Below are 109,055 nucleotides of genomic sequence, written 5' to 3' on the forward strand. Positions count from 1 at the left end.
CTGTGACCACCCTACAAGCAATAGTAACATCTCCCTGCTCCGTCTTCTCACAGTCGTCCATTTCACTTGCTTATTTTTCGTCCCCGTTAAAATGCGAACTCCTGGGGGACAGGGACTTTGCTTTGCCCTTTGTTGTTCCCTCAGCACCTAGAAGTTCACTAATATCTGTTCAATAAGTGAAATAATTTAAAAAGTGGAAGTTATAAACATCTATATTAACCATTTCTGAAAGGTTTAAAAATTAAAACTTAAGTTCTCTGATCACATCCAAGTTAGATTTTTCTTTATGTTGAATAATAATTACTTCGTCGGTTATTCTGATCAGTGTGCCTAACACAGGTAAGTGCTATGTAAGTGTTAACCACTCCTACATAATGCCCATCATGAATAAAGATTTTGGCAATCCACATTTAAAAAAACACCAGTAGACAAGTGTTGGGACCTGACAGATATTTTGCAGCTCGCACCTGAAAATGGACCTTCAAATAATACAACTGCAGGTATTTAATTCCTACAGAAAAACATTACCTTTGCCCATTTAAAAGTCATATATATTTCCATTCACTCCCACAGAAGACTTCTTCAGATTCCAGTGACTGTATTTTGAATGGTCAGATCCCAGCACAATACCTATCAAAACTCAGGTCGAGACAACAGTTCAGAGTGATACATCTGCTTTGTAAAGATATGGAAAATGAGATTCCAGACTGGAGGTCCTCGGCGCAATGCAGGCATGAGATGGCAGTGGCCTGAATCAGGGAATTAGCAGGACTCTGGAGGGAAGCAGACAAATTTAATAGAAGTTTAGGAATTGTACAAACAGAATTTAGTGACTAATGAGCTACATAGAGTGAGATGGGGGGAGAGTCAAGGATGAGGGCTTCTAGAGGGTTTGGGCTTAAGTGGATGCTGTGGAAACAGGAGGAGGAGAGAATATGGCAAAGTAGACACGATAATGAGTACCATTTCGTTATTTTGTTGTTATTGTTTTGGAGACGGAGTCTCACTCTGTCGCCCAGGCTGGAGTGCAGTGGCGTGATCTCAGCTCACTGCAACCTCCGCCTCCCGGGTTCAAGCAATTCTCCTGCCTCAGCCTCCCGAGTAGCTGGGACTATAGGCACACACCACCATGCCTGGGTTATTTTTGTATTTTAGTGGAGACAGTGTTTCACAATGTTGGCCAGGCCAGTCTCGAACTCCTGGCCTCAAGTGACTTGCCCACCTCGGCCTCCCAAAGTGCTGGGATTACAGGCGTAAGCCACTGTGCCCAGCCTTCATTTTGGATGCCTTGAGATTGAGATACTTGTAGCACTCCAGATGGAGGTGTTCAGTAGGCAACTACATATACAGTATCAGGAGAGAAATGGACTGAACATCAGAGCTGAGACCAGAATACCTGAAGCCGTGAGAGTACATAGAATCACCTAGATAGCTAGTAAAGCCAGAACAAGGCCTATGCCAGAACACCAACATTAAAGGTATGAGGAGAAGAGGAACCTCATAGGAAACTGAAAAGGAGTGGCCAAGAGGGTAATAAGAAAACTGGGGGAATGTGGTGCTGTGGAAGCCAAGGGGAAAACATTTCAGAAAGAAGGGCTGTCGAGAGGTTAAACAAGTGGCCATGCACAGTGGCTCACGCCTGTAATCCCAGCACTTTGGGAGGCCGAGGCGGGTGGTTCACTTGAGGTCAGGAGTTTGAGACCAGCCTGGCCAACATGGTGAAACCCTGCCTCTACTAAAAATACAAAAATTAGCTGGGCGTGGTGGCAGGCATCTGTAATCCCAGCTACTCAGGAGGCTGAGACAGAAGAATCACTTGAACCTGGGAGGCGGAGGTTGCAGTGAGCCAAGACTGTGCCACTGCACTCCAGCCTGGGCCACAGAGTGAGACTCCTCCATCTCAAAACAAACAAAAAACGAAACAACAACAACAAAAAAACAAGCTACCAGAGAATTATGTCCACTGGATTTAGCCTTACAGAGGTCATCAGTGACCCAGACATAGGGGTAAAAGGCAGTCTGTAAAATCTTCTTACATGAATGTGTGGTAAGAAAAAAAGGAAAGAGGAGAAAATGGAGAAATTTAGCTTTAGAGGAGAGGAGACAGGACACCAGCTGAAGGAAGACAGGAAATGGAGGGATCCTCAGAGTATTCCACCCAGTTTTCTTGGTAACAAGTGATGCAATTTTGATCCTGCTGTGATGCTGAAGGTCAGAGTGAAGTTACCAGCCCTATAAGAGTCAACCCTAGGACCCAGCTTTCAAGCAGCATTGGTTTTGTTGATGGTACAAGATGAGAGTCTTAACTACATTCTCTTAGAGTTTTTTCAACTTCAGCTTGCAAACAATATTCACAAGTAAATTTTTTTAAAGACAATGCAAGAGGAAGTGGCTGGGCACAGTGGCTCACGCCTGTAATCCTAGCACTTTGGGAGGCTGAGGCAGGTGGATCACTTGAGGTCAGGAGTCTGAGACCAGTCTAGCCAATATGGTGAAACCCCGTCTCTACTAAAAATACAAAAATTAACTGGGCGTGGTGGCATACACTTGTAGTCCCAGCTACTCAGGAGGTGAAGGCACTAGAATTGCTTGAGCCCAGGAGGCAGAGGTTGCAGTGAGCCAAGATCATGCCACTGCACTCCAGCCTGGGTGACAGAGCGAGACTCCAAATCAAAAGTAAATAAGTAAATAAATAAATAAGGGCAATGCAAGAGGAAGAAATCTTAAGAAACAAAAACAAGGAGGGCAAATATTGGTCATAAGAAATCAGATAAAGAATTACTACCTAGTTTATACTAAGTGTCCATGTTTATAATGCCAAGTTGATTTAATTTATATTCCAAATTTATAAACCATAAAACTAAATACCTTCATTGAGATATCAGAGAGAAAATTGCAATGATGGTAGAGTATCAAATGATCTGTATTAGAGAAATTACCAGTGTTTTCTTAGAATTTTAGAGCTAGGAAAGGACATAGAGATTATCCAATATAATTTTTTTTAAAAAGCAAACAGGATACAACAAGCCTAGAAAACAACTCCATTACTGAGCAGCAGAACCCGTTTGGAACTTGGAAGTCTTGATTTCTAGTTCAGGCCTCTTTTTGCTAGATCCAGCTGCCTCAATTGAAGCCTGAGACATTTTGATAATTTATTGACTAATGTGACTACCTATTTGAAATATTTCCCTAAAATTTCATTGCAATATTTACTCATAAGGAACAAAAACTCATTTCATGTATTTAGCAGTTGCTATTCTTAACCACAGCAATTTCTGTTTTTCTTTCATGTCATCACCCAACTACTTTCACCTTAGGCAAATGTATATTTATTTATTTTAGTTTATTATTGATTTATTTTATTTGCTATGGTGCATTCACATATATCCCTGGAACTAATATCGGAACACCAATCTTGAGGGTTGGAATCATGAAGTGGGAGAGAAGGTTTACTGAATTTATCAATACCTAAACAACATTCTGGGTGATCTTATTAAAAGCAAATCCTTCTATACTTAATAAAGATTAATATAGTGTAAGACACAACACAGATTAAGATAGTATAAGGCAGTAGTCCCCAACCTTTTTGGTAGCAGGGACTGGTTTCGTGGAAGACAACTTTTCCATGGACTGTGGGTTGGGGTGATGGGGATGGTTTCAGGATGAAACTATTCCACCTCAGATCATCAGGCATTAGATTCTCATAAGGAGCACAAAACCTAGATCCCTCACATGCACAATTCACAATAGGGTTCACACTCCTGTGAGAATCTAATGCTGCCATTGATCTGGCAGGGGGCAGAGTTCAGGCAGTAATGCTTACTGGCCTGCCGCTCACCTCCTGCTGTGTGGCCCAGTTCCTAAAAACCAGAGATCAGTACCTATCCATGTCCCTGGAACTGGGGACCCCTGTAAGGTATTTAACAAAGATTAAAAGATAAGAACCAGAATAAAGGTCATATAAGGCCAAGGTGGGAGGATTGCTTGAGCCCAGGACTTCAAGACCAGCCTAGGCAACATGGTGAAACCCCATTTCTACAAAAAATACAAAAATCAGGCCAGGCGCAGTGACTCATACCTGTAATCCCAGCACTTTGGGAGGCTAAGGCAGGCAGATCACCTGAGGTCAGAAGTTTGAGACCAGCCTGGCCAACATGGGGAAAACCCATCTACTAAAAATACAAAAATTGGCTGGATGCAGTGGTTCACGCCTGTAATCCCAGCACCTGGGGAGGCTGAGGTGAGCGGACTGCCTGAGCTCAGGAGTTCGCAACCGGCCTGCGCAACATGGTGAAACCGCGTCTCTACTAAAATACAAAAAATTAGCTGGGCGTGGTGGCAGGCACCTGTAGTCCCAGCTACTCCAGAGGCTGAGGAGGAGAATCGCTTGAACCGAGGAGCTGGAGGTGGCAGTGAGCTGAGATCACGCCACTGCACTCCGGCCTGGGCAACAGAGCGAGACTCCGTCTCAAAAACAAAACCAAGAAACAAAAAAAATTAGCCGGCCCTGGTGGCGCACGCTTGTAATCCCAGCTACTCAGGAGGCTGAGGCAGGAGAACTGCTTGAACCCGGGAGGCGGAGGTTGCAGTGAGCCAAGATCGTGCCACTGCACTCCAGCCTGGGTGACAAAGAAAACTCTGTCTCAAAAAAAACAAACAAAAAAAAATTAGCCAGGCGTGATGGCCCACGCCTATAGTCCCAGCTACTCAGGAGGCTGCGGTGGGAGGATTGCTTGAGCCCAGGAGGTCGAGGCTGCAGTGAGCTAAGATTGCACCACTGCACTTCAGCCTGGATGACAGAGTGAAACTGTCTGAAAGTAAATGGAGAACAAAACTTCTAAATTACACTTAGCTCCCAAATTACACTTCACTTACTTCATGGGCATGTTAATTTTGATGACTGAAGTACTGATTCTTTCATTTATGTATTATTATTTTGACACAGAATCTCACTTCTGTCGCCCAGGCTGGAGTGCAGTGGCACTATCACAGCTCACTGCAGCCTAACCTCCTGGGCACAAGCGATCCTCCCACTTCAACCTCCTGAGTAGCTGGGACTATGGGTGCGTGCCACGACGCCTGGATAATTTTTGTATTTTTTTGTAGAGAGAGGGTTTCTCCATGTTGCCCAGGCTGGTCTCCAACTCCTGAGCTCAAGTGATCCACCTGCCTCAGCCTCCTGGAGTTTTGGGATTACAGGCGTGAGCCACTGTGCCAGGTGATTCTTTCTTTTATTAAACACCTACCATGTGCCAAGCCCCTTACTGGGTATGGTAGATACAAAAACTAAAGACACAACTCCCACCCTTCAGGAGCCTAAAGTCTATCTAGTAGAGAAGGAAAGTAAATAGTCAACTCAAATCCATGTGGTGAGTGACACTCTGGGCATACACAGAGGCTTCTAAGCAGGGGTGGGTTGTAGCTAAAATCTTGCCAGAGAAACCCTCAGTGACTTTTTTTTTTTTTTTTTTTTGTGACAGAGTGTTGCTCTGTTGCCCAGGCTGGAGTGCAGTGCTGTGATCTTGGCTCACTGCAAACTCCATCTCCCGGGTTCAAGTGATTCTCCTGCCTCAGCCTCTTCAGTAGCTAGGATTACAGGCGCCCACCACCATGCCAGGCTATTTTTGTATTTTTAGTAGAGACGGGGTTTCACCATGTTGGTCAGGCTGGTCTCGAACTCCTGACCTCAAGTGATCTGCCCACCTCGGCCTCCCAAAGTGCTGGGATTACAGGTATGAGCCACCATGCCCTGCCCTGAGCAGTGAGTCTTGAAAGTAAGCGGAGGCCAGCCAAGTAAAGAAGCAGGAAGTCTGCAGAAGGAGCAATGTAAGCAAAGGAATAAAATGATATGATGTGCTGGGGAACTGCAATTACTCATGAGGTTCAAAGGAAGAGTATGAGTTAAGGCGTGACAAGATTTAAGGCTGGGGAGAAAGATGTGGGGATGGCAGAGGACTTTGTTTGCCATGCAAAGGAGTTTTTATCCCAAGGTTAGGCAGTACCACTAAAGCATTATATGTGGCAGGGACAGGATAAGATGCCACCTGTAAAACTCAGCACTGTGAAAACTGGATTGGAGGAAAATAAAATTAAGAGGTGGGGAGACTGATTTGGAGAGATTACAGTGATCTAGGCGGAAGCTGAGGGGGCCGCAACAAAGACAGTGGCAGTAATAATGGACAAGTAGATAGGGGTAGGACCCATAAAATCTGGAGGTTGACTAAGGATCAACACAGATGATGGTGCTACTTATTATGATGGAAAAAGGACAGGCTGCTCCCCCACTTCGGAAGTGGGGTTTGCTTGGGGAGAGGGAAAAGACAGAGTCGAGTCTGACATGGTGTGTGATGTCCCTGTAGTAGATCCAAGGTGGATGTCCGGTAGGCAGGTAACTTTGAGGTCTGGCCCTCTGGAAAGTGGTTATGGCTGGAGATACACGTTTGAAAACTGTTTTAGCTTTCTATTGCTGCTGTGCTAAATTACCACAAACTCAGTGACATAAAGCAGCACAAATTTAGTCTTACAGTTCTGGAGGTCTTAAGTACAAAATGGGTCTGACCTGGGGCTAAAATCAAGGTGTCAGAGCAGGCTGGTTCCTTCTGGAGGCTGTAGGGGAGAATCCTTGTCCAGATCCTGGAGGCTGCCCACATTCCTTGGCTCACGGCTGTGCACAGCATCACAGCACCTTTTCTCCCTCTGTGTCCATCATCACGTGGCTTTCTTCTAATTGTGACTCTTCCTGTCCTCTCATGAGAAGGACCCCTAGGATTACACTGGGTCCACTTGGATCAAGATAATCTCCCATCTCATGATCCTTAACTCGATCCCCTCTGCAAAGTCCTTTTTGCCATATAAAGTAACATTCAGAGGTTCCAGGGATGAAGACATGACCATCCTTGAGGGGGTAAGGGAAGGGGGGAGGGGCATTATTCAGCCTTACCACATAAGTCATGAGCATTTAAAGAGCCACGAAAAAGGGTGAAATTATTGTGCACAAGTCGGAATCATGAGAATACTGTCACAGAAGCCAAGGAAGGAACATTTCTCAGGTGGGGGAGAAATATACCGGTGAAATGCTGCCAAGAAGTTAGCTAGGAACAGAACTGAAAAACTGTCTACTACTTTAACAGCTAGGCTATCGTAAGCACAATGTCAGCGAAGTGGTGGTGGTTGCGGGGAGGTAGAAGACAAACCACAGTAGGTTAAGGAATAAATGGAAAATGAAAAAGTGAGGATAGTAACTATAGGTACCTCTTTGAAAACAGATGCCTTTAGCATAACAGAAAGACGAGGAAAAAGAACAGCTGAGAGAGGGCCACAAGTCACAGGGTAGGAGGGTTGAGGATGCTCAGAGGCTGAAGGAAAGGGCTAAGAAAGGATAAGGGTTTGAAGGTACAAGAGAAAGAGCTGTGAGTTCCCTGAAAAGCAGGATAGCAGTGGGAGGATGAATTCAGATAAGGGGCAGAGAGAAGAGCCTGGGTTAAGAATGCCTCTGAGACCAAGAGGAAGGAGGTGAGGATGAAGGTGGCCTATAGGTTAGGGAGGGAGAGGAGGCTAATGTGGTTTGTGACTGATGCTTTTCTCTGGAAGGAGGGAGGTGAAAGATCAGTCCATGAAGAGGGACAGGGAAGAGGTAGGAAGCTTGAGAAGAATAGTGAAGGTTTGAAATGGCTGTGGGATGAATGGGAAAGGCTGAGACTGGGAATATGTGCAAAGGAGGAGAGTATCGACAGTGCTGGTGCCATCAAATTGGTTCTTTCCGTCTGGGCGCGGTGGCTCATGCCTGTAATCCCAGTACTTTGGGAGGCCGAAGTGAGAGGATCACTTGAGCCCAGGAGTTGGAGATCAGCCTGGGCAACATAGTGAAACCCTGTCTCTACCAAAAAAAAAAAAAAAAAAAATTGGCTGGGTTGGGTAGTGCCTGTAGTCCTACCTACTCAGGAGGCTGAGGTGGGAGGATCGCTTGAACCCGGAAAGTAGAGGCCACAGTGAGCCATGATCACACCACTGCACTCCAGCCTGGGTGACAGAGTAGACCTTGTCTCAGAAAACACCACAAGGCCGGGCATGGTGGCTCACACCTGTAATCCCAGCACTTTGGGAGGCCGAGGTGGGCAGATCACCTGAGGCCAGGAGTTCAAGACCAGCCTAGCCAACATGGCAAAACCCCGTCTCTACTAAAAATACAAAATTAGCCAGGCATGGTGGTGTGTGCCTGTAATCCCAGCTACTTGGGAGGCTGAGGCAAGAGAATCGCTTGAACCTAGGAGGCAGAGGTTGCAGTGAGTTGAGATCACGCCACAACACTGCAGCCTGGGCAACAGAATGGGGCTCCGTCTAAAAAAAAAAAAAAAAAAAAAAATCCACAAAAGAAATTATTTTCAAGTGAAAACAAAACAACAGAAACTAAACTTGCAAGAACTAAGAAAGGAAGGGTGATCAATATAAAGCTACAGGTTCTACAACAGAATAACCTCAATGTATGCTGAGCTAAGTATGATGAACAGGGGAGCTGGCTATTTTTCTAGATCTTTGAACAACTCTGGGTCAGCTATAAAGTTTGCTAAAATATCTTAAGTCTGCCATGGTTTGAATCATATACCTATCAAATTTGCAGAAACATTTTTAATTTATTTTATTTATTTATTTTTGTGAAACAGGGTCTCCCTCCATTGTGCAGGCTGGAGTGCAGTGGCCCGATCCCAGCTCACGGCAACCTCCACCTCCCAAGTCCAAGCGATTCTCCCACCTCAGCCTCCTGAGCAGCCGGGACCACAGGCATGCCCTGCCATGCTGGGCTAATTTTTGTATTTTGTAATTTTGTAGTAGAGATGGGTGTCTCACCATGCTGGCCGGGCTGGTTTTGAATTCCCGACCTCAAGTGATCCACCCACCCCAGCCTCCCAAAGTGCTGGGACCACAGGCGTGAGCCACTGCGTCTGGCCCAAATTTGCAGAAACATTTTTAAAATATGCAGTCCATTTCAGAGAGCCATTAGCATTTTCATTTTCATTGTGTAGTTTTTATTTTAGACGAACATTATTATAAAAAAAAAGTTCACCTGGAATAAAATCCATTTAAAAAAAACATAGCATCAGTATCAGTACACAGTTAACGAATTGGCTTAAACAAGATTAACCACATGACAGGTCCACTTATCTGCAGGAGCTTTTCACATTAAGCCATTGGAGCAAAAATAAAATATGTTTAAACATGTACAGTAGGATAATTATATGGAAAAACTAGAGAGTTTCCATTGGGGCATGATTTTCATCAAACAGTTTATGGTATTTTGCATGAAAGGAACTGCGGTGTCAGCTGCAAACAAAATAAAACCCATCTGTAAGGCCATAACATTGAACTATAATAACTAAATTCACATTTTAAAAAAAGGTAAGAAAGGGAAATAAGTTCTATTAGTTTCTTGGCACAAGAAATGCAATTGCATATGGCACACGCATTTCAAGAAATGAAATAAAATCTGAAAATATCCCTAGAATAATTGTCTGCTAATTTTTATTTCTGTACATTTCAGTCATTTAGATTTTTTTCAGAGTGAACATGACAGCCATTAATCTTATTAGTCTAAAAAATGACTTATTCTACTCTAAAATTGTGCTAGAATTTGAAATTCTTTTAGCATATCCTGTCCGTCTAGGTCCCTCTATATCAAGGGATTTCATTTTTAGACATTCCTTTCCACCTACCCCTGTGCCCCCCTCTTGGATGTAACAAGGAAAAAGGAATGTCTCTTCTGTTTAAAAAAAAAAAAAAATTCTAAGAAACCTGATTGCAGAAATGAGTGATTAAAATTTACAATAAGTAAACCAACATAATGAAATGTGGTTTTTAAATTTTAAGCTTAGAAGCTCATCTTTAAAGATTGAGAACTAAATTTGTAAAGGAATCTAAGTCATGAACTTGAAAAGAATGTCTGCTTAAATGTATCACTTACTGATCACAGGAAAAACTTTATAAGCCTTAATATAGACTCTGAGCATTCAGAACCTGTAAAATGGAGTTACAATCTCTTACTTAGAAACTTCTGCAAAAACGCACCTATATTGCACAGCTAAATTTATTAATGGAGACAGGGAGATAATACCTTTTTTATGCTACTGGATATGACATGTATGCTCTATTCTAAACTAATATTTCCTACCTTTCCCAGTGATGTCTTCAGTTCAAAACAAAACAAAGCGTCTAAATTTTGTTAGATGCTTAAAGGCTGGCTCACTGTTTTTCTACCAGGTATTAGAATACTAAGTTAGCTAAATGAGGTATAATTAAAAAATAGACCTTCAAAGTAAAGAGTATAGTCTTCTGAAAATTAGTATAACAAAGACTGCACAAAATGTTTCTGTAAATAGTAAGAAACCCTGCAGCACCTACTAACTGATGCACAGGTAGATTATTGTATCATAATCTGTCTGAAGTAAAATATAGCTAAAATAAGTTCCCAGCGAAACGTTTTACAATCAACTGATTTACATGCTACTTAGTTACAGCACATTTTCACTGTCTGATACCCTCAGACTCTATTTGAAAAGGTCTAGTCCAATCATTGTCAAAAATTAACACACTGATAATAAAGTGCAGCCACTGAACAACTAATACTGCTGCAAAAATCTTCATGTACCTTATCCATAAGACCACAAAAATGTTCACAAAAAAACTAGATTTCTTCAGTTTCAGCAGGGAACAGACAATTATCTGTCATTAAATTCATCTACAAATAGAAAAAATAATGCACTGTATGTACATTATTAAGCAAAGTGGAACATTTATTGGGTCATTTTATCATGCAGAAAGTGAATTTCCTAAGGTCTTAGCTCAATGTATATACAATCTAGCAAAGCTAAATGTAAGAAAATAGCAAGGACAATTTATTTCTGTATAACAGAGCATATACTCCCAATTTGCTGCTACTTCAAAGAGCACTTTTGGACTCATCTAACTTTCACAGGCTCTTTCAGGTGAAGTTCACGGAGACTAGTTATTAATCCATATAAGACAAAAAAAGAAAGAAGAAATATAACCAGAGCAAAGCATTCTGTTAAAAAAAAAAGTAATAAAAGCTAACCACAGAATATGTCAGTTTTGGTTTACAGACAACCCCTGAGATTATATAAACCAAAGCGTTAAGACACCAAATAGTCAGAGGTAAATTACTAAGAGAATTACATTCATACATGGTGTCATAGCACTTATCTTTTAGAAGGTACTTTGTTACCATCCAGAAAGCTTAACTGCTTGGATTTTTTTCAGGAAATAGTGAATATAAGATGTTTCTAAAAAATCATCTTTTCCTTTTGAAAATGTATCTAATTTGAAGATAGTAGAATTACAATAAACTTTCAATCATGGAACTACTAATTATACTAGAACAGCAATGAATGACTTTTAAGCCTATAGGTAATCACCAAAAAAAAAAATTAAGGAGGCTGAAATTTGTCAACAATAAGTTTAGTATATCTATTAAAAATAGCTTGGGCATATTTGCAGCTGCTAAATTGTTCCTATATTTTCAAATAAGTACAAAAGATTGACTGGTCCAAGCATTCTAATGACATATCTTAATTTGAAGAGAATTCTCTGTGGTAACAAGCAATCCCTTTCCACTGCCATCTCCTGTTCTTAACTATCCAGCATGATAGTAGCCTTTGTGAAGTAAAACAGGCATACCAGGGAGAATAACTATTAACAGAATTCATTTCCCTCATTCCCCCTCTGTGTTATGACACTGAAGGCTAGAGCAACAGCAATGACATAGTGATCTGAATTTGGCACATAAGTTAACACTAAATACCTTGTGATGGTTTCATCTACAAAAGTATACCAGTACCAGTGTTTGTTGAGAAAGGCAACTAAGCTTTTGGTTGGCTTTAGCCCAAATGACTGGACTAAGTTCTGTAACAATGAACCAAAACAGACGGAACTGGGTTCCACACATTCAACAACAGCTGTTTGAAAACTGAAACCTTGGTCCTGTTTTCTCTAATGAAAAGGCAAGACTTGTCCTAGAGGCTGCACTAGGTCTAAGTACTTTTATTTCTAAAAATATCTCCCAAATAAAACCAACCAAAAATCATTATTTTCACCATTACCAAGAACTAGCTCTTTTAAATTTATATCAACAAGTTAATCTGTCTCTATATAGGGAAGGTTTCCACAAACTAAAATCTAAACCTAACTTTTGTAGACAGGGATTATGGTAGGAATTTGGTATCACAACTAAACCAGCCAGCTAAGGAGTGAACCTAAGAAAAAATGTATTACATATCCTTATTGACAGAATCACAGTTAGATGCTGCACTAAAACCCTAAATGGTATATCTCTCAGCCCACGTAAAATTTCAGCTCAAGAAGTTCACAAATAGAAACAGATAATAATGTTCAAATATGTTATTAGTTTTAGGTAACTGAGTGATTACAGTTAAGTCAAACATGGGAAAGAATAGCAAATACAAACCCCAGGGAAAAATGAGATTATGGTGATTTCCAAAAGCAGTTTCTATAGATTAGGCAGAGGTAATCATTTTAAAAAGTGATTCATTCAGCTACCCAAACTCTGGCAAACAGGTCAGGGATGAGGCAAAGCTCTTAATCTGAAGAAATAAAGAAATTGTGGCCTTTGATGACAAGATGGGCATTTCAGTAAATTTTTAAATGACTTTAATGATTCTTAATTAAGAAAAAGCCCTTAAATAAATGCCACCAAGGCAGTAATATTTGACCATATGAACCAGACCAAATACCCTTTAATTTTAGTATATTAACCTCTGCTGTAAATGCTCTTTTAACATTGCCACATGTACAAATTTGTCTAGAACTTCATGACACAAAAGTGTGCAAATATGAGTCTAAGATTGTGCTGAAATAGGGAAAGGCTAACACTGATGTGCAAAGTAAAAAAGAAAGATAACAGCTTCTGCAACAGGTAATAAAACAAGGAAAAAACAAGTTAGGTCCTGCATGTGTCTCCACTTCATTGCTTCCATGTTTGAAAAAAGGAGCCTGTTCTTTTGCTAGGCCATGAGGCTGGAATCCACTTGGCATTCTGTGTTGAGAGGTCTAAGTTCAGTGGTGCTCTCAGCAGCAGCCGGGAGGTGTGATTCTGAGGCTGGGTGACCTGTGCTTTCAGAGAAGCAGGAAAGGGCCCTCTAGGTGTGCTGCAGTCTCTCAGAAAGAGTTCATCAAAGTAGCGAGCAACGAAAGAAACTGGTCTTCTTTGATCGGTTTTCTGTTATTTTCACTGGTCCACCTGCTCCTGCTGAATTGCTGTCATTCTAAAAAATAGAAGATGAAGTTACCAAGGAAATAAAAGTTTCATAGTTTGACCTCAGTCACCTAAAAAATAAAAATAACTAACCACACCATGTGAAATGTGTATTCTAGTGAAATGTGTATTCACTAGAGTATTTTATTAGAACGGGAACTAGTTAAGCACCAATGTTGTCTTTTTCTTTGGAAATGGTAAATTGAAAAGAGGAAAATGCCCTTACGATAGCAGCTTTTATATCAATAATGTATTCGATAAGAAGCTTCTATTTCTAGTTCCAATGGAGTGTAAAGTTTCAAAGGTAATGATGGAAACAATGTTAAGATACTGGCATAGACAATTCTGTTAGAGGTAAGAAGAGTTAGTAGTATAAGGTATGCAACTATACCCAGGACTCAGGATAAAACAAACTTTCAAGGTTGTCTTAATGATTTCAAATTTAAGCAAACTTTAGCAACTTCAAAATCATAGTTATGTAGATATAAATACCTGTCACATGAAAACTGGATAATTTTATGGCAAAAATCTAATTTGTGCCATTATTATTTTCATTATTCTGATCAAAATTCAATTAAAGATCACTTAAAGAGCCAGATGAAAGAACTGAAACAGCGGCAGTTCAGAAATAAGAATCCTAAACAAACAGAACTAAGAATCAGAGTTGAACCAAATGAGTATCTGAGTCAGGAAAAAAATGAGTTTAATTTGAGTATCTTATAATTAGACCTATCCTTTTCATCAAATGGCAAACAGACAGCATAATGGAAATAAAAATTATAAGTGATACAAACCATTTTTCTGTTGAGTTTTGTCATTATATCTCGTGCAAGTGTAAAAAATGCCTATAGGTAAAACAAAACATTTTCATTATTATATATTCACTATATATATATATATATACACACACACACACACACACACACACATATATATATTCCCCCCGCCTCAGAGATGGGGTCTTGCTATGTTGCCCTGGCTGAATTGGAACTCCTGGGCTCAGGCAATCCTCCCACCTGTCTCCTGAGTAGCTGGGACTACAGGTGTAAGCCACCATGCCTGACTTATTTTAAAATAGAAATATAGAATTTTTCATTATTTCAATATAAATATACCACTTTAAAGTTTCACATTAAGAAAGTAATAACTGTAATCATAGTATGCATGTGAGTGTTTACTCTTTTGAGATTGTATCATAAACATTTTCCAATGTTATCAAACTATCATTCATTCATCAAATATTTTCTTCATGTGATATAATATCACAATAACACCCTTGTTGAGTCACGAGTGACTTCTTCAGTACACCAAGAACAGGACAGAAGCTCTGTCTAAGCTACCGCACTTCCCTAGAGCAGGGCACAGTGCTGATCTAGGAAATGCTGAATATCTGGTTTAGTGAGTGAATAAATAATTATGTATTACCCTATAGCTCTAAAATCTGTCTTCACAAAAATCTCTACTTTTTATTTCTGACCTTTTCTTTCAAATTGCTCTCACTCTTATAGCTGAATATGCATAATCTTCCGTGTCTTACTCCAAAATCCCACCAGTTCCTGGAGCTCTTGGCTAAATTCCCCACCGTGGAAGTCAGTTCAAATAGAAGCAGGGCAAATCTGATTAATCTTCGTGATAATTTATCCATAATGTCTCTTGATACAAACCAAATATTTTTTAAACCCATCATCACTTTTTCTATGAAGCCAAGAACTGTTAAAGATTCTTCATTTGTCACCATGCTAAACCTATTGTTAAATCAGCCTCTTTGTTCCCAATACTCCTGATTCCCAAAAACTGTTCAGAAAAGGATTATTTCCAATCCAATCAAATAAAAACAATATGACTACTATTATTACTCATTGTCAGTGTCTCACTGTCAAACTCGTCACCTATGAGCTTAACCACACTGATTTAAAGCTCTGGCAAAGTTGTTACCATCTGTATGCCTGGCTAGAATAAGCAGCTCAGGCAACTCCCAGTTCAGGGAGTTATATCCATACTGTTGCAAATTATGGGATTTCATTCTTTTTATAGCTGAATAGTATTCCATTGTGTATACATACCACATTTTCTTTATCCATTCATCCACTGATGGACACTGAGGTGGATATACTGATTTCCCTTTCTTTTGGGTAAATACCCAGTAGTGAGACTGCTGGATCATATGGTAGTTCTATTTTTAGTTTTTTTATTGTTCTCCATAGTGGCTGTACTAATTTACATTCCTACCCACAGTATATGAGGGTTCCCCTTTCTCTACATCCTTTCCAGCATTTGTTATTGCCTATCTCTTTGATAAAAGCCATTTTAATTGGGGTGAGATGACAGCTCACTGTACTTTTGATATGCATTGCCCTGATCACTACTGATGTCGGGAATTTTTTCATATACGTGTTGGCCATTTATTTGTCTTCTTTTGAGAAATGTCTATTCAGATCTTTTGTCCATTTTTAACTTGGATTATTTCTGATGGCGGGAAATCCTTTTGTATCAAGCAGAGGGAAGCATTTTTCTGCTTATCTAAGCTTGTGTAAATAAATCAGTAGAGGCTTCCTGTTTCCTAACACCCATCAGCCAACCTAAACAAATAACTGTTACGTTATTTAAAACAAAGAAAAAGTTCTGATCAGTGTCCACTGGCTAATAAAGTCATGTAGGTCTCGACTTTTAACCATCATGTTATGACGAACAATGAATAACCTAGGAAATTAAATGTTTATGAAACTATCAGTATTATTAAAAGAATTACATGTATTAACACATATCACATGTAAATTACATGTATTATTTTTATGATCAGTTGAAAAAATGTTTTTTAAAAAAGAAAATATCAACAGTTCTCTTGGTGAAGAAAACCTATTTTTTTTTTTTTTTTTTACACTTTAAGTTCTGGGATACATGTATAGAACGTGCAGGTTTGTTACATAGGTATACACATGCCATGGTGGTTTTCTGCAACCATCAACTGGTCATCTACGTTAGGTATTGAAGAAAACCTATTCTCATAAGACTTTAGATGGTTTGGTTTTCCTTAACAGCTAACTTAATGAAAATTTATTAAAGCAACTCCCTGATAAACACACTTTCTTATTTCCATTAAATGCCACTGCTACAATTTATTGTGCTTAATCTACCTCAAATGTGTACACTAAAGGAATGTGTCCAATAAACTAACAGCTTAATTCTCCCTTGAGAGAGTACAGCCTTGAAAGTTATTTAACTCTTCTGCTGCAGGCATACAGGGTGACATGAATGAGCACAGGACACTGGTTGGTCTTCTAGTCCAGGATTTCCAGCTACCCAAAAAAAGGGCAAAACTGAACTTCCATATTCTATTCTGTGAATCTTAACTGAGCAATCTAATATAACCCAGGTGGAGGCTAGATGCTAGAAATTCAACAACCAGCGTCTACATAAAAATCAGAAACAGCTGGGTGCGGTGGCTCAGGCCTGTAATCCCAGCACTTTGGGAGGCCAATCGAGTGGATCACGAGGTCAAGAGATCCAGACCATCCTGGCCAACATGGTGAAACCCCGTTTCTACTAAAAATACAAAAATTAGCTGGGCGTGGTGATGCACACCTGTAGTACCAGCTACTCGGGAGGCTGAGGCAGGAGAATCGCTTGAACCTGGGAGGCAGAGGTTGCAGTGAGCCGAGATCATGCCACTGCATTCCAGCCTGGCGACAGAGTGAGACTCCATCTCAAAAAAAAAAAAAAAAAATCAGAAGCACAAAAGTGTACAAAGTGGAGTTGGGTCAACAAAAGGCATTCATTATGTCAGAAAATACCAAAGCTTTGAGAGCTGTTTGAACACAGGCCCCTAAGCACTGGTGCTGCTCCGTAACAAGTCACCAAACGTTTCCTTCTTACCTCTTCTACATTTGCACTGGATTTTGCACTTGTTTCCAAGAATTTAATCCCATAGTCAATTGCTAGCTGAAAAGTAAACAGAAATATTTAAATTTAGCAAAAGATACTTGAACATATAATGCATTTATATTTCTTAGGTTTTTCAAAGTCTCAAAGGTAGGGTATCTATTTCAGAACTCCTCTCAAATTTCTTTGTTTTCTTCTACTGTCTTCGGAATTTAATAATTTAACTTAATCATCGTAAGAAGGATGGCACAACTTCCATTTAAAACATAATTTAAGGCCAGGCATGGTGGCTTACGCACTTTGGGAGGCCAAGGCAGATGGATCACGAGGTCGGGAGATCGAGAGCCTCCTCGCTAACACAATGAAACCCCGTCTCTACTAAACATACAAAAAATTAGCTGGGCGTGGTGGCACCCGCCTGTAGTCTCAGCTACCCGGGAGGCTGAGGCACGAGAATTACTTGAACTCAGGAGGCGGAGGTTGGAGTAAGCCAAGATCGCACCACTGTACTCCAGCCCAGGTGACAGAGCGAGACTCTGTCTCAAAATAAATAAATAAATAAAATAATAATAATAATTTAAGTACTTCTCTTTTTTTCTGTTTTTGTACTTTTAGTTCTCTAAGATGGGATAAATACCCACTCTCCTGAGGTAGAAGAATAGGGTCTGGAGGCAGGGAACCTAAGGCCAATTCACACTGACTTCCTAGAACTAAATCAAAAGAAAAACCCCAGCCTTCCACACCCAAGTAACAAAAGTACAGGGGTTACTCCCTTTGCAACCTCCTCCCCTTTTCTGACTCACAGATTAAAAATGGCAAGTACCTCCGATTGGTCCCCTCCCACAACCAATCAGATGTCTGTGCAGGGTATAACTTTGTAACTTCATTTCATCCTCTGATTGGTCACCTTCTGCAACCAATCAGACTGGTCATGGGCCACTACTTCATTTACAGAGTGTAAACCAAGTAACCCATGGGAAATTTCTAGAGGGTATTTAAACCCCAGAAAATTCTGTAACCAGTGCTCGAGCTGCTTGCTCGAGCCCACTCCCACTCTGTGGAGTGTACTTTCATTTCAATAAATTTGTGCTTTTTTTGGCTTCACCCTTTCATTGTTTTGTGTGTGTGTGTGCATTTTGTCCAATTCTTTGCTCAAAATGCCAAGAATCTGGCTGACTTGTAGTCAAGACCCTCCACTGGTAAAACTACCATTATCTTAGGATTCATTCACTCCTTTTATCTGCTCCCAAAGTATAATTCTCCAAGTTACTGTACTGACTTTTAGGCCGGGTGTGGTGGCTCACGCCTGTAATCCCAGCACTTTGGGAGGTCGAGGCAGGCGGATCACCTGAGGTCAGGAGTTAAGAGACCAGCTTGGCCAACATGGCGAAACCCCGTCTCTACTAAAAATACAAAAATTAGCCTGGTGTGGTGGCGGATGTCTATAATCCCAGCTACTTGGGAGGCTGAGACAGGAGAATCGCTTGAACCAGGGAGCCAGAGGTTGTAGTGAGCTGAAATCGCGCAATTGCACTCCAGCCTGGGTGACGAGTGAAACTCCGTCTCAAATTAAAAAAAACAAACTATACTGACTTTTCATTACTTTTTTTTTTTTTTTGAGACAGAGTCTCGCTCTGTTGCCCAGGCTGGAGGAGTGCAGTGGCATTATCTCAGCTCACTGCAACCTCTGCCTCCTGGGTTCAAGTGATTCTCCTGCCTCAGCCTCCTGAGTAGCTGGGACTACAGACACACGCACGCCACCATGCCCGGCTAATTTTTGTATTTTGAGTAGAGACAGCGTTTCACCATGTTGGTCAGGCTGGTCTCAAACTCCTGACCTCGTGATCCGCCCACCTCGGCCTCCCAAAGTGCTGGGATGACAGGTATGAGCCACCGCGCCAGGCCTTAATTAATTTTAATAAATGAGTCCAGAATTGAACAAAAACTTAAATACTAAAGTATTCATGCTTTGATTTCTATTGATTGAGACAAATTGTGAACTCTTATATATTCCTCAAAAAGTTCCTAGTTCATTTACAATGCTAAAATTAAGTAAATGTTTTTAGGGGAAAAAAGTTTGCAGCAAAAGTTCACAGTCAGATTGAAAAACAAAATGTGGCGGGGCATGGTGCCTCACACCTGTAATCCCAGCACTTTGGGAGGCCGAGGCAGGTGGATTGCTTGAGGCCGGGAGTTCAAGACCGGCCTGGCCAGCATGGCAAAACCCCATCTCTACTAAAAATACAAAAATTAGCTGGGTGTGGTGGCACATGCCTATAATCCCAGCTTCTGGGAGGCTGAGGCACGAGAATTGCTTGAACCCAGGAGGCAGAGGTTGCAGTAAACTGAAATTACGCCACTGCACTCCAGCCTGGGAGACAGAGCAAGACTCTGTCTCAAAAAAAAAAAAAAAAAAAAAAAAGAAAATGCATTTTGCATATATAAATTTTTTTAAAGGCTAAAGCAAAATTCCAAGACTTAAAAAGTGAAGCTTCTAAGTCAATTTAGAATCTGTCACAGAAGTAAATATGTGCACAAAATATTCCTTTGCTTTACAGGACACAAAAGAGAGAAATGCCCATAAACAACGTATAAATGACATCCATAGCTTGATCAGTTACAAGGAATTTATCCATAAAACCTAAAGCTAATGTGTAGTAAAATATTCTTAGGGAAAAAAATGAATTGGAAAATGATTCCTGTTGAAACTTCACCTATCCTATAACTTTTTTTTCAAAAAGAATGAATTACTTTAACTTCAAAACTGGGCATTTTCACACAGATCTGGAAGAAACAGTCTGAACTCTAAGCTGCAGGAATCTGAGAAAGGACCAATTTGTATCTCCCAGAAAACGTTAGCAAATTCTTTAGGAATGAGTCATGACCACACAGTATAGGGAGCTGGATCGCGAATACTAATTCACACCATTCAAGTATGGATTACATCTCTTTGTTGTTGATATCCAATTTAAAAGGATTAAAACACAGATTTAAAAAAAACTTAAATCAATAATTAAATAATATGAAGAAAAGAAATGCTTAATATGAGTAGATTCCAACCTTTATCCATTCCATTCACATTTACCTTCTCCCCTCTTTCTTTTGACACTTGTCTTTTGTCATTCATATCACATTTGTTACCCAGGATCATTCTTTCAACATCGGAAGAAGCATGCTGCAGGGAGAAAATAGCATGCTATAAAAACAGCCTGAGAAAAACCCATACTTAATAGACAAATCCAACCTGTCAGAAACACATGAATTTAGTAAGACAAGTAATCTTTTACTCACACAAGGCCTAATTCAGAGAAAAGTTTAAAGATGGGAAGAGGGGCAAAGCTACAGTACAAGAGCCCTCACAGGGCCTGTGCAAACCTTCTTCCCGAGGTTTGGAAAGAAGGTGGAACAAACAACAAATAAAGCTTACAGTGATCTAATGACAAAATTTCCAAAGATTTGGGTCAAAGAAGGACAAAAACTTGGTACTGAGTGAACCAGTGGAGAAGGCATTCTGGATTCTGTACTATTTAAAAAAGAAATTCATCTAAGTTAATAGAAACGTGTACAAAATTATTTCAGAGTCAGATTTCTTTCTTAAGTGACAAAGACATTAAAAAATCTTAATACCAATTATCCTGGAATTAAAACAATCTTCAAATATCTAAGATGGGGAAAATGTCAGAAGGGCAAAAAGTTGCCAGGGTAAAGAGATAATTGTTGCTAGCCAAACAGCATGGTGGGATAGAAGCTGGGAACCAGATGTTTTAATCCTGGCTCTTCTTTTTAAAGGCTGTATGAGCACAGGCAAATCACTTCTTTCTGTTCTCAGTTATTCATGTGTAAAATGTGATTTAGGATTAAATTATTTCCCATATCTGGCCCAAGCTTAAAATCTTGTGACGTTACTTCTCTGTCCCCCTAACCCCCAGTAGTCAGACTGGCAGCACCAGAGATTTATGGAGCTCTTCAGAGAGAGAGGGCCCAACCTGCCCATGCCCTGCTTCTAAGCAGCTCAGCTGCCTTGCAGAGACAGAGGAGCCTTTTACAAGCACCCAGCAGGACTCTTCTCCAATGTCACCATTCTCTTTCCACACATACCTCTTCAATGTTTCTGATCCAATTTTTAATATTGTCAAAGGATTTTTCATTTGTGATGTCATAGACCAGCATAATGCCCTATAAGGGGGAAAAATACCTTTATTTAGTACTTTATATATTTAAAGTTATAGTACATAATGTCAATGTACTCCTACCCTCCAGAAACCTTTTGTTTGTCCATTTTTTCCCTTTAAAAAAGGGTTCATAATAAATTTGAAAAGTACAGAGAAATAAAAATCAATAAATACTTATTCCACTGGTCTCACCATGTAAATAAAAACCCTTTTAACATTTTCACTGTTAACCTTTAATGAATTAGTGATTGTGGTAAAGGTGATACACTCTTTCTACCTGACCTCACATGATAACAATCAGCCCCAACTGGGGCTGAGTGTTAAGTCAAAACAGCGATAACATTGAGAGTAAGAGTTAATCACTTCCACTGTGCACTTGTTTATTCCAAGTAGAAACTATCTTGCTTTCTACTCTTCTACTAAGATTGAGACCACACTGCTTTAAAATTATTTTTTATATAGGTTGATCAAAAAATAGTTGTCACTATCTAAGTACATCACAGACACTTAAAATCCAATGCATTTGTTATACTGGTTTAATGAAAGCCATTCTCGCCATATTTTTAAAGACTCCATGTCTGGTATTTCTTTTTTTGAGACGGAGTCTCGCTCTGTCACCCAGGCTGGAGTGCAGTGGCACGATCTCCACTCACTGCAAGCTCCACTTCCCGGGTTCACGCCGTTCTCCTGCCTCAGCCTCCCGAGTAGCTGGGACTACAGGCGCCTGCCACCACACCCAGCTAATTTTTTGTATTTTTAGTACAGACAGGGTTTCACCATATTAGCCAGGATAGTTTCAATCTCCTGACCTCGTGATCCGCCCACCTTGGCCTCCTAAAGTGCTGGGATTACAGGCGTGAGCCACTGCGCCCAGCCCATGTCTGGTATTTCTAAAAGGTTTACCTTCCAAATGTTTAAACTAACACCTGTATGCTACTGCAAAATCTATATCCCCAGACCACACTTCTGTACTAAGTGCTAGAACTACTCACCTGTCCATCTACTATACAAATATTTAGTGAGCACCTACTGTGTGCCTGATACTATACTAGATCCTACTAGCAGTGAACAAGATAGAAAAGGTCTCTTCCTCTTGTAGATGGCTAACAAAGACAACAGACAATAAACCATTATCTATACAACTAATTGTAATTTTGACAATTGCTATGAAGATGCATGGGGAACTCATATGCTAGGGGTGTAACTGAATCTGATTGAGGGGCTGGAGTGGGCAGGGGAGGCTTCCCTGAGGAAATGACATTAAAGCCAAAGCCTGGGAACTTAGTAGACTTAAACTAGGCAAAGGGCTAGGAGCTGGGGTGAAGAGGGGAAGCCCAGGTACCTGGCAAATAGCAGAAACATTGTAAATCTCTTGCTGATGTTGAACCAGAGACCACTGGATTGAGTGAATGAAAGTCAGCTTGGCAAGGCTGCACAGATCTAATGGGCGGAGGGCACAAGATGAGGCCGAAGGGCTACGCTGGGGTACTCGGGAGACCACTGTCTGGACATTGGCCAATAGATATCCCCTGTGATCACGGCAAATTCAACAAAGTAAAACATGAAATTGTCTTGTCTCCTCTGAATCTTCTATTTGTCCTTGTATTACCATTTTGGTGAAAGTAATACAACCCAGTCAGCCAGCCCAAGCACACATGTGGGAGTTATCTTCTTCTCTATAGCCAATCAGTCACTAAGTCCTGGAGACTCAATGTCCTAAATATTCCAGAATCTTACCTACCACACACACGGCCTTATTGATTCTCACAAATTAGTCTTTACCTGGATTCCCATCATCTTTAATTGATCTCCCTGATTAATTTCATTCTTTTTTTTCTTTCTTTCTTTTTTTTAGAGACGAGGTCTCGCTATGTTGCCCAGACTGGCCTCAAACTCCTGAACTCAAGCAGTCCTCCCACCTCCACCTCCCAAGCTGCTGAGATTACGAGCATGAGCCACCACATCCAGCTTCCCTGCTTTCATTCTTAGCCTCCTCTAATCCACTTTCCATAAGGGCACTAGAGCTATCACTTCATTGATCAAAATCCTTTAGCACCTCTCCTTTATACTCAGAATTAAATTAAAGTTCCTTAGTATGGTAGGGGAAGTCCTTCCAGGTCTGGCTTCCAACTTTGTAAGTAAATATAAAATATAAATAAATATAAATCATATAAAACACACATATACACATAGACAAAGAATACATGAAACAAAACGTTAACAGAATATATCTCTCCGAGTAGTGGGATTTTAGATGATTTCTTGGGATTTTCAAAGTTTCCTATAGTATATGTATCCTTTGCAACCAGAAAAACATACATTATTGTTTAAATGACAAACAACTCCTCTATCCTCCCTTCTTCCAGCCTCAAATACAAATGCTTCACTTTGGCTACACGCTGTAAAGGCAATTTTACAATTGTCTCAATGTAAATAATTTTATTTTATAAAGGTCAGCCCGGGAATGGTGGCTCACGCCTGTAATCCCAGCACTTTGGGAGGCCGAGGCAGGTGGATCACCTGAGGTCAGGAGTTTGAGACCAGCCTGGCCAACATGGGGAAACCCCATCTCTATTAAAAATACAAAATTAGCTGAGCATAGTGATGCATGCCTGTAATCCCAGCTACTCGGGAGGCTGAGGCAGGAGAATCGCTTGAACCCAGGAGGTGGAGGTTGCAGTGAGCCGAGATTGTGCCATTGTACTCCAGCCTGGGAAACAAGAGTGAAACTCCATCTCAAAAGAAAAAAAAAAAAGTCAAAGTAAAGAACTATACATTTTAAAATGGTTAAAATGGTAAATGTTCTATTATATATATTTTAAAACACAATAAAAACAATTCAAAGTGGATTCTGCATAATTCCTGATGCAATGTGTTTGGCTGCCTACAATATTAAAATCACCCAAATAACTACCCTAGCTCTACCATCCTTTGGACTGTATGAACAACCCAGATCATTTACATGCCATGTCATCATGAAGTTTCATTTCACTGGTTAGCACAGAAAGTGTGAACATGGTGTGGTGTTAAGAACACAAGCTAGAGTCTGAGGCTTCTAACTTAAGGCTCCACCATATATTAACTGGGGGATCCTGGAGACATTGTTTTATTCCTCTCAGTCTCCATGTCCTCATTTACAGAATGAGGACAATACATCTTCCACGCTTGATCGTTTTGAGGATCTACTGAGATATCTGTAAACTACTTCACCTAGAGCCTGGGACATAGCTTGGACTCAATAAATGGCAGCTATTATTAATTTATATCTTCAGTTTCAATAGCAGAAATCATTCACCTACTTCTTATGTTTTTAAGCTAATCGATACTATGAATCGGTTAGAAATACAAATTCAAGTGTATCAGTTAAAACTTTATGTATCTAGTATATATCTACAAGAAGAATAGCTTCCTAAGAATTCAGAAGATGGTGTTGGTCTATGAGAAACATTAATAATGTAATGATATGGTCCTGTTTTTCCCCGAAGCCTAAATGTCCATCAGGATCACTGCTATGCCTATGAATGCTGCTGATGTGTTTGAAATGCCATGGTGACAGACTCCAGTGTAGTGCTTGTCAACATGCCACATACCTGAATCAACCAAACTAAACCTGCCATAACCACCACTTGCTGAAAATGGTGGGCCCGGCAACCCACTGGAATAGATGACTTGAGAGATCCAAGAGTCAGGCACAGCAGGATTTCCTGAAGATTTATCCAAGATGGTGTCTAGGTCTAAAATTTCCCCGATTCATCCCTTCAGCAAGCATTTTTTTTTTTTTTGAGACAGAGTCTCACTCTGTCGCCCAGGCTGGAGTGCAGTGGCGCGATCTCGGCTCACTGCAAGCTCCGCCTCCCGGGTTCACGCCATTCTCCTGCCTCACCTCTCCGAGTAGCTGGGACTACAGGCGCCCGCCACCACGCCCGGCTAATTTTTTGTATTTTTTTTTTTTAGTAGAGACGGCGTTTCACTGTGGTCTTGATCTCCTGACCTCGTGATCTGCCCGCCTCGGCCTCCCAAAGTGCTAGGATTACAAGCGTGAGCCACTGCGCCCCGCCAGCAAGCATTTATTGAGCCTCTACTATGTGTCAGACACTGGCATTGTATACAGCAGAACAAAGACAGAAATCTCTACCTTCAAAATGTGGAAGGTAATACTATTTAGAATAGCAACAATTTCTAATTATCTGAAGTAATATGAGGAAAGACTAGGCAGTAAATAAATTAAGACAATCCTCAAATCTAAATGTATTATTTAATACATTTCCATGCCCTCTTTCTTCATACAATGAACTAGAGCCAGACATCCAAGTGAAACATTTACTCTCATATTCTAAGTGCCCCTGCCCACCATCCAGTGAAAATGAGCATGCAAATGGTGTCAGCACATCATTCCTAGCATGCAAAAAACTGCTTAACAGAAAGGCATGTGTGTCTAAGATGCCTCTAATCAGAATTACCTGTAAACTATTCCAAATCATCCCTGTTATGATGTTCTTTTTATCCCTAAAATTCCTTCCTGGGGGAAACAAACAAACAACAAACAAATGTCTTCCTGGCACATATAATAAGCCCCTTCCCTTTGATTCCAGTCTAAGCAAAATAGAAAGTGGCTGGCAGCTATTTTTATTAAAATGATGACCCTTCACAATCTTAAAAGTATTACAGGGTGGAGTGTGGGGAACAAATACACATAAAATGGTTAGTGGTACACTTCAGCCTTAAAAAGGAATCCCTAATCTTTTTGTGGGGATGAGTTATGATGCTACTCTCCAACACTGGAGAGCAAGTGGTGGTGGAGGAGGAAGGGCAGCATGTCAGTGAGGGGATCTGTGGGTTCAGACCACATCTTCCTGGAGGTGTGGGGACAGCTATCACCCCTTCAGCTCTGTCATCCTAGCACCACTTCCAGGAATACAAGAATCTTTTAAGCAATGAGTTGGGAATGATGACAGCTGGTACCCTACAATCTACCAGGTTGGGGTTCATGACCTCAGTTGTTCAACCTTCAAAGACTCTCTGAGCATACTGGATTTCATCATAATTCAAGACTCCAACTTGTGCTTGGCTTAGGCCTAAACACCAGAGACAAAGCCGTGGTCTGGGCCTGGCATTCTAGGCATGGTTAAGCACAGCTCATGGAAGTAAGGCAGCTTCCAAGCTGCCTTACTCACCACTTACTCACCACTGTACTCCCAGCATCACACTGCCCAGAGCCAAAAAGCAATGAAAGTGTACTGAATAGATGAAGCATCTTAGGATAGAACGTAACAAATGATGAAGTTGTGACAGCAAGGAAAATGCCTGGATTCAGCAAAGAACTTGGTAGTCAAGATTCACCAGATTCTTTCCAGCCAGCTGGCAGAATGGTGGTCAGGGGGATGACAGGGAGATGAGCCACAGCAGTGGATGTTGTGGAGGTGGTGAGGTAAGAGATAATGGTGGCAGGGCTGAATGACAAGAGAGTATAAGAAAGGAATACTTAGTCACAGGACTTGTGGTTTGTTACGACTGCCAGAAGGTATTAATAAAAGGAAAAATAATGAAAATATACAATCACATCAGAATGTGTGGAGGAGTTCTAGAACATCTATAAGTTAATCACTTGATTATTACGATGAAGACCACTGGCAAAGTATACAGTTGCTAAACACAACCAAAAAACCTTTTAAATGTCTTGTTTCCCCATCAGAAAATTTATTTTTCTCCATACTAGACTCCAGCTTGAATCCTATAATCTTGGCAAACAAACATTCATGCTTTACTTCTACCTGAAGAGTTACAGAACCCTACAACACACTCACCATGGCTCCTCTGTAGTACGCTGTCGTGATTGTTCGGAATCTTTCCTGACCCGCTGTGTCCCTAAAATATGAAACAAAGGAGAGTGGTTTTTAAAGTCATCACCAGCATCACTGAGGAGAAACCCTGCTGTAGGAGATGTAATTCTAGTCTGCTCAGGGTGCAGTGGTCACAGGGGAAAGGAGAATGAGACACAAAGGGAGCCCTTTGCACATCTGCAAGCTGGAGGTGGTGGGGCCACAGGAGCCTGTCAAGAGCTCACAACGACCTGGGTGAAAAACTCAGACCTTGATAAAAGCAGCAACAGAAAAATACACAGAAAAATCCTGCTAGGAACTGGTGTGTTATATTAGTCAAACACACGTGGGAGGGAATAGAGAATAGTTCTAAATTCTTGGACTCCCCGAGATAGTTATAATCCTTTTTGTAAGTGCTTAATAATTAAAGCACTTTTGCTTTCTTGCCTGAATGTCTGATTTCTGTATAAAGCAAGCAATCGAGCTGGACTTATTACTGTGTGCATTCTGCTCAGCAGAGCACAATAAAATAGATCTCCTCAAGAACTTGTTCAGCTATGGAGCCCATGATTTCATGGGGACCTGGAGTTCAACACATAAATCTTGACAATGTTTTCAAAGACTTTTAAACATAAACAACATGTCAAAACTATACAAACTTTCATATATTTTTGCTTTTTAGCCGATGGCATACCATTAAAATGCATTCTGAAAAATACAAGAGTTTCTGATTTCATTTATAGAAGCAATCCTATAAAGGAAGTTAAATTTCCTTGATACTTGAGAAAATCAATATTCTCAAATTTTCCACTTCCAGCCAGAACTAATTCATTCCCTGTGCTACTAAGACAATTTAATTGCAGGAGAGAAAGAGGCATTTGTGGAAATATACTAGAAATCTAGTATATACCAAATCCTAATAAAAGATGAAGGCCCATGGGAATATCATAAGTTAAAAAGCAATAAGCACCTTAACATAGACATACACCTTACAAAATACTTTCACACTGCACTCACGTGAGGTCTACCACAGCCCATTAGGGTGGGCTACTGGCTGGGGGTGTTACCAGCATCCAAGTTCTGCATATGAGGAAACAGGCTCAGAGGAACTATGGCCCCAGCTCTGCCACTAAACAGCTCATATTCTTTATTTATTTATTTGTTTTTGAGATGGAGTCTCGCTCTGTCACCCAGGCTGGGGTGCAGCGGCACAATCTTGGCTCACTGCAACCTCTGCCTCCTGGGTTCAAGCGATTCTCCTGCCTCAGCCTCCCAAGTAGCTGGGACTACAGAAACCCGTCACCACGCCCGGCTAATTTTTGTGTTTTTAGTAGAGACGGGGTTTCACCATATTAACCAGGCTGGTCTCAAACTCCTGACCTTGTGATCTACCCGCCTCGGCCTCCCAACGTGCTGGGATTACAGGTGTGAGCCACTGCACCAGCCCAGCTCATACTCTTGAAGGAGACAAGCATCTCAGGTCTCAGCTGTTCAGCTCTGGGCCAGGCCTTACAAAAAAGCCATCTTATCCTGTCATTTTCTTTGATCAGCATTAGATGCATGGGGCACTTGCTTGATGCACAGCTAACAAATCATGGGGAAATGGAAGGCAAGCACTTTTTAGCAGACTAACCATATTTCTCTGAGAAACCCAAGGAGGGGATCATGAGAAAAGATGTAATTTTTTAAATCTGTAAAATATTTGGCATCTTGTTCAATACCAGTGGATGGAAAGGGCAGCCTATAGTAACCTTCATAACATTTGCCAGTGAAGTACACTGGAAACCACTAGGAAGCCAATCACTATGTTCCAGGGCAGTTGAGTAGTTGTCCCAGCTTCATCATACATGCCCTCAAGTGGACCTAACCACTCTCAGTCCCTGTTTCCTTCTCTATAAAAGAAGGGCTGCGGGATATTCTTCTTCTATCCCAGTTCTGAGATTCAAAAAAGAAATAGAGCCTAAGGCAAAAGCTAATATGTATAACTTTACTCTTTAGCCCTGCCTCGTTCTTAGTCAGTGCTGCTCTGAATTCTACGTTTTGTCTACTGCTGTCATCAATACACATTAGATCAGCAAACATCACCAACAACCTTTCAAAAGCTCCAAATCTATATGGCTCCATGCAAGGCACTGAACTGAAAGAAATTAAACCAGCTTCTAGGAGGTTAAAAAAAAATCTAAGAAGAACTTCTGAGTTCAAGTCAAAAATATTCACCCTAGCAATCTGGAGGAACCATATTTATTCACTGTAGTTGGACAGATTCTTCAGGAGTTTATGAACCAGAGTTGGGTAATCATAAGATCTTTGCCTTGCATATTGCAACATTAGAGTTGGGAAACATCCTAAGGACTAATAGTTTGTGTTCCTCCAACATTTATATGTTGAAGCCTAATCCTCAGTGTGATGGTATTTAGATAGGGGGATTTTGGGAGGTAATTAGGTCATGAGGGTGGAGCCGTTGTGAAAGGGATTAGTGCTCTTCTAAGAGACACCATAGAGATGATCTCTCTCTGGGCCATGTGAGGATACAAGTGAGATGGCTCTCTACAAACCAGGAAGCAAGCCTTCACTAGACACTGGATCTGATGGCACCCTGATCTTGGATTTCCCAGCCTCCAGAACTGTGAGAAATAAATGTTTATTGTTTAAGACACCCAGTCTATGGTATTTTTGTTATAGTAGCTGTGATAGTGTGATACACTAAGAAACACATATAATAAGAAACATATTTGGTCTCTGCTCCTGATTCTTGGCACACAGATACTAAAATTCTTGGAATCTCCAACAAAGTGTTTAAGTTCTTTTTGTGTGCTAATGAAATAACTGGTGGCTGGGGCTCCTGTCCAGCCCCAGGATAGGAGGCTGGTTGCCAGGAGAACCAACCAAGTGATAAGTGGGCTGGAACTTTCAGTCCTACCACTCAACCCTCTGGAGAAGGGAGAGGGGCTAAAGGTTGACTTAATCACCAATGGCCCACGATGTAATCAATCATAGCTATATAAGGAAGCTTCCATAAAAACTCAAAAGGACTGGGTTTGGAGAGCTTCAGGACAGTGGGACACGTGGAGGTGCTGGATGTGCTTGGAGAGTAGATGACCCCTCCCACAAGGAAGGAAGTGTGGAAGTTCCTCACTCCTTCCCACATGGCTTGCCCTGTGCATCTCTTCCATCTGGCTGTTCATCTGTATTCTTTGCAATATCCTTTATAATAAATGAGTAAACATAAATAAAGTGTTTCCCTGAGTTCTGTGAGCTGTCTAGTAAATTAAAGGAATAAGAGGAGGGGGGTCATCAGAACCCCAATTTATAGCCAGTTGGTCAGAAGTAGAGGTGACAACCTACTACAGTTGAGTATCCCTAATCTGAAAATCCAAAATATAAAAGGCTCCCAAATCCAAAACTTTTTGAGTGCCGACATGATGCCATAGTGGAATATTCTACACCTGAGCTCATGTGATGAGTCACAGTCAAAATGTAGACATACAACACAGTTTATTTAAAAAATTTTATTGGCCGGGCGCAGTGGCTCACGCCTGTAATCCCAGCACTTTGGGAGGCCGAGGCGGGCAGATTACCTGAGGTCAGGAGTCCAAGACCAGCTGGCTAACATGGAGAAACCTCGTTTCTACTAAAAATACAAAAAAATAGCAGGGTGTGGTGGCGCACGCCTGTAATCCCAGCGACTCAGGAAGCTGAGGCAGGAGAATCGCTTGAACCCAGGAGGTGGAGGGTGCAGTGAGCCGAGCTCACGCCATTGCACTCCAGCTTGGGCAACAAGAGCGAAACTCCATCTCAAAAAAAAAAAAATTATTAAAATATTGTATAAAGTTATATTTAGCTTCATGTGTACCAGCTGTATATGAAACATAAATGAATTTCGTGTTTAGACTTGGGTCCCATCCCCAAGATATCTCATTATGTATATGCACATATTCCAAAATCCAAGAAAATCCAAAATTGGAAACACTTCTGTTCCCAAGCATTTTGGATAAGGGATACTTAACCTGTACTTGTGACTGGCAGCTGAAGTGGGGACACTGCGGGACCCAGCCCTCAACCTGTGGGATCTGATGCTATCTCCAGGTAGACAGCATCAGAACTCACTTAAATTATAGGACACCCAGAAAGAAAAAGAAAATTAAAAAAAGAAGAAAAAAAAAGTATAGGACACCCAACTGGCATCTGCTGGAGAATTACCTGGTGGTGGTGGTGGGAACCCCCTGATAATCTGGTGTCAGAAGTACTGTGCTATGTATGAGAAAACAAGTGTGTTTAAAAATATCTTACAGAGCGGTCTGAACTATGACATGATTTTTTTTCTCAGTCTTCATTTTTCTATTTAATAAGAAATATGCAAATAAATCATAAAATATCATGGCTGGAGGGGAACTCCAATGTCATCAATCCAACCAATTTACAAGCGAGGAAAAGGTGAGACCCTGAGAAGGGAAATAACTGGCCCAAAGCCCTCAATTTGGAGGCATCGTGGCTAGAACCTAGATCTGTACTTCCTGCCAAGGGTTCCTGAGACGTGACTACTCTGTCTTATCAGATTTCAAAACTACAACAAACTGTGATGAAGAAGTAATTTGCGTTCCTTAGAATTTAGTTTCCTCCCCTCAAAAATTATAGTTTTGGAAAGATGAGCTATCGGATCTCTTCTGGCTTCAACAGTTAGTACCCTCTCTCACCTTCCCAACTCTTGGTGGAGATACCTTTGAAGGATTCCCAGTGCTTACTTATTTCCCCTTGGTTCCGATAAAGAAAAGATGTTTTAGCTATCACAAGATGCCTCTAACTTATTACAATTCACATTTAATTCCTACTTTCAATTCCCTATTAAAGCAGAAACTCTGTGTGTGTGTTTACTTACCATATCTGAAGCTTAATTTTCTTGCCATCTAGTTCTATCGTTCTGATTTTAAAATCAATTCCTGCCAGAAAAACAAAGAAAGATATGTTAAGTTTCTTCAGATATAATCCAAGTCTCATTAGGAGGACAAAGATTTCTATTGAAAAAAAGCTCTCCAACGCACTGGAAAATGTGAACACAGAGAGGGTGTGAATGGTATGTTTCCTCTGAATACAGGCTGGAGAAAGGAATGCTAATTACTCAGCAAAGAATTCCCACACGTGTTAAATGCAACGTATTATATGCCTCATTATTCTGACACAAATGGATCACATCCTGCAAAGTTACATAATTTAGATAGATTGAGAACATGCCATATTTCCTACTTCCTGAAGTACATATAAACAATGCTTCCTACCTACTCCTCAACCCCAATCCTTCCCTAAAGAAGACTACAGGACCTCTTTAAAGAATATTCCTCCATCTCCTTCCACATTTTTCTTCCGATTCTGCAATTGACTAAGGAAAAAAAAAATCTGCCTATTTGACAGTAAGGGAGGGAAAGCCTGCATATCTATTTTAAACAGTTAGCAAGTATTTTATACACATTTTAATAAATGTTCCCTACAGATTACTTGCTAGAGCTGAAACAGGAAGAATGGATTTCAGGCCTGACTGTACTCTAGAATTGCCTGGTACTATGATCTGAAAGTCCCCTCCAAAACTCACATTGAAATTAGATTGCCACTGTGGGACCTTAGAGATACTAAGTACTAAGAGGTGGGACCTTTCACTGCTGATTCATGTGGAGACTGTATGAATGGAATGTCATCACAGGAGTGAGTTAGTTATCTTGAGAGTGGGTTTTTATAAAAGTGAGTCCTGCTCCTCCTACATTCTCTTCTGCATGAGTGCACTTCCCCTTCCAGTCTTCCAGCATGAGATAATGAAGCATGAAGGTCCTCACCAGATGCTGATGCCATACCCTTGGAGTTCCCAGCCTCCAGAACCATGAGCTAAATAAATTTCTGTTCATTATAGACTACGCAGTTTCAGGTATTCTGTCATAGCAGCAGAAAGTGGACTAAGATGACTGAGAAATGTTAAAAAAAAATACTCATGATTAGGCCTGCCCCCTACCCCAAATTCTGAGATTGTGACTTAATTAGTCAAGGGTGGGACCTGGGCACTGGTAATTTTTAAAGTTTCCCAGATGATTCTAACCTGAAGCCAAAAGTTTTGGCTTTCGAAGGGCTATACCTTTTGAAGGGCTCTGGCACTTCAAAAGTTCAACCCTTCCCTCACATATTTCCCCCCACTATGGTAGCTCAAAACTTATTTATCAATTTCAATGACAAGGAACCACAAAGCCCTTGACAAATGTCAGCAAGCTCTATCATATATCAGCAATAAGCTTTCTGAGGAGACCAGTTAGCGAATACAACTTAGTTGCAATTTACTAAATCCTCATCATCTGGCTACTCAGCTTTGTTTAGATTTTTCTATTCTTTTGCATTCCGTCCAGCAGGGTTTCTCAACCCCTGGGCCACGGACCAGTACTGGGCTGCACAGCAGGAGGTAAGTGGCAGGCAAGTGAGAGAAGCTTCACCTATATTTACAGCTGCTCCCTATTACTTGCATTGCCGCCTAAGCTCAGCCTCCTGTCAGATCAGCAGTGGCATTAGATTCTCATAGGTGCACAAACCCCATTGTGAACTGCGCATAGGGGGATCTAGGTTGTGCACTCCTATGAGAATCTAATGCCTGATGATCTGTCACTGTCTTCTATCACCCCCAGATAGGACCACATTGTTGCAGGAAAACATGCTCACAGCTCCCACTGATTCTACATTGGTGAGTGTATAATAATTTCATTATATATTACAATGTAATAAAAATAGAATATAAGTGCATAATAAATGTAATGTGCTTGAATCATTCCTAAACCACCCCCATCCCTACACCACCACCACCTCCAGTCCCCGGAGGAAAAACTGTCTTCCATGAAACTGGTCCCTGGTGCCAAAAAGATTGGGGACTTCTGCTATACAGAACCCCTTAAAGTGGTTCCCAAGAAATTTCAGGAAAACATGTAAATTACATATCCTCTAAATTGACTTAAACATTAACTCCAGTTTTGTTTTGTTTTGTTTTTTTGAGACGGAGTCTCACTCTGTTGCCAGGCTGGAGTGCAGTGGGGCAATCTTGGCTCACTGGAACCTCCGCCTCCCAGCTTCAAGTGATTGTCCCGTCTATAGACTATTCAGAGTCTATAACCCTACAGCTCTTGTCACTTCATGCATGGATTATTTGTAATAGCTTTCCAGGATACTGTGCCAACATCTCTCCCTGGTCTAATTCTCCTACATGTCACTTCTAGAATAACTTGCAACAATCCCTGTGGTAATGTCACTGCACTATTTAAGAAGCCGTGGAGCCAACTTCTTCAGCCTGGTGATATAGCCTTTCCCACCAGATGCACCGCTCTCCTGACACTGCAAACCTCAAAGTTTCTCCAAATGAGGCCTTTTGCTTCTCTCAGTGGGCCCCATACCTCCTTTCCTCCACTCCTGCATGACCACCTCACTTTGCAGCCTTCTCTGAGGATGCAATTTCACCCATGTAGTTCTCTCTCTTCTCTCCTCAGCTCTGCCTCAAAGCCTGGTTTTTGCACAGTGATTTAATCCTGTGTTATTGGGTTTTATTAACATAGAGCCCTGCAATTGCTCTTAGATCATGCAAAGACTCGATCATCTGTTTGCCAGTTAAGTTGTGCACAGAAGCATGTGTAAAGTAACTAAATTAAAGGGTAGGTACTCTTACATATTTAAGTAAACATTATATACTACTAAGGGTGAAGATGGCTTTAAAAACTTTGGAAATTTGGCCAGGCGTGGTGGCTCATGTCTGCAATCCCAGCACTTTGGGAGGCCAAGGCGGGTGGATCACCTGAAGTCAGGAGTTGGCCAGTCTGGCCAACATGGCGAAACCCCTACTCTACTAAAAAGATTAGCTGGGCGTGGTGGTGGGTGCCTGTAATCCCAGCTAGCGGGGAGGCTGAGGCAGGAGAATGAATCACTTGAACCCAGGAGGCAGAGGTTGCAGTGAGCCGAGATTGCACCACTGCACTCCAGCCTGGGCAACAGAGTGAGACTCTGTCTCAAAAAAAAAAAAAAAAAAACTTTGGAAATTTCTTAATATATTATAGTTACAATAGTTAGGATGCTGAGAAATCTTATTCCAATAAGAAAATGAAGACACATTACAATTAGCTTGACAATAATATCAGTAGTGGATTAACATTCATGTTAAAATTTAAAGCAAAGATAATTTCCTGATGCTACTCCAGGGATTAAAAGAATAATTAGCTGTAAAATGATAATATAATTAGGATGCTTTCAGCTGCAAATAGCAGAAACCCCAAATCAAACTAGCTTAAGGTAATTTGTTGACTCATCTACAACAAGTCCAATGGTGAGATGGGGTTCAGAGATGGCTCAATCTAGGGCTCCAGCTCATTTCTCTGCACCTCCCTGGGCTCTGCCCTCCAGGGAGTATCAATTTCACACTCTTGACTGATAGCAGTTCCTGACTACAACAGCAATACCAGAAGAAAAGAGATTATTTTCCTCTTCCTCTCAAAAGTGAGAAAGCGTTTCCCCAAAGCCTCCAACGAGTTTTCCTTCACGTCTCATTTCTGGACTTATAACCATGGGAATGTCATGTTCTGGCAGGCTAAGGCTGAATTCCTGAACTAATCACTGCCACGGGGAATTGCCAAGATTGGATTAATCTAAATCCATTCTCTAAATTTAGATTAATCGAGGCCTATCCCTGGAGCTGGGTCACTCCTAGAATTCATAGGCTGCTAAAAATAGAATAGAAAGGCTATTGAGAAAAATCATACTATCCTCTATATTATATACATGTTATATATCCTCTATATAATACTCAAACCTATCTCATTAATAAAATTTTATATTCATAGCTATATGAAAGGACAAATTTTATATTCATATCTATATGAAAGAGCTGCACTACTACCTTGTCATGAATGTTACTACATTTAATGAGACACTATAGTACTTCTCTGAAGGCAATTTCATGTAGTGTTTGGCTACGCACTAGAAAATAAGAAAGACAAAGGGGACAATGAGCAGACCAAGTAGCTGCCACAACATCTTTGTGCTGAACTGTGACCACAGCTGCTAGGAGAGTCCTTGAGCCCACAACTCCAAAGACTTGGCTTATCCCCTAGCCCCAGATGATTGGAGACTAGAAAGAAGGAGGGGGCTATCACACCAACAGCAGCAAGAACCAGAGGTCATTCTGGCAGTAAGGGAGCAACTTTTTTTTTTTTTTAATTTAAAAGGACTATACAATCTCAAAAAACATAGTTTTTGAAGGGCATTATCCTTCAGGTCAAAAAGCCCTTTGTTTAAATTATACTACAGAGCTATAGTAACCAAAATGGCATGGTACTAGCATAAAAATAGACACATATACCAGTGGAACAGAACAGAGAACCCAGAGATAAATCTATACATCTACAGTGAACTCATTTTGACAAAGGTGCCGGCCGGGCGCGGTGGCTCACGCTTGTAATCCCAGCACTTTGAGAGGCCGAGGCGGGCGGATCACGAGGTCAGGAGATCGAGACCACGGTGAAACCCCGTCTCTACTAAAAAATACAAAAAATTAGCCAGGCGTGGTGGCGGGCGCCTGTAGTCCCAGCTACTTGGAGAGGCTGAGGCAGGAGAATGGTGTAAACCCGGGAGGTGGAGCTTGCAATGAGCCGAGATTGCGCCACTGCACTCCAGCCTGGGCGACAGAGAGAGACTCCGTCTCAAAAAAAAAAAAAAAAAAAGACAAAGGTGCCAAGTACATACAATGGGGGAAAGGACAGTCTCTTCAATAAATGGTGCTGGGAAAACTGGGTATCTGTATGCCGAAGAATGAAACTAGACCCCTATCTCTTGCCATATACAAAAATCAAATCAAAATGGATTAAAGACTTAAATCTAAGACTTCAAACTATGAAACTACTGAAAGAAAACATTGGGGAAACTCTCCAGGATATTGGAGTGGGCAAATGTTTCTAGAGTAATACCCTGCAAGCACAGTCAACCAATGCAAAAATGAACAAACAGGATCACATCAAGTTAAAAAGCTTCTGTACAGCAAAGGAAACAATGAGCAAAGTGAAGAGACAACCCACAGAATGGGAAAAAATATTTGCAAACTACCCATCTGACAAGCTATTAATAATCAGAATATATAAGGAGCTCAAACAGCTCTACAGGAAAAAATCTTATAATCTGATTTTTAAATGAGCAGAAGACCTAAGCAGACATTTTTCAAAAGAAGACATACAAATGGCAAACAGATACATGAAAAGGTGCTCAACATCAGTGATCATCAGAGAAATGCAAATAAAAACTACAATGAAATATCATCTCACCCCATTTAAAAGGGCTTTTATCCAAAAGATAGGCAATGACAAACACTGGCAGGGATGTGGAGAAAAGGGAACCCCTGTACACTGTGGGTGGGAATGCAAATTAGTACAGCCACTATAGAGAACAGTTTGAAGGTTCCTCACCAAATCAAATATAGAGCTATCATATGATCCAGCAATCCTGCTCCAAAAGGAAGGAAATGAGTACGTCAAAGAAATAACTGCACTCCCATGTTTATTGCAGCACTATTCACAACAGCCAAGATTTGGAAGCAATCTAAGCATCCATCAACAGATGAATGGACAAAGAAAATGTGGTACATATAAACAATGGAGTACTATTCAGCCATAAAAAGAATGAGATCCTGTCATTTGCATCAACATAGATGGAACTGGAGGTCATTATATTAAGTGAAATAAGCCAGGTACAGAAAGACAAACTTCTCATGTTCTAATTTATTTGTGGGAGCTAAAAATTAAAATGATTTAATTCATGGAGATAGAGAGTAGAAGAATGGTTAGGCTGGGAAGGGTAGTGGGGGGTAGGGGAAAGTGGTGATGGTTAATGGGTACAAACAATAGAATAAGACCTAGTATTTGCTAGGACAACAGGGTGACTATAATAAAAAATAATTTAATTATACATTTTAAAATAACTACAAGTATAATTGGACTGTTTGTAACACAAAGGATAAAAATGCTTGAGGTAATGGATACTCCATTTACCCTGATGTGATTATTATTACTCATTGCATGCCTGTATCAAAATATCTCATGTAACCCATAAATATACACATCTACTATGTACTCGCAATTTTTTCAAAAGCCTTTTTGTATTTCAAAAGTCTTTTTGAGAACATCATTTTTTGGCAGCACATAATCTAATAATTCATGTTCAAAATGATGACCCTGAGTCATCCTGACTCATGAGCAATCCATGCCCCACCAGGAGGCATGCAGCCCACCCAGCTGGAAACATAATCAAATATCTGAGTTTAGGAGGCAAGATTCCAAAGGTATTTCCATGTTGCTCAAATATACCTCAACATTCATTTTTTGATGGTTTTAAAATAGTCCCAGTTTCCTCATTAATATTTATCTAGTCAATACAATAGGAAATATAAATTGTAAGAAAACATTCCCAAGGGAATGACTCAAAGACATTTTCATTTTGAATTTAAAAACTCTCTCTCTCTAATAGATTTTGCTTTCCTGAATTGACTCTTATGCTAAATGGTTGCTTATAACATAAGGAGGCAGGGAAGTAAGTATGAAAGAGCATCACAGAATTATAGACTTGAGAAGTACCTTAGAGATCATTTAGTTCAGTCCTGTCTGTGTGGCTAAGAAAACTGAGGCGAAGAGAGACGCAGCAGTTTACTCAGATTCAGAAGATCAATAAAAAAAGGTTAGGTTAAAATCAAGTTTTGGCTTTTAAAGATCAGGCCTTGCCAAGGGGATACGTACAAGAACGTCCGCATCTTGGTGGGGAAACCTCCTCTTTTTAAGGGTCATAGTATAGAATACAGGCAACAAGTGAAATGTCCACCAACTGGAGAATGCCTTGGTATACAAGTAGAGAAGGAATACTTGAGCAGTGAACGAAAGCCATGCTTATCAACATAGATTAATCTAAAAAAGATGATGGTAAGTGAAAAGAACAAGTTGCAGAAATATACAGTCAAACCAATTTGTATATATCTGAAAAAATATTTAAAATGCCAAAACAACAGTATTATCATTCATATATAAAATATATATAGTATATTTATATATATATATATCTCCATGTATAATTACAGTATAAAAGATGGATAGGAATGATTATTAACAAATTAAGGATAATACTCAATGTTACCTCTAGAGAAAAATGGAAGAGGAGGGATTCATAGGGGACTTTGACTCTGTAATTTATTATTTCTAAAATTGAGTGGTGGGAGCCGGGCGCGGTGGCTCACGCTTGTAATCCCAGCACTTTGGGAGGCCGAGGCGGACGGATCACGAGGTCAGGAGATGGAGACCACGGTGAAACCCTGTCTCTAATAAAAAATACAAAAAATTAGCCGGGCGTGGTGGTGGGCGCCTGTAGTCCCAGCTACTCGGAGAGGCTGAGGCAGGAGAATGGCGTGAACCCGGGAGGCGGAGCTTGCAGTGAGCCGAGATTGCGCCACTGCACTCCAGCCTGGGCGACAGAGCAAGACTCCGTCTCAAAAAAAATAAATAAATAAATAAATTAATTAATTAAATTAAATAATATAAAATAAAATAGAGTGGTGGGTACATGGACATGAGAATGTTTTATATTAGCTATACTTTAATAGGTCTAAAAGTTTTTGAAATTCTTTTAAAAAGCAAATATTAGTAACCTGGAAAACATATACGGAGGTATGTTCATTAATGGCGGTAAAAAACCAAACCAAATTTTAGAGATGAGGGGTACCTTAGAAGATTTAGTCAGGGGAAAAACAGGCTCTATCGCTCTTATTCAAAAGAGTATAAAGAGGTCCTGTGAGCCCTTGGTAGCCCACCCCATCCATGCCTGGTCACCAATGGCTTACAGTCCTTCTTTATACCGAACAAGGATGGTATGGTAGTGCCTGCTTTTTCCCTGACTAAATCTTCTAGGGTACATTTTATCTCTGAAATTTTGGTTGATTTTTCTACTACCATTAATGAATGCATGCCTTCACATGTCAGATTTCCAGATAACTAATACTGGATCAAGTTCAGATTGGATCAAGTTCAGAAAGTGAGGGGCAGAGCAGGAAGTGGGGTGGCAAGGAATGCTAGCTACTCTGATTTCAAGCAGGGGGTTTGGGGACTTTTCTTCTCCACCTCGAGGAAAAGGAGTTTTGACTTGGATCAAGGACAAGTAAAGAATACACATTTGGGTCACTGTTGGGAGTGGCACTCTGGCAGGAAGAACAAAGGAGTTCTGATTTTCCATTCAATGGGAGAAGGCAGAGAGCCACTGCCCCACCCTTGGGGTGGAGGTTTGGGCCAGGAGGCTCTTTCCTGCACCTCTGAGGAGAAGGCAGTGTGGTATTTGAGGTTTCTGCATTGTCCAGGGCAACCCACAGGGCATCAGAGCTTGCAGATACCTCACCACGTGGCACCAGTGAGGGGTAAGGAGCAAGCACTTACCCAGAGTACTGCTTACCAGATATTTCTCAGCAACCAGTGATGTCGCTGGAGGCAGCTGAGGGGAAGGGCTTGGCCAGCAAAACAGAACGAAGGAAACTTTCAACCTGGCCCAAGTCCATAGTTAACAGATCTAACAGGGAAAAGGAACTTGGAACGAGCAGTACTGGGCCACTTTTCATTCCACAAATTAGATATAATTGAACATGGGAAAGGGACAGATTGACAAGACTCTTTTACACCAAAGTTAAATTAGTCAGTCAACAGATATTAATAACATAATCTTTTCTGTTTCAAGAGAATAGGGAGGTTGCCCCTGGGTTTGTGAATGGGTGAAAGAATACCATTGCTGGAGTGTGGGAAAGAGTAGTTTTCTTGGCCTTCGGAACTCTCTCTCTAGGGCCAGCTAGTTCTCCTGACTTTCAGCATAAGCTGTGACTTGATGCATTTTGGCTGGTGGGTGTTGCAGCTTAGAACACACACAGCTCTCCTGCTTTGAGTACTATCTTGGGTCCCCTGGGGAAGTCTGCTGCCTGGTCCAGAAAAATCAGGGGTAGAAAAACATCAAGGACCTTCAACTAAGGTTTTCTATACCTGGTTCCCACTGAATTTCTTTTAAAAGACTAATTTGGCTGAAGTCATGAGAACCTTAAAAAAAAATTCAGACTTCTGGGTCATTCAGCCTTTCAATGAATCATAACAATGCAAGATTTCAATGCTGGGTTTACTCACAGCACTGCACATTTTTCTACAAAGGTTATCTATCCCCTTTGACCCACTTTAAGAAGCAGAAGTTAAGTACTGTGCTTTTACAATTAAAAAGGAAAAAAAAAAAACAGGACTTTGTTTCAAAGGTACATTTGGAAACATGTGTGATCCCAGGCTATCTGAATATGGGTTATGTGGTTTGTCTATTTACATTTCAGAGATCTTCCAGAAATAGAAAAACAGTTTCCCAAATATTGAAGTCTACTTTAAAGAAATGCTACATTCACCTCCTTAAGATTTTGATTAACAATAAAGATACAGTTCTTGCCAGTTTTGAAACTTTCTTTGACAATCAAATTTTGCTTATGCTTTTTTTGGTGTGAATTTAGATTAATGAAATTTTACGGTAGCTGATTTTAGGATAATTAGTTGAAATCTCTAATTAGAAAAATGGACTACTGAAATAAAAAATGAGTCATAAACTGAAGCTTTAAAATTTTTTTTTTCTCAAAATAAAGGACTTGGAGAAAATGTAAAGGTAGAAATAAATTAAGAATGTTACTTAGATTGAGGCTGGGAACAGTGGCTAATGCCTGTAATCCCAGCATTTAGGGAGGCTGAGGTGGGAGGATCACTTGAGGCCAGGAGTTGGAGACCAGCCTGGGCAACATGGTGAGACCCCATCTCTAAAAAAAAAAAAAAAAAAAATTAAAAATTATCTGGATGTGGTGGCATGTGCCTGTGGTCCTAGCTACTTGGGAGGCTGAAGTGAGAGGATAGCTTGAGGTCAGGAGTTAAAGGCTGCAGTGAGCTATGATCATTGCGCCACCACTCCCCAGCCCTGGCATGCCATGAGACTGTTCTCAACAAAAAAGAAAAAAAAAAAAGAATGCTACTTAGATTGAAAAAAAAGAGGTCAAGGTATTGTTCTTTCATAAATATACGTCACATAAGTTATAAAGCTATTTTCACCAAGTATAAGTTATTTTGCTGGATATATTTAGAACTATTTAAATTTTTGTTTATTTGTATTAAAATTGTTTTCTTGTTTGAAAATTAGGAGGTCTAAAGTTTAGGAGGAAAAACACAATAAAAGTAAGTTTAGAAAACATTTAACAACAGCGTGAAATGATCACTGGCAGCCAAATATGTTTATTTTAGCTTTGTTCAACCCAACAGAGGAAAAGGGGGCATTTTTTTAAGGGGGACAAATGGTCAGCAAATATAACTTGCCCTTAAAAAAAAACCTGATAAACTAAGAAGATGGACTAGAATTTTCTGACATGTTTGGTTCTTCCATCCTATGAATAGGAAGTGGCAAATTAAATGGCAGTTATATATAAGTCAACAGTGACACACATTACCACTTCCTGCTAAAAAAGCTGAACGGCTTTACACTGTTTCAGAATTTTCTATTTGTTACTAAATTAAATTCAATTCTTGGCATTCTTCATATGACAGCTGTACCCATAAGATCTAATCATACCAACAAAATATAACAAACTGATAAACTAATTCCAGAAATTAGGAAGAATTTACTAATTTCTCTTTGAGCCATAAACATGCATTACCGATATACAAATAGTACAATTAAGAATAGTTTTGTTTTGTTTTTTTTTTTTTTTGAGATGGAGTCTCGCTCTGTCGCCCAGGCTGGAGTGCAGTGGCGCAATCTCGGCTCACTGCAAGCTCCGCCTCCCGGGTTCATGCCATTCTCCTGCCTCAGCCTCTCCGAGTAGCTGGGACTACAGGCGCCCGCCACCACGCCCAGCTAATTTTTTCGTATTTTTAGTAGACACGGGGTTTCACCTGGTCTCGATCTCCTGACCTCGTGATCCGCCCGCCTCGGCCTCCCAAAGTGCTGGGATTACAAGCGTGAACCACCGCGCCCAGCCAAGAATAGTTTTAAATAATGTCTCTATTTGAGTCTCGAAGGGCTTTAATTTGTAAGATTAAAATATAATGATCTAATTAACCCTTAATATATCTCTGGGAAATAAATGAGCAAAATAAATAATTATATATCAAGCGATAACTACTAAAATATAACTATGTGTTGAATCATAAATAAAAGGTTTCTAAATGCTAGAACTACCAAAAGTCAAGAAAGACAGAAATAGCAAATAAAGTATAATAACACAGCTACAACTCAGATAAAGTATGCAGAAACAATTAGGAAATATTGAGAATTTTAAATCTGATTAAGGAGCCAGCAGAGATTATCCAGCATTCAGCTCACCATTTGAGCCAGGCCAAAAGACTTCATGACAAGTCTCTTTTGCAAATCTTGCACTTTGAAAAGGAAATGTGTTTCAAGTGTTACTCAATCTAGAAGTAGCAATAAGCTCCAAGATGTCAAAATGTGGATTTCAGAGATTCTCAGTGAATAGATGTTTTACCTTCAATAAAGTCTCTTTTCATAAAGGGGCTAACTGGTGAGCTAATCTTTCTTAAAGAATAAAAGTTCAGAATGCCTCTGAGCTTCCATTTCTTTTCCCACTATTAATTCATCATTATCTCAAGAACCAAACTGCTCCAAAACAAAACCGGTTGCGTCTCTCTTGCTCCATCCATTGTTTCCAATAAAGTGTACCTTTGTAGCAGGAAAACCCCTCTAGTATGAATCTCTATTATTTCCTAAACCTAGAATTTCCTTGTTTGAATTCTGACAACTCAGTCAGGTCTGTTTCATTTAAGGGTGAGGTGAATACTCTGAAGACATTCAAAAACTGAAGTTAAAAAAAAAAAAAAGAAGAAGCAAATCCCTGATTTTAGGTACTAAGGCGCTATTGCTATGGGAAGACCATATTGCCAAATCACTGGAATTATCACTGGAAAAAATTACAACTACATTCCAATGATGCTGCACCAAAAATGCAGTGAAACTGATTATTTGGCACTTTCCAAGTATTGACCATGTATCATATTTTCCATTCATTTAGAGGTAAATGAAAACTAAAAAAATAAACTAATAGAACTAAGTAATAACACTACATAGTACAACTAACTAAAAACAAATGATATCTTTTCCCTTTTAGAATGAATTCTTAAAAAGAAAAAATTAAAAAGAATGTTATCCATGTAATATATCAGATAATAACCAGGGTTAAAACAAATTTTAGCTATATGTATATTTTTACTTTCCAGGAAAATTCCCAAGTCACTTTGTTCAGAAATATTTCAGCTTATATTGGTATGAACTGTAAAATTTGGTAATTTTCCCACCCAATTAATACAAATAAACATTTTAGCAGAGAGGGGAGGAGGAAGGGTCTTTACCAAATTACTAGAGGCAGTAGAGAAAAATCTAAAGTCATACTCGCCCAGCCTGGGCAACATAGTGAGAGCCCATCTCTACAAATTAAATTAAATTAAATTAAAAATTAGCTGGGCATGGTGGCACATGTTGTAGTCCTAGCTACTCGGGAGACAGAGGCAGGAGGATCATTTGAGCCTAGGAGTTCAAGGTTACAGTGAGCTTTGATTGTGCCACTGCACTCCCACCTGGGAAACAGAGCAAGGCCCTGTCTCTAAAATAATAATAATAATAAACAGTAAAATCATACTCTCTCCTGCAGGCCTGCCTCTTCCTTCTCTCATCCTCTTATCCCACTGACTTTTCTCTAAATAAAAAGTGATAAGAGGCCGGGCGTGATGGCTCACGCCTGTAATCCCAGCACTTTGGGAGGTCCGGGCTGGCAGATCACCTGAGGTCAGGAGTTCGAAACCAGCCTGGCCAACATGGCAAAACCCTGTCTCTACTAAAAATACAAAAATTAGCCAGGTGTGGTGGTGGGCGCCTGTAATCCCAGCTACTAGGGAGGCTGAGGCAGGAGAATTCCTTGAACCCAGGAGGCGGAGGTTGCAGTGAGCCGAGATCAAGCCATTGCACTCCAGCTTGGGCGACAAAAGCAAGACTCTGTCTCAGCAACAACAACAACAACAACAACAACAACAAAAGTGATAAGAGATTATAAAATAAACAAACTTAACTGCAAACTTCCAGTGTTCTGAATCTAGTTAACAAGAGCCTTTTCTTGATCAAAACCAACATCAATGCCACAAAAGTGTACGAAAATTAAGCAGCACTTACAGCTCACTGTAGCCGGTGTGATGGAAGGATAATTATAATAAGCTATTGCTGATGAGTAAAGTTACAACCAACAGAGTAATGCAGGTAAGAGGATGAGTAAAAAAATCAACATTTTGGCACAAATGGCATATGATACAAAAGTTTGAAGGTGACAACACTCTACAACCTTCATGGCCAATTACACTTATCTATATACGTAGCCATTCACCTTAAAATAAAGACACTCTTCTAACTTTATAGGGTGCCAAAGGATTCTGTCCTCTATTACTTCCTTGGTTTGGCTTCTTCTTTTTTTTTTTTTTTTTTTTTGAGACAGTCTTGCTCTGTCACCTAGGCTGGAGTGCCCTGGTGTGATCTCGGCTCACTGCAACCTCTGCCCCCAGGGTTCAAGAGATTCTTGTGCCTCAGCCTCCTGAGTAGCTGGAATTACAGGCACGTGCCACCACGCCCGGCTAATTTTTGGATTTTTAGTAAAGACATGGTTTCACCATGTTGGCCAGAATGGCTTGAAGTCCTGATCTCAGGCAATCTGCCCGCCTTGGTCTCCCAAAGTGCTGGGATTACAAGCGTGAGCCACCATGCCTTCTTTTCAAATACTGGAGAAATACATTAAGGATCACTGAATGTCTGTGAGCACCTATCTTCCTCAGGCATATTTTTCAAAGTTACAAAATGCTTTTTAAACAGGTCATTATCAGGCAGTCACCCCAAATGACTGACACGTAAGATACTGAAGACTCATTTGGAAATCTCTAGCCTAACCTTGAGCCCTGAAGGGCAGTGACCTTTATTTCGATAGCAGAATACCTGGGAGTGAGCAACCAAAAGATATGCCTTCTCTTAGGCATGCATAGAAATACTTCCTGGAAAATAGCTTTCCTCCTCTCCCCCACCCCTTATTTCCCAATGCTGGGGTAGCCACTGAAGGCTTTGTGTCTTATTTACCATGAAGGAATAGTTTGAAGCTATTAGAAGTGATCCTTGATTGTTACCAAGGTTATATAGAGATCTCAAAAATATTTATGTTATCATGTTATAAACATGGCAAAATATAAAATGCACTGTCTGCAACCATGTAGAAAATACATGTACATATGAAAAGCAACATGTAAAACAATTAGGTAGCTATGTTAGGCTAAGTATATTAATGTGAGATGATTTTCAAAATTACAAACTAAAGTTTTCACTTACTCATATTATTTTTGCATTAATAATTTTTGAAGAAAATATTATACATACAATAGTGAAAATAGTACTCACTGTAAGTATACTTCAAATTCTGAATTAAAGAAGCTTTTAGGGGCTGCCCTTGCAAAATCTTGGCATTTAATATAATGTTGTTTCTATGGGAAAAAAAACCACAGAAAAGGGCACCAAACAACTAATTCACACACTCCATCTGAAAGAGCTAGTGTGAAGTGGGAACTGCAATCATTATCCACCAAAGAGCCCAGACAAATTTGTTCCTCTTTCTCTAATACTGCAGTTCCGGTTTATTCCTTGTCACCTGCAAGACAGCATGTGGGAGACAAAGAAAGGGATCAAGATGTGAACTTGCTTTCACATGCTGTGTTTTATGACCATCTGCAGAAACAAATCCAGGAGGAAAGGCATCATTTGCAGGATTCATTTTTCCAGGCTATCCCTGTCCCTAATTAACACAGATAATTCTGAGTTTGCCATATCATAATTTATTAGCCATATTAAATTAATCTAATCAGCTGTAAAACAGGAGAGGGCAACAGTACAAGTTTTAATAAAGTGAGCTTACTGGGGCAGGGTTCGGTAGCTCACACCTATAATCCCAGCACTTTGGGAGACCAAGGCAGGAGGATCGCTTGAGCCCAGGAGTTTGAGACCAGCTTGGGCAACATAGGAGACCCCACCTCTACAAAAAAAAAAAAAACAATTAGCTGGGTGTGGTGGTGTGTGCCTGTAGTCCCAACTACTTAGGAGGCTAAGGTGGGAGAATCGCTTGAGCCTAGGAGGTCGAGGCTGCACTGAGCCATGTTTGTGTCTCCAGCCTGGGTGACTACACTCCAGCGTGGGTGACAAAGTGAGACCCTATGAAAGAGAAAGAAAAGGAAGAAAAGAAAAGAAAGGAAAGGAAAGGAAAGGCAAAGAGAAAAGAAAAAAGAAAAGAAAAGAAAGGAAAAGAAAAGAAAAGAAAAGAAAAGAAAAAAAAGAAAGGAAAAGAAAAGAGGGTGCTCACTGGATTTTAAAAGCTGCTCAGCTGAGGATCATGGTGAATTTCCACACAGACAAAGGGCAAAAGCAGCCTTGGTGAACAATTTGATTTGTTATATTTTTAACTCATCTTTCTGTTTATAAAGCCCCATAATACAATGAAGTTAAGAACAAAACAAACAGCAGGTATGTACAGATTATTTTAAAAACAAATCCAGGGGTTCAGAGGGTGAAGAATTCTGGGTTCCTGGGTGGACAGAGCCAGAATGTTTCCATACATAAACAGTTGAGGAAAACAACCAAAACTAAATAAAACAAAATTGAACGTCAAGTTGTAAATTTACCTCTGCAATTGAAAAGTTAGTATTTTACAATGTTAACTTCATTTACCCAGTTTCTGACTGATCCAAAAGTACTTTTGCAGCACCCTAACAGTAACCCTAAGTTACTAACGTGAAAAACAAAAACAGAACTATTCACTCACAGATAACTTTACAGACACAGTGTTATTTCAAAGATGTCCTCAGGCAAGCCTGGGGCAGGATTTCCGTATCTGGTGGTCACAGTTTTGGTGTTCTCAGTTTGGTCCTCATTGTCATTAGGTCAGGAAATACATACAACAGTGGATGCAAATATCAGAGGCGTGTGAACCAGAGCAACTCCATCTTAAACAGCAGCTGGGTAAAATGAGGCTGAAACCCACTGGGCTGCATTCCCAGATGGCTAAGGCATTCTAAGTCACAGGATGAGACAGGAGGTCAGCACAAAATAAAGGTCATAAAGACCTTGCTGATAAAACAGGTTGCCCTAAAGGAACCAGCCCAAAGCCACCAAAACCAAAATGGCCACAAGAGTGGCCTCTGGTCATCCTCGCTGCTACACTCCCACCAGCACCATGACAGTTTACAAATGTCATGGCAACGTCAAGAAGTTACCCTATACGGCCTAAAAAGGGGAGGCAAGAATAATTCACCCCTTGTTTAGCATATCATAAAAAAAAAACATAAAAATGGGCAACCAGCTGCCCTCGGGCTGCTCTGTCTATGGAGTAGCCATTCTTTTACTCATTTACTTTCTTAATAAACTTGCTTTCACTTTGCACTGCAGACTCGCCCTGAATTCTTTCTTGCATCAGATCCAAGAACCCTCTCTTGGGGTCTGGATCAGAACTCCTTTCCTGTAACACAAAGAAGTTAAGAAATGTGAAAACACAATGACTATGTATTTTTAACCTCAAATGGTCTAACAGCAGAATGAGAAGTGTGAAGGAAAATGTCACTGGCCATTTTAGGAACAGATCACAACCATAGACGGCAGATCTTGGCATGAATTTCTGAGGGTGAGAGAAGAAAGCAGAAAAAAGTGTGCCTTCTGAAAAAGTGACATTTAATCTATTTTGCATAGCTAATATACCTTTGCAGGACTCAAAGTTGAAGGCTGACGTCCATATTTGGAGATTATGATACTGAAGTCAGAAAAGTGGGAGATTTGGCCCCTTATCTGATTTACAACCAATTCCTTATCCTACGTGTGAGTATAATCCATTTATCGAATTGTAGAACAGAAAACTGACAGAGGCTGCTTCATTTTAGCTATGTAACAGATATGGCTAAAGAGTGCTCAACCACACATGATAGATACAATAAGGTTTATGGGGGACCTTAGTCAAATGAAGTCAAATTTAGCAAAAATCAAATTGACTAAGGAAAGGGCAAATTTCAAGATTTAATTTGACAAAGAATTAGTGGCTGGGCACAGTGGCTCACACCTGTAATCTCAGCACTTTGGGAGGTGTAGGCGAGAGGATCACTTGAGCCCAGGAGTTCAAGACCAGCCTGGGAACATGGCAAAATCCCGTCTCTACAAAAAATACAAAAATGAGCCAGGCATGGTGGCAAGCACCTGTAGTCGCAGCTACTGACGGGGCTGAGGTGGGATGATCGCTTGAGCCCAGGAGATCGAGGCTGCAGTGAGCTATGATCACGCCACTGCACTCCATCCTGGGTGACAGAGCAAGACCCTCTCTCAGAAAGAAAAAAATAAAACAGAGAAGGAAAAAAATATTGAATTATTCTTGCCAATGAGCTAAACAAGAAAAAAGAAAAAGAATTAGTGGGCACCTCCATGAGCCTGACACTACGCTAGGCACTGAGGAATACAACAATGAAAAGTTATGAGTCTCAAGGAGCTCCTAGGCTAATAGTCATTAAAATTTCATAATGTGAAAATCCTACTCCATACTGGTGTCTTTGCTAAAGACAATATTCTAAGGTTCGCTCTTCAGGAGCAGGAACTAACAACAGATGATGAACTAACAAAACCATGATTTCCTAAGATATGAAACTGCTTTAATTTTGTCATTTCCAGAAGCAAGTATATATTTATCACCCAAAAGGCTGAGGGTAAGCAAGCAGCATTTGTCTCTCACAAATGGCAAAAATGTTAATAGTAACTTTTCATGTTGTTCAGAAACAAATTCGGCTTAAAATACATGACAGCAATAAAAATTAAAAGTACTCAATATACCATCACTTTTGCATTCTCTCCTAGCACTCCAGTATATAAACTATAGTCCTGGTCAAGTGTGAAATTCTGACTTGTAAGAGCTTTGATGACTAGCTAAAAATAAAAATTGTCAAACATATTTATAAGGAATGGTAATACTAAAAACTCCATCACGGTTAAGTTACATTAACAAAGGCTAAGGGGGCTCAGCAAACTTCAGTAGTGCAGCTGCAGTCTTGAATCCTGACTCCAAAGTCCTTTGTCTGATAAGCATGATGATATTACGTTAAAGACGATATTATATTTATTGTGTACCTACTATGTGCCAGGTAGAACTATAGGAAATATCCATCCCTAACCCTCATTTCACTGATAAAGAACCTGCAGCTCTAAGAGGTTAAGTAACTTGTACAAAACAACAAGAAAGTGGCAGAGCTGGGGTTTCAACCCATGTCTGCCCATCTCTGATATGTGATCTCCCCTCGTTGGGCTAAGGATGAGAATTCTGTGTCTCAAGTGACACTAACAGGAGAATCACCCTTTAGAGTCCACCCTGGAGGAGGTACTAGCTCAGATTATGGAGGACTTGGGAGGAATCTGTTTCCAATACATCCCTTAAAGCTGAACCTAACTCCAGATTATGTCGCGATCACAAAAGGAAAATTGGTCCATTCTTGGTGGACCTGAATATTACGAATTAGTTCTTTGAGCCTCGAGTATGCTTAGCATAGCCATTTTATTATGAAATCCTTATTTCTAGATTAATCTGGAATAGATCTGATCATCCTGGCAAACTAGAGAAGACCCCATCTATGTAGGTCTGTTTTGAATCAGAATGAAGCTATCTCCCAAGGTGAGGTTCAAAATAAGAGATGTTAAGGAGATGGGACAATAGGTAATTTTCCACTCATATGATTGAAATCCATCCCATGTTAGCCTATGTGACAGGGACTGTGACACTCACGCTGCTCCAGGAAACATGATCTTGGTTCTACAGTAAGGCAAGGAAGAATTAAAAAAGTATGGATACCTGGGGTATTATCAGTGGTCAAATGTACTTGGCCATTTGAAGAATACCTTTTGAATATATATAAATATCTTCCAACATGGGATGAGTATTTTCTATAACTTTTCTCTATCTAATTATAGTTGCATCTTCCAATTCTGAGTTTATAATGAGAAAGAAACTATGTTGGAAACAACTACAAATGATAAAAATAAATAAAATAAAATATGGCCAGCTGGCAGACTGTTCTACAACATCATTGAGGCTCCCTGCATCACTTGAATAAAGCTTGATAGTTTTATAAGCATTTCCTTGTTTTGATCATCACAGACAACCCTGAAGATGTAGGTATAACGGGAATCATAAGTACCTCCACACGGACAGAATGAGTGACTTACCCAGCACCACAGTGCTATAAGTGACAGTGATTCCAAATCCAATACTCTGTCCACTACATCACACTGCTTCATTAGGAGACATTTTGTGGGATAATAAAACGGGTTGTTTTTATTCCTCTATGTGAGGCCGCACTATAGAAGAAAACAATATAAAGACAAAAGAAAAACTCCTTTTTTGGAACAGTGTATCAGTCAGGGTCTAGTCAGAAAAAAGAAATCAAATACAGTCGTGTGTCACTTAACAACCAAGTACAGTCACGTGTCACTTAACAACCAGTACAAGTACAGGCACGTGTCTTCACGTATGGTCATGTGTCACTTAACAACCAGACGTCTGGGAAATGCAGTGTTAGGTGGTTTCGTCTTTGTGCAAACATCATAGTGTGTACTACACACCTAGTCTACGTAGCATAGCCTGTTTATTGCTCCTAGGCTACAAACCTATATAGTATGCTACTGTACCAAATACTGTAGGCAACTGTAACACAATGGTAAGTATTTGTGTACTTAAACATATCTAAACATAGAAAAAGTACAGTAAAAACATGGTATAAAAGATAAAAAATGGTGGCTGGGCCCAGTGGCTCATGCCTGTAATCCCAGCACTTTGGGAAGCCAAGGCAAGTGGATCACCTGAGGTCAGGAGTTCGAGACCAGCCTGGCCAATATAGTGAAACCCCATCTCTACTAAAAATACAAAAATTAGCTGGGCATGGTGGCAGGCACCTGTAATACCAGCTACTTGGGAGGCTGAGGCAGGAGAATCGCTTGAACCCGGGAGGTGGAGGTTGCAGTGAGCCAAGATCACGCCACTGCATACCAGCCTGGGTGACAGAGCAAGACTCCGTCTCAAAAAAAAAAAAAGTAAAATAAAAACGGTATATCTATATAGGGTACTTACCATGAAAGGAGCTTACAGGACTGGAAGTTTCTCTGAAGGAATCAATGAGTGAGTGGTGAGTGAATGTGAAGGCCTAGGACATTACTGTACACTACTGTAGACTCTATAAACACTATGCACCTAAGATACACCAAAATTATATTTAAAAAATAAGGTAACTGTAGTACAACGTTACAATAGTTATGACGTCACTAGGCAACAGAAATGTTTTGGCTCCATTATAATCTTATGTGGGCCGGGCATGGTGGCTCACACGTGTAATCCCAGCACTTTGGGAGGCCAAGGCGGGAGGATCACTTGAGGTCAGGAGTTCGAGACCAGCCTGACCAACATGGTGAAACCCCATCTCTACTAAAAATACAAAAAAAATTAGTCGGCTGTCGTGGCATATGCCTGTAGTCCCAGTTACTCGGGAGGCTGAGGCAGGAGAACTGCTTGCGCCCAGAAAGCGGAGGTTGCAGTGAGCCAAGATTGTGCCACTGCACTCCAGCCTGGGCAACAGAGTGAGATTTCGTCTCAAATAATAATAAGAATCATCATCATCATCATCAACTTATGGGACAACCATCGTATACGTGATCCATCATTCACCAAAATGTTGTTATCTGGTGCCTGACTGTATTTACAACAGAAGGAATTTAATAGAGGGAACTGGCTATATAAGCCATTAAATTGCTGCAAACCATATTGGGGATGGTAAAAGGTTTAACAACAGCAGGAAGCCACTACCACCCCTTAGCCGGAGAGACAAAAGGAGGAGATGGTGTTATGGGAACTGAAGACATAGGGTCACTGGACAAGAACCATGGTGGTCCTGTCCAGTGAGAGCTAAAGCCAGAGAGTAACAGTCTCTGCTAGAGAAGCCACTCAAGGCAAGAAGGGGAAAAAGAGAAATATCTTGGTTTCTCCCTTTCTCCTCTTGCATTATTTCCTGCCAGTTTCTCTAATCGGCTGAGCCCAGTCTGAAGCTAGCTGACCTAGGAGCCTGGGTGGCGAAAGAGGGAAGAATGAATCTTAGAGAAAACTGACCAAGGGCTACAGTTAATCCTCAGCTGCAATAATCAAATATGTGACTGTTACAAGCAACTGAGATTTTGGGGTTGTATAAGTGCAAAAGCTGACTGATACATACCTCCACAAACATCAAGTAGGTAAATAAATAAGCAGACAGAAGTGAAATAAATGGAGAATCAAAAGTGAAATCATAGCAATAACTACTTTTAATAATTGCTTTGAAGACATTTCCACTATTTGTGAGCCCAGGGTAGAAGGCAAGCACATGTACAGACCCCCAACCATGCCCTGGTCCTGAAGGAGAAGTCCATTCAGGAACCTGTCTAGCAATGTGGTGGGATCCCCAGCTAGCGGTGGAGATGAGCCCTGGGCAGTACCGTCTTATAGCTTCACAATTAACTGGGCAGTTCGGGACAGGATGACCTGGCGAACTGGGAGTGTCATATGCTGGCAAGTGAGGAGTCAGGACTTCCAAAAAGGAAGTTTGTCACTGAGTCAGCGATGTTGCCAAGCCCTAAGCCAGAGCAGAACTTATATAGCTCAAAGGTAACCACTGACATGGCCATTCAAGCTTTTTGCTTATAATACTTCCAGCACAGTACTAGCTTCCATCATAATACATACAGTATAGCTTCATTAGTTATTTATAATCCCTCCCTTCTCCCAAAGTAGACTGTATGCACCACAGGATACTGGATACCTTTTTAGCTTATGTAACTCTACAATTACCCATCTTAAAATAAATGGCCCCAACCAACATATCCAACATTATTTTTCACAATTCCTCAGCATACAACCTCAGAAATGCCTCTTTCATGCTCTGTGGTATTCCCTGCCTCTAAGCATTTTTCAAGATCTCCCCATTGTCTGGAACATTCTCCATCCTTTCCATCTGAATCCTGAAAGTGCCTCAAGATTCAGAAACTCTACCTCCTCTGTCCTCCAGTTTTCCCAGCCAACTCTGCTCACTCTCTACCCTAAACTCCTACAGAATTTAGAATGCATATCATTATGCATGTGGCATTTAATCATTTTTGTTGTTTCATGTAAGTTTTACCTTCCTAATTATACTTGAACAGAGGATCTAGCACTGTATATGGCTGATTGAGTAAGTGCCTGATAAATGTTTAAAGGGATAAATGAAAGATAAACCCTTTTAAAAAAAAGCAGGAGCCTCATCTTTTACTTACAGCACTTCATTTGGAACCTCCCTCCTGTTTGCCAAGCAAGTAACAGGCACTCAATAAACACTTCTTGACACTGATCAATTACTTTGGAATACAATCAGGTTTACATATGTCTAGATTGATCCTACTGGAATGCATCTTAATGGCTGGCAAATTAAGTTACATATTTGGGTAACTTTAAGTGATAAAACAAAAAAGTGAAACACACAAAAAAATAAAATATGAAACCACTGAAAGTTTCAAAAAATAGCACTTGACTCTTACTCCTCCTTACTCTTATATGTGCAGTGGACACTGTACTCTCTCTTCTATTCTCATGTTCTTGTCCTACCGTCTTTCCTTCCATTAAAAAAAAAAGTTGGTCTGTACACAATAAATTGACTTCATGACCCAATAAAGGGTTGCAATCCATATTAAAAACGCTGGCCTAAAGAACATTCTAGAATAATTTTCTTAAATTATTAAGAAAAGTACAAATGACAAAACAGTACTAAGCATACATAAAGTAGATGTCTTCATTTTAGAATGAAGAAAAGGCAACAATGCAGTCTCTTCTAGAGAAATGAAATAGAATGAAAGGTTCTGCTACCATTGTCTCAATTCTAATCACATGTTAATTTAGACAGGTTTAGGGGTTCGGGTGATTTTTAAAAATTCAACACACTGAAATAAATACCAATTTTGTAATTATATTAAAAGGCTTGATATAAGGGCTACCACTGAAGTGGGGGGAAATAATTGGATATTTCATATTGGTTAGAAAGTCTTACTTTCTTCAGAAACCATAGTTTTCTTAACACTTGGACAACAATCACAAAACCAAATGTTGTGGATGTCTCTACGGTGTGTAGGAACTTCTCCCATTGTTCCAACAACTAGAATGGCTCCCAGAGTCCACATAGAAAGAGTAGAAAGCAGAAAACCAAAAAAGAAGAGAGACAATAGACTCATTACCCAAGTGACCCTCTCAAAAACACAGCCAGTTAAGCCAGCAGTGGAAGCCTTCCATCAATATAGGCTCAACAGTAAAAGACTCAGTTTTCTTTCATGGAAAGAAAGGGATCTGTCTGATCAAATACAGCCTCCATAGAATTGGTTTTTCTAAAAAATGAGAAAAGTCTTCAGTGGCAAACTGCCCCCAGCAGTGGCTTTCTGCCTTTTTTAACCCCCTGGTAAGAAATAATTTTTATATAACAACACATTCCACATATATACATACTTACATAACTGAAACAAAAGTTTTATGAAATAGCACTTGATCCTTACTCCCTGTTACTCTTACATGTGCAGTGGACTCTGTGTTCTCTTATCTATTTTCATGTTCTTGTCTGTTCTCTTTCCCTCCATTTAAAAAAAAAAAAAAAAAGTTGGTCTGGACACAGTAAATTGACTTCATGACCCAGTAATGGGTTGCAACCCATATTGAAAACACTGGCTTAAAGAACATTCTGGAAGTCAAGTAAAGGTCACATTCTCTCTCTCGATCTCTTTCTCTCTTTTTTTTTGGATGGAGTCTCACTCTTTCTCCAGGCTGGAGTGCAGTGGTGTGATCTCGGCTCACTACAATGTCTGCCTCCCAGGTTCAAGCGATTCCCCTGCCTCAGCCTCCTGAGTAACTGGGACTACAGGCACGTGCCACCACCCCTGGCTAAATTTTTGTATTTTAGTAGAGATGAGGTTTCACCGTGTTGCCCAGGATGGCCTCGATCTTCTGACCTCGTGATCTACCCACCTCAGCCTCCCCACACCCGGTGATCTCTTTCCTTCTAAAAAAAAAAAAAAAAAAAAAAAAAATCCACTGGTGGAAGAAAAGATCATTTTAGTTTCACTTTTTAGTGAGAGAGAGAAAAATGACAACTTCAGGGTCTTGTATGTAGTTGCCCCTAAAATATTTGTTAAACTTAAGAGGCTATTCTAAAGTGGTTTTTTTCTTCCTATTTTGTGAGTAAAGTAACATATTAAGGAGCAGGGAGGCTAAGATTTAAAGGAAAAAAGGAGAATTCCAATAATGGAAATACTGCCTGAGCAACATGCCCAATATTTTGAGTATGACATTGCCAGGAATTCCTCTATCACCTGAGATGCTTTGATTTATCAGCCTAAGGCCAAGAAACAAAAGAGAGAAAGGCCCATTTCAAAAGGCCAGAAGAGTTCAGCAGTTTGGCAACTGACCTCATTTCAAATGAATGAAGTGGGACTATGCCCTTTAAATGAGGAAATAATTGCCTGCAAAATCAATGACTCCAGCTTAAAACAATCCAGAATGTCTAAAGCACAAACTCTTAGAACAAAATGCAGCCAAACAAAATGAGCTTCAGATTAGATAATCCCATACAGTGGAGTCCAACGATATTCTTCAAGATAACTCTCCTGAGATCCCTGCTTAACAGATAATGATGCTGACAGCTATAATGGGATAGGCTATCATTAATAAAAATAGCTACCACTTCTTAAGGGCCCACTTAAGGCCAGGCACTGTGATAGGTACTGAATATTCCTTATCACTGTTCTCATAACAAGTCTGCAAAGGAGCTTTAATCCCCATTTAACATAAGAGGAAACAGAGATCCAGATAAGTAACTTGCTTAGACTTGTACAAAGTGATAAAACTGGGATAATGAACTCAACTGTTATATTTTAAACCTTCACCTCCCATTGGTACATTTCTTTTGCCAACATAAGGGTAGAAGCATAAAAAAAAAAGAACAGATAACCACATGTACAACATACATGGAGCAATAGGAAGGACGCGAGGAAGGGGAAAAGAGGCAAAAAGGAACTGGTCCTTTTAAATAAGAAAGACACATTATTTCAGAAAACGGCAGCTTCTCTTAGTTTGGAACCTAAGCTTTAGCTCTATAGTTCTAAGTGTCTGTTTTAACAGCAGTTATTACTATGTGGGCTCTGTACTCTCCATCTAGGGAAAAGAATCTTGCCACTAGAAGAGTAATTTTAAAGTGAGAGTCTGCTTTTGATACAAATATTTGATATAGATACTAAGTGGAATAAACATAGCAATCTACCCTTCTCTCTTCCGAAAAACTGTCTTTATCACATTTTACTTTAAATTGTTGAGATTTTCCTCAAATTAAAAAGACAAGCTAAAGTAAAGGTAATAAAATATTATTAAAGGCAATGCTTTAATTATACAGCAGGGAAACCACTCATTTGCACAATGAGCATTTTATAGCTGAATGAAACTCTTCTCAAGCTTGGGGAAAACACTCAGAGGTATTCAAAATAATCAGTCCTTTGATCCTTCATTTGGTTTCAAATGGCCAAAAGTGACTCTCCAAACTTGGTCAAGGATCTGGAGTTATTATATACAGTACCACCCAACAATCATCTTGGTTAAGGCTTTCTTACTGACCCAAAAACATGGCACATAGTGAAAAACATTTTCCTTAAATGTCTAAATTGCTGCTGGAATAAATACTGGAAAAGATTAGAAAGTTCCGATGGAAAAACCCCATATTCCATTCAGTATTTTTAAATGTAAAGGACGTTTATTTTTACATCTTTTACACAAAAAGAAAGTAATCATATAGAACAATCCTAACTCCATTATGCTTATTACTCAAACCATTAGGCCCCCATATGTACCATCTTTTCATTAGTCTCTTTGCAGTACATTTGAATTCCTTTTATCTGACTAATCATACATTAATCATATATGATTTATCTAATGAGATATGTGATTATTCTTTCAAAAGATGAAGGAAACTACCATGAGCTCAGAGGATATAAGGAAATGAAATGAAAGAAAATTAGATTCAGTGGAACTAAGAGAAACATAGATGTAATTAACCCATGTGCATCTAATCAGAGGCCAACTTCTCTCTGGCAAGTCCCCCAGTGTGTTAGCAACAGAGACTACTGCACTGATACCACTTTATGACTAAAAAAAGGAGGAATACTTTACAAGTCAAAACTTTTTTTTTTTTTTTTGAGACGGAATCTCACTCTGTCACCCAGGCTAGAGTGCAGTGGCATGATCTCAGCTCACTGCAACCTCTGCCTCCCAGGTTCAAGCGATTCTCCTGCCTCAGCCTCCCAAGTAGCTGGGACTGCAGGCGCACACCACCATGCCTGACTAATTTTTGTATTTTTAGTAGAGACGGGGTTTCATCATATTGGCCAGGCTGGTCTCGAACTCCTGCCTCGTGATCTGCCCGCCTCGGCCTCCCAAAGTGCTGGGATTACAGGCGTGAGCCACCGAGACCAGCCACAAGTCAGAACTTTTAAATCAGTGGTAGTGAACATTTAAAAGTTGGATTGAGGCCAGGCACGGTGGCTCATGCCTGTAATCCCAGCACTTTGGCAGGCCAAGACAGGTGGACTGCTCCAGCTCACGAGTTCAAGACCAGCCTGGGCAACACGGTGAAACCCCAGTTCTACTAAAATACAAAAAATTAGCCTGGTGTGGTGGTGTGCGCCTGTAGTCCCAGCTACTCAGGAGGCTGAGGCAGGAGAACTGCATGAAACCAGGAGGCGGAGGTTGCAGTGAGCTGTGATTGTGCCACTGCACTCCAGTGGGGGAGACAGAGCAAGACTCTGTCTCCAAAAAATAAATAAATTAATTAATTAACTGAAGTAAAAGTTGGATTGAAACATTTATATGGACGTTAAAAGAGAGGAGAAATCACAGTAGATAATATATATGAAAAATTATAGAGAATAAAAACACATCATATGGTGCTAAGATGCTAATTATGGACTCTTGAATAGGGTAATTTTCTTTAATTTTTCTTTTTTTTGAGACAGTCTCTTTCTGTTGCCCAGACTGGAGTGCAGTGACACAAACAAGGCTCACTGCAGCCTCAACCTCCTGGGTTCAAGTGATCCTCCCACCTCAGCCGCCAGAGTAGCTGGGACCACAGGTGCATGTCACCACACCTGGCTAATTTTTAAAATTTTTTACAGAGATGGGGTCTCACCATGTTGCCCAGGCTGGTCTCAAACACCTGGGCTCAAACAATCATCCTGCCTCAGCCTCTCAAAGTGCTGGAATTATAGGCATGAGCAGCTGTGCCTGGTCTATAGGGTAAAATTTTAAGGGCAAATGTGATATAGTTCCTCTTTCTTCTGAATCTTCTGCCAATTCCCACTTCAACTTTCAGTAAAAAGTAAAGGGTTGTGAAAATAAGACTGAGTTGACAATTCTAAAACTGACTAAAATAAAAATGAAAACTATGAGGACCTCAGGCATTTTTCAAAGTAAACTAGAAAGAACTTTCCTTTTGATAGTCCATTTACAAGTAGCGAAGTCTATCATACAGGGATTCTCAATTCCTTCGAAGACTACAAAGAAATACAGTATGACAAAGATACAGTGTTAATTGGTTAAATTTTTACAGAAGCATAAAAATTACTTCCTACTCTTTACAAACTTGTTATTGACCAGAGGGCAGTTTTTCATTTAATATCTTTGAAAAATCAGCAGTTAAGTAAAAAATACCAAGACAATTTTTGGAACACTTTAATCAGAAGTATAGAAGTATACAAATGAATTTTAAAATAAAATCAATGCATCAATGAATAAGATCTAATATGAAAGTACTCACATTTCACGATGAGACTATGATCAGATGCAGAAAGGCAAAAGTCTAAATCCCAGTAGAGAAGGGATGGGTATGAGGGAGAAAGGGCCCTTGGACTGAATTATCAAGAGTGATGTCTTCAGCTTCCAGATTCCCAGAGCCCCTGTTGGTAGTTATTGACAAATATGGTATTTGGTCACAAATAGCAACAGCAGGTATCTCTTGTGTCTGGAATGGGAAAGGAGCTCAGAATCCTATGGAGATTGCAAACTCCTGACTCCACAAGAATGAGGTGGAAGGTCTGAGGACAGAGAGCTCTAGATGCCCTATTCAATTTTAAAGACCTTAGTAAACAAGAAAAATAAAATTAAATACTCTGTGTGTATTCCATGGGAAATTATTTTTATTGTTTCTTTTGGTGGGGAGAACACCACTATATGCAGTTTTAGGAGGAAAAGATAAGAAACATGAATTCTCAGAAGCAGATTTTAACCCCCACAGCTCAAGGGTTACATTAAAAAAGAGAAATGAACTGCTGCTGAAATTAGAAGCAAGAGAACCCGCCCTGGTCACATCCACTGTCAGATGCAAAAGCTTTGTGAAGTGTTAGAAACTGGGCTGGGCGTGGTGGCTCACGCCTGTAATCCTAGCACTTTGAGAAGCCGTGGTGGATGGCTTCTCGGCCTTTTGGCTAAGATCAAGTGAGAAGCCGTGGTGGGTGGATCACCTGAGGTCAGGAGTTCAAGACCATCCTGGCCAACAAGGTGAAACCCCGTCTCTACTAAAAATACAAAAATTAGCCAGGCGTGGTGGTACCTGCCTGTAATCCCAGCTTCCCAGGAGGCTGAGGCAGGAGAATCGCTGCAACCCGGGAGGCAGAGGCTACAGTGAGCCAAGATCGTGGTCCTGCACTCCAGCCTGGGTGACAGAGTGAGACTCCGTCTCAAAAAAAAAAAAAAAGAAAGAAAGAAACTGAGCATACCCATCTCCAAGGAATTCAACACCATTGGTGAATTCTTTTTCAAACTGAAATTAAACTCTTAGATAACTGCATTAGATCCTTTACCTCCCACACTGTAATACCTTGAAAGGAATAGCCAATCAGAATTTTTAAACACTGGAAACGTCTACATTGTACACGTTGGTATAGAGAAGGAAACCACCTTTTTTTTTTTTTTTTCCTGAGACAGAGTCTCACTCTGTCACCCAGGCTGGAGTGCAGTGGCACAATCTTGCCTCACCGCAACCTCCACCTCCCAGGTTCAAGCAATTCTCCTGCCTCAGCCTCCCGAGTAGCTGGGATTACAGACACATGCCACGACGCGCAGCTAATTTTTGTATTTTTAGTAGAGTAGGAGTTTCACCGTGTTGTCCAGGCTGGTCTCGAACTCCTGACCTCGTGATCCGCCCACCTCGGCCTCCCAAAGTGCTGGGATTACAGTCATGAGCCACCGCGCCTGGCCTGGAAACCACTTTTGTTTTGTTCTTGAGAGCAGATATAAGCAATGGAAATAAATGGAAAATGTAGAAAATTATTTGGAAGACAGAATTTACTCATTTAAGTTTCAACACTCATATAAACAAAAGCAGTTGGAAAGAACTCACGTAGGAATTCCCCATAACCAGAAGGAAGATTGTTTTGTTTTGGGTGTTTTTTAAGTGTCCATATTACAACTTAAATTTACAACTTCAGCTTTTATCATTATTTTAAAAATGAAAGCGGTATCATCTATAGTCATAAATGCACAGCCTACTGAATTTAAAAGAGGCGCACATTCCAGTTTTAGGCATAAGTACAGTAGCTAAATAGACTTGAACAAGAAATTCTTTATCCAGTACAGATTTTCTGAGCAGTTGGCACTATACAGAAAACCATGATTTACTAAGCACCAAGCAACTGACCTAAGTTACATTATAATAGCACCCCTAGCCTATCCTCTGCTTTGCCCCACGTCCCCCTCCACACATATCCACCTGGTTTTGGTAGTGAAACAGTACCTAGAAGACACTTGTCCTCATCGGATTTCATTTGAAAGAAGAAGTCAGAAAGGAATTATCTAGTAATAACTTAGTTACAATTTCAGGTACCAGCAGAGAAGCCAAAAAATGAAAATTAATCCGTGTACAAGCTGAAATTGTCCCTAGTTCTGAAAAAAGAACAGTCAGAATCTAGAGAGTTCCTTTTTGACTCCAAAGAGGGAGGGAAGGGAGGAAAGAAGGGAGGAAGAGAGGGAGGGAGGGAGGACTTAGACAGCAAAACATGCTTTAGGCCTCTGCCAAAGTCTTATAAAAAACTAAGACAAACCTCATAGTTAAGTACTGACAGTGGCATGTGCTTTTAATTATATTCTGAAAATGTGCATGCAAGCAAGGCAAAATTATATCATGGTCCTCATTTACATTTATCATTGCCTCACTATGGGAATATATAATCACATACGGACATCTGTGGATGATTATATACAAAGATGGGCCTTTCAAGATCAGTTTAAGAGTTCTAGTGTCTTTCTATTCATACACCAATCATGAAGCAATTCACTAGAGCTGTTTTAGGGAATACGGAAATATGTGGGGAAGTCCAGAGGCTGTCTCTTCATCACATACAAAAATGTTGTAATAATTTCCTTCACCTCCCCCTCTTCCCACAGCAAAGCTCAGCAGTGACATTTCCTTTCCCCTGTATCTAGTTATGTGAATCACTTTTTACTTTACAACATTTTTAGGGATTCTGTGTTTTTACCTTGAATCAAAACTGATGCCAAATTATCACTAACACATCTTGACTCTTCTGATCCCCAATCAGAATTTCCCCTCCCCTAATTGAAAGTGACATTTTCTAGTACAAAAATTTTCACGCAAAATGAGGTTAGACTAGAATAAATATGAGTCAGATGAACATGAACTGAAACAGAAAAACGTGTTGGTGCAATCCCTCCCTTAACAACTTTATCTCACAACCCCAGATGTTTAAAAATGATAAACATGGCGACCTATCCAAGAACAACCTGGATATCAAGTTTTCGTTGTTTGTTTTTTGCTGCGAACTAGTTCAGCATGCTCTGCTTGTTATACACCAAGGATGCCTCTACATCAACTCAGAAGGAAAGACTACAATGCACTGTGTAGGAAGACGGGGCTTTTAGGCCAGGCACTGTGGCTCATGCCCGTAATCCCAGCACTTTGGGAGGACAGCTTGAGCCCAGGAGTTCAAGACCAGCCTGGGCAACATAGAGAGACTCTCTCTCTTAAAAAATAAAATAAAATGAGCTGGGCATGGTGGGACACACCTGTAGTCCCAGCTACTTGGGAAGCTGAGGTGGGAGAATCACCTGAGCCTGGGAAGTTGAGGCTGCAGTGAGCCGTGATTGCGCCACTGCACTCCAGCCTAAATGACAGAGTGAAATCCTGTCTCTAAAACAAAGAAAAAAATACAAGGCTCTTCATGATGTTCAGTGATCAACTAGGGGGAACTCCCCTTCAGCCATGACAGGTATGAGATGTCTATCAATGTCTATCATGACCAGTCACTAGTCGCAATTGACTAATGTCAGTCAATATGTGACAATACTAAGAAAAATGCGGTGCTTGGCAAAAAAATCCACCAAAACTATGACTGGATTTAACTGGAAGTTAATTTTGAACTCTACCGCACTATCTGTACTTTTAAGAAGATACATTTAAAGAAAGTAAATACTAAACACAGTGTCAGGAAGCTTTATAAAGGAAATACCAAACTATGGCTCTCTCTAAAGTCTTGCTTAAACATTCTTTCCTATTCTAATGGCCATCACAGTTAAGGATATAATAGGGTTAAACAAGAATCTCAATCAGAGAGATGGTGAACATATACAGCGTGGGGTAGAACACAGTTATAATATCCCAGTACGTGAGACAATAATCTCCCAACCTCCTGACACAGAAAGGGACAAGAGTTCACTCAATCTGGCTGTAGTTTCAGGAACATCTGTGAAGCATTTCCCAGTATTCTCAGTAATTTCTATACTTCCGATCTACAAAGGATATTCTACTATTTGTTCTCTTGTCAAAAAAGAAAAGTTAGGCCAAAAGAGATTTTAACACAAAACACTTAAGCTAATAAAAGCAGAGCTGGTCTTTCACTTTTATTTGGGTTTTTGCAGGTAAGACGCACATCTCAAACCAACCATAGAATCCTTCCCCAAACTCTTTCCCTGCTGTTTATCTTTTGATATTGCAAGAGCTCTGATGGGTCCCTTGTGTAGTGGTATCTTTTGGCAAAAGAGGTTTCCTCAGGTTGAGTTGAGCTCTGGCTCTTCAAAGCTAATTAGAACCACACCACACAGTATCTCGAGTATGCTGCTAGAAAATGCCTGTGGTGTGATGTTAAGGAGAGACAATTAAATTTCTCTTTGTTCTCTTCAGAAGACAATTACATTTCTCATCTTTTATTTGCATACCAGCCACTCAATAAACACCAGCCTACAGCCTAGTAAAAAAAAGGCCAAGAATGGGCCTTGCCCACAGCTGCAGCTACCACCCACTACTTGCCCACCCCTTTCTCAATAGAAAAGACAGGGGGAGGCCACGGCACACACTTCCTACTCCTTTCAGGGTCTTCCATGTCAGAAACCCTGCCACATTCCCCACATCCAAAATTATCTCAGTGCTTTGGTGGGAAAAAATTGAAAAATGATCCACAGAAGGTTGGGAAGCTGGAGGTAGAAGGTGCCTGGATAGCACCAAAGGTTCCCTTGTGCAGACAGCAGGAGGCCTAGCTGTGGCACTACCTATCTCTTACCCAGGTTTGCTTTCACACAAGTCAATCTCAGTAACAAAAGATTTTAGGGGAGACAGTAGAGGTAGACAAAGCAGGAAGAAAAAAGAAATTCATTAAGGAAACATTTTGTAATGAAGAATGAAAGTAACTGTGCGCAGCACAAAGATGGCTTTCTCAAAGACACAGAGAAAGCCTCATTGTCTAAATCAGGCCAGTGTTCGCAGGGCACTGACAGCTGTAGAGATGGCCAGAGGCAAAGAAACTGTAGCCTCTTACCTGGGGAAAAAGAAGATTTTTAGAGCCTCTTCTGTCAAAATAAAATAAAAATCAACTTTTCACAAGAGAAAGCCAATGAAACATGCCAACTTCTCCACTTCACCACCACAACCACAGTAGGCCTGAATCCTACTCTGAGATGTCTAGGGTTTCAGTCTAAGATTATTTTATCTTTAAAAGATAAATGGTCATTCTCAGCAAACTAACACAGGAACAGAAAACCAAACACTGCATGTTCTCTCTCATAAGTGGGAGTTCAACAATGAGAACACATGGACACAGGGAGGGGAACATCACACACCGGGGCCTGTTGGGGAGTGAGGGGCAAGGGGAGGGAGAGCATTAGGAGAAATACCTAATGTAGATGACGGGTTGATGGGTACAGCAAACCACCATGGCACATGTATACCTGTGTAACAAACCTGCACGTTCTGCACATGTATCCCAGAACTTAAAGTATAATTAAAAAAAAAAAAGATAAACGAGCAATCATTCCTAACATGTTTCAGTAAGCAACTATAACTCTAATTTCAGAATCATCAGAAAAAAAATTCTAAGCTGGTACCTTTAAAGGCTCCCTTCCCCAGAAAATGACGGTTTTATTCATCAAATTATTTCTTTTTTTTTTTTTTTTCGCTTTTTGTCTCCCAGGCTGGAGTGCAGCGGTGTGATCTCGGCTCACTGCAACCTCCGCCTCCCGGGTTCAAGCGATTCTCCTGCCTCAGCCTTCCGAGTAGCTGGGATTACAGGCGCCTGCCACTACGCTTGGCTAATTTTTGTATTTTTAGTAGAGATAGGGTTTCACCATGTTGGCCAGTCTGGCCTCAAACTCCTGACTTCAGGTGATCCACCTGCCTTGGCCTCCCAAAGTGCTGGGATTACAGGCGTGCGCCACTGCACCCAGCCTCATCAAATTATTTCATAATATCATCCTGAAATTTCAGTTCAATGGCAGTTTTTTCAAGCACCAAATAGGTACCAAGTACAGTATTCGGCAATGCAAAGAACACAAAGACAAAACATGTTTCTGTCCTAAAGAAATTTATCATGGGTCCCAGCACTTTGGGAGGCCGAGGCAGGTAGACTGCATGAGCTCAGGAGTTCAAAACCAGCCTGGACAACATGGCGAAACCCTGTCTCTACTAAAAATACAAAAAATTAGCCAGGTGTGGTGGCGGGCACCTATAATCCCAGCTACTCGGGAGGCTGAGGCAGAATCGCTTGAACCCAGGAGGCGGAGATTGCAGTGAGCTGAGATTCCATCACTGCAACCCAGCCTGGGCAACAGAGGGAGACTCCCCCTCAAAAAAAAAAATTATCATGGGAACGGAGGGTTGGGGAAGCAAAGGAAGACGGTTCTACTTATAGGAACATGGTAAGTGCCACATGAAAGATCAAAGTACTACAGAGTACAAAGTCCCACTGAGGAAAGAGAAAACATCTTGGTGGTTGGGTTGGGGGTGAAGGGAGACAATTTTGACATGACCTCATAAAGAAAGTGACATATGAGGAACATCAGGAAAGACAGATGTCAACAGGCTGAAATGAGGTGTGTTCTTGGAACCTGCCATTCTGGGCAGAGCAGTAGAGCAGTTAATCTCACACTTTTTAATTTTGTGAATAGTAAAATGTGCAGGGGAGAATAAAAGGTGGTGGTAGTGAGAATAAAAGAAGGTGAAAGCCAGGCACTGTGTATTCCATAAAGTTTGCTTAGGGAGAAAACTTACCTCCCTTAGAGAAACAAAATAGCAAGAATTCTATTACAATCGCTTTTTCTTTCACAAATGACAGTGAGATAATGACCATCTATTACTACCAGCATTTTATAAGTAAAGGAGTATTTTAATTCCAAAAATGTAAGAAGCACATCATCTCAGAGACTTAAAAATGGTATTTCTTCTCATGTAAGGGCCTCTAAAACCCTTACACTGGCCAGCTGAAAATGTGGCCACAGTCCACCCAGCACAGATGTTGAGGGTCCCTGGGTTACAGTTTAGGATCCTGTAAAAAACAGAGAGAGATATAGCTGAAGCCACACTGTAGGGAGTTTGGAATGATAGGCCAACGATGATGTATTCCAGTGGAATACCCTTTTAAGGGAGGGATAAGGGATTAATATGATAATCAGAGCTATGCTCTAAAACTAATTTGCTTGAAGTGTATAGAATGGAATTCGGGAAGGATGCTGCCCAAATGAGACTGGAAGTGCTCGGGTCACTTAGGAAGATACAGCAAAGTCCAGGAGAGAGGTATTGAGGGCCTAAATTAGGGTGGCAGAAGAAAGAATGGAAAGGACTTGGCAACAAATTGTACATAAGAATTGAGGAAAAGGGGCCAGGCACGGTGGCTCATGCCTGTAATCCCAGCACTTTGGAAGGCCAAGGTGGGCAGATCATGAAGTCAGGAGATCGAGACCATCCTGGCCAACGTGGTGAAACCCCGTCTCTACTAAAATACCAAAAAAGAAAATTAGCCGGGTGTGGTGGCATGTACCTATAGTCCCAGCTACTCAAGGGGCTGAGGCAAGGGAATCGCTTGAACCCGGGAGGCGGAGGTTGCAGTGAGCCGAGATCGCACCACTGCACTCCAGCCTGGTGACAGAGCAAGATTCCTTCTCCAAAAAAAAAAAAAAAACTGAGGAAAAGGAAAGAGTCAAAGATGACTTCCAGGTTTTGAGCCTAAATACCTGAAAAAAAAAAAATATGGAAGGGTTAAAAAATATATGACAATTCATGAAAGGGTACTAGATAAAAAGAGGAAATGAACCAACCGTGGGGTGAGATGCACACAGAGGAGTCCGAGAGAGGCTGGGAAGAGGAGGAGACAGAAAGTTGGGTAGTCACACATGGAAGGGGGCAAGCTTAGCTCCATCACCACGTGGGAGCTTTTGAGCACTTATACATGCCCCACACTGTGCCAGGAGCTAGGGATATGATGAGAACCGTAATAGATCTGGTATGTGCACTCGCGGAGTTTACAATCTGGCAGGAGAGACAGACATTAATGCAATAATCACACAGACGGGCGTAATTACAAATTTTATTGAAGTGTCCAATTTCTAAAAGAGAAAAAAAGGAAAACCTAGAGAACAGACACTTGGAAGTGACTTCCATTAAAAGGCAAAATGAGACTACCATGGAAAGGGGAGGCGCAGTTAGAAGAGTAGGAAGTATGCTGGAGCAGACAATTCCTGGAAGCCGAAGGAAGAATGAGTTTCAAGGAGCAGATAATAAACAGTGTGAAATGCTGCTGAGAGGCCAAGGATGACAGACTGAGAAAGGACCACTGGACAGTTGTTAACAAGGAGGTCATGATGATCTGAGTGCAGTTTTGAAGGGGGCAGAGCAGGACTTTAAGGGGTTAATGAGTGAGGAGACGGGGGACAAGACTTCTCTCTTTCAAGAAATTAAGGAACAAGGAAGGAGAAAGGGGAGATGGGTGACTTGAGAAAGTAGCGAGTTTATGGGATATCCTATGTAGAATGAGGATGATTTCAATAGGGTTGAAAGTAGAGCAGAAAGAGCAAGCAGAGAACTAGACAGAGAAGACAGACGACGGAGGTAAGGAGGGGAATGACTGCCAGGGCCAGGTCCCAGGAGTGGGAAGGTATTATTTCATCAAGCATACCAACCAACAGGTTAGCACTGGCTCCTTGGAGAGAAGGGCGAAAGAAACAAGGAAAGGTGAAAATATCCAGAAATTAGAGATGGTAAAGAAAGGATGCTGGGGAAGCACTTGTTAGGGAATAGGGGATCTTTTCAGGAAAATGAGGGGGAGAGGGGAGTCTTCTGCTATGATTTCAGTGAGACACCAACAGCTGGGACTTAAGGAGATTGCTATGGGCTATCAACTGCACAGTCATTAAAAAAAAAAAAAAAAAACATTTACTCAGGGCCTTCTCTGCACCAGGAACTGTACATATTTATGTGTGGCATAAATGAAGTTAGCAGGCATTTATTACTATAGATAAGTACTCTGGGTAAAAAAAGAAATGGGCTGATTTTATTGCTCTCACATCTAGAAAAAGACCATAGGCAATAATAGGTGATAATTACACATCCTTTGAAACGTATGTATGTGCTAATGGAGGAGATAGCACTATTGCAGGGGCCCAAGAGTCATTCCTCAGAAGGAAATACATGGTGTTAGTTCATTTATTCCACAAACAGATACTGTGTGCCTAAGCACCAGATAAAAGAGCTCTGAAGAGGCCAGTTATAGTTCCTGTCCTCCAGGAGCTTCCAATTGGGTATGACAGGCCCTGAAAGCTCCTGCTCTTCCACCATGGAGGCACATTTCACTGCTTTTACTGCCCATGAACTGAACTCCCCATCACAAATCTGTGTGCTTTATTAGAAAGTAAAACTCTTACCATCTGAACATTTTTTACAATATGCTTTTCTGGGTACATCAAAATTTTAGGGAACAGACTGGACCTGAGAGTTTCATGCCATGGTTTTTCAGTGCCATTAAACTTCAAAATGAACTCTCTTAAAACTGCTTTTAAAATTATAAATCAAATGTGTCACTTCTTATGAACCTGACATGTTTTCAGAGCAAAGAAATAAAATAAAATGTGTCACCTCCCTGAACGTAACTATAGTCAGAATAAAATCTATCCTCCTTACACTGCCTTGAGGCCCTTCATGCCCTTGTCCCTACCAAATATCATCCCGTGTGTGTGCGTATTTTTTTTTTTTTTTGATACAGGGTCTCACTTTGTTGCCCAGGCTGGAGTACAATCGTGCCATCATAGCTCACTGCAGCCTCAACCTCCTGGGCTCAAGTAATCCTCTCACTTCAGCCTCCTGAATAGCTGGGACTACAGGTGCATGATCACACCTGGCTAATTTTTAAATTGTATTTATTTATTTATTTATTTACATTTACTTATTTATTTAGAGATGGAGTTTCACTCTGTCACCCAGGCTGGAGTGCAGTGGCATGATCTTGGCTCACTGCAACCTCCGTCTCCCGGGTTCAAGTGATTCTCCCGCCTCAGCCTCCCGAGTAGCTGGGATTACAGGCTCCCACCATCATGCCCAGCTAATTTTTTTTGTATTTTTGTAGAGACGGGGTTTCACCATGTTGACCAGGCTGGTCTCAAACTCCTGATCTCAGGTGATCCGCCTGCCTCGGCCTCCCAAAGTGCTGGGATTACAGGCATGAGCCACCGTACGCAGCCAATTTTCTTATTTTTTTTGTAGAGATGAGGTCTCCCTATGTTGCCTAGGCTGATCTCTAACTCCTGAGCTCAAGCAAGCCTCCCGCCTCAGCCTCCCAAAGTGCTTGGATTATAGGCATGTGCCACTGCACCCAGCCCTCATCCTTGTATGAGAAAAAGTGTTAAATGGAGGAAATCACACTTTATGCTCACTTATGCACATTTCTTTTCCTAAATCTCTTGAGACAGTTTAAAGATGAAAAAGAAACTAACAGCATGTATTGATACTGTAAAAGTATGATTAATAACTTTTTTGAGATGGAAGCAGCATCTTGATTATTAGGGAAAGAAAAACCTATTAACTAACTTTCAAGTTGGGTAATTTACTCCATTAAAATCAGCTACCGTGTTTTAAGATTTAATGTATTGTTCGAATTCATGTATGCAAACAAACTCATTAAAATTCAGGAGATTTCACTCAGAAACTCACTGTACTTAAAATTCAGGGCCCTAACAGAGGGTATTGAACTAGAATATTTAAATGGAAACATTTGTCCCTTCTAGACAGGGTGTTCTATGCTGTTTTTTGTTTATGTTTTCACCCAAAGTAGGAATTCAAGATGCCCTGAGAGTCTGCAGCAATTGGAAGAACTTGCTCCTGATACTACACTAACATGCTGCACCCAAGGTCAAGGGCTGATTTTTCAATGCCTCCTTATGCCCGCTGATGTAGGGGATAATTACCATCACTCTGGGGATGAGTTTAAAGACAAATATTTCCAATTCTAGCTTTGTAAAATTCATGTAGTCCTAAACTTTATTAAGAAGTAATTTTGTAGAAAACTGACATACATTCCTTTAAGTAACCAAAATGAATGCTCCCGCTCATATTTTGTACGGAACTCATACTAACAGGTGCTTCTTATGTTACCTGGATTAAAAAAAAAAACCCCTCACCTTATACTGAGCCTGACTGCGTGATAGGCCCTGTGCTTCATTAATGCTTTACCACAGCACTTCATTCAACTACCCCACGACAATCCTCTGCAGAGAAGAGGAACTAAGGGACTACACAGGTTAAAAACCTCATTGAGGTCACCCAGCTGGTAAGGAGTGGCACCCACAGTTCACCCTGCACCATACCACCTCCCTGAAGATAATGAATCAGGAAAAATACTTCTGAGTCACTGTTGGGATAGAAAAACAACATGGCGGTTAAAAATGGATTCTGGAACTAGACTGCCGTTTACTAGCTATATGACCTTGAAAGGTTATTCAACCATTCTGTGCCTCGATTACCTCATCTGGAAAATAGGGATAACAGAACACAACTAAGACGCTGTTGCAAGAATTAAATGGGTCATTCCATGAATAATGTTAATGCCTAGAATTTGGTATACAGTAAGCACTCAATAAATGTTAGCTCTGATTAAAATCAAGTGCTATAACAATGAAGCCCCCAAAGATTACCAAGGTTCTTACAGCTGTCTGGACCTACCCTCAGTGAACTAGGGACTGATTTCATTCATATGCATTTACACACTTTTTGTGTGTGCTTTCCATGTGACAAACATATCATACACACAGTAACAGCATTCAGTTCTCAAAAAATAAAACAAAAGTCCTACAAGGGAGTTACTATCCTTCTCATAATAAAGAAAAGAGCTGAATAATTTGCCCAAGGCTTTCAAATAGGAATTTGAACTTTGGAGTTTCTATCTCAAAAGCCCAAGTTCTTTTAGCTACACCATTATTTTGAGTTCTTATGTCTACTTTTCCCATTTTGTCAGTGAGTCCATTGGTTATAACTTAGGATCAGAGTTTGGACAGAGACTTTACAGTGTATCTAGCACAACATTTCCTTTTCATACATGAAGAAATAAAAGCCCAGGAAGTTTACTGTTGACATGTCTGAAGTCATATAATGAATGTCTTCCATAGTCCCACATTGCCACTTTTGCCTCTCCGATGTTGGTGGCCTGCCTCCAAGAGCCCCTCAGCCCTGCTCCTAATCTTTTTGGGTCATAGAGAAACCAATGACCACTGCATAAATCAAGAGTATAAAGGCTAAGAGAGGGCTCAGAGCCTTCCCTATGAGGCAAGCTCATGCGTTTTAGCAAATGGACCTTGTTACATAAAAAGTTGAGTTGCTCGGGCTTCTCTGCTTTCTGGATCACAGTGGCATTATGGAGACTTAAACAAATCAGGTGTTCATCTAGTTTACAATGCTACTGTGTCTGTGAGGAAAACTTTGCCAAAGTTTTTACAAACAAAAGCTAGAGTAGATACAATTTCACTCTCAAATAAAAGGACAGGGTGATATGAAGTTTAAACTTAAATTGCCAAAGGAAGGAAGCTCACAATTAAGGTAGCTGTTCCTAGCACTTAGTAGTCTAAGGCCAACAGCATACAAGCATAACAAACCAACAGTCCCCATGTGGAGAGACAACACTGAGATTTCTGATATAATTAGTTTCCTTTTCACGAAAGAGTCAGATTCATAATTAAACTCTGTCCCTTCCCGTTCCCATTCTGCTGTACACATATTTGATTGCTTCCTAAGGGCCTGAGTTAGAAACCAGGAGACCCAAACCACAAGTCCGCTGACCTCCGGGGGCCAAGAGGGAACTTGATGCATGTTTGCATTAGCTATTACTCAGGCTTGTCCAAGGAGAGGTTGATTTCATCTTCCAACTCAACATACTTTTCAAGGGTTTGTTGGTCAGTTTTAACAGTTCTTTTTTTTTTTTTTTTTTGAGATGGATTCTTGCTCTGTCGCCCAGGCTGGAGTGCAGTGGCGCAATCTTGGCTCACTGCAAGCTCCGCCTCCCAGGTTCACGCCATTCTCCTGCCTCAGCCTCCCAAGTAGCTGGGACTACAGGCGCCTGCCACCATGCCCAGCTAATTTTTGGGGTTTTTTGGTTTTTTTTTTTTAGTAGAGACGGGTTTTCACCGTGTTAGCCAGGATGGTCTCGATCTCCTGACCTCGTGGATCCGCCCGCCTCGGCCTCCCAAAGTGCTGGGATTACAGGCGTGAGCCACCGCACCCGGCCAATAATTATTATAGACCACTGAAAGGGACTGGTCCTATGGCTAAGTGCCCAACACACTGAGTGCTGTGGAAAACTCCAGTACCTGTTTTGAGAGGAACAGGTTGTTGCAGCTAGAGTACAGTCCAGAACTGAAGTGCGAGGCTCATGTGTTAGCCCCTCTAGCTTCTTACTTGATTAATCAAGTGAACTACCCTCTCAGAACTTTAGATTCCTTGTCTACAACAAGGAGATATCTATCTCCTTCTACCTTATACGATTATTGGGTAGTTTACGTAAAGTAATAACACAAGTGAAAGTACTTTGTAAACGGCAAAGGTCCAAGTGAAGGGAATGGGCAAATGATGTTGTCTCTTAACGTCCTAATTGGCCTCCCCATATATCCTACAGTGGCTCCCTACTGCTCCAGGATAAAGTCCACATTCTTGAATAAGGTTAGAAGCCCTTCTGCCTTCTAATGACCCAACTTCACCTCTTGCCACATCCCCCATTTACCTGAGGCTTCAGCCAAACAAGATGTCTTCACGTTCCTCCTTCAAGGGCCATGCTGTCTCTCTGGAGGGCAGGAGTGGCTCTGTCCTGAGAGCCTCCCTTCCTTACTCTCTTCCATTCTACCCAACTAACTCCTCCTTCGGGGTCCAATCTGAGCTGAGATGTAATTCCCTCCTAGAATCTTTCCTCGACCTCTCCTCTGCATGCTTTCATAACACATAGATTTACTCCTTTGTAGCCTTTTTCATCGTTGTGTTAAAATTGCCTGGATACTCATTAACTCTTTCCCCTTTCAAAATTTTGCAGACCAGAAACTGTTGAATGAGTGAATTTAGTGAAAATGATAATGACCTAATGTTTGGCATGAGTAGCTGACTGCAAACCAATAGAGTACCCCCACCCCCAACTTCATAAGCAAGGAGGAAACAGGTTCTTGGAGATCTAGTTACAACCTCACCCACCCCCAGCCACTCCCTTTTAACCCCAAAGCAAAAGGCTAATCAACGGCCGAATATGTACTTGCATCCCAGATCTCCTAGTCCAATTCCTTCCTTTTCTCCCACAAAATGTTGACTACGCCCAGACTGTATGCCAAACCATCAGCGTCTTTTCACAGCAAGAGAAATGAAGGCAGATGGAGTGTAAGAGAAAATAGATTTGAAATTAAAAAACAAATGCTCAATGTCAGGCTTTGTGTGACCTGGGGCAACCCCGATGCCTCTAGGCCTCAGGCCCACCATCTGTCAAATGGAAATTTAGCACCAACAAAGGGCTTCCTATTACTTTAGACTATTTTTCACCTACCTCACCATGAGGTTTTTTTTTTTTTGTCTTGTCATGCTTTTTCTTTTTGTGGTGATGAGTGTCTCACTATGTTGCCTAGGCTGGTCTTGAACTCCTGGGTACAAGGGATACTCCTTGGTACAAGGGGCCTCCTTGGCCTCCCAAAGTGCTGGGATTGCATGCGTGAGCCACTGCACCTAGCCTCACCATGTTTTATAGGAAGTAAATGAGACTATTTGAAAATGCTTTATACATTTCTTCTCAAAGAAATACTTTTACAATTTTCAATAAGTTATTTTTCTGGTGATATTTAGCTTTATTACTCAAACCAAAGCATTTTAAAGAATAGGATTCAACAACATTAAGCAATCTCTTTAGTACAACAAAGATTTTAGCCAATTTACAAGATCAATACAGGCTTGTTTGAATTAACTAATGCTACTTCTTCTTCCGTCTTCATGTCGTCAAAACACTAGTGTCTACCAGTGCAAAGAATCCTCATCCACAATCATTAACTGAAGAAAGAAAAGGACAAACCCTTTCATAGACACTGTTTGATTTCACAGACTCACAGAATGCTGTAGCCAGAAGAGACCTGAAGACCATCGAGGCCTGCACTCACCCTTCATGACCAGAAAACAGTCTAGTCTGATATTTTCAGGAGGGGCTTGTGCCATGAATAATTCAAAACACAAACCAATTGTCACAGCCCTATGTACTTTTTAAAATAAGAATTAAGAGATAACTTGAACAAAAAACGGTAAATCATATAATAAGATCACAACATAAATTTAAAATGTAATAGTGCTTATCAAAGTTGAAGGCTGGCCAGGGGCAGTGGCTCACACCTGTAATCCTAGCACTTTGGGAGGTCGAGGCGGGCAGATCACTTGAGCTCAGGAGTTCAAGACCAACCTGGGCAACATGGTGAAGCCGAGTTTCTACAAAAAATACAAAAATTGGCTGGGTGTGGTAGTGCACAGGAGGCCACTAATTCCAGCCTGATGACAAAGTCTCAAAAAAAAAAGAAACCCAAATAACAAACAAACAAAAAAAACCCAAAGTTGAAGGCTGAAGGGCCAAAATGAAGACATAACTCTGATGATATTATATATATTTATATATGCATGTTTTTCAACTTAATTATAATGGAATTTTGTGCATCTTAAAGAAATTATTTCACTTTTCTCACAAATTTTTCATCCTTCTATAAGGTTGGAAATTTTCAAAATGATGTAGACAAAATAGGGAATGCAACAACTCAAATTATTTTGTTTGTGGATAACACCCTGGTCTGTGTTCATTAGTGGCTATGGCAGAGAGAGGCACCAATTTTTAAAAAATTATCTAGTTCTAAACAATGTAAGAGAAAAATAGAAGTCAAAGGTCACTATTAATTTTCAAACTATTTTACAGAGACATTTCTAACTCTTCATCCAATAGTTTACTCCAACTGCTAACAAAAGAAAAAAGAGACTGAACCAAGTAGCCAAAGAAACAGATAGGGGAAGGGAAATGTTTTCATTTTTCTCTTCCCAACCCAATCCCCTCTCCCTAAATCTTGGTATGGGTGAGGTGCTAATAGACAGTGAAACAAGAAAGTGGTTGGAGTCATTCCAAAACGGGAACAGTTGACTCTCAATAAAGAATTGTTTTCCATGCTGTATCAAGATTTCACTCAGAGATATTTAAAAGAGAAAAAGTAAACGATTCCTTGTTGAAAACCATAAAGTTATCACATCCAAATTCATAAGCAATAAACAAATTACAGAAGGCTTAGTCACTGACATCTCCCAACACAAACTCTTTTTTTTGTAATGGATTTAGTGTATTCATATGTATGTGTGCATAAGGGGATTAGAGTATCCTGCAATATCCATTCCAGATAAACAAATATTGCATAAGAAACGAATTTACAATTCAACTTTTAATAGATCATCCAATACTTCACATTAAAACTTGACCATACATCTTCAGAGTTGTCCTTCCACTTTATACATCAGGATAACATCTATGATTTATTAAAATAATTACCGCCAAGTTCTTCACCAAAATATGCAAAATTATAAAGTGATATGGAAAGCCACGCCAGTCCCAGCTCTGCCAGCAGAAGGCCGTGCAATACTACGCATTGCTTAACAGCTCTGTGGATGGTTTTTATCATGACGAAGTGGGATTCCATACCTAACTGAGCTTTTGCAAAGTGCTTTGAAATCCTGCAATGCTGTCACGAGACCACAAGTACCATTATCCAGGCTTTCTCAGTGGTAGCAAGCCTAAATACGATGAACATGATAACAAGCAGAGTGTTAGCATTTTCCCTGAGAGCCAAGAATTAAAATTCTGGGCCGAGGAAGATGAGAGCTCCCTGGAAAATGTCCAAAGTTGCAGTAAACAGGTAAATACCAAAATGCCTAGTTAAACTAATGCTAAATGCTACAAGTAGGACAGCAAGAAAATACTTTCATCACAGCTAATTGAGCTGCTGTAGAGAACAAACTGTTTCCACCACTTTATGCGGCCTCCCAAAGGAAGTCCCAAGCAACTAAGTAACTTTTTTTGAAAAGCAGATTTATTTCTTCCTCTAAGGACAACCAGGTACCTACCTCCTTTCAGGTTCTTATTAATTTAACTTGAAACAAGAAAAATCCCAAAACACAAAACTGAATATAGGAAAAGGGCACCTCTCCAGACATACTATATCCAATAATTATTTACTAATAATATTACTAATATTGAAATTTAGCCATAACATGTTGGACAGCAAATAGCTACCTATCCATTTTAGAAAACAGCAAATGTGTAGGAAGTTGCCACCCTCCCTCTCTTTCCCTACTGTCCATGGCAGACATTAGGAATCCATCACAGCCCTCAGCCTTGCTGAGCTCAGACAGGACCTCAGAACTCAACAGAACATAGCATTCCTGGCAGCCACTACCAATCCATCAGGATTGACATTTTTCATCCCAGCTTTGCATATTCCTCAACATACTATGCCAACATATAACATATTGAAATGGGTCTTTAAAGAAAGCCATTTCAGCCAGGTGTGGTGGCTCACACCTGTAATGCTAACACTTTGGGAGGCCGAGGCAGACAGATTACTTGAGCTCAGGAGTTTGAGACCAGCCTGGACAACACAGCGAAACCTTCTCTCTATAAAAAAATACAAAAATTAACCAGGCATGATAGTGTGCACCTGGAGTCCCAGCTACTCCGGAGGCTGAGGCAGGAGAACTGCTTGAGACCAGGAGGCGGAGGTTGCAGCAAGCCGAGATTGCACCACCACATTCCAGTCTGGGCAAAAGAACAAGACTCTGTCAAAAAAAAAAAAAAAAAAAAAGAAAGAAAGAAAGAAAGAAAGAAAGAAAGAAAGAAAGAAAGAAAGAGAAAAGAAAGCCACTTCATGACAGTTTCAAGACTAAAGAAAACCCTTTATTTAAACTATAAAATGATCATTTTTTTTCCTGTAAGATGAGAATAAAACAGAACCATAAACATCAGTACTATAGACATATGCTATTTCAGTAAGATACACAAGGGGTCTATATAAAAATATTTATATAAATTTTTTTTTAAATAGAATTTGGCCTTATTCAACCCAAACGCCCAGTCCAGGTCTAATCCACTCACTACCCTGTCACTCAAATGAGTGCTGGGCAGAACACAGACACAAACACAGCTCCATCTGCTAATTAAAAATGGGCATGAAACTGTTAACAGGCATCTGTTGCATTGTTTGAAGCTAATGGGCAGAGACAAAGCTGAAATGGCTCTTATAATGCAAACCCAGTGATTTCACTCATTTTCTATTTGGTATTTATGTTAGTGGGGGGTTGGAAGCTGGGTGTTAAAACAGCTTATTATGGAGACTGAAAGATAAGTGAAATATCTTTGATATTCTAAAACAAACCTTTCAAACTGATTATAGAAAGATATGCAGCATTTTATACTGGGGGAAGTAACATTCCTGTGTTAAGAGTCCAAATTAAACACTTTTTATCTTAACTCAAATATCATCTAATCATCTATAATACTGTGAAAGAGAATAATAACAAATTCAAGCTATGCTTTACAGCTTATACAGGGCTTTTACAATTCATCCCTTCATCCATTCATTCATCCAATGTGCAGGCATTTAATACAGGCCTTGGAGATTTAAAAGGTGAATATGACTTGATTTTTGCCTTAAGGAGCTCACAGCAACTCTGAAAGGTAGACATGGTATTCTTACACTCTGTTATAAGGAACTAAGGCCCTAGAAGGATAACTGACTCCCCAAAGCCCACAAAGCTAGAACGGCAGATGCTCATTGCTCTTAATTCAACACGCTATCTCCATAATGCCAAATATACTAGTCCACTTCATCTGCCTGGAAAATGAAAATAATTTAAGGCTTTCTCATGTCAATACCAGCTCTGATAAAGGATCTATTTTAAAGTACTGTAACCACCATACATCCTTGATGGCCATGCCTGCTTTGCAAGCTGGTAGCTCACAGGCCTCATTTAGCCCACAGACATGTCTGTTTGGCCCTTACTGTAATGGCCCTCACATTGGTTTTTTTTTTTTTTTTTTATTAATTGCCCATAAAGTTGAGTTTTTATGAGAAATTTTCAGCAAATCTTGAAATATGTGATGATTTTCCAGCATGGCAATGGTAAAGCTGCAAATAAAAAGCCACACCCTCAGAGAGGGAATACATACAATCCAGGGTCCACATCACACCCTGCTGCTTCCCATTCTGGGTCCACTCCCCTTATTCATAGTTCCCACCAGAACCATGTGAGTTTGCAACCCCTAACCTAGGTAGTAGGAATCTACAATCTTACCTTGAATTTCCCTTTTTATGTTTCCGTGGCTACTTGCATTTCCGAAGCTTAGTAATATCATACTCCACATTACTCGCCACCTAAAATCTACTTCCCCATCATCACCCCAACCCTCTTCTCATGCTATGAAAACTCTTATTCCTGCAAAATATTCTCAAGTAACAGTTCTAACACACACAGGAGAGCTGATGTCCAGAGCTGGGTGCAGACAGGCAGACCTAGACTAGAGCTGGCCTGAGGCCGGCAGCTCCCTGCTCATCCACTTCAGGATCTATGGTTCTTTTCAGATTCAGTTATTGGATTCAATTCAAAAATATACTGCTAAATTTTTCTTTGTCCTCAAAGACTAGACTTATTTACCTCTAAAACAATATCTAAACCTATTTCCCTCCAGCTTTTCTCAGGGGATCCAAACAATCTCGCTGCTGTTGCCAAGAGAACCTCCTCCCTGACTTGCTGCCTGCAGAACAGCTGGTGAAGCTCTTCATTAAAGTACACATTCTTCAGACAGATCCATATTTGTACCCAAGACTCAGTTTCCCCATGCCCATCCTTTATATGTAGGAAGGCTTTTTTCACTCACTAGAACATTGATTTAAGAGATGAGTTTAACCCTTCATGATCAAGTATTAAATTCTACTTTTTCTGAACCAGAGTCATTATCGATGCTATCGCTTAGATGGGAAATCTACTGGCAGCTTTGAAAGAACACAATGACATTAAAATAAGGCCTTATGTACAAAATGTTTGATATGAACTTGCATGTTCCTTGCATATTTTTGTTTGAGAAGTTGAAACCAAGGAAAACAACTATGAAAATGAAAATCAACTTGCTCTACATATCTGGATTATGCTCAGCCAAATGTTGATATCATCTTGGATAAAAATGTAAATATGACAAAGTTTGTTTTTCAGTCAATAAGTCTTGATAAAAGCTTTGAAATGCTACCAACCAAAAACAGTTTTTAATTTTAAGCAAGGGTCAGCAAACTTTCTACAAAGAACCAGTTAGTAAATATTTTTAAGCTTTGTGGGATACATATGGTCTCTTTTGCATATTGCTTTATTTTTTAATAACCTTTAAAATATAAAAACCATTCTTAGCCTGTGATCTACACAAAAACAGGCTGCAGGTCACACTTAGCCCATGGGCTACAGTGTGCTAACCCCTGATTTTAAGGAAAATGAACCCAAGAAAAATACCCAGTGTTACAGAATAAAATGTCTAAAAGTACTCTGATGAGACTAAGCTACAATTACCAACATACCCCCATTAATATGATTTCATTAGTTACTTTACGTATGGAAGAAATTTCAATGACGGGATACACTTTGATCTCCCGATGTGAAACTACAGACACAGAAAGAAAGTGCAAAGGACAGCTATGTGTTGAGTTATTCCAGTATAAACTCCAATAGAACTCAGAGTCATTGTAGTAACATTTGCTATTCACCTGAACAGACTGGGCTAATCGAAATGGAAATGTCTTAACTTTCCTCACATAAAGGCATATGTGCAAACTCTAATTCTTCCCTGGAAAAGGTGATGACTTGAATAATGGGGATAATCATACTGATTAGGAATAGTAGCAACTCAGTTGTGAAAAGTGATACAGACTTGGATTTGGGGTTTCACTACAGGATCTGCTATAATCAGCTGTGTAATTTTGAGGGTGTCAATTAAACCTTCATTTTTTTTATTTATAAAATTGGGACAGGAATAAAGTAGGTAATATGTAAGACTCTTTCTGCTGTTAAACTATGACTATACTAAATAGTGAAACCACTCAGGAAATACCTAACAGGAAGAAGGGGGCAGGGCAGGAGAGAGACGGCAAAGGGAAGAAGCTCTGATTGTCCTGTCAAGAGGACAGGGCTGGGTTATCTCTTTTTGTTAAACCAGCACCTTTTTCTGACCAGAGCCATTTCAAGATGTCGGTATGCCCTCATATCAATATTAAAATGCATCCATTTCCCATAGGAAATATAATCTATAGCTAACTGTATCATCATTCCTAGTTGTCTTTATGTTACATTTTATAGGCACTTTATTAAATTTTTTTTTTGTTGTTTGTTGTTGTTTTTTTTTTTTTTTTTGAGATGGAGTCTTGCTCTGTTGCCCAGGCTGGAGTACAGTGGCGTGATCTCAGCTCACTGCAAGCTCTGCCTCCCAGGTTCACACCATTCTCCTGCCTCAGCCTCCCAAGTAGCTAGGACTACAGGTGTCCACCACCACCCCCGGCTAATTTTTTGTATTTTTTAGTAGAGACGGGGTTTCACCGTGTTAGCCAGGATGGTCTCAATCTCCTGACCTTGTGATCCGCCTGCCTTGGCCTCCCAAAGTGCTGGGATTACAGGCATGAGCCACTGCGCCTGGCCAATTAAATGTTAATTATGATTACATAAGGGTTTTTAGAGCCAATAAAAAAAATTCAATTTTCAAACATTTGGAGTGAAAGGCGAGTTGGTCCTAGGCACTTGACCAATAATTTCAAATGGATAAAACATCCTTTCCTCACAGTTAACTAAATTATTGACGGATATACTAGAAGATCTTCAAAAAGTCAGATAAAAGAAAATCTACCTTCCACCACCCTCAAAGAGCAAAAAGGAAATCAGGGGACCTGAGATATCAGAGAAGATAGCAAAACCTTATTTATTTACTTATCTATTTTTTAGAGACAGAATCTCGCCATCTCCCAGGCTGGACAGCAGTGGTGCAATCATAGCTACTGTAATAACCTTGAACTCCTGGGCTCAAGTTATCCTCCTGCCTCAGCCTCCCAAGTAGCTAGTACTAAAGGTGTGCACCACTTCACCTGGCTAATTTTTTAATTTACTTTTTGTAGAGATGGGGTCTTGCTATGTTGCCCAGACTGGTGTCAAACTCCTGGCTTCAAGTGATCTTCCTGCCTCAGCCTCCCAAGTAGCTAGAAATACAGGCACACACCACCACGTTTGGTGAATTTTTGTATTTTTGTAGAGACAGAGTCTCGCTATGTTTCCCAGGCTGGTCTTGAACTCCTGGCTTCAAGTGATCCTCTCACCTCAGTCTCCCAAAGTGCTGGGGTTACAAGAGTGAGCCACCACAACCAGCCAATAGCAAGACCTTAGAGAAGTGAGAAGAAGAAAGTATCTCTGAGACAACTGTATCTGGAATCAAAATGATTGTCTCCTTCCCTTCGTGATGACCGAACCCCTAACAAAGCAGTGTAGAAAGATGGCAGATTCCCATTTTTAAAACTACTAAAACTTTGACAAAGAAAAATTAAGACTTAAAATGTATCTTCATGGGAAGAAACAGACACCCATACATATCTACCAAAACACATACACACAAAGCCCAGGTGTTGAGAAATACATCTTTTCCGTATGACACAGAGCTTATCAAGTGTTGTCAGCAATGCTGTGGCAGACCTCATCAAAACCCAGTCAGAAAAGCACAGGAACTTACACACTTAGGTACTTCATGACTAAGGAGGAGATGGGCTGTCACCTCAGTAACTTCAGATCACCTGGGAATGAGGTGAGGGGCATGGAGGGAGTGGCTGCTATAGATGTCAACACTCAAAATCTATACTTGTAATCAGTGAAGAGTCTGTGGAACCAGAATGGTGCTAACATTCACCTTATTTTCCCAGCTTAAGTTTGACTGCAGAGCATTAGGTTTCAGGTATATAAATTCTGCAGTTTGAAGGCAGTGTGCTACCACTTCCTGTTGGAGCTCTGGGGCTAAATAAGAGGTATGGGATTTCCCCTCCTTCAGGTCAACTGAAGACACAGCTCACAGCCTCTTTTTACCACATCCACCTCACAGAAAATATAAATACCAAGATCTCACATGAGATTCACCTCCTTTTCATGTCCACTTCCTATTCTAATCTGTTTCAGGACACTGGTTTTCATGCCTTCATAGCTGTCACCCTCCAAAGAACCTCATTTCCATCATTTTTTGAAATACACTGATAGACTTGAACCCTTCAAAATGAAAAGTAATTTTTAAAAGCTACTATTTTAAAAGGAAGCAGATACCCTTACAGGAAACATGGGACAAAAATTAAAGGAAAAAGAGAAAACGAATAAAACTATTACAAACAAGCAAGTCGTCCAAGAAGCTTAACAAAAACAGCATCAGCGAGATTCACTTACTTTCAAGGCAGGAGATACTTCTGGGAGGCTCAAATAGAGAATGGACAAAAGGACACCCACTCAACTTGTTAGAAATTATCCTTTACCATCTGTACTGGAGTATGCATTCAACAATGAAAAATCGTTATTTGAGGCTTTGAAATTAATACCAATGTCAAAAATTAACGCCCTTTAGTTGCTGTACCAGCAGCTACCACCAAATCTTAGGAATATACTTGAGAGATGACATTTAAAATCTGCTTTTTCAGAAAAGAAAAAGTCCCACTCAAGACTGACTGCCAAGAACTTGCAATTCAAACTTCCCTAAGCCCAGACATCATAACACCCAGGAGATTTTAGACCATTCAATCTATATGAAAGAAGCCAGAATGAGCAAACAAACCATAGCCTTTTCTAATACTTAAAGAGTGTTCTATACCAAATACTCTTTTTTTAAAAAAAAGATAAATTATCCTTAAAAATACACAAATATTTAAACACACGTATTACCAAAGCACTAGCTCTCTATTATTTCCCAACCCAGAAATTCATGGTGAAATATGCTGTAAGAACCATACGAAAGATGACTAAATAAGCCACTATTAGAGGCCAGAAACATCACCAACACAACCAAAAGCTGAGGTATTCTTAAGGTACTTAATTAACCTGCAACTATTTAACAGGAGAAATGATGTTAAGGTGATCACTTCTAAGACAGCTTAAAACCAGCTTTGACTTGGTCTTCAGTTTATGGTAAGTTAAGAGATCTTATTACCTGAACACAGTGTCTTCCCGTACAAAAGTAGAAAGGACAGCTCCCAGCCAGGATCAGAAAAACTCTTGAATCAGTTGGAAGTAACTGAGAGGTATATCACATGTTGTGATTCATTTAACAATAATTAGAACCAAAGCAAAATATACAGGGAGGCGGGTAGAATGTAAGATCAATTCCTTGGCTGAGAAGCTGTTAAACATTCAAACCGAAGGATTTAAAATACTGAGAAGTCTTGCTTCTCAGGAGATGGTAGTAAAGAGGCGAACCATATTTTCCTGACCACATCATTTCCAAAAGTCACCAATTCCCTTAACATCCATTAACACTCACAGAACAAATTAACGCTATATAGACATTATTCCACCATTAGTCACATTTTGCTTTCTCCTGCACTTGATCCAAAGGAAGTAAAGAGAAAATGGTAATCAGTTACTATAGCAAGTCCTGCGCCCCACTACTTTCCATTTTCTCTCTTTTCCATCTCCTCTGTCTTCTCTGCTCAACCTCCCTTTACTATGATGTTGCTTCCTCTTTTCCTTTCTGTCTCACACCCAGATCCCTTTACTTTCTCCACCAAGTATCCTCATTCCGCCCTCTGATCCCTTGAACTCTTGTTCCACCTACAATTTCCTTCTGCCCCCTCCTACGACATCTCAGTACAGACCTCCTGTGGCCAGCCGTCCCCTTCTTCCTCACCTCCTGACCGCTCATTCCCCTGAATTCCCTTTCAGTTGCCTGGTTCTCACCTCTCTGTCCCTTGTGTCCTCTGTCCCTTTACTTCACATCCCTCTCATTGCCCCCATCCCTCATTTCCCCCTTCACATTTCCTTCCTCTCCTGTCTTTTAATCATTGGCACGTCCACTATCCCCTTCTCTCTACATGAGATTTCCTGCGTCTTCCCCCCAACACATTTTGCCCCTCAAAGACCCCTCCCTGTCAGTCTCCGAACCCTCTCGTTCCCCCAATACCCCTAGTCCTTGTTCCTCTGTTCCCCTTCCCCTTCCTTTGCCCCCAAGTTCCCCCTTCGCCCTAGCCTCACGTTCCCGCTCGCCCCTCTCCCTTACGCCCTCGCCCCTCTCCCTCACGCCCTCGCCCCTCTCAGTGCCCCCGCCACCTTGCAGTCCCCGGGGTCTCCTCTCCCGGGCTCCCAAGCGCCCCCGCCCTCTCCCTGTCCCCTCGTACCCGCCCCCCAATTCTCTCCCCGGTCCCGGGCCGCGGCCCCTCCCTCACCGATGGTGGAGATGAAGGTGGTGTTGAAGGCGTCCTCTGAGAAGCGGAACAGGAGGCAGGTCTTGCCTACCCCCGAGTCGCCGATCAGCAGGAGCTTGAAGAGATAATCGTACGTCTTCGCCATCTTCTCGCTCCGGCCCTCTGACCGGGGAGCCAGAGGAGGCGGTGGAGAGAGGCGGGGAGGGGGACGCGGGCGAGGGGGCCGCGGGCGAGGGGGCGTGCCCGCCAATCCGCCGCTGCTCGCCCCGCCCCGCGCCCCGCCCCTCCTCTCGGAGAAGGCCTGCGCGCCCCGCCCCGTGCGGCCAATCCGCGAGGGCTTCGTCATCACCGCCCGCGTCTCGGGACTTCATGGGACTTGTAGTTCCTCCGGGGAGTCTCGGGCGTGCCCCGAGAGGACTGTCCAGGCGGCTCCAGCGGATAAAAGACCTGCTATGGGCGGGGTGACAGGGTGGAGGCGTTTCCACCCAAGCTGGGAAAGGGGGCCCCGTTTCGAACTCTGCTGGTCGAGCCGCCGGAACTTAACTTTGTTATTTCTTTGTGTGCGGGCGCCTTCCAAATCCAGGACCTCAGAATCAGAGCCCCGTAGTTCCCGCATCTCTTCCGCCGAGACCTGGAGCAGAGATGCTTTCTTTCCTTGGCGCTGCTGTGGCGCAGCCTACGGGTTATCTGCAGAGTGCATTATCCAGCTTCTCCCCGAGGCCGTGCCCAGCACCACTATAACCCCCTCCCGCAGCCCCTCAGTCACAGAGCTGAGAAAGAATGGTTACCATGCTAACTCGAACCTCACTCGTGCCCGCTTCTTCACGCCACACAGACCAGAGCCAAATACAGTGAGTATTTAGAGAATCGGCTACGCTGATCGCTCCCCTCTCCTCGCAGGAGGATGGATTTTTAAATCTGGGAAGCCTTGTGCTACAGGTCTGTGCCCCATGAAACTGCAAGCATCCTGTGAGGCGGGCCACGGGACTTTAGAGAATAAGACTTGAATTTACTCTTGGCTCTGCTGCATAACGGCTGTGACAAGTCACGCAGGCACTGGACATTTCAGTTTTCTCATCTGTAAAATGGATATGAAACAAGATACTTCATAGGATTCCAGTGAAACTTAAATACTAAATGTGAAAGTTCTTTGAAACCCATAAGGCATTGTTAGCAGTGATGGTAATATTCATTACTCTTCAGTAGGCCCTCACTTAACTGATGTCGAATATAGGGAGGAAACAGCATTCTGTTATACTCAAGTTAATCCTTTACTATTTATTGTCTTAGGCTAATTCTCTGTTTTGTGGATGTATTGTTCAGTCCCCTTTCATTTGCTAGTGGCAGAAACCCAACCGGATTAGCTGTTGTGAAAGGGGTGTTGACTGGTTCAGGTAATGTGGAAGCAAAAGGCTAAGGAGGTGTGGGACTAGGAGTCCACCCTGCCAGGGCTCTCTGTCTCTCATCTGTTGTTCTCCCTTCGAAGTTTTAATTTCTAATATGTCAAATACCGACAGATAAAACCCACATGAACAAAAGCTTCTTGGAATCTTCAATAATTTTTAAGAGGATAAAGAGGTCTTAAACCAAAATATTTGAGAACCACTGGTCCAGACATTTACCTTAGCTGTAAGGAAACACCTTCTGGAAGGCTAGAGGTTATTAAGGGAACCAGTGGACTCCACCATTAGCGGAATAAGAAAAGGGGGAAAAAAACCAAAAACGTGGACAGTTAGTTGAACAAGCCAGCAGGCTTTTCTAAGACACATGCTGTGTGCCTTGTGACTTTAGGAACAGTGCCACTGATAATCCATTCTCAGTTGCGTTGTGGCAGAAGACTTAGTTGGCCCTAGAATTGGCCTCCATTTTCTATGTGGGTAAAAGACGAAATGTATCATCATTAACTTATTGATCATACAGTAGCCAGAGGGCTGCTGCTGCTGCTGCTGCTTACGGAATGTCTCATTCCTAGAGGCCACTAGATAGGAACAAAGCTCTAATGAGGTCAAAGTCACAGTGTCTGCCCCTAATGAAGAAGGATTCTGCCCTCTGGCACAGGGTGAGCCTCCTTGCCCAAGCCAGTCCTTGAGCAAGCCTCTGAACGTGGCTTCAGCCATGATGTGAACAGTGTTCATTGTTCTATACCCTCCTCTTCATTCCTGGAAAAGAAGGGGAAAAAATTCCGCAAAGACCAGTGGAATTTATTTCTTTTTAAAAATGTATATTTATGGCCGGGCGCGGTGGCTCACGCCTGTAATCCCAGCACTTTGGGAGGCCGAGACGGGCGGATCACGAGATCGAGACCATCCTGGCTAACGCGGTGAAACCCCGTCTCTACTAAAAGTACAAAAAATTAGCCGGGCATGGTGGCGGGCGCCTGTAGTCCCAGCTACTCGGGAGGCTGAGGCAGGAGAATGGCATGAACTCGGGAGGCAGAGCTTGCAGTGAGCTGAGATTGCGCCACTGCACTCCAGCCAGGGTGACAGAGCAAGACTCTGTCTCAAAAGAAAAAAAAAATGCATGTTTATTAAACTGATGTTTAGTCCCACTGTCTGTATGCAACTATTATCATTCTCTTTCTATATGAATAAAAATGTACTGATACGGTAAAGAACTTAAATTCAAAAGAGAAACTAGCATTAGGAATTTTAAAGTCCCTAAATTTTCTTAGGGGAATTTTGTTAATTGATGGGAATTTTAAAAAATAATAATGTTGTCTTATTTTCACTTCCCCAGTTTTTCTCTGCTACCAAGTATATATAATATCGGGACTTTCTAGCTGGTAAGTTTGTGCACCACTGTTGAACCATTTAAGCATTTTGACATATTGATACTACTTCAAAAAGAATCACATTTTTTTCTCTTACACATTATTCATTTTCATATTTTGTGCAACAATGTTATTTAGATATCAGATTCTGGTAGTAGTAACTGAGTACTATTGAATCAAGGCATTTTGCTCAAAGGACTGGACATTAAGTATATTTGTAGCAGTACGGTTACCTCAGGTAGCAGGTTGCTGGTTGCCACTGTTCCTTCTTTCTCCAAGAGCTATCAGTGGACCCCGTTTTAAACTCCAAGTTACTATGCTCTGAGTGAACCACATCAATCCTTTCTGTCAGTTTCCCAAGTCCACCCTGTAAATACTACATCACTGGAGAGCACTAGGCACATTCAATTTGATTTAGCTAATGTTTATTGAAGCCTTCTATAGGGTTAACATTGTACATGACAGCTTGCCTACAGAAATCTAGATGTCCAAGGAGTCTACCTTCTGTGAATTTTGTCCGACCAGCACTCTTTCTGTTTTTGGAAAGCCACTCCTCTTTCTAATGGTGGCTGTGAATCATGTCACTTCACTCCACATGCCACAGAGGTGGGCATATGACTCAGGCTGCGTCAATCCGAGTTCTTCCCTGTGAACTTTCTAAGGAAATGGGTTATGATGCTGAAAGTAGGTCTGTCTGGTATGAGGTCTATGTGAGCTTTTGGCTGGTTTTGATCAAATACATTTTCCTGTATTCTCTTGTTCCTGCTCTCCTCTGTGTTTACTTTGTCCTCAGGCTAGCTTTCCTCATGGTAGCAAGCAAGACTGCCACGTTGCACAATTCCAAAGGCATTATTCACTCTCCACAGTAATGTATTTGTCTTGGAGGTCCACTCCCAAGATTCTACAAACATAGTCTTGAGGGTCTGTGTGTTCTCTAAGCAAATTTTCAAAATAGTTTAAGAATTTTTAAACTGGTTTAAGTTCTGCCATGACACTTGAGAGCAAGAAATGTCACCTTTCTTAATGCCTTTAATGAAATTAAATTTGGCTGAGACCCCTACTTATCGAAGGCTGGCAAAACCAGTATCAGGGTTTTTTTGTTTGTTTTTGAGATGGAGTTTCACTCTTGTTGCCCAGGCTGGAGTGCAATGGCACAATCTCAACTCACTGCAACCTCTGCCTCCTGGGTTCAAGCATTTCCCCTGCCTCCCGAGTAGCTGGGATTACAAGTGCCCGTCACAATGCCCGGCTAATTTTTATATTTTTAGTAGAGACTGGGTTTCACTATGTTGGCCAGGCTGATCTCCAACTCCTGACCTCAGGTGATCCGCCCACCTTGGCCTCCCAAAGTGCTGGGATTACAGGTGTGAGCCACCGCGCCTGGCCCCAAATCAGTTATTATTGGGACTTTTCCTCTCCTTAATTGTATCTTACAAGAATCCAGGAGCTCACATGGTCCTGAAAAATTAAAGGCAAAGCAGCCTCTGGGAATCAGTGTGTACCCATCTCGGCTGACACTTCTGTCCAACCACTCTTAGGTTCTGGCCCTCTGCCATCTGTTGAGCACAGCTGTCCCGGTGCGCTACAAAGATGTCCTTTATGGTGATTATCTTCACTGAATGATGACTCAGCTGTTGAATAGGTTCTCTCTCTGTTATTGAATGGTTTGTGTGCTTCTTTGTCTGCTCCCTTAAAAGTTGAGCTCTTTGAGGAGAGAGACTGCTAATGTATTGCTGCATCCCCAGCATGCTTAGCATGATGTTTTATACATAGCAGGCACTCAAGGTGTTGAATGAACGAATGAATGAAGATCTGACTGGCATCTTAGCAGTCTAGCTAATTTTAAAACATCTGGACACCTTTAGTTTATTATTTGCTATATTAGGTGTTTGGGACCTCACTAATATCTTTCTGTTTGTACTCTACCTTGTATTTAGATGTTATTCATTCAGTAAGTACACTATTCATTGTTGTGTTTAAGAAATCAGCATAATTATATATTATTTTTCTGGTTTGTCAAGATCACATTGAATGATAAGCCCTTAAAAATACCAATTTTTCAAGTCACCTGTGTGTCATAAAAAAATGCTATTTAGTGATACTCCAGTGTATAATTCTACAATTATCCTAATCAGAGGGACAAACGGTACCCTTTCCACTCACTGATATTTCCTGAGCAATCACTGGGTGAAAAATGTCCACTCAAACATTCATTATGTTCACACTTTGAAACTAGCTAAGCAAGGCCACCTGGAGGATACAAAAAGATGTCTCATGTGGTCCTTGCCCTCAGTTTGCTCCCAGCTAATTGAGGGGAGAGCCCACAAATGAAAGATTCAATGGTAAATGTGAGGCTCATACACACTGCATTTATCTTGATAGTTGAAGATAAATTGTCCATTCTGATTGATTGGCTTTTCATTCGGATTAGTGGGGTATCTATTCTCATTTGTTGGGTGTTGATTTTGATGATTTGGGCATCCATTCTGATTGGCCAGGCTTCCAATCTGATTGGTCAAGTGTTCCTGCCAAACTGATTGTTACATATTATGCATATCACCACTGGATGCAAAAGTTAAATAAAAATGAGAGATGATAAGACCCCTACATTATGTACATTCTACATAATGTAGAATCAGTGGGAGCCCTGACCTTGTTTTCCTGCAACTAGATGGTCCCATCTAGGGGTGATGCAAGACAATGACAGAACATCAAGCATTAGATTCTTTTTTTTCTTTTTTCTTTTTGGAACAGAGTCTCACTATCACCCAGGCTGGAGTGCAGTGGCATGATCTAGGCTCCCTGGAACCTCCACTCCCCAGGTTCAAGCGATTCTCCTGCCTCAGCCTCCTGAGTAGCTGGGATTACAGGCACACACCACCACGCCCGGCTAGTTTTTGTTTTTAGTAGATATGGGGTTTCACCATGTTGGCCAAGCTGGTCTCAAACTCCTGACCTCAGGTGATCCTCCTGTCTTGGGCTCCCAAAGAGCTGGGATTACAAGTGTGAGCCACCGCACCCGGCCTAGGCATTAGATTCTCATAAGGAGTGCGCAACCTAGATCCCTCACACACGCAGTTCACAATGGGGTTCATGCTCCTCTGAGAATCTAGTGCCACCTCTGTTCTGACAGGAGGCGGAGCACAGGTGGTAATGCTTACTCACCTGCTGCTCACCTCCTGCTCACCTCCTGGTGTGTAGCCCAGTTCCTAATAGGCCACTGACCAGAACTGGCCCACTGCCTCGGGGGTTGAGGACTCCTGCACCAAAAGGTGGTTTGGAAGGAATTCATTCTAATACCTCTTCTATTATTTCTTTCTCTGGTAATAAAGTTGCATAAAATATTAGCAAAATTCATTCATTTCATTAAGCTAGGCATCGCTATTTTGTGGGATTTTGTGTAAAGTAAGACGTGCAATAAGGACTATGCATTTTGGGTAGAGCTTTTGGGGTAGAGCATTTTGGGTAGAGCTTCTTGTAAACTTGAGTTTTTTGGTTTTTTTTTTTAAGTCTTTTGGGGCCAACTTTAAAATGGCATCTCATCCAATAGCAAAGTCAAGATGTGCTGAAACTCACAATCAGCATCAGAACAGGTATTGGGATGCTTGTGGTAGTAAATAACAGAATACTAAATGACCTAAATAAAAATACTGATTTAAACCATAAAAATATTTAACCCTAAACTAGAATTATCAGATATAAGCCTAGTGACAGGTGAGGCTTAATCTAGTAGCTCAAATTACATGCCCAGTTCTTGGTTTCTCTTTGTCAGCATCTTAGCAACACGTCTTCAAGATAGCACTTATTTCAATAGGCTAGCCCCATGTGGTTGCAAAATATCTTCCTGAAACTCCTAGGGCTCCTTGCTTCCAGATTCAAACAGATCAGAATGTAGAGAATCTTTTTCCCCAAGAGTTCAAATAAATGCCCAGGAATTGAGTTCCATGGGCCTTGACTGCCCTTCCCTGAATCTATCCAGGGCCCAAGAGAGTGGCCTCGGTCAACTGATGTAAGCCAGTGAAACTGGGTGTAGAGTCAGCCTCATCCTAAACACAGGGTTCTATTAGTGAAGACTGGAGAAGACAAGGCTGGGAAACCAACAAATGAGCACCATCTGTGTTTACGTGTCAAATGCACATGGATATTTGTTTGCTTGTTTTTGAGACTGAGTCTCATTTTATGGCCCAGGCTGGAGTGTAATGGCATGATCTCGGCTCACTGCAACCTCTGCCTCCTGGGTTCAAGCAATTCTCGTGCCTTAGCCTCCTGAGTAGCTGGGATTTCAGGCACCTGCCACCACACCTGGCTAATTTTTGTATTTTTAGTAGAGACAGAGTTGCACCATATTTGCCAGGCTGGTCTCGAACTCCTGACCTCTGGTGATCTGCCCACCTCGGCCACCCAAAGTGCTGGGATTACAGGTGTGAGCCACCATGCTTGGACATCACATGGATATTTGTGTCAAGTACTACCAAGTGATTGATTACATTGCAGAAATCACAGAGCTGAACCCAGAAAAAGTGTGATTTGTCATTCTCTAAACAGATGGGTTGATGCTTAACTGGGAAGAAGGAAATATGGCCTCCTTGAGAAGGGAATGGGTAGCCCAAAGCCAGAATTAACCAAAGCACTTCGACACCTGGTCCCTTTTCTGCCCTACTTCAGGAATCAGCTGAGGGTATAAAGCTCATTTGGGCAGCAAAGAGTTTAAAATGGGCTTTATACCCTTAAATGGTTCCTGAAGCAAACTTTCTAATTTTTCTATCAGGCTCTGACAAATCTGTTCTGAGACTTTGTCATTGTAAAAACGACTGAACTTAGCATCAGATGACCTGAGTTCTGTTTCCTCTCTGCTACTAAATAGTTCTGTGACCTTAAACAAGCACAGCGTTTCTGTGCCTCAGTTTCCTTAACTGTAAAATGGGAGGAACTGAATGAAATCATCCATTCCCATCTGTAAAATCCTTTGAGCTCTTGAATCCAGGCCCCGATAACAGATGTCCTGAGATCTGGAAGTTCTGGTCTTTCACACAATAGTCTCCCAAGCCACCCAAACACCCTGGTGAATCAGGGGATTTATCAGCAACCTCGGAGGTCTTGTGATTCCCATTGAGGCCATGTAGCGCATGGAGCCGGGAAAGGAACCCAAGATACTTAGTTCCTTGTTCTGAATACAACATTCAATTCACCCTTATGACTCAGTTATCATTGCTTCTCTGTTTCCAAGGGGCACAAAGTTTCAGTCCTGAGATATCAACAATGATTTGTTGGGTTGCCAAATTACTGGGTTAAGAGAAAAATGAAATTCTGCTTTATATTTTGAGCCAACTCCAATCAGATTTCTTCCTCAATTCCTACTTAATATGAATAATCATAATCATTTCCCAAATAACCTTAAACATAGACATAGATATATATATATATATATATATATATATATATATATATATATATATATATAGAGGCAGGGTCTCACAATGTTCCATAGGCTGGAGTGCAGTGGCTATTCACAGGCACGATCATAGCTCACTGTAACTTCAAACTCCTGAGCTCAAGTGATCCTCCTGCCTCGGCCTCCCGAGTAGCTAGGACTACAGGTGCACACTACTGCGCCTGGCTCTGACTTCTGTTTTTTTTTTTTTCCTGGTTTAACAGCAGCAAGGGATTATAAACAGAGTTAATCAGGGAACATGCTGAATTGCTCCAGAACCTATGATAAAACACCCTCTCCCTTTGTGAAATTCCTTGCTCTCACTGGTTCAGACAGAACTGAAGAGTTCATATGAAATCAAGCGGGATTGATTATTCACTTTTAAAATTGCAAGGATAAATGATGATGATAACCTAATAGAATGCTGAATAAATAAGGATGAATAGGTGATTCCTTTGGGCCAGGTTGAATATTCAGATTAAGAGAAACCGCGAATGAAATCCCAATCACATAGTAATTTCCCACCTATCGCTTTCTGAAACTCAAGTAGCTATATGGTCTAATTAGGCTGTTTGGGGGATTATCACAACATTTTATTTCTGCAATGAATGGCATCATTCAGGGTTTAATATTTATTGAGACTTTTATGAAACAGAGAGGTTTCCATATGTCTCTAGAGCAAAACATTTGTGTTTGCCATCTGCTACTCAAGAGTAGTTTTGTAGAAAAAGAATGCAAATTGCTTGCTTCTTTAATTACTTTGGGGCTAGGCTATACTATAGTCGGGACTGTGGAATAGCCAGTGGAATTAACTGCTGGGAGAATACTGTTGTTTACTTAGCCACCAACTTAAAGAATTCTTTACAAGCAAACTGCATGAAAAGAGATTAAAGCCTAAAATTATTTTTGTTCTTTTAACTCAAGGTAAAGACCAAGTGAAGAGATGTGTGAGATTTTTTTCGAGCTGGCAAAAAGGAGACACTATCCAGGAGACTAGGCTTTAAGGTCAGTATAGTATCAGATCTCTTTTTCAAGATCTGACGCCAACTGAATCTGTGACTCACAGTACTTAAAAAAAAAAAAAAAATCAGAGGATCTCCTTGAGCTCAGTATCAAAAAAAGTAATTTACTTTTCATCACCAGGAGCTACTTACCTGGGCTCTGGACTCCATACTGTTTGTTTCTCCTTTCCCTCTTCTCAGTGGCTTCTTGAATTGTGTATAAGTCTCTATTCAGTAACACCTCCACTAGCCTGTAGATAGTCATCATTACAAAATATAGTATTTCTAATCACTTTTGCTTAATCAGGAGTCACTTCAACCAACAGGGCTCACCCAAAAGTGGAAACTCTGGGGCTTAGGAATTGTCTGTGGATTTCAATTGCTGATGCTTTTTCTAGCTTTCCTCACAGTAAAATTTTATCCATCAAGGTTATGAGAACACAAATGTAAGAAATTGACAGATGAAAGGGACCTAGTCTGCCCAGTGACTGAGATCCTTGACAGGCTACCTAACCTCAATGGACCTCTGACTTCTAAGACTACTTCTTGCTTTAAGAGGCCATAAAAACCTGCCGGGCGCGGTAGATCACACCGGTAATCCCAGCACTTTGGGAGGCCAAGGCAGGCGGATCATGAGGTCAGGAGATTGAGACCATCCTGGCCAACATGGTGAAACTCCGTCTCTACTAAAAATACAAAAATTAGCTGGGCGTGGTGGCGCATGCCTGTAATCCCAGCTACTCGGGAGGCTGAGGCAGGAGAGTCTCTTGAACCAGGGAGTTGGAAGTTGCAGTGAGCCGAGATCATGCCACAGCACTCCAGCCTGGCAACAGAGCGAGACTCCGTCTCAAAAAAAAGAGGCCATAAAAACCAATGTCTAGGCCGAGTGCGGTGGCTCACACCTGTAATCCCAGCACTTTGGGAGGCTGAGGTGGGCAGATCACGAGGTCGGGAGTTCGACACCAGCCTGGCCAACAGAGAGAAACCCCGTCTCTACTAAAAACACAAAAATTAGCCAAGCGTGGTGGCGGGCGCCTGTAATCCCAGCTAGTCAGGAGGCTGAGGCAGGAGAATTGCTTGAACCCAGAGGCAGAGGTTGCAGTGAGCCGAGATTGCACCACTGCACTCCAGCCTGGTGACAGGGCGAAACTCCATCTCGAGAAAAAAAAACAAAACAAAAAACCAATGACTATAGAGATGTACTCCAGGGTTTCTCAAAATGTGTATCTCAGAACGCTAAGTGAGTCAGCAGATGCTAGCAGGTGATACAAGAAGAAAAGATTTCAGGGATAAGCTTTTTGAGAAATGCTGCTATCAGTTGTTTAGACGGTGAGGCTTCTCTGACGTCAGTACGCAGAGGCGCAGCTGTAAGTCTCCACGGCAAGGTGTGGCACACGGCTTTCCCCACACTCCATTCTGATGGCGCCATCTTACGGGGCTTGTGTCCTGCAGACTGTATGTTAGGAAACTGATTTAATCCAAACCCTTCGTTTGTTTGTTTTTTTGAGACGGAGTCTCGCTCTGTCGCCCAGGCTGGAGTGCAGTGGCGCGATCTTGGCTCACTGCAGCCTCTCTGCCTCCCAGGTTCCAGCGATTCTCCTGCCTCAGCCTCCCGAGTAGCTAGGACTACAGGCGCTCGCCACCACGCCTGGCTAATTTTTTGTATTTTTACTAGAGATGGGTTTCACCATATTGGCCAGGCTGGTCTCAAACTCCTGACTTCAGGTCATCCACCCGCCTTGGCCTCCCAAAGTGCTGGGATTACAGGCGTGAGAGCCACCGCACTTGGCCCTTATTTTTATTTTCTTATTTGAGACAGGGTCTCTGTCACCCAGCATGGAGTGCAGTGGCATGATCTTGGCTCACTGCAACCTCTACCTCCCAGGCTCAAGGTATCCTCTCACCTCGGCTCAAGGTAGCCTCTCACCTGGCTCAAGGTATCCTTCCACCTCAGCTGGGACCACAGGCCCGCACCACCACGCCCAGCTAATTTTTATGTTTTTTTTGGTAGAGATGGGGTTTCACCATGTTGCCTAGGCTGGTCTCAAACTCCTTGCCTGAAGTGATCTACCTGCCTCGGGCTCACAAAGTGCTGAGGTTAGAGGCTGAGCCACCCCTCGCAACTTAATCCCTTAGTTTTAGATATGAAGACACTAAATAGCAAAGTCCTACTATCAAGTTGAAAATCAGCATGTTTACAGGAAGCTGTGAGGAAAGACGGCAGCATCCATTCCCAGAATTCCTGACAGACTGGACTGCGAACACCCGTCCCTGCCTCCCAGGCTTCTGCTGAGTCCCAGGGCAGGGCTCCCTGCTGCTGCCTCTGTCACTATCAGATCCACAGAAAGATAGAGAAGAGGGTGGGGCGCTGTGATGGCTCTCTCTCCTCCACACCTGGGGAGGCTGCTTCACCCTCAAGCTCTGGGGTACTGGCAGATGTTGTACTAACCTGAAATTAAAATCATCTGTGCAGAAGCATATTTACCCAGAATTCTGAATGAACATTCTGTATATTGTATTTTTGAGAAAAAGACTAATGTCAAGTAAATAAGCTAACTGGCATTTTTTGCTCTGTATTGTTCTGTATTTTGAATGAATTATAGGCTAGGTTAGAAGGTCACATCACACCCAGGCTAATTTCCCACGTTGACATTTAAAATGCTGTAAAAATGATCTACACAATGAAATGTTTTTACAGATAAATTATTTAAATTTCTTGAGGGCATGAATTATATTTACATTGTATCCCTAATGACTAACACAGGCTTGTCATATATTAGCCACATAGTGACAAATATGTTTGCATTAATTAGTAAATTATAGTGTAATGAGCAGGTTTTAAAAAAATTAAATAATGGTAATAATACACTCACAGCACTAATGGAATCCTACCTTTTCAGATTAATTGACTTATCATGATCAAGGACCATGAATTCTGGTTAAGGCTTATTAACAGAGGCTATTTGAGTTTTCAGTTGTAATCTCTTGGTTTCATAAACATGTTTCATTCAGGTGATAATAAATGAGATCATTTCTATATTTGACTTTTCAACACATACACACAGAATTGGAATGAGCTGGTAGTTATCAAGTCCTATCTTCCAGTCACTGCAGAATTCCCCTTTCAACCACTTGGTCTGTGTTTAAACATCCCCATAGATAACATACATAATAACAACCTTGAAGAAATGTGTGATCCTGGAGGGCCTTCTGAGTCATCACAGGATTAAGTCATGTTAGTAAATGATAGTTTGTGTTCTATAGTTTCATTCAACAAAAACTCTTTTAGTACCTACAATATATAAAGCAACTTACTAGATACCATAAGAGGAATAAAGATGAACTGACACAGACCACTCCATAAGAAGCGTATGGCCTTCATGAGAGGTGGGACCCACACTTAAATAGTTAAAATACTAGGTAGAATTATGATATACTGGTAATGTACAGTTGTGCTAATTTATAGTTTTTTTTTGTTTTTTTTTTGTTTGTTTTTGAGACGGAGTCTCGCTCTGTCGCCCAGGCTGGAGTGCAGTGGTGCAATCTCCACTCACTCCAACTTCTGCCTCCCGGGTTCAAGCGATTCTCCTACCTCAACCTCCCAAGTAGCTGGGATTACAGGAGCGTGCCACCACGCCTGGCTAATTTTTTAATTATTTTGTGGAAATGGGATTTCACCATGTTGACCAGGCTGGTCTTGAACTCCTGACCTCAAGCGATCCACCCGTCTCGGCCTCCCAAAGTGCTGGGATTACAGGCGTAAACCACTGTGCCCAGCCTTATAGTTATTTCAAAACTAGTTTATATTTCTTTAGACACTGGTAGTCTATAATTAAGTGGATTACCCAGTGTGTTAGAACACCTAATTCCCTAACTATTGTTGATAAATGGAAGATTACAACACTCAGTATCAATAACATCAGGTTTTACTAGCAATCGACAGCATCACCTAAGAGCGATGTTCTTGGGTAAACCATCCCAGCAAGGTCTTGCTGACCAGCGTTGAGTCACCTACTTTAAACTCACAATTCACCTTAACTGGATGAGCAAGGAGGATGAATCATGATGACATGGGAACCTGAACTGCGTTGAGCGAGATTTCAGGGATGCTTTCGGGAAGCTGGATGCTTGTACAGGCTGCAGTATAGACCAAGTTGCCAAGTGACAACCAAAAATGGGATTAGTCGGGGAATAAAAATTGTCCCTAGCTTTTCAGAATGGCTCCATCTGAACAGACAGTGGATCTGTTGGGGAGAAGATGAAGGGGGTAGGAAAAGAACCTGCCTGTTTACACCCCAGAAGTGACCACCACCTACTAGTCTGAACCAACTTTTAAATTCTGATTTGGGCTCTGTTTCTACCTCCATATGAAATGCAAAAAAATTTAAAGGAGGCCGGGTGTGGTGGCTCATGCCTGTAATCCCAGCACTTTGGGAGGCCGAGGCTGGTGGATCACCTGAGGTCAGGAGTTCATGACTAGCCTGGCCAACCTGGTGAAACCCCGTCTCTACTAAAAATACAAAAATTAGCTGGGCATGGTGGCGGGCACCTGTAATCCCAGCTACTTGGGAGGCTGAGGCAGGAGAATCACTTGAACCCCCTGGGAGGCAGAGGTTGCAGTGAGCCGAGATTGTGCCATTGCACTCCAGCCTGGGCGACAGAGCGAGACTCCATCTCAAAAACAAAACAAAACAAAAACTTTAAGGAAATTAAATTATATAACCAACCTCCAAAGATCATTAAGGAATGTATCCTTCATATATTATGAACAGTATTGTTGGAGAAAGTTGGACTAACCCTTGCCTGAGCCGAGAATCCAGAATTCAATGCTGTTAATGTTTTAACACACAATGAATTTGCATCCAAATAAACATTGTACACATTTCCTTACATTTTTTGCCTTGAGAATTTGGTGATGAAAATACTTTTTACATGTGGACATATTTCCCTTAATATTAAATGTTGTAAATTATTATGCAAAACTGAGATATGGGGGAACAATAAGGAAGCTCATAATTTTGGCTTCTTTGCGTCTCAAAGCCAGGACTGTGTTCATGACCCTGATTCTGAAGGAAATGATGTGGACAGAAGCTGTTTTGTCTGACAGCTCCTCACAACCTTGACTGACCCAAGCAACCCCCACAAAAAGCAATGCCCAGCAGTCCAGGGAATCAAGCTTCTCTTCCACTCCGTTGGTCCATTCTGGGGAGGCAGCAGCAGTGTCACTGACCTTAGGATCACCGTCTAGAGTTTTGATGTCTGGTTTTGTATGGGAGTGCAAACTTGGCAGTAAAATATTTACTTATGGAGGTCATTCATTTGTTCTCTGGCCCTTATACCTACTGGAGATAATGACTACTGCCCAGAATAAGTAAGTTATTTATTGGAGGTAGCAGATAAAATATTGAAACAGCTCATGCCTCTGTGTTGTATAGTTGAGGTAGAAATAATGGTACCCAGATTTGTGCAGACTCTATTAACTCACACCTTTGGCTTATTTATTATTTGGCCAGATATGATTTGCTCTTAGGTCTTGGCAAGAGGGGCCTCTCCCCTGGGCCCACTATGTAGAGAGCCCTATGCTACCCTTATTCTCTTCTGATCAGTCCTCTCCACTGGGCAAAGAGTTTACAGGCTAAGTGGATTTACTCACCCAGAGCCATGCCATCTTTTTAGGATACATTCCAGGTCCTCAGAACTCAGGATTCCCTGCCAATGGCCCTGCTTCCAGAATTGGTATGGGCCTCTTCTCCTGATCGATCTTTCTTTTTCTTTTTTATTTTTTTATTTTATTTTTTTGGAAACGGAGTCTCGCTCTGTCGCCCAGGCTAGAGTGCGGTGGTGCAATCTCAGCTCACTGCAACCTCCACCTCCGGGGTTCAAGCAATTCTCCTGCCTCAACCTCCCAAGTAGCTTGGATTACAGGCACACGTGGCCACGCCCGGCTAATTTTTTGTATTTTAGTAGAGACAGGGTTTACCGTGTTGCCCAGGCTGGTCTTGAACTCCTGAGCTGAGGCAATCCACTCATCTCGGCCTCCCAAAGTGCTAGGATTACAGGCATGAGCCACCGTGCTCGGCCCTTTTTTTTTTTTTTATTTGAAACTGAATCTTGCTCTGTTGCTCAGGCTGGAGCGCAGTGGCGCAATCTCGGCTCACTGCAAGCTCCACCTCCAGGGTTCAAGCAATTCTCCTGCCTCAGCCTCTTGAGTAGTTGGGATTATAGGTGCCTACTACCATGCCCAGCTAATTTTTATATTTTTAGTAAAGATGGGTTTTCACCATGTTGGCCAGGCTGGTCTCAAACTCCTGACCTCAAGTGAGCCTCCCAAAGTACTGGGACTACAGGTGTGAGCCACTGCACCCGGCCCTGATCTATCCTTCTGAGGGTGGATAGGCCATAGGCCCAAGTGGCCACCAAAAGGGGGTGATGATATGGCCAGCGCTTGGACATATGGGCTGGAATCCACATCATGTGTGTGTGAGGCCCTTCATGATGTGGGCCCAATTTAAGGGGTGAAGGAAGGGCACTGTTCTGGTCCAGGGCTGCTCTCCTGGGCCACCACGTTTTGGTATGGAGCTCTAAGGAGATGAAATATTCTAAATTCAAACCAATTATCTGCATCATTGTAAAGGTATATCTGTCAAGGTAGGAAACCCAAGTTTGTTAGCTTTGGCTAGAATTTTTAAATATTTAGACATATGACATGTTGGTTTTCGTTTTCATTCTTGCTCCACGCCCCACAAAATGGGAGACTGGGCCTGTCCTTGGAATGTGTTTGATTTTGGGTTTGTTTAAAATTCTAATATAAAGGCTCTGGTAAGTGGTTGGAGTGTGGGTAGTGGGTGGGCCACTTTGCCACCAGGTCAAACAGAGCATTGCTGCCAACCAGCGTTCCAACATCCTTCTGCTCCCTGACCCAAGGAGAGAAACTCTGTGTGTGTGTGTGTGTGTGTGTGTGTGTGCGCGCACGTGTGTAATATCCACTGAGAATCAGGAAAACATGACATGGCTGTGCTCACATCATCCAAACCTCACACTGATGTTCTGTTCTAGATCGCCACGGCTGCTCTGCCAAGCTTCTCTTCCCACTTGGCTTCCTTTAGCTGCTCGGAGTTAGGAGCTAGGCATTTTGAAGGCCTCCTCCAGGAGAAGAAGAATGAACTAGAAAGGGAATCATGCCAGGCTTCCTTGATTGAACCCCACTTCACTTCAGCAAATCCTTAAGCCTTTCTGTCTGTTTTGTCAGCTGTAAAATGAGCAGACTAATTCAGCTCTACCTCAGAGGGCAATGAGTGGCAGGTTTAATTAATGCTGATTGTGACGGGCTTTGTAATGTAAAGTTGTATATAAATGAAAAAGAGCTTTAGAGCCATTTTATCCAAAGTCAGCTAAGTTTGGAGTGCATCCTGCTTTCCACTGCTATGGTTAAGCCTCTGAGTCCTGATCACAGACTGCTGCAGACAAGAGAGGGGTAGGAAGGCACAGTTGGCTCACATTGCCTGAACAGAAAGCAGGGCTTAGCAATGGCAGTGGGGGGCAGAGCATGTAATCAACGCACGTCTCAGATGTCTGCATGGCAGGCAGCACCGAAATTCACTGGGTCCAGCTGGTGGCAGATGATGGGCTGGTTTTTGCAATCAAAGTACAAAGAACAAGGTGTATCCGTTTATTCCTGGGACTGTTCTGGAGAGATCCTTGAGATCTAAAGTGTCACACTGAGGGAAAAGCTCTTTCCAAAGATCTCTGCAGGTCTTCCTATCATCCCTGCCTGGGTTTGCTGGCTGACAGCTCATGATAGGAGTCTTTTCTTCAGGGACAGTGCTTATTGAGAACGCGCTACAAGGCTAAGGCCTATCTAGGATCCATTCCTTCCTTTAAAGTCTTGTGTCTTTCCTACTTCACTTAAAGACGTGGTGATATGGTTTGTATTTGTGTCCCTGCCGAAATCTCATGTGTGAATTGTAATCCCCAGTGTTGGAGGAGAGGCCTGGTGGGAGATGATTGGATCATGGGGACGGCCTTCCCCCTTGCTGTTCTCGTGATAGTGAGTTCTTATGACATCTGGTTGCTTAAAAGTCTGTAACACCTCTCCCTTCGCTCTCTTCCTCCTGCTCCGGCCATGTAACACGTGCCAGGCCGGGAGCAGTGGCTCATGCCTGTAATCCTAGCACTTTGGGAGGCCGAGGCGGGCAGATCACGACGTCAGGAGATCGAGACCATCCTGGCTAACATAGTGAAACCCCATCTCTACTAAAAATACAAAAAATTAGCTGGGCGTGGTGATGCAGGCCTGTAGTCCCAGCTACTCGGGAGGCTGAGGCAGGAGAACCACTTGAACCTGGGAGGCTGAGGTTGCAGTGAGCCGAGATCGTGCCATCGCACTCCAGCCTGGGCAACAGTGTGAGACTCCGTCTCAAAAACAAAAATAAACAAACAAAGACGACATGCCTGCTTTCCCTTCGCTTTTCACCATGATTGTAAGTTTCCTGAGGCCTCCCCAGCCATGCCTCCTGTATAGCCTGTGGAACTGAGTCAAAACCTCTTTTTATAAATAAATTACCCAGTCTCAGATAGTTCTTTATACCAATGTGAGAACAGACTAATATACATGGCTACCTAACTTACCAGAAGTCATAGTGGTCCCATTGAGGATCACACCTGGGCACTGTTGGTTACTTTGGCTAACATGGGATTTCTGTCTCTTTCACACAATTCATCTAGCAACATTCACATGCAGCAAATCATAACTTGTATATGCTTAGTGGACATGACCACTCCTTCCCTTAATCTCTTAGAGCCCTGTGTTTCTAGGATGACAGATCATATTCAGTATTGTATTACAATTATGCTTATACAGGCTCTTCCTAATATTAGATGACCTTGAGCTCCTCGAAAACCCCAAGAGGGCCTTAATCATTTTTATATTGCCCTTGACCTTAGTACTTCTTTATAGGAAACATAAAAGATACTTGTTCAAATGCACAAAATAAAAAGACATAATGAGTGATGAAAATGATAGGAAGGCCTAATGTCCATTAGGGAGCTTTGTTTTCAAAATTAAAAAAAAATCTTGTTGGAAGATCTAGATATATTATATTCACAAGGAAGAAAGGTCTTCAGCTTCAGCCAGACTTAGGTTTGTAGCTTGGTTCTGCAAGTTACCATTTCTGAGAACTTACGAATGGTACTTAACTATCTCTGTGCCTCAGTTTCCTCATGTGCAAAATGGGGATAATATTACTATCTACCTCATAAGGATGTTGGAAAGATCAAATTAGATAATCCGTGTGCAGAGTGCCTAGCACGGTGCCTGGTACAAAATCGGTGCTCAGGTGATTATCATCATCATCATCACCACCACCACCACCACCACCACCACCATCAGAGATTATGGGGGAAGGAGTCTTAGTTGCTCTCCAAGGGTCACAGTACAGCCTTTGGATTTAACAACGTGCCCCATAGTTCCCTTTATGGCACCTTATAAGTCAGAAGCAGGACCCACTTAGGTCAGAACCTCTAGGTTTTCTGCTTCTCACCCCTAATTTCAGATTTTCTTCTTTGACCACTTGAAGAAGTGTGAATAAGATAGTTCTCATTCAGACATAATGTGAAGGCTGTTTAAAAAGGCATTTTGCAAATGAATTACTAGTATATTATGCATAGTAATTTTGTTGATTGTAAAAAGATACTGTTAGACACATGTAGATCCTTGTAAACTGACTCAGTTCCAATGTACTTGGCATGTCTTTAGTTTAAATGGTTTCTCCCCTCAGCATGTGGTCCCCAGATTTGATTATCCCACAGGAAAAAATGTTTTTGTTGTAGACATTCACCACCAGTTTGCTGAAGTTTGTGGAGAAAATGTTTTCAGTTAATAAACAATGTCCCATTAATGCTAGGGATTTGAGGGAGAAGGCAGGCAGCCTGGAGGGGGTAGCGCAGAGCCACCAGCTGTGGTGCCAAAGGCAGCAAAGATGCCTGGAGGGAGTGGGCACCTTTAGGGTCTTCTGTTCAGTCTGTGCCTCCTCTCCTCAAAGTTGCCCCCAGCCTCCTACCACAGGGGTGGCCCCAGCAGTCACTGTCTCCTCAAGTGGCCCTGAGGCTCTACCACAGATGACCAGGGTAGACACTCCTGACCCAAGCTGAGACAACCAGATTCTCTCTCCAGGGCACCTGGAATTAGGACACAGGCCTCTGGTCAGTCACAGTTGGCCCTGGAACTAGGACAGCTTATAATGGGGGGCTGGCCTGGCCATTTTCACTATGTACCATAGAAGGAAAACTGGGCTGTGGAGAAAGGAGACTGACACAGTGTCAGGGAGAAAGAGAGATGAGAAACGAGGTTACCCCAAGAGAAAAAGGGAGGTGGCAAGAGCATGGCTGTCTCCATTCGCAGTGGCCTCTCAGGGCTTTGTTCCCACCCCATGTGGCCCAGCTGCCCTTCCTGCCCTGGCCCGTGCCCAGCACACTCTCCATTTTAGCTCAGGCAAGTGTGAGATGCCTCTGTTACTGGAAACCCAAGGAGCCTTGGCTAAGTCCGTGGGCTGGCAGGGAGAGAGGCTTAGCCAGAGATTCTGGTTGCACAGAAAGTGTCTGCCTGTTCACACCTACCCTGCTAGTCCCATCACACTCAACTGGCCTGTCTAAATCAGACATGCACAGATAATTTTTACCGATCACAATATTAAATGCAAGAGATTCACACTTATCCCTAAAATAATGTTTTCTCCTAGTCACTTCCTGATATACCTTCTTGTGTCATAGGGAAGTGGATGGATGGCATTGTAGATGGCATACCCAGAATGAAACAGGATTGGTACTGGTCTTGCCAATTCCCCTGACAATCGGTCAGTCCCATTGCTGGGGCATTTGATACTCGTCTGTAGCTTCGGCCCTGCCCCGGGTTCACATGCAAATCCTCTGTCTAGATGGAAGGCTTTAAGAAGCCCTGTCTCAGTAGTTCAGGAGACACAGTTAGTTTACTCTGTGACTTGTCCTGCTTTTTTTCTTTTTTCTCAGACAGAGTCTTGCTTTGTCACCCAGGTTGGAGTGTAGTGGCATGATCTCGGCTCATTGCAACCTCGGCCTCCTGGGTTCAAGCAATTCTCATGCCTCAGCCTCCTATGCGTGCCACCATGCCCGGCTAATTTTTGTATTTTTAGTAGAGACGGGGTTTTGCTATGTTGGTCAGGCTGGTCTTGAACTCCTGACCTTGTGATCTACCTGCCTCAGCCTCCCAAAGTGCTGGGATTACAGGCGGGAGCCACCACGCCCAGCAGGACAAGTTACTTAATTTCTCTAGAATCCAAAGGGATTGTTGAAAAGATCATATGAGATAATGTGCCTGGCAAAATTTAGCAGGTATTTAATAAAATAAAATTGTCTTTCTTTCCTGTACTTAGATTTTTTTAACAGGTCTATTGAGATATAATTTACATACCATACAGTTCACCAATTAAAGTATACAATTCATTGGCTTTTAGGGCGGGGCATGGTGGCTCACGCCTTTAATCCCAGCACTTTGGGAGGCCGAGGCAGTTGGATCACGAGGTCAAGAGATCGAGACCATCCTGGCCAACATGGTGAAACCCCCTCTCTACTAAAAATACAAAAATTAGCTGGGTGTGGTGGCATGCGCCTGTAGTCCCAGCTACTCGGGAGGCTGAGGCAGGAGAATCGCTGGAACCCAGGAGGCGGAGGTTGCAGTGAGCCGAGATCGCGCCACTGCACTCCAGCCTGGTGAAAGAGCGAGACTCCGTCTCAAAAATAAATAAATAAATAAATAAATAAATAAATAAACGAATAAAAAATTAAAAAATTAGAAAACATTTTTAGTATATTCACTGTATTTAGATTTCTTAAAATGCAATTATAGCATAAGGAATGTGAGGTTTAATAGTTTTAAAAGACAGGATTTTAGTCAGCTATAAGTTTATGTAAATCAACAGTGTGATACCACTGCACTGACAAAAAAAAAAACCTTTGTGATATTGGGATGTACTGATACACTTATGATAATCCGAACGGGACAAGTAATAACTCCCTGTTATTCTCAGCTGGCAGTGTGTTCAGTCATTGGGCCTATTTTAAGAGAGAAATGGGCAAATTGGAGCATGACTAGAGAAATGTGATAAGGGTGATGGGAAACTGTTTATAGGAGCCAACGATACTCATCCTGGAGAAATAAAGCCTTAGAGGAGATGAAATATCATCCTTAATTAGCTCTAGAGTTTATTTTTATTTTTTTAGAGACAGAATCTCACTCTGTCACCCAGGCTGGAGTGCAGTGGTGAGATCACAGCTCACTCATAATCTCAAACTCCTGGGTTCAAGTGATCTTCCCTCCTCAGTCTCCTGAGTAGCTGGTACTATAGGCATGTGCTACCATGCCCAGCTAATTTTCTTTTTTTGGTAGGGATAGGGTCTCCCTATGTTGCTCAGGCTGGTCTTGAACTCCTGGCCTCAAGTGATCCTCCCACCTTGACCTCCCAAAGTGCTGGGATGGTAAGTGTGAGCCACTGTGACCAGCCTAGACTTGTTTGTAAAATGAATGATATGTATTTCTATGTTCCCTCCCTAGACAGAACTTCAATAGGTGAATTCAAATTAAAAAGCAAGCAGATTTTGATACAACATAAGGAATAAGTAGAACTGTCTAAAATTGGAGTGGATTATCCCTAATGTGGAATGAATTTTTTTCTTTTTTTTTTTTTTCAGTAGAGATGGTTTCTCACTATGTTGCCCAGCCTGGTCTCGAACTTCTGAGCTCAAGTGATATTCCTGCCTCGGCCTCCCAAACTGCTAGGATTACAGGCATGAGCCACCACACCTGGCCTCTAATCTGAAATTCTATCTTTAATATATAACCACATTATTTACAAGTCAGAAAGCAAAGTCCCATAGAGCCCTTACTCTGTGCAATGTATTATGCCCAGGCAGGTAAAATTACTAAGAAGGTCAACTCTTCTTTATTCAAGGCCAATTCTCCAGTCTGTGGATTAGTCTAACAGATCATTCTTTCTTTCATTTTTCATTTCTGCTCCCTGCTTTTTGATCAGAGGATAGAGAAAAAGAATCCCAAAATGATCACTACAGATATTTTATTAGCAGTTCTGATGATAATGGAAATACTCCAAAAAGACTTAGGCATTACCCATCAGAAGGTTGTGCTCATCTCTTCCCAACTCTCTGTAAACTGACTTCACCTTAGTAGATTGAAAGTGGTCATAGTGGGAATATTTTCACCATGGAAATTAGCAAACACTACTGATCAGCACACCTACCCCTCCTCCCCACCTCCAAGCTCACTGACCAATGCCCTACTGCTTGAGAGTCTATGCTACCCAATGACTACTGGCCTGGCACTACTAAATGACAATAGCCCTTCTAGTAGATTGTTCAATTATGTGTCTATAAAAATATATTTAAAGCCAATGCTATTTCACGTTTTTTTGTTTGTTTGTTTTGAGATGGAGTTTCGCTCTGTCATCCAGCCTGGAGTACAGTGGCCGCTATCTCAGCTCACTGCAACCTCCTCCTCCCGGGTTCAAGTGATTCTCCTGCCTCAGCCTCCCGAATAGTTAGGATTATAGGCACCCGCCACCACACTCAGCTAATTTCTGTATTTTTAGTAGAGATGGGGCGGGGGCGGGCACGTCTCACCATATTGGTCAGGCTGGTCTCAAACTCATGACCTCAAGTGATCCGCCTGCCTCGGCCTCCCAAAGTGCTGGGATTACAGGCGTGAGCCACCTGCTGCTATTTCACTTTTGTGTGAGGGCAATTGGAATTTAAGTGGTTTCCTTTAGTTAATGAGTTTCAGATGAGTGAAATATTGGGCGAAATACTTAGGGAAGACTAGCCTTACTCTCACCTGCCCTGTAGGCCACATATTCTGTCTTTAGGAAAACCCAAAATAACTATGGTCTGTATATTGAAGGGGCCTATTATGCATAGCTACTTATGGAATGGCTGTGTAACATGAGTAGGAAGACATCTCCAAGGTGAAGGCCCCCTGGAAACAGGAAGTTAAAGTTCTCTGCTGGCCAGCACTTGTCCTGTGTAAGTGGCTCCTTGTGCCACCTAATGGATCTTGAAATAACAGTCTCAGCTTTTGATTCAGAGACTCCAGTAAGTATTTTTTGCAGATAGAACATATTCTCATAACCTTCCTTAAGGCAGAACTGTTGTAATGACATTGCATTTTACAAGTTGTTATGAGGGAAATGCCATCAGTCCAAGA

General features: G+C 41.4%; 1 protein-coding gene and 1 long non-coding RNA gene across 3 annotated transcripts; one reads left to right on the plus strand and one right to left on the minus strand.

The window, feature by feature from the left end:
• Window positions 1-9,000: 9,000 nt before the first annotated feature.
• Window positions 9,001-85,886, minus strand: RAB8B (RAB8B, member RAS oncogene family). 2 transcript variants are annotated; one of them, XM_055278231.2, is made up of 8 exons: window positions 85,630-85,886; window positions 32,026-32,086; window positions 27,135-27,195; window positions 21,257-21,334; window positions 20,244-20,333; window positions 17,153-17,218; window positions 14,074-14,124; window positions 9,001-13,289 (listed from the first exon to the last, which is right to left on the minus strand). In XM_055278231.2, exons 1-8 carry the CDS (start codon window positions 85,751-85,753, stop codon window positions 13,197-13,199), a joined length of 624 nt encoding a protein of 207 aa, XP_055134206.1. In that variant the 5' UTR covers window positions 85,754-85,886; the 3' UTR covers window positions 9,001-13,196. The 2 variants fall into 2 exon arrangements, 1 of the variants encoding a protein (XP_055134206.1); XR_010120704.1 differs by having other exon boundaries at window positions 13,258-13,289; window positions 20,219-20,333; window positions 85,630-85,858.
• A 97-nt stretch (window positions 85,887-85,983) lies between these two features.
• On the plus strand, window positions 85,984-97,614 carry LOC134736613 (uncharacterized). Its single transcript, XR_010120720.1, has 4 exons — window positions 85,984-86,459; window positions 88,345-88,390; window positions 94,734-94,814; window positions 97,012-97,614. It is a non-coding gene; the product is annotated as an uncharacterized lncRNA (long non-coding RNA).
• The last annotated feature ends 11,441 nt before the right edge of the window (window positions 97,615-109,055 follow it).

Source organism: Symphalangus syndactylus, chromosome 5 (assembly GCF_028878055.3).
Source record: "Symphalangus syndactylus isolate Jambi chromosome 5, NHGRI_mSymSyn1-v2.1_pri, whole genome shotgun sequence".
Taxonomy (NCBI): Eukaryota; Metazoa; Chordata; class Mammalia; order Primates; family Hylobatidae; genus Symphalangus; species Symphalangus syndactylus.

Bases quoted from the DNA above. Each gene is read 5' to 3' on its own strand.
- RAB8B (XM_055278231.2), bottom strand. From the start codon at position 85,753: ATGGCGAAGACGTACGATTATCTCTTCAAGCTCCTGCTGATCGGCGAC. The intron at 32,087-85,629 runs GTGAGGGAGGGG...TTTTTCTGGCAG, and splicing joins CACCTTCATCTCCACCATCG to GAATTGATTTTAAAATCAGA. The intron at 27,196-32,025 runs GTAAGTAAACAC...TTCATATTTTAG, and splicing joins AAAATTAAGCTTCAGATATG to GGACACAGCGGGTCAGGAAA.